The following is a 144,179-nucleotide window of genomic DNA, read 5'->3' as shown; positions in this document are numbered from 1 at the left end:
TCATGTCAGTGCACGTTAAAGATCCCCAGGTGGTCGAAATTTCCGGAGCTCTCGACTACGGCATCTCTCAGCCTGAGTCGCTTTGGGGCGTTAAACCCCATAAACCAAACCAAACCACACGACTTTTCGGAAAGGCAGTTAAGTACCCTAGACAAAAATAACCTGCACATGACCGTTTATGTATCTAGGAAAAGTTTCCTCTGGATGAGCTGACTGGAAATTAGTGTATTCTGATAATACCGGTAATGATCGGCGAAATCGTGGTTTGGGGCCATAGTGACAGTGCACTCTAAAATTTCGGAACCATTTAATGCATCTTAAGAAGGCGTGGTGTGTTTTGGAGCCATCACGCATGGTAGGAAGTTTATGAAGACGACGCATGGCCCCAGGAGTTGCGGCAAATGAACAAAGTAGGTTGCTCCTCGCCAAATGTGAAATGTTGCTGTAGTACGGAGAACGGCGGTGGCAGCAATGGCAACGCGTTGCCGCATTAGCACCGGGGCTGTGCTGACACTCTGTCGAAAACAATGCATGGCCCACGTCGTGGCTGCTTCCGCCTTTACGCTGAGGCGCATTATCAGTGCTAAAATCATGTCTAAACGCACAGCCCTAATTCTTGGACGAAGAAAGCGCTGTCTTTGATAACCTTCGCACGCCACGTCTGGTCGGTGGCAAAAGTGCTGCATGATCTTGCAAGTTCTACTTCATCGAAATGAAAGTGAACAAGAAACAGATAAGGTCTCCTTCAGTTAAACGGGGACGAAGGGTTCCAGCGCGCTTGCTGGAACAGCTACACCCACTCCAGATAGCTCGAAAACACGGCACAATCCGTGCCACTGTACAACCTTGCAGAGCGCTCGGCCACGCGCTCGCGCGGTGTAGCTCATACTGAGCGCGATATACTTTTCATTCACAAAAACTGCAATCGCACAACCTCGACGGTGTGAACGAGTGATAAATTCTGCACTGTAACTTTTTATGGCAAAGAACTGTGTACTTGATTCGGGAGTATTTATTTCGGTTAGCACAAATACATCTACAAAATTTGTTGCATCTTCTGCAATATGTTTAAACTCATACCAGTATTTAAGTAGACTGCGAATATTTATATTGACCAAAGTAAAGTCTAATTAGGAATTCGGACCGAAGTTGCCCTTAAAAACTCGAAAGCTCGGAAAATCAAGCAAAACAGCGATACATATTCAAGAAAATCAAGCGATACATATTCATTGGATTTTTTCAGCATCCATTTCATTGGTAATACGAATGGGTGGAGAGTCTTCGTCCTTCTTAGCGAAGATTTTGCCTGCTCTCACCCAGACGAACTTGTACTTGTGTTGCTTGCCTGCGGCCCGGGCAAGCCAGAACAGATGCCGATTTGCCTTGGTTAGATTATCATTAAAGTAGAGCTTCGGAAGCACTTTGGATTCACAGAGCTGTCGAAGTTTTCCACGAGCCTTGATCCAGTTTTCTTTCATGTTTACCGTCGAGAAACGAACCAAGACTAGGCACAGTGTCTGTTTTGCCAGAAAGTCGGTGGACAGCAACGACGTCAGCATCAACAGAAAATTCTGGTAAATCAATTTTGTCAGCCAGATCATGCAGTATTTTCTTCAAATCTTCCTTATCGGCAACCGGCAAACCACGAATTTCCAGATTTGCCTTTCTGCTGTGCTGTTCAGATTCATTTTGATCATGCGGCAATCGTTGCAAAATCTCAGCCTGAACACGGACAATCTCATTTACCTTCTGAATTTCTCTGTCTCTGGTCCTTGCGGCATCTTCACACAACTTGAGCTGTTCAGGTGCAGTCTCGTACTGCTTTGACAAGAAAGTGACGGTGTCTTCAAAGTCAGAGACGGTCTTCGACAGCTTTAAGAATTCGGCTTTCAGAATCAACAGCGAGTCAACCTTAGAATGCAGTGCCGGTAGCACTTCTAAGATTTTTTTTTACGTCCTTGATTTCCGCAACAAGAGCTAAAATAGCGTCGTTATTGCCTGCCGCCTGCGCTGAATCCGACTGGGATGAAGATTGCTTTTTGTTCGCTCTGCAGGTCTTGCATACGCAACCCTCACGTTTCGCTTGTCCCATAGTGGTAAAGGTATTAGGGGCAATGCCCAAGAAAGTCTGTCCGAGATGATACGAATATTTGCATTCACAACACGCCATAATACGTCCATCACTAGGCAGACTTTTTTGACAGGCAATACAAAGGCTGTCTTCGGACATCGCGACAGGTTATAAGAGCAACGCTTGGCAGTCGGCAGCGCTTCACATACAATGAGAAGCAAAAGACTACAAAGGAAAATATACCTATAAAAGTACAGGCGATCACTTTAACAGGCTAGTGTACCGCTGCCCACTGCGAAGCGGTATGGGTTGAGTGGGCGTTTTATGCTGAAACGCCGGGTCAGCGTTGCCAGAAGAGCAGGATCCAGGCGATGAAATCAGCCGAGCAGTGTCGGTAGGCAAGGTAAATATACCTGGTAGCGAAGCTTCCATAGAAGCCCATACGTTCAAAACATGGCGGTCCATCGGCGGTTCATGGGGCTTAGCGCCATCTGTATGTGGTGGGAACACTTCCGGCGGAAGAAAAAAATAATGTGACGCCATGTCCGTTAAAAGCAGAAGTGACGTCATTTTGTTTTCGAAGGCGCGAAATTTGTTTTGTTGTCCTTCCTTTGGAGCTATATATTCAAATGCCCCGCCATTCGACTTGATGGGCGTTTCGAGCTTTCAGCGTGGAAAGCGATGCATGAATAGGCCAGCCGTACGGTTGTCGAAATCGCATCCCTGCACAGAACATACTTTCTTTGGAGGCCGACGAAAGCTTTAGGTGTAGAGTGCTGCTCCTATTGTCGGATGCCAAGCCCGTCGGCCAGCGCAGTCTCACGAAAACAACTACACAATTATCTGGCGGTCGTAACCCACTCCTTTTAGCTGAACAGATTAAGAAGCGATGAAGCTACCCGCGTCACCAAATTCAGACAAACTTCGACAAGCAAGAAAGCACAAACTGTGAGGGGGGCGTATTTCAACAGGTGAACTTTACGAGTGCGCCTTTCTGCCCATTTCAAGACGTGCATTGCATTGCGACTGATAGTGGCGTCAACGCCCCCTGTAGCGATGGGCGCTGAAAAGAAATGCATTTATTAGTAATAATAAAATTAAACTTGTATTTTCTTATCTCGTCACGAATATATAATAATGACTAGGAATTTTATTTTCGTTGAATGAATCTAACTGTGTCTCGTTTGAATTAAAAAACGCGTTTTTCTTTCCCAATGTTTGTTCCCTCCAAACATAGTCGCGCTTCAGTCGCTGCTCCCATAACCCCCCATGCTGATGTCGGTGACAATCTGTACTGAACCGCTTTTCGCTCGAAGCTTCGCGACCTATTTGAATCGACCTTGTCGGTAGGCGTCGACGGGCGTACCTCTGCCAATCCAGCGGGAAAAACCTTCAGCAGGCCAGGGGATCTGTAGAAGTACAGGCGATCAGTTTAACAGGCCAGTGTATCGCTGCCGAATAATAATAATAATAATAATAATAATAATAATAATAATAATAATAATATTTATAGCCACGAAATATACAAAATAACACAAGCAGGCCGGTATAAGCCTCAGTTGGCTTGTAGGACCGTGCCTATGAATGCAATAGACAAAGCAAAAAAAATATACATCTTATGAGAGATGATTTAAAAAATTAAAAAAATGAAAGGCAAGAAATTGAAAAGAACAAGATAACATTTGGTTATTTACATATAACAAAAGTTGAAGAGGTAAATGTTGCGATGCAGAAAGAAATGTACAAGAGGGTAATTTTACTGTAGCTGCTTTAAGAAGTGTTTGAGCGTGCTTTTTGATGACGCGTTAAAGATTTCTTCTGGTAATTTGATAAATATGTCAGGCACATAAGCACAGCGTCTGGCCGCGCCATACCTTGTGGCTGAACGCGAAACTACATAACGGACATATTAACGCGACAGCGTTAAGGAGCTCGTGTCGCAGAAAAACCCGTGTCGTCGGCGTCGGTGTCCGCGGCGTTGGCCATGAGCGATAAATCCCGCCAGGCACTTCATGAATAAAAAACAACTTGCAAAATGGGCTGGGTGGGAATCGAACCAGGGTCTCCGGAGTGTGAGACGGAGACGCTACCACTCAGCCACGAGTTCTGTTTTTTTAATTCCTTTTATTTCCTTTTTAACATAGCAGGTACCATGCACGGAAGCGTTCTTTCTTCACAGCTTTTCTAACACAAACACACATACACAGAGAATTGCACATCTATATAAGTATTCATCTTTGCCGCAGGCGCTTCTGCCATACCTGCCATCGCTTGCTAAACTCATCTTCGCCGCCCAGCAGCGAACTTGTATACGCAAAAGCATCACAAAAGTGCGTCCACGCAGGTTTTGCGTTTTCTAGTGCTAGGACGTAATCAGTTCGGGATCTCCAAATTGCATACAAACCTAGCAATAACAGGATTTCCACACTTTTGTTATTTTTATCATCTTCCAGTGTCAGATATATTACGTTATCCCAATTTGGGTATATCTGCGCGTCCAACACAATTCGTATGTTGTGCCAAAATAGTACTGCATTTGTACAAAACAAAAATACGTGCTGCAACGATTCTGGATAGGGACAGAGCGGGCAGTCCGTTGACCACGGCACGAAGAAACCCTTGTTACGTAGCCATTTTTTTACAGGTAGAACTACGACATGTAACCTACCAAAGAAATCCTTAATCGCTGTTTTTACAGGATATTTTGGTAGACGCTTGAAAACGTCAGACTCCAGCTGGCTTCCAACTCGAGACCGATGTAGGGGTGGTGGCAATCACTCAGCCACGAGTTCGATGCTTCAAAGCGGTACAAAAGCGCCTCTAGTGAATGCGGTGCTGCCTTAGAAACGAGCCGTAGAAAGTTATACTGCAGTGTATATCGGTAATTATGAACATGTAACTTACAGAAGTCGCAGTTACACGAGTAGCGAAGTGCGTTTCCACTACATTTCTTCTGCGCTTTCCGCACACGCAGAGCCATCTTGCGGCAAACACAGAAGACCCCCCCCTCTCAATGTACGGCGCTGCCCCGACAGGTGGCGCGCCACGCGCGCATTGGGGTTGTGCGGGGACAGGTGCGAGGCGCGTCGCGGCCCGGACTCCCTCTCCCCTGACGACGTTTCTCCTTGCTCCCAAACCATTCCTTCCCATATTCAAGAATCTCCTTCTCTCTCTCTCTCGCGGGTGCCGGCGTGCATCGTTTCCCCCTCCGAGACACCGAGTTCTTTGGTTCGTTCCGCTTGCTCAGGCGCACATTTCGTTGCCGCGCCAAACGCCGCGTTGCTCGACGCTCACCGCGTCCTATGCGGGGCGCCTCGTAAGTGATCGCTGCGCCGTAGCCCATTGTCTTAAACCCCTTGGCGGGTCGACGGGAACGCTGTCGCGTTCCACTCTTGAATGCGAAGCTTAAGCGTCCTCGAATTTTTTCTAAGCTCCCTTGCGGCGGCTCGTTTTTGTTTGAAAGCGGAATTCCAGAAATGTTTAACGACAACTGTTTCTATAAGTAATGAATGGAAGTTTGGTAGCCCAAGTTCATGGAAGATGTTTGCAGATACTATTGGGGATTGTACGCAACATTTTAAGAATTTTTTTATAATCCGGGCAAGCCCGCATCTCCAACGATCTGAACAAAAGCCGAAGACTGTAATGCCATACCTCAACACACTGTAACCCAGTGCCTGTGCTATAATCTTTTTTACAGACAAGTGTACAATACTTTTGATATTAAATAACAGCCAGGCTACTGACCTCAGTTTATAAGAAATAAGTAATAAGTGATGTTGCCACACTAAATTACTATCGAAATAGATTCCGAGATATTTCACACAATCCACGTATGGAATAGGTGCACATTTACAATCAACACAGTCTGACGCATGCAAGTAGAGAGGCATGTTAATAACAGTAGTTTTAAGTGGGGAGCGAAAACAAACAAGTTTTTTTTGGGCATTTACAACAATTCCATTATTAGAGAACCAAAGCATTCCCTTGTACACGTCATTTTGCAACATTTCAGTGGATGTTTTATAAGAAAGGTGTTTCGCTAATAATACAGTGTCGTCAGCATACTGGAATACTGAACATTTCGAAATCACCAAAGCGAAGTCGTTAACAAAGATATTAAACAAAAACGGCTACAACTCCAGCTTTTACCGACAGCTTAGAATTAAATATGCCCTATCATCGGTAGAGACCGCCTGTAATCTGTTGCTCAAGTAATTTTCGAGAACTTTGTAGAAAGGCCCCCGAAATCCCAAAAAATGCAGTTTACTTAACAAGATTTGATGATTCAGGGTGTCAAATGCTTTCGCTACATCTAAAAATAGCGCGCATGTGAAAAGATTCTGATCAAATGCCGAGAACAGTTCATCTGAAAATTCCTCAAGCAGTGCCACAGTACCACGCCTTCAAACAAAGCCAAACTCTCGATTGGTCAGGATAGAAAATTTGTTAAGAAAAGAAGACATAGTGTGGAAAAGAAATTTTTCTAAGACCTGAGCAATAATCGGCAATATAGAAATTGGCCGATAGTTTTCAATACTATCTTTCTTCCCTGACTTGTGTAGTGGTACAATAACTGCAGTTTTCAAGCATTCTGGAATTTCGTCGCCTTCCAAAAAACCATTCAGTATACTTATTTTTTATTTATTTTCACATACTGTCAATCCCTTATGGGATTATAACAGGAAGGGCAAGTACATATGGTAGTATTTGCGAACAAATAATATAAATAGATTATATAATCATAAGTGTGTTATTGCAAAGGTTTTGGCTTCACTAAACAAAAGAATTAAGTAGTTCATCACAAATGCAATATTTGGGTAGAATATACTATAACAAGGAAGAATCTGAGGAAAAAAGAAACGAAACAAGAAAAAAGAAAAAAAAACACCCGAAAGCACATGTGATATACAATACCTAATGAACATGACAAACAGGATGCAGTCGCCCGTATGATGCATCATGCAAAAGGAACACTCATAGATTAAAGTGTTAGGCTATGAAGATCGGTAACAAACCTGACTATGTAAGTCAGAGCTGTACGGCAAGGAGGTGTTCTTCCACTGAATTAGCAAATTTATCTAATGAGGAGCTGTTACTAATGGATTCCCTCAGTTTATTCCACTGTCTTATCGCTAAAGGAAAGAATGAATTCTTAAAGCAATCAGTATGAAAAGAATGCTCATTGAGTGTTTGTGTGTTTTTATGCCGCGTTGGCCGTGTTTCATTTCTGGAGATGCATCTAGAGGTATCAACATTGAGCTTGTTGTGTAAGAGCTGGTACATAAGTTTAGAACGGGCTAGTACAGCTCGGTTTTGTACTGTTAGGATTCCGGCTTTGTTAAGTAGTTCGGTGGGCGAGTCTGTTAATTTATGCTTATTGTATATATACAGTAGAGCTTTCCTTTGTACACCTTCTAGTTCTTTAATTAGTTGTTTAGTGTGTGGAAACAAGATAACATTTGCGTACTCAAGAACTGACCTGCCGAAAGTTTTGTAAGCCAGAAGTTTTCTATCGGGTGGTGCTAGTCGGAGGTGTCTTCTAAGAAAGAAAAGGCGTTTCATTGCAGTTGCTGTCACATTATTTATATGGGAGTTCCATCTGAAGTCATGTGTTAACGTTAATCCGAGGTACTTGTGTTTATGAGCTCGTATTAGTGGCACGTCGTTAACGGTATGCATAAAGCTCGAGTTATTTTTTTTTTCTGGTGATTGAAAGAACAGCAGATTTCTTAGTATTGATGGTCATCTGGCTGTGGGCACACCAGTTAGACAAAGCTTTCAAGACGTTGTTTAATGTTATATGGTCATCATACGAGTTAATATTTGCAGGATAATATCTGACAGCGCATTGAAATTCCTTCTCATGGTGTGTAAAGAAATTCCATCATATCCAGTGGGCTTGTTAGGACGTAAACTGAAAATAATTTCTTCCATATCACCCTTCAAAATTTTCGGAAAAAAAGCCGACGCAGATACGGAATGTCCTAATGGCGTAGTGCTTGTATATGGAGAGACGGCCCTTTTAGGACGCTTTAACAAAGTGCCTGTTGAAAGCATCAGCCACTTCCGTGGGAGGTTGTTGAAAAACACCGAAAATAGAACGGTTATTGGAACTCACTCCTCTGAGATGATTTACCAAAGACCAAGTTTTGCTTGCATTATCTGAAGATTGTTGAAATTTATAAAGAAAATAACGGCGTTAGGCGCCACGCAGAAAAGTAACAACTCTATTTCTTGCCGATTTGTATTCTAATCGCAGTCTTTGATTTCTTGGATTTCTTTTGCAGCGCTTCCACAAGTTGTCTCGATACGAAATGGAAGCAAGAATTTCCGTGTTCATCCAGCAGTGACTTTTTCTTATCGGCTTAGCTATCAGCCGTGTGCAACGCAATTCAAAATTTTTCATTTGCATACAGAACCTTTCATAATCTTTGGCCGAAGAATCTTCTTTGGTTAAGGATGACCAGTCAAACGAAACGATAAGGTTATCTAGCTTGGATTGATTAGCAATAGGGACAAGGCACTTACGCTGCCCAGATCCAGTTTCAACCGATGACGTTCTAGACGCGTCTGGTAAAACTAGACGACATGCTACGAAATAGTGGTCCGCCATGCGTTGTAGAATAGTACATGGCCTAAATGAACAGCAGGGACCTCTGACCGCTATGTGATCTAAACAAGATTGCACTAGGCTATTATTAACTAATTCCGCTCTAGTAGGAGCTGCAATTGTACATTCGTGACCATAAGCGCACAACGTAGATAAATAATCACAAATAGTCACTTTTTCAGGGCACAAAATATTGATATTCAAGTCTCCGGTCAAGCAAAATTGGTTTACTGAGCTCCACTGCAGCAGAGCTTCATCAAGCTCAACAAGAAACCGTGAAAGGCTGCATGAGGGTGGTCGATAAATCGATAAGATATGGACAGAAAATGACCTTTTACAAACATTGACCATCATAGATTCGGCATGTACAAAAGATGCATCAACAGAAGAAACTTCACAGTTGTTTACATAGAGGGCAATGCCCCCGCCACGACGCCCGCTTCGTGTGAGAAAATGTGCGGAAAAGCCCTCCAATGTAAACGTATCAAGGCAAGCCTGGGAAACCTTGATTTCTGTAATCACAAATACGTCTACGAAGTTAGCTGCCGATTCAGCCTGAAATTTAAATTCTTCCCAGTATTTATGCAGACTTCGAATATTAAGGCTCACAATGGTAAAATCCTCATCAGAACTGCACGTAAATTATGTTTTAAGTGAACTGAAGTCTGGAAGTTCACTGAAAATTCACATAATAATAATAATAATAATAATAATAATAATAATAATAATAATAATAATAATAATAATAATAATAATAATAATAATAATAATAATAATAATAAATTATTATTATTATTATTATTATTATTATTATTACTATTATTATTATTATTATTATTATTATTATTATTATTATTATTATTATTATTATTATTATTATTAGCCTGGTTACGCCGAATGGGGGGCAAAGGTCTCTCCCATACTTCTCGAACTACCCCGGCCATGTACTAATTGTGGCCATGTTGTCCCTGCAAACTTCCTAATCTCATCTGGCCACCTAACTTTCTGCCGCCCCCTGCTACGCTTCCCTTCCCTTGGAATCCAGTCCGTAACCCTTAATGACCATCGGTTATGTTCCCTCCTCATTACATGTCGTGCCCATGGCCACTTCATTTTTATGTGCTTTGTTACCATGTCGCAAGAGCAAAATAAAAATCTCAGTGTCCTTCCACTCTGTGAAGAAGGATGACCAGCGAAGCTGTGTATGTTGGCCCCTTAATGGTTAACTGCACCTCCGCCGCGGGTCTGCCCGGCATTGCACTATTTTTGTGATCTGGTCACGTATGGAGAGTTGTTTGCTTAAAATGACAACACAAAAATTTCCTTGTACGGTAGAGATATACTGCTTGGCTGTAAAACTTTTGAACTGACTGTTGCGTGCAACTAATCTATGTTACGCGAACCAGGATACAGCAAAATAGGTATAAAAAACGATACTGCTTTTTCCTAAGTGTGAACACTATTAAAGGTGCTTTAGTATCAAGCCGGTATCACGGCCAGACGTTCCATGCGTGTCAGAGAGCGAGAGACGTATCTTGCGCAAAAATATAAGCAAAAGATTACTCTGCGTACTATAACCGCCTTATCATCGGTAGCGGCCAGTGGAGCGCAATCAGCTACCCTTTCGTAGCTACGCTAGCGAGGCGGGAGTGCAAAGAGTTAGCGTAAGAACGCCCTCCTTTACTCTCGGTTTTTCGACAGCGCCATCCGCGTATCGAGCTAACTCGGTTTCGAAGCTGTTTGCCGCGAGTTCGCGTGTTCCCGCTCATATTGCTCACGATAATACATTGCTCTGGCAGTGTTAGCAGAGTTACTACCCGCTCATTGCTCAGTAAGGCGAATGTATGTCCTGCTGGAGGTATTTGATGCAGTATGTGACCTTAATTCACATTGATCTCGCCCATTCGCATGTTTGTTCCAAACGTAACGATACCACGAAAGCCACACCACAACAGAGCCAAGGCAAGCTGACATGAATATTCGAGGCTCTTCAATACAGAAATAAAATTTGGCCCAATGAACAAAAGATTTAAAGATCAATTCAAGACCATCAGTTTGACGCACACCTCCATCTCCACTGGATCTATGATGGCAATTGCAGCTCCAAATTTCTCATACCTATGCAACTGGCGGCGGCCTGTTTTGAAACAATGAGCGGCATGTCATACCCATTGACGTCGCGTAGCTGCATACCTCAGGAATAAAATGCACTACTGCCACGTGCCCCAAAAAGGCAAAAAGTGTGCATGCGAAGGCATCTTTTGCGAACAAAGTTACGTCACGTTTACGTACCCACTTCCTACACTACTCGCGTGTGATACTGACTGCGACACCACCATTCGCCTCTAACCCTCTCCAGCACGTTGCTTTTCTAGCTCAATTGATAAGTACATTTTCCATAACTCCCATTCGTGGAGTGTTCCACAAGCGCTGCTTTCCCTGGCTCTACTAGAAGCAATTAATAAAGCGACGTTAGCAACCAATCACTGGTAACATTAACGACGTGCCTCTATGACATTGAAGACGAAAGGTCACAACTAATGTGAGATTGTAAAGCAGATGTACGTGATTTTTGTGCACATTATTCAGGGTGTCGTAGTATGCGTCCCGTAGTTGTTGTACCAACACGCGACCTTGACGCCTTAGCAATTGCAACAAAATTTTAAACCGAGTAAGGTGTTAAGCGCCAAATACTCTACGTATAGAGCAGCCAATTACATAGATCTACTTCCGCAATACGAGTGAATGCGTCTTACAAATATCGCGAAAAGAAATATTCTTTGAAACCAAAGCTGAAGTAACGTCACCAGCGCCGCTCACCCGAAGGGACGTATAATTCTCGAGGTTCAAAACCAGCACTTCTCCGCCAGGCCTGAAATTGCGTGGCACCATCGGTGGGGTGAGAAATCTTGGAGGCGACGTGCTGCGATATACCCCCTAATCCGGCTAACCACAAAGCGCATGCGTCGTCTGCTTAGCTGCTACGTAAATGCTGCAAATCAGAACATTGGACGATCACCACCGTTTCATAGTTGCCAAAATTACTTCAGTAGCAGATACCACAAAATAATATTTATTTTTTCGTAGTGCACAGACCCTATCAATCCACTTCACTAGGTTGTTGTGTGTATCCTCACCACCACCGTGCTTTATTTTGTATAATGTTGTGATGTACATAAATTTGTATTTCTATTTATATATTAAAAGCTTACCCAAAGTCGTATTTTTGTTGTAGTTAGGTTGCCTTTTTCTCGACTACAAAATGAGAGACCAAGCCTCTTGCGGCAGCTATCGGCCAAGCTGCCATTACACACCAAGCAGGCAGCGTGAAATTGTTTCAATAGGAGGGCATACTCGTCGCATAAGAAACATACCTACATAGCTTATCCTGGATCACAAACTGAAGATCCACCAACAAAATACTAGTTTTCGCTGTTAAAGTATGCTTAAAAGCCTATCGCCTTCTTTTTCACGAAGCTTGAGCGCCTGAGCGCCGCTTCAGCACGTTCGGCCGAGAGCTGCTCGCCATCTAATTGGCTGAGAAGCACTTTCAAAATTTTCTCAAAGGACGCTCCTTCTGTGTCCTTACAGACAATGAACCACTGACTTCCGCCCTAGCATGCTGCCGCACCTCCTACATACCCCGCGAAATCTATCTATCTCAGCTACTCGGCGTCAATGACATCGAAGCTACCTCATACCACTCGGTATCTAATGGCATCATCGAACGCTTTCACGGCCACCTGAAGGCTTCACTCATGCCTTCCACTTTTCCTTCACCACGGATCGAACACCTTCATTTCGGTTGCTTGGCATCCCCACCGCTTTTCGCAGTGACTCTTCCGTCAGTGCCGCCGAGCCCACGTTTGGAACCACTCTACGAGTCCCCGGCGATTTCTTCGACGTCTCACCCACCGTACCTGCTGACGTTTCCGACTAGACCTACCGTCTGCACAGCGCTATGCCTACTGTCGTTCTCCCTTCCAACAAATGCGTTCTTCCCGGCAGGTAGAGGTCAACCCTGTCCTTGAGATCTGCACGCACGTCTTTGTGCCCCATGATGCTGTGCGTCTTTCCTTGCGATGCCCGTATCATGGTGTGTTCAATGTACCCAAGCATGCACTAAAAACTACATTGCTCATTAACATCCAGGAAGATACGGTCTCCATCGACGGACTGAAGCCTGCCTGACTCTGACACTTTAGCCACTTCTGCTGCCACATTCCCTCCTGTCCAAGCCTGTCCTACTCCCCGCGAGCGCTTCGCACCGCAGCCATCCGCGATTCTGCCCTCATCCAGCTCACGGCTTCCTTCCTGGAAGGGGGCCCTGTAGCTCAATACAACGTGCCTCAATTGTCCTGTCACAAAAGACGACGAGCACACGTCCATCACGCTCACGGTGCGCGAGCAGTGGAATTGGTGGAATCGGGCTTCCGTCTGATTGAGCGGGCTCTTCTAAATGTATAATTTGTGTACATCAGGCACCAGCTTCTGTTTGATTTTTCTTCGCCCGCAGGCTCGATGTTCGGACTGTCTCGTGTTGCCGTCTTTATGTCGTCATCTCGTGTAGCACTCTATAAACGTAGTTCTGCCTCCTTCTCACGCGTACAGTCCAATCGACAAGCCATTGAGGAGCGTATTATTATTATTATTATTATTATTATTATTATTATTATTATTATTATTATTATTATTATTATTATTATTATTATTATTATTGATGATGAAATAATGACAGCAGATGTTCGAGAACTGCGCGCGATGAATTGCCCTACCCATCATCATTTCTGCGTCTAATAAACCTCCTTTTTCTTTGGTAACTGGTGCTGAGCTCTCATCGAACATCGACCAGCGGACGCTCCTGCAGCCAGCCGTCTTTCACACTGGCGCTCTTTGCCACTGTCATCTTCAGTGGGACGGTTAAAAACGTTTAGTCGATTACATCAACTCTAACGTAATCGCTTGGCGGTGCCATCAACCTATGATCGTGGTCTACTGCTTGCGAGAACGCGTTCCCCACCATGTGCACTCTTCTGACGACGCTGCTTATTCTGCGCCATTTGAACCACCAAGCTCCTACATATGTGTACAACCCGACGCAAGCGCTGTAGAATACACTTCTCTTCTGCAGCGTCGACCTGTCCACGATGACGTGTGTGTCACTTATTTATTTATTTATTTATTTATTTATTTTCAATACTGCTGCTCTCCTTCGAGAGCGTGGCAGTTGGGCAGTACAATAATTCAGCTGTACAATGCAAGGAAATCAAAGTATAGATTATACAAAAAGTAAGAAAACGACATAAGCAGTGCAAGTTATACATAGTACTATACAAGTAAACCATGATAAGATTAAACGTAACAGTAAATAATAAAAAAAAAGATGTAAAAGAGCAAGATGCTTTATAACAAAAGCACAGATATTACTAAGGGCAAGTAATAAAACAGAAATAACTAATAAACTACGTGTGTTAGGGAATCATTATGGCAAACGAATAAGCTGTCGAAAATTAGAGTGTTTATTAAAATTTCCTAACGAATAAAGCAATCTGTGCCGGTGTCCCTGCATGCATAATAGGTACTGTTATTCACACACAGTTTTTTCTATTTGTGAGATAAATTAGGATAATGATTCAATGTTGGTGATAGCAGGATGAAGTTGGTTCCATTCCGCTATCGCGAGCGGGAAAAAAGAATACTTAAATGTGTCATTTTTGCATGTGTATTCTGTCAATGTGTGCGCATGCTTGTTACGTGTAGGTCGAGTTTCGGAGAATGAAATGTATCGGGAGGCATCTATTCTGTAGTTATTTTTTAGTAGTTGAAACAAGAATTTTAAGCGAGCGTGTTTCGCTCTTGTGGATAGCGTTCGCAAACCGGACTGGGTTAAAAGATGTGTTGGCGAGTCTGTACGTCTATATTTGTTATGGATGAACCTCACAGCTTTCCTTTGTATTAATTCTAGCTTACTTATGTTAGTCTGTGTATGCGGAAACCAGACTGTGTTAGCGTATTCGAGAACAGGCCTTACAAATGATGTGTAGGCTAGCAGCTTCGTTGACTTGGTTGCGAGCGCCAGGCTTCTTTCTAAGAAAAATAATTTGCGCAGCGCCTTTGAGATTATATTACTGATATGTTTGTCCCATTTGAGCTCCGAGGTTAATGTAACGCCTAGATATTTGTGTTCTACAACTTTGTTAAGTGGAGTGCCATTAATTGTGTAAACAAAAATTGATGATACCGTTTTCCTGGTTACAGACATGATCGCGGAATTTTGTATGTTTATTTGCATCTGCCGTTTGGAGCACCAATCAGCTATGTCAGCTAGAGAATCATTTAATTTAATATGATCATTATAATTGTTAATTTCTCTGTATATGACGCAGTCGTCTGCGAATAGTTTTATATTGCAATTGATGTTAGCTGTGATATCGTTAATATAGAGTAAGAAAAGCAATGGTCCAAGCACTGACCCTTGGGGGACTCCGGATGTTACTGCGACTGTGTTAGAAAGCGTTTTTTCGTAAACCACAAATTGCGAGCGGTTACTTAAGAAACCTTTTATCCAAGCAGAAAGTTCTCCTATACCAAAAACCTTTTCAACTTTAGCTATTAATTTGCTGTGACATACACAGTCGAAAGCCTTGGACAAATCGAGTAGAATCAAGTCAGTTTGACCGTGGTTATTAACTGTAACAGCAAGATCGTGGACTAGTTCCGTTAGTTGGGTTACTGTCGATAGACCACTGCGAAAACCGTGTTGGTTGGGTGAGAAAAAATTAATGCGCTCTAGGAATACCGTCATGTGCTTAAAGATTATGTGTTCTAGAAGTTTACATGACGTGCTCGTTAGTGAAATGGGTCTGAAATTTGAAGGTAATGCAGTGTCACCTCCCTTGTGGATCGGGATTACCTTTGCAATTTTCCAATCATGAGGTAGTTGCGAAGTCTTAAGTGATTTCCGAAAGACTAGGCCAAGATATTTACTGCACCACTCTGCATATCTTTTGAGGAAAGTATTAGGTACGTCGTCAGGGCCACTACTTTTCTTGGGGTCAAGTTTAAGCAGTAGATTGAAAATACCGGCATCCGTAATGTCTAGTTTAGCGATTTTCGCGTGATGTTGCGTTGCAAATGGGGGAATAATGTTATCATCTGTAGTGAACACTGACCGAAAAAAATCGTTATATGCGTTAGCCTTAGCAGTTTTTTCTTCGGGAAGAGAATGTGATGTAGCATTTTTATTAGTACGAAAGCAATTCCAGAACCTCTGAGGGTTATTAACAAGAAAATTAGGTAGTGTTACATCAAAGTAGTGCTGTTTAGCACGTTTAGCTTTAAGCTTGAATTCCGCGATGGCATCCGGTAATTTCTGAATTCTGGATTCTCCACAACCTTTTGTTTTTATTGCCCTACGTAACCTTTTCAAACGTCGCTTTGCTTTGATAACTTCTCGCGTGATCCATGGATTATTTTTTGGAGGGCGCTTTGTTTTTGTAGGAACGTAGTGAGTGATGCAGTAAAGCACAACCGATTTGAAGTGAAACCAAAGTTAATTTACATCTACTGAAGCATCGGAGCCAATTTCTGAAAAATGCTGGAATTCATGAGCGAGGTGCATTAGTATGCTGTTATCGTCAGCGTTTTCGAAGTCTGTTACTATAGATACAGAAGAATGAGTGGTTATGCTGCCACCAAGAGGCACGATGCACACTGGTACGTCGTGGTCTGATATACCATGAATTACATCAGTTTCTATGCGATTTATGTCGAAGTGGTTACTGAAAAAGATTAGATCTAGTATGTTCCGAGTATTTCCCTGTGAGCGGGTGGGGCATGAAACGATCTGATGAAGATTGAAGGTTAGCATGAGGTCAAACAATGCATCCGAAGCTGATGATGAGTAGCACATACTATTCCAGTTAATGTCTGGCAGATTAAAGTCGCCCAAGAGGACAACGCGGGAACCAAACACGTGGCGTTCTATGTAATCATGAATGACACTGATAGAAGCATCATCAGAGTTTGGGCTCCGATAAACACAACCTATGAATATGTTTGTGCCGTCACAAATAAGTTTACAAAAAATGGCTTCTGCGCCTTGTACCTCTGGAAGGGCTGTAAAGGAAAGACCCTTTTTTATCAATAACGCCACTCCACCACCACGTGTGGGGCGGTCCTTCCGGACCACAGAATAGTTGGGCGGTGCGAACTCGTGATCAAAAATATCAGGTGTGAGCCATGTTTCTGTTATGGCTGCTAGGTCAGGTTCAGGATCAATTATCAGACTTTCAAGTGATTCCGTCTTGTTGATGACGCTTATTGCGTTCACCGTGAGGAGTGTTAGTTCGCTAATTTTGCAGTGCGACGAGTAGTAGCTCCCTTTTTTGCTTGGTCGCTGGACGCACTCGCAGCCTTTCCTATACCTGCAGTAGCTACTTCTATGCGTTTTTCATTAAGTGGTACCTTGTCCTCTTTCTCATCGCTCCAAACATATGCTCGATTATTTATATATAGCTTATCAAAGACAACGGAAACTTTCTCATTTCTTTGCCGGTTTGTTTTCGCACTGTTCCAAAGTTTCCTTCGAGTATCGCGTACGAGTTTCGAAAAGTCTTCTCCAATAGATAGGCCTGTATCTTTAAGTTTGTATCCCCGTTTTAGTATTGAAGATTTGTCTCTTGAGTCAAGTAGCTTAAGAATTACAGGCCTAACCTTGTTCGGCGCTCCTCTACCAATTCGGTGTATACGTTCGATTGCTACTGGTTTTAATTCTAGAGTATCTACAATTATGTTTTTGTTCACCGCACTTTCAAGTATCAAGGGTGTCTCTCCCTCTACCTCCGGTAAGCCATATATTAACAGGTTATTTCGCCTGCTACGATTCTCTAGATCGTCGATTTTTTCTTGCATGTCTTTGATCAGAATATTCATGTTTGCTATTTGTTCTTGACAAGAGTCGACCTTTTCTTCTAGTTTTGTTAGTAGGTCTAATTTCTTGTCCATTTTAGCCAGGCGACTTTCCTTAATCTCTTTTATATCCGCAGCTATTTCCTTTAATTGTTGGCTGATTTCAGGGCCTGGATTCGTCTCAATGTCTCCGCCAAGCAATAAGAGTTCATGTACATGCATCGCATGCTCAATCACAACAGCACAAAGCCGTGGGCACGGCAGCACAAGCAAAAAGGGGTCATTTGAGCGGATACACTTTCCATATCGCCTCCTCACCTGTAGGATGGAGATAAGCGGATTGTTAGCTGACCGCATTCCGTGAGTGCCACCGTGCCCAATGGCTCGGCCTTGCTTGAGGTGGTCTTTTATAGCTGGGTTGAGTGGTGGCGCTGGGCACAGGTCATGCGCACAGCCCATGCTCCCAGCGTCCGCGCAGGTGGATGACGAGTGATGCAGCACGGGGTCCCATGACTTGAGCGGCACGGAATCTCGTTGTAGGTTGATAGCGGTGGCATTCACGACGCATGTTGTTCCGGCTTGTCCTGTTGGCTCGAAACTCGGACCGGCATAGAGCAGCAGTCCGGGCACAAGCTGTAGGATGAAGATAAGCGGATTGTTAGCTGACCGCATTCCGTGAGTGCCACCGTGCCCAATCCGCAGAGCCAAACGCCGATGAAGGCAGGAGGCAATTACAGAGTCACGGGAGATGTGTGTAACGGCCATGGTGCGCCCCTGAAAATTTTCGGCTTGATTCGCAGCCACACTTTTGTCGTAGTTACCGATCAGCACGCCCCATGCTCTTTTTAAATTTAGAAGACTCGTCTGGTGCCCTTTCCCGGTTTAATCTGCCTATCTAGACATACATAATTTCCGTCGTGTGCTGTTCCGGTTGGAATAATTCAGGCACGGACGCTCGTTCCTGCTCACCGCTCTCACTGGAGATCACATGCCATTTCGCCTGTGAGAGCTCGAAATCATCCCTCGACCTTGAAAATGTTGGTATTGTTACCAAAAGCGCAACAGCATCCGTTTTCGACCCTTTCGTAGATTCACACGCAATATTAGCACCTGGAATGTTTTGGCATCGAGTTTCGTATTTTGCGATCCGCGATAAGCTCGTGGCCCTACGCAGCCACGACGAAACCATGTTTTTGTCACCTTCTTCCTGTCTCCTCGTCCTCGCGCTCTGGTTTGGTTCTTCAAATAATGAAATACCTACTAACCCTACTATCCAAGTGGTTACGACTGTGCCCCTGAGAAAACAAATAATTTCTCGTCAATGTTAATATCTTAAAAGCAGAGATCTGTTCTTTCCACGCTGTCTTCCCGTTAGCCTATGCTGATAATTTCAAGACGCACGAACGAGCTCGGCACCGTTACTACATGCGCGGCATGTATACGCCTTTCGCAAATTTCTCCTTTTTTTCTTGAATACCAGCGCAGCAAAGACTGACCAAACCCCAGACCCGGTGAACTCCCACCGCCTGGATGGCCATGCCGACCTTTGGTGGTGTCTGATTCAACAATAAACGCCACTCCCCATGACTTGAGCCAGCGAAAGATTAAACGTAACTGCCGTCTATCGCTTACAAAACTATGGAGATACTACTGCTGTCCCATTCGTTACAAAGCAAAATGGTGTCATTATCATTTTGAACCGTTTTTGGCTCCACCATGGATGCCCTCGCGAAGTCACCAAAGAGACAGATCGCTAGTTCTGTGACTGAGTTAGTATTCTGAGGGTACCTCACGGAATTTCTGAGGGTTATGTATCTGTGTTTATATGCATGTTTCTTTGTACCTAACGATATTCCCACCTACCTGCATTACTGAATAATTCATGGTAGAATGAGTAGCGCATGGAGATGCTGTGCTGGTTCAACAGAATTTCAAAGCAACCGGGAGACTAACTTGGATAGTTCAGTATGTGGCATTGCAAACATACGTGATACTCTTAAACGAACTTTTTTTCATCATGAAATGGACCACTGTGGATCGGAAGCTAGGTATGTACCACTGTCCAATGCACCTCTTTGGCGTCTACTTGTATCACGGGGCTTGTGCCACTCGCTCTGTGCTGGTTCTCAGTGAATATCCTTGATGCCGACTTGGGGCATATGGTATGTGCCAGTACAAGGGAGTCGCTCTACCATAGTGAAAGAAGATCGCTTAAAATTCTCTGATGCCGAGCGGAAGCTTACGCACGTCACACGGTTTCCCAAAGAGAGCAACCCGGCGCTTTAACAGGCTGCGCCGCAACTGCTCTGGGTATGTGCTGCTTTTCAGTGAACAACTTTCACGACACCGCTTAGGGAAGGGCGAAAGAACACTCCCACTACAGTACATGCCTCATAGATAACTCGTTTTGGCGGTGGCAGTATGTTCTGTTGCTATATTGATTGAATGCTAAACGCAATACCGCAGGCATTCATCGTGAGATGGGCTCTGCTGGGTTTTTAATGCGTTAGCATTCTTAGGGTACTTAACGTACTTGCTGGGGGCTAACTATGTATGTTTGTATGCTTGTATCTAAGTATGTTTGTACCTGGAAACTAAACCTGGGAACGTGTACTACGCGAACCCTCTTGAGTGAGACTAGTGTAGCAGGGCTCTTTTACGAATTATGAGGCTTCGCCTGGGCGATTGTTCGCCGCAGTGAGGTTAGAAGGACTTTTGAGACTTCTACAATGCTGACTAACTGCCATATCCTCTGCTCACAGAGGTCTTGCAGATAAAAGAGAATACAGGGTAGGATGTCTAATCCATAAGGACATACCGGCCAAGATTGATGGCTTCTACAGAAATAATGAGAGGGTAGCAGTCATCTCAATGAAGCTGAATAGGAGGCAGAGAATAACAGTGGTAGTACAAGCCTACATTCCAACCTGCAGTCATGATTGTGAAGAAATAGAAAAACATGAGGAAGGTTTTTGATTAGAAATAATAAAATTACAAACTCATTATAATGTTGTCATGGGCGACTTCAACGCAAATGTTGGGAAAAATCAGGGTGGGGAACAAGCAACTGGCAGCTAAGGCAACGATTCTAGGAACGCCAGAGGAGAGATGCTGGTAGAATTCGTGGAAAGGAATCGACCCCGAATAATGAATACCGTCTTCAGGAACCTCAGAAAAAGGAAGTGGACCTGGATAAGGCCTAATGGTGAACGAAAAAATGAAATAGATTTCATACTCTCTGCCAATCCCAGCATAGTGCAGGACGTAGAAGTTTTAGGTAGGTTAAGGGCAGTGACCATAGGTCTGTGAGGGGAAGAATTTTTCTCAAGCCGAAAAGAGGAATATTAAAATTAGTCAAGGCCATCCTAGACTCAGCAAATGTAAAAACAGACAAATACAAATTTTCGTTATGAGGTTTTTTCCTAGAGCTTTTGTGTTTATTTAAGTGATTGTGTAGGCCGATACTTATCGTAAGCCTCGGTTTTCATTGTCTTGTGTACATAGAAAAAACATTACGTCCAATTTCAAAATGGTTAGGTCCCAGACGTCACCCCGCACTGAGGAACAATTTTGATGCTGACACTACAATGTTTCCGCGTCGGGGACGAGAAAACAAAATGATTGTGCACACCGAATCGGCAAAATGTGTTCAGTATATTTTATTGAATCACCGCTACCTCACACACGTAAGAAAGCCCTGGTCTAACATTGACTGCCCTGCCTGAGCCCTTTTATGTACGTGTTACGACCACTTTAGGTTACGCGTTCTAGTCTGATGGCTAGATACTTGTGCATAGGTGTCCGCGTGGTGCATTAAAAGCATAACTAATCCACAGGGAGACAATGCTCATATTCGCATTTCCTTTCAGACTGTCCAAATAAAAATTGCATTCAGGAGTGGTGTCCTGCCGTATTCAGCGAAAGCATGAATGCTTACATCGGGCAAGGATCAGGTGATGGAGGTGAGTATTAACGCCAACAATGAAACCAATTGACAACCGGACGGAGAGAACGTGTACTAACAAAGCGCTGTTCAGCACGATGGCTTCTTGTATGCAACGTGCGTGCATGCATAATGTTGTGTGCGAGTATTGCCATCAATGATGGAAGGCTGAAGGCCACATAGTTTAGAACTACAGTATATATCAGCAACGGTTAAATACCCAGCACCTTTGTCCTCTTCTGCAGTCATGAACTACTATTGCAGATCGATAACGTATGGTCAGCGAAAGTTTATATGAGTTTAGGAGCATTGTCGAAGACCTCAGACGTTAGCAAAATGGTTGTCAGGAAACTTATAGCTTAAATCATTTAGTGTAGGTACTCTGATTTTGATTCAGAGATGTGAAAGCCGATACATTATTCTACTCGTTAACGCGCGTTGCCATGGTGCCCTGTATATTTTCTACCTGCTACCTTGTCAAGTGCTTTGCTTATGTTTTGCGAACGAGTAGTCTCTGGGGTGTATTTGCGGCGGATGAAATACATATTTACCCTTTAAACTCTCAATTATTATGCGCGGTCTATGTGGACAGAATTTCACATAACCGTACAGCGAGCTACAGTGGTCAGTGCTATTACTCGTTAGTGGTACAAGCTTGACACGGTTTTCAATTTTATAAAGGTAATTGGTTACGTGTGTTAGCAAGTGAGAGGTTCGCTGGAGCAAGCGTATTCTTCAGGCAACCTTACAACATGAAACCCGAATTTTCGTATATGTAAGACTTTGAGCAAATAGTCTGGCAACTCAAGACAGAAATTATATTTTTAGTGCTGTGTTATACTTTAAATCTGTTCGCATATTTTGGGATTGAATCGACGCACTTGGCTTAGGTGAATACCATAGCTTTATTTGGGGCAAGTGCCATTGGGTCTCAATTTGCGCGAAAAAAAAAATGGTACGACTATAACGGAGATGGTGATGCGACATCCCCGAGGAGTTTTCCTTAGATAGCACAATGGATTGCAGTGTGCTTTGATTGAAATTTTTCGTTGAGCTTGACATTCCATGCGCTGGGAGACGTAGGCGTGGTCGGCGCCGACAAGGATCAGCACATATCGGTGCCATGGGCTGGAGGGCGGAAGCTCTTAGCGCATGACGGCGTATCCCCGAACTGGTTAGATTAGATAGCTTTGCGATAGCGTACGTGCGCAACCATCAAATGCTTACATAGGTGCCTAAAGCGTTCTTTACAATGCCCATGACCTGCAGGTTATTTGCCGAATTTCACGTACGTAAGGTTTCCGCAACGATAAGAATGAGTGTTTTTCAAACGTTGTATTCCCCTGACTCCAGCTTCAGCGTGCATCGTCTTTAGGACTCCGCTCTCACTGTTGTGGGTGTTCAACACAAGGTGAATATGCTCTGGCTTGCCATCAGCCGACCTGAATAGCAAGTCATGAGGAGCTAGCCCACTCGCTTTTTCAGTTAATTTAGCTATTCCTAATGTCTGTTGCCTCACCAAATGAATCGGCACAGAAACAACTCGCCAACGCTGATGTATCGGCTTCTCTTCCAGATGTCTGTCATGCGGCAGCTTAAAGTGCTATACATTATTGCTTTTTCGAGATCTGGGTTCCCGTCCATCAAATTGAAGATTGGCCTGCGAAGCATATGGTAACACAACGCGAACTTCTTGCGTTGAACCTATCCAAAGGCCTGCACGCTTGAGTGAATCTGACTATTCAGGAGGTCGCGAGCGCCAGTTCTCTTTTGCTTCGAACGCACGAGGTGACCTAAGGGCTGGCGCTGCTAAGAATCACCGGTGAGGAAAAAAACCGAAGTTAGGCTTGCCCCATGTGGCGTATGCTTTGAAGGAAGCGTTGCGAGCACTATTCATTGGTTAGATCAGTAATGCGTACAATGCGCTTACGGAGAACCTCGCAAGTGGTTCTACCTTTGTGCGGTCATTGTGCTAAAAATTTGTCAGCGCGATTGAACCGTTCACTTCAGTAGCTTTCCTTGCAACGCCACTCTTATCGTTATATACACCTTCAAATGCTTCACAGACCTACGCTATGTTCAATATCTTCGCTTGCCAGTGCAAATGTATTATAAGCATGATTATGAAGCACTTGGGCGGCCTTGCCGCTTGCCACGAAGAACCACTGTGTTAAATGTTCCTCTTTCTTGTTTGCATACACCCGGTAACCTTTTACTAACATACTGATGCGTTCAAGGCTGGTATTTTTGATTATTTCATTTATTATTGCAGTTCCACGTAACACTCTTGTACTTTGTAGAATGTTCAGCGATTAAAACCCGATATTCGGAGCGCGTGGCTGCCGGCGCTTTGTGCGCCGCTGTTAAGCGCTGGGGACACCGAGCTGGAGCGCACTGTGGTATACAATGAAAGCGAAATCCTTCGGGACATAATGTTATCTATACTGTGCCGATTTCTGTAGAGCGCTTTCTTTGACCCTCAGAGTAAATTAAGGAAATGAAGAGGACTAACGGGTTCTATGTGTGTCTTTATTACCCCCGTTTAACTATTTGCCAAGTATCAAGTATGTGTTATCATTTACGTGGCATACGTACTCATGAAGGTGCTGTCCTGCCGTTCCAACATGTTTTTTTTTCAGACGACGCCACTTCGTGCTTGAAATTATGGTGCCCAGCTGCCACGCGTTTTTCGATGAACAGCTGGATTTGTCCTTCTGACCTTGACCCGGATATGGCAACGATGCCAACTACGAAGGATGAGACAGCGCGTGAGCAATCTGTTGTCGTCTAGAAGAAATGTATTAACATAACGGTAGCATTTGTCTCTCAGAGGCCCTTATGTTCCGGAAGACTAAGAGCTGCATCGTAAAGTTAACCTGCATATTATCTGGTGTAACAAGCTGAATTTTACTTTCGCTTTCGTCAGCGCACTTACTGAATCGTTTTCGCCGCGACGCCCTGGAACACAGGCCTAACACACTGTTCAATAGCTGAAAAGGTCAAAAGCTGACAGCCTTACACCTCCGGAGACACTTATTTTAGTTGGTGATCTCCGAGTTCTTTTTACGGAATGGCTTATAAAAAATATTTTTTTGATATTCATTTCGCCGGTTACCATTTACTCGAACTAATATGCTAGTTGAAACATCTCGAGTCAGAAATTTACTTGCTCATAGTATTTCTAGATTATAGATAGCGTCAACTTTGTATTGCTCATCGCTGAGCTGACTTAATGGAAACCCCAGTAACGTTACATTAGTAGGCGTAAGAAATATTTGTATGATATAAGCAACTTCGAACAGAAGGCGTTTAATCAGGTCTGCTGCATTGCACGTTTGAATGATCAAGAATGCCGCACTAAAGAGAGGTTTTATGATGTCATGTGGACAACGAAGGGTGCTTTTCAAACCTCGCGAATGAAATAGATTGATAGAGCCCCAAAATTTGCTCTGCTTCAATGCCGGCAGATGCTACACAGGTATTTTTTTTTTGCTAAATGCTTACTCTCGAAGCTATATGCGGGCGGAACATTTTAAACTACTGTTTTGGCAGAAGTTGTCTTCACAGAATTTGACCCTTTATGATTCTCGAGTTGTCAAGTAGTCAACGTCTGGTGACGTCAAGTTGGTGGCGTGTGTTCTCCTTAGGTATATCATTTCATATCTTATCTTTCATACATGAGTCATCGAAGGTTCCAAAGTAATCGCTTGTGCGCGAGTGTCTTCCAGGAAGTAGAACCATATGGTAGTGCACAATTCGTGCCGCGCATACATGCAATCAGACTACAGAACATTCGGTGACAATAGACAGAACCATCGGCAACGTACGATAAACTTCCGATACATACAGCCCCGTCCTGCCCTGAGCTATAACATTTGCTAGACGGTGAAATGCGGTCACCCTGTAAAGATAAAGAAGTACACGTGTCGATATATTTCGGAAACCTTGATTTTACGCTTTTTTAATGCCTGTTCTCTTACAGCTTCCACAGAACAAACAACAACTCAGGATACTAAGCAAGATGGCGGGAAACAGGATAAAAAGGAGGAGGTGCGTAAACTTCGTCATTGGACATATACTATGCGTCCAAGGTAAATATTGCCAGAATATAAAAATGTGCAAGTGCCGCGTAGGTGGATAGAACCAATGTAAGGTCGTTTGCCATCACTTGGAGCATGTCGGACTATCTTTTGTGTTGAGCTTAATTACATAATTGGTTAATAATTACTCAACATCTAAAATATTATAATCACTTAGGGTTTCAATGAAAGAAATTGTACACCATCCTGCAACGTTGCACATGCAGCTTCCTGTTCCTGAATAGCTCTTACATAAGTGTTTTTCTTCGAAACTTAGGAACAAGCCTGCGAAACACGAAACAGTGGCACACGACTAGTACCGCGCCTTCCTTGTAAGTGAGTTGTAAGCGCAAGAGCTTTACTCCGGCCAAGTTCAAGGGATAGTTGATTTTATTGGTTCCAGCTCGGGCAATTTCGTCATTTGACGCCTAGAGTAATGAACTGCGTTTTGTCCTGTAGCGACCGCGACAAAACACAGTTGATTACTTTAGGTGTCCGAACTTACAGCTGAGAAACAGAAATATGGAGTACAATCATAAACAGCATGCGTTACTGATAATTTCTCGCAACAAGCAAGATTGGAAGCACCGTCCTTCCTTATTTCAATATTGCTTGCGGTAGGTACCGAACATATGGCTGCATTTTTTTATTTTCGTTTCCGGTTAGGAATATTTATTGCCCACCAATAATTATTATTGCGCTTTTGCTTTGATGTGATACTTAGAGACAATGGTATTATCGGCTGGAAATACCAAAGTAGGTGCAAGTCTGCAATCGCCGTCGTGCTCATTACGCGTAATCTTAGGTCAGGAGATTCGCGAAGTGTTTACGAGTTCTTCGGCGTTTCCTTTCTTTGCAGTTGGGCAATCCTTCTCCCGAATGCAAAGACTTTAATACAAAGGACTATCCCCACGGAAAAGGATGCAGGGTCTGTAGAGCTGCCGTTTTTTATTATTATTCGTACTACAGTTCTCATGACCTTTACGATTATCACATAAATAATTAAAAAGAGAAGATTGCATGAATTTTCCTGTCACATTTTATTGCTCGCTAAATTTAGTAAATGAGAGTCATCACAAAATCACGAAATGTGCACTTGTCCTTTTCAAGCATTCGCTTCGCTTAGCGCTTTCCTCAATTTGGCACCGTCGTCCCTGGCGTTCCGTTCGCCGCACATCCGGTTAGTGGAACCGCACGGGATGCTGTGTACGTTTTCTCCAATGAGAAAGGATAGGTCGGTCACGTGACGCAAAGCTCGGTTTCTTGCTAAACCCTCAGATGTTCTTCCCCTCCACCCAACACTGGCAGCACAAACGGCCGATTGCGCCGGTAATATGTTGGCTGCCTGGCTTTTCGCATTGCTAGCTGATGGAGGGCTGGTGTTATCTATCGCATCCGGTAAGGCAGATGATGTTTGCCACCACGGCGCCCTTATCTTTTGATGTGAGCGTGGAGAGCTGCACCAGTGCGTGCTTAAACAGCCAGTGAGCACTCGAGAATGGGAGCGTGATAGTTAAAAACAGAACGCTGTAAAACGTTGTTTACATTAAAATGTAATTCGTGTAAAGAATAGAAAAATTTCAGAACGCCAAATGATTCGGCGAGGTCGATATCGCGCTCGACAACACCTGGCCAGCACCACACTTGATACCTAAACATTCGCAGTGCACAAGCATAACCGTAGTCCGTGTGTTTTATTGACATAGCAGTTATGTGGACACTCCAAACGAATTTTTGCCGTTGTCGTCGTCGTTAGCTTCCGTATAAGTTTATGTCCATTTCTGCTACATGTCATGCCATATGAAATGCGATATCGGCGGGCTATATTGCCACACCATTATATCAATAAACGTTTCTTATACCAGCTCTTACATTATTGACAATATTATTTCTCAGAATTTTGGGAGTGGAAGCCCACAAACAAGTGTCATTAAACAAAACACCGACAACGCATGCCTCATATCCTAAAGCTTCTGAGACTTAAATATTAAAAGTGTCAGTGAATGACGGAGCCGTAACTTGAAAATGGTGGAATTTTATTGGCGCGGCTGTGCACAACCTTCCGGGATCGGTCCACTAAAGAGGTTTGGAATATGCCGGATGTGGTAATGTCGCTAAAAAATACGTTAGCTTTATGAATAAGCTCATAAGCGTGATTGTCCGATGGCAGGATTCAAACAGAGCACCCCTAGCACAGCACTTCGCTTTTACTTAGCTCATTTCACGTCCTACTGCCACTACAGCTTCGAGTCTTTTACTTGGTGTAAGATTTTAACATGTTGCTACCGCACTCAGTGCTTCGCCCTTGTGGTGAAACTATGATGTCCTTTTTTCGTTTTAGCGGAGCTATTGTTGCTTCATCTTTTTCACTGCTGCTGTGGCTGCTGCTGTCCTCCGCGCCTCGTCGGGGGTGGTTAAGAACGCGTATATTATACATGCCAGGTGCGCGGGCGAGGTGTTATGAGGCCTGTGGAACAAGAGCCCCTCGTCGCTGCCACAATGTCCTGTAGAACTCATTGGCCCTTGACTAAATACGCTCTGGACGGGCTTAATTATGAGCGAGCCTTCCGAAAAAACGTGCTACAGCAGGAGCGCTTATCCTTGTACTCAGGCGCAACAGTCCAGAAGGGACGTATACAGAAAGGTAAACAAGTAGAAAGGGGATACATTAATATTTAGTATTTATAATAACATTTATAATAATAATAATAAGGAGATATTTACAGCTTCGCTAGTGATCCTCCTTCACACAGTAGAATGGCTGTGAATTTTCTTTTGCTATAGCGCTTCACTGCTTCACTTAGTAAACTCGACTCAAACGCTGTGGCTCTTACCTTTTCCATTGGCGGCTCTAGTCTGAGTGCCGCTGAAATTGAAAAAGAACTCTCATCAGAAACATTAGATTTTCTGTTGTGACATGGTCGTTGACCATGGTCATTAGCATAGTCACCTGACCATGGTAATTAGGTGAAATACGACTGAGTATTGCAGTGGTACAGAGTGCCAGTCGGTTCACTTGTTCAGTGGTGTTTTCATTGTGCGTAACGGTCAACAATGCTGCAGATATCATCCACTCCAATTCGCCCTTTGATCAAAGCGCCTTACTTTTGCGATCATAGTCGGAATTTGGATATTTGTAGAGCTTCCAGTTTGTCATATTTCGGAAGAACTCCGTTGCCGCTGATGACAACAAAGAGGAACTCAACTTTGACGGCTCTACGATCGTTTCTGCTTGACTGCTGCCTTGTCGAATGGACCCCGTGTACTGCCGAGCGTTCATCGTGCTTCTCTTTGTCCCTTTCATGAAAAAGAGACTGGTCATTTTGACTACGCCCTGCTCTCGTTCGCAGATTTGAGTCATTCAAAATTACCCGGACACTGAAATTACTCCAAAGAGAATCGCGGAAGTGGTGCATGCTTGATATTTCTGGGCAAGAAAACTTGGTTCAGAACAGTGGTCGCACTATAGATTCGATGAAAAGGTTCGCATCTCCATGAACTAAAAGTACATCACCTACGGGCAACAATTGTTGTTCCCGTAAGGCTTCTTTTTTTTCAGCTTCGTAATCTTCACGCATAGGTGGTAAACTCCCAATGGCTTTGGAACAACGACCGGCCCTCCTGAAGAAACTGCTGGCTTTTCAATACGCCTAATGATGAGATGCAGTTCAATATAGTCAAGTTCCTGCAGTACGACGTCATATAGCAGAATAATATATTGTTCGCGGTATGCATAGCGTAAGTAGCATGACATTTGAAGTTATCAGGATTGTATACTCCATATAAAAATTACAATGTCCTTTGAACGCATTGCTCTATAAGGTAGACAATCATCTGACGCTCTGTTAATGTTCAGCTTCATTCATAACGTCGACATCGACTAAATTTTCATGTCCGCGTTGCAGTAAATTGTCCGGATACCTCGACTGGTTGTTTTTCTAGTCCCTTAGTACATCCATTTGCTGTTTATATAGCTTGGGTGATAAACAAGTGAAACTGCTTGTAACTACAGACTGTGCCTCCCTAGTTAGCCTCTTTTGTTCTACATGAGAGGAGGGGGGACAGGTGCTGCGAGTTCAAATCCAACTACTTACACTATGTGGAGAGGACGACAGCAGTGGCAACTGCCTTGCCGATTATCTCAACCTGTATGTGGGCTCAAAACTAAATAGACAAATAACCCACTTTTATTGGCTGATTTGTTTATACAAATAGCAAAACGCCCAGGAGTTAGTAAGTAGGCAACTTAACCCAGTAAAACAGTGTAGCTATCTGTGAATCGTAGTTTTTTAGTAAAAACCGTACGCTCATATAACTATAATTGTTGTTTTCAGCTCACAAATACGCCGGACCAGAGCAGCGGTAACCTTCGATGTTCTCTCGGTGTATGCAGCGGAGTCTACTGCGTATCAACGGACTACTCAACATGTGAATCTCCATGATAGCACTCTACGCACGACCTTTGACTAATTTTTTTTAAATATTCTTCATTACGATCGCGTTATTGCATAGGCAAAATTGTAATTGTCAGAATATTGTACAAGATGACTCGTGCATGACAATAAACAAACGCTCTACTCTTATTCAAAGTATCTTGCATGCTGTGCGTGGCCGTATAAAGAATTGTTGCTCAGGTGCCCCAAAAGTATTTAAATTAAAAGCAAATATAGCAAATGTAGGAGTTACTGAGCGTGCCTGTCAAACAGTATTTCCAGCTAAGAAGGTTGAGACCTCAAACATCCGGCAGATGCAGATGAGATGGATTTAGGTAGAATTGGTTGCGCATCTTCGTTGTTATGCAATATCTCGATGTTATCGTAGAGGCAAAAGGCTGTGCCCTAAAGTGTGAGAGCCACGTCGATTCTTCGGGGTGGATCCAAATGGCTCACTGTGCGACAACCAGTGAAAAGATGCGGGCTCGTCGACGAAGGCTCTCTCTCTCATGGGAGTGTCAGGAGCATCGGATAGCATCGGATAAGGGGTGCCCTTTATCCTATCTGCTGTTTATGACGTGCATGGTAAGGAAGAAAAAAGCGTTAGCTGGAAGTAATATCGGGTGTAATCGCTCACGCAAACGGCCGGATACATCAGTAGAGCTGCAGTCAGGGTTACCTTCAGGACTCGATAGCAACCAAACGTCAGTGGGACGCCAGGCATTTGGAAATCATGGGAGGACCAAAAATAAAGCTGTGCAGGGAAGTAAGGGAAGCTCAGTGTAAAATTGATTATGATAAAAGACTGAGGAATATAGAAGAAAGTAAATGGGCTGGGAAGAGTGTTCACTAAAGGAAAAACATTGATTCGCAGTGGGGGAAAAGTACTAGGCAACTTACCAGCAAATATGGGACCAGCATGGTGAGCAACATCGCAACAAAGAGGCGCGGCTGGGATTATATCCGGTGGACACGGCGGCACAGCGTATGCAGTGTCGTCTAACCGCCTTCTGTTGCTTGAACAGGTGATGCTGATCGCCGCATCATACCAGCTGCATGCGTGGAACCAGTGCGCCATCGGACCTTTGGACCGTACCGGCATTCAACTGGACCGTGCTATCAACGTTACTCTCGGACACGGAGACCAACGGCAAGAGACGGGAATAACGTCCGACACTATAAATCGGCCACTGTCAACTTACGGCTTCAGTGGGCACGGCGGCACAGCGTATGCAATCTCGTCTAACCGCCTTCTGTTGCTTGAACAGGTTTGTTATTACAATTTTTATGGCTACAAGAATGATAATCGCTTTGCTGCTGTGCTGCCGTGCGGAGAAGTGATTTTTTCCGGTTTTGCATCTTTTTCCGGTTTTGCATCTGTTGCTGTCTGGCGACGTAGAAATGAACCCTGGGCCAGAAACGAAGGTGATGTTAAAGGAATTATGCGATGGCCAAAAGGGAATACAATCAGATCTAGAGAGCATGAGCAAGCGACTGAAGGTGGTTGAAAACAGCCTTAATATATTTAAAGAACAGGCGAGTACAATTGCTCAATTGTCTAAAACAGTTAAATAGTACCCTTCGGCAGCAGCAGGAAAGAATGGACAGCTTTGAGGACAGAAGTAGGCGGGATTGATTGATTGATTGAGTAACTTTTATTTTACAGTCCTTCAGAACGCGTATTAGCACGTCGCCGGCCGCTCCCACGTCGGGACCGACAGGCCTAGCCTGCCAGCCGCATCGTGGGCCTGCTGGAGAGCCCAACGTTGCTTAGCCAGGAGTGGGTTGCGGAGGGCCGCCTCCCACCTAGCTGAGCTGAGGTCAGGGCTTGCTATAGAGATACATCCCCAGAGCATGTGCGAAAGTGTTGATCTATCCCCGCAAGCAGGGCACGCGTCATCGTTGTAAATCTCCGGATATATCGCATGTAACGTGAACAGGTTGGGATAGGTTTCTATCTGCAACAGTCTGAATGTCAGTGCCTGAGGCCTAGTGAGCTTGGGGTGAGGAGGAGGGTATTGTCGCCGCGAGAGATAGAAGTGTTTAAGAAGTTCATTATAAGTGGCAGGCGCGTCCCTACCATGCGTAACTCTCTCTTCGGCCGTTACAGCGCCAGCGCGGTCAGTCAGTGCGCGCGCGGCAGCGTGGACCGTCTCATTGAGGTTCGTGGGGACACCCGCCATGTGCCCAACGTGGGCTGGGAACCAAGTAAGCAAGTGATACTTGATTCTATCCGGACCTGCCTTACGAAGCAGCCCAAAAGCCTGTTCTGAGATCACTCCACACTGAAATGCCCTAATGGCCAACCGTGAGTCACTGTAGATCACGTCGCTGCTGTCATCAAGCATCGCCAATGCAATGGCCACCTGCTCGGCTATCGCCGGATCTCCGGTTCATACAGATGCACAGTTCGTGAGTCGCTGTTTGGAATCCACCACTACTGCAGAAAAGGAGCACCCCTTCCGATATGCGGCCGCGTCAACAAAGCAGGCACTACGCCCCTCTGTCTGGATCTGTTTGAGTATGGTTGAAGCTCTTGCTTTCCTTCTACCCTTGTTATATTCAGGGTGCACATTTCTCGGTATCGGCGATACGGAGATCAAATCTCGTATGTCCCGTGGTAACTGGCATTTTCTTGGTGCTTCTGTAGATGGTGGGTAGCCGAGTTCTTCTAATATCCTCCTACCGGCGGCGGTCGTGGAGAGTTTGGCAAGTTGCGCTCTTTCCTGAGCCTCTGCAATCTCCTCCAGAGTGTTATGCACACCTAGCTGGAGGAGGCGATTGGTGTTGGTAAAGATCGGTATACCCAGGGCTCGCTTAGTTATTTTCCTGAGCAACGTGTTGAGTTTGTTCCTCTCTGCTCTTTGCCATCTGTGCATAGCCGCCACGTAGGCGAAGTGGTAAAGCACAAAGGCGTTAATCAACCGTAACAGATTGTCTTCTTTATGGCCATGATGGCGGTTAGCCATCCTTCGGATGAGACGTACGGCGTTGTCCGTCTTGGTCGTGAGCTTGATTATCGTTTGCGCGTTAGACCCAGTAGATTCGACTACCATGCCGAGTATTCTTATTGCGTCCACCATAGGAATCTTGTCTCCCTTGCCCGTGCGAAGACAAATGGTGCTGTCAGACAGTGGTCTCCAGCCCATGGGCTTACGACCTCTTCTTAAGGGGCGGTAGAGTAAAAGCTCTTACTTCTTAGCCGATCAGTTTAATCCCGTGGGTCGAAGATAGCCCTCTGTGACCTCGATGGCCTCCTGTAACGCACTCTCAACCTGTCCGTCACTTCCTCCAACACACCAAATGGTAATGTCATCCGCATAGATGGTATGCCTGATGCCCTCGACTCGTGAGAGTGTTCTGGAAAGGCCGATCATGGTCCGGTTAAACAAAGTGGGCGAGATCACCGAGCCCTGTGGAGTGCCCCTTGTTCCAAGCTCCACCTCTTCCGCGATCATGTCTCCTGCGCGGAGAGTCGCTCTTCTTCGGTGCAAAAATGACCTGACGTAATCTTGGAATATTACGCCCAGACCAAGCTCGGATATTCATTGCAGTATAAATTGATGGGCTATCTTATCGAAAACCTTCTCCAAATCTAATCCAAGGATGGCCCGAGTGTCCCGCGTGTCATTGTCGATTACCTGACTCTTGATGAGCTTCATGGCGTCCTGTGTGGACAGACCTGCCCTGAAGCCAATCATCGTGTGGGGGTAGAGTTCCTTGCGTTCGATGAACCTCGTCAGCCTGTTGAGTATGACATGTTCCGCGAACTTGCCTACGCAGGATGTGAGCGATATTGGTCGCAAGTTGTCCAGGCTTGATGATTTGCCAGGTTTGGGGATCATTACTGTAAGTGCCCGCTTCCATGCTTCCGGGACCTTGCCTTCCTTCCATGTCTCGTTGATGACTTCTGTCAGGTATTCTATCGAGTGATCGTCCAGGTTACGGAGGGTCCTATTTGTGATGCCGTCGGGACCAGGAGCAGACTTGCTATTCAGCTCATGCCGCGCCCTCCTAACCTCTTCCGTGCTGATGTCTGCATCCAGCTCGGAGTTGGGTGGCCCAAGGTAGTCTGCGTAGGCGACCGATGTCCCTTGCCGGGGTCCAACAGGGAGGTACTTCTCCACGAGGCTCTGCAGGACTTCCTCCGTGGTCTTGGTTTGTATGGCTGTATGCAGAAGCTTTGCCATCACATGCTGCTGGTTGGAGCTTGTGTTGGTGTCGTCCAGAAGATGCTTTAAAGATTCCAGTTTCGACCATTCCGCATTTGACCATCAACTGAGTTGCACACCTCGTCCTATTGTTGCTTCGAAGTAGGCGGAATAACCTAGTGGTATTTGGAATAGGAGAAGGCGAGAAGGAATCCTTAACTGACCTTGAAGCGAAAGTGTTAGAAGGTGTATTCGAAGAAAAACTTGGCGTCAACTTGAGTACCGTGGAACGAATACATCGGATAGGAAAAAAGAGCGCCCGGCCTCGACCTGTAATTCTCAGGTTGTAGGACTATAGGGAAAAAGCTTAAATTTACAAACAATGCAGAAAGCTGAAAGGCAGCGGCGTCTCCATTTCTGATGATTTTTCAAAAGAAACGCTGGCAAAGCGCAAAATGCTCTGGGATTCCGCGAAACAAGAAAGGGAGGACGGGCATCGCGTGCGCTTGAATTACGACAAACTACATGTGGACTCTGACGTGGGATCAATCAAAGCGCAGCCGTGTGAAGGTTCCGTATCCTAAGAGACGCCCTACTGCTGGTACGGGTGACTGACGGAACAAAAAATGTGATTCAAATGCCTTCCGCTTGATCAATTTGAACGCTAGAAGTTTAGTAAACAAAACTGGAGACTTAGAACATATCCTGGCTAATTACGATCCCCATGTGCTTACAATAACCGAAACGTGGCTGCGGCCCGAAATACAAGACCAAGAGCACGTACCACCTAATTACAAAATCATACGAAGAGACCGCGATGCTCGTGGGGGCGGAGTTGCTATTGTATTATAGGCCGATATTGACTGTGTGCAAATTACTGGCATTCCAACACATAAAAGCATCTGGTGTGAAATTAAGCTAGATAAAACAAGGATAATTCTTGGAACTGTTTATAGACCACCTAAATCGCCCATTTCCTATCTTGAAGATATGCAGCTTAGAAAGCTTTAAAAAGCGCAGCTGTCTCATAATCATTGCTGAGGACTTCAACTTGCCAGGGATTGATTGGTCCACGCTTAGCGCTCAGCCTCGCGAAGATGCCCATTGTGAACTACTTCTAGAAATAGCTTTCAGTAAGGATTTACAACAGGTAGTTCATGAGTGCACACGCGTAGTTGGGAAATCAAGATGTGTATTCGACTTCGTGTTCCTAGACGGGCGATTTGAAGACTACGACGTATCGGTTGAAACCGGCCTCTCGGATCATAAGCTAGTTTATGTGAAGATAAAGTCTACCGCTGTATACTCGAAGGCGGGAAGTACTACGCATGGTCCGTGCTTCGATAGAGCCGATGACACAAGCATTATTGATCATCTTTCGCTGTGTTTTGATGAATTCACTTCAACGGATGACGTCAATGCGATGTGGATTGCGTTTAAAGATATTGTTTTCTACTGCGTAAACAGATTTGTGCCAACTCGGAAGAAGAAAATAAATAAAAGGAACCCGTGGATAACCCGCAAAATTATACATTTAAAGCCGAAAACTAACCGTGAGAGACAGAAGTCAAACAAAGATCATAATAAAATTTCGGCGCTAAGCTCTATATTGCGCACAAATATGGCTGCTGCTAAAACGAATGACTATGACGTGACGTTAACTAATTTTACGAAGCACGATCCGCACCGTTTTTGGCGCCATTTGTCGCATAATAACGAAGGTGCAAGTGTCATTGTCGCTAATGACGAACTTGTGTCGGACAATTCGCGTATGCCAGTATGTTTAATGATTTTTTTTCAATCTGTCTTTACTGACACTTCTGCAGATGGTCTTTCTCCCCTCTCTCTAGAATCCCCGTACACATCACCAATGCCTAATATTCAGGTTTCGCATGAAGGCATTGTAGCTCTTTTGTTTAAAATTAACGATAAGAAATGTGTAGGTCCAGACGGCATACCAAATGCCTTTCTGCGCAGATATGCGGAATGGGTAGCTCACTATCTAGAGATCATTTTTAATTCTTCGCTGAAACAAGAAAGGGTCCCAGATGACTGGCTGGTCGCAAAAGTGGTTCCGGTTCACAAGTCTGGTGAACGGAGACATATTGGAAACTATCGGCCAATTTCACTCACGTGTGTATGCTGCAAGCTACTTGAACACATAGTTTCGAAGTCAATCTACGCCTACCTTGAAGACAAGAAAGGTTTTTTTTTTTCCCAATCAGCACGGGTTTCGACAGCACCTTTCGACTGTCACACAGTTGATAGAAACTATCAACGATTTTTCAGCTTCCTTGAACCATAGAAAGCAGGTCGACGCTATATATTTAGATTACTCGAAGGCTTTCGATCTGGTCGTACATAACGAATTAATTAAAAACTGCTAGAAATGAATATAAATTATGATGTTGTTATGTGGATCTGCTCATATCTTACCGATCGGACACAATACGGTGAAATAAATGGTAACAAATCTAACCAATTAAATATAGCCTCAGGCGTTCCACAGGGATCCGTTTTAGGACCACTTCTTTTTCTAGTTTACGTAAATGATATTGCTCATAACATAAGTAACGACATAACCATCCGATTATTTTCAGACGATTGTTTATTATATCGGGAAATCAATGAACAAAACGATCAGGCGTCACTTAGTCAAGCACTTAAAGCTGTAGAAGTCTGGGCCGCAAAGAGTAAAATGAAAATTAACGAATCTAAATCAGTCATGCTCAGTGTTACAAACAAAACAAAGCATGTTATTGAGTTTAATTATGGGATGAACTCAACAATTCTAACTGAAGCTGAAACGATAAAATAACTATGTTTAACAATTTCGAAAGACTTAAGTTGGAAATCACACATAGACAGAATTTGTAGAGCTACAGAAAAAAAGTTATGATTCCTTCGCCGAAAATTAAAGCTAGCAATGACACCCGTCAAACTACTTGATATTTACCTTCCACTAGACCAACGTTAGAGTATGCCAGTGTCATTTGGGATCCGTTTCAATCAGGATTAATAAACCGCATTGAGAAGATACAGAGAAAATCTGCAAGGCTCATTCTTTCCCGGTATTATCGTACTGACTCTGTTTCCTAAATGCTTCGGTTGCTTGGCTTGCCTCCACTGGCTCAACGGCGGAAGTTAGCTAGACTTAAATTTCTTGTTTTGTTATCAAAAGGCCACTTCAATATTGAAACCCCACCCTATCTTGCTCGCAGGCGGGCTAGAAACGTCAGATCAAGCAATCATTGCATGTTCTCAATTCCAAAAGCATATCTGGACATGTACGCTTATTGCTTTTTTCCGCGAACGATTAGGAATGGAACAGTTTGCCGGCGTCTGTTTTGCAGTAGAGTAGCATTAAAATCTTTGAGGAATGCGTTAAAAACCTTTTGTGAAATTGAATCTTAGTGGTGCCGTGCAAACATTGTCACACTATTCTAGAAATACCTACAATAGTCTTTCTTTTATGCTGCTTCCAATATCACTGTCACAATGTTAGAAACATGTATTTCTTAGCCAAACTATTGTATTTTTATTTCGTTATTTGTTTTGCATTGTATTTCGAACATTCATTGCTTTATGTCCTAGTTACGTTTGTAAAGTTTTTATATTTTTTACGCTATGTGCAAACCTGCTGTACCCACCCTGTGACGGCCAAGACAACCAACAGTATTTGAAAATAATAATAAAAATAATATCATGGCTGGCGGCAGTTGAAAAGAAACCTGCTTTTGAGAGAGATTTACCTAGAAAATACCGTTTGCGTTAAGTGGGAAGAAATGAAGAGGGAGGAGCAAGTTGATGTCAACAAGAGATTGATGCAGGGGTGCCCTTTATTCTATCTGCTGTTTATGACGTACATGGTAAGGATGGAAACAGCGCTAGGTGGAAGTAATATCAGATGCCCGGGGATCAATTTTGGCCTCTCTCGTCTCCTTCAAGTAGTTGGGTTCAACGAAATGGAGGGAAAAGTAAACATTTCCGCAATAGAGATTAGTAACAGGCGATTAAATCGCATGTTACTAAAAAATAAAATACTGACCTAGATACTACGGCAGACCGATAAATCGTCGTCTTTGTTTGCCACAAAGTACTGCTTTCTTAGGGCACTGCCGCTAAACTGTTTGAACAACGTTCGAGCTGATGTACCTGCCATAGAGTTTCATACAATAATTATTAGAGGAAACTCTGGTGCTAGTGCCTACGGGAGCTGCAATCGGGCCGGTTTAGCCAGCATGGGAAGTATGGAAATTACATGGACTTGCATGAGCTTCGTCCTTATGGCTTCAAATTATTTCGTGACGTTGTGAACTCTTACGTTTCTGCAAATAACTGTGTAATGAATTATTAAAGAAATATTACCAAAGCTGTCCAACGACACGATTCGAACACAAGACCTCTAGTGCAGAATCCCGGTATTGAAATAATCAGGCCAAGAATACATGCCGAGATGCGAGCCATAAAGGCCCTTATGGATTTCTTGCGGGTAAGTGAGCGCGTTAAGACGCATGGAGCGTTTCAATTTGGTCACATCGACAGGTTGAACCGCTGCAATTAGTAGTGATTGTATGTATTCGAAAAGTCTTCTCCACTTTGAAAAGTATTGGTTACTTTGAGATTTAGGGCAATGAAGGCAGGTAAAGCACTATAAAGGAAGTCGCAAGAACATCTGAGACTTTTGACAGCCTGCGCGATAAATGCAATGGATCAAACGTGCTTGAGAATGTGGTGCGCATGTTCAGCCTCGGATGTTGTGGAGTTGACCCGGCCGTAGAAGTGCAATGGCGCCCTCTCATAGGACGTATATGATTCTCCGATATTCTGGACACGCTCAACAAGCTTTCGTTTTGCGATCTCGCACAGTGTAGCTTGGCTTTTGTATTTGTCCAACCTCCAAGCAGTGTTGCAGGAACTTTGCAAACCTAAAGCCCTTATTGAAGGCTAAGATCAGGTAGAGGTTATTCCTTTTAAATTTACTGCAAATTAAGCTATTCTGCATACTTGCGTGCGTGAGTGCTTGATCCTTTTTGTGCTAGTAGACAGTGGCGTTTGTGCACGTGCTTTTGCAAGTAAAGTCTGAATCGCACTTGTAGAAGGTGGTCAATCTGCGGATTTGATCGCTATGATTTGCAAAAAAAGGCACAGTTCAACGACGCAATTAGACCGCACAAGTTCATGCCGTACAATCACATCGTCCATTCAGTATAGGACAAAGAGGTGGAACATCGCAGCTACCACGACGTAGCAGTAGCAGGCGCTCATGTAGTCCACATATCGATCGGTACGGGGTGCCTGTGGTCACGCACGTAGCTATTAAACATTCTCAAAAGTTTTCCAAGAAACTCAAAGAATATTATTTGAAGTCAATTTACGTGATTTTCGTTTTCGTCATTCAGACATCACACAATACATCTCACATATTCTGTTTGCTTTCACCACTACTTCCTAGATGTCAGTTTGTTGATAACGCAACACTGAGTGATGTTCTTCTTTCTTGAACCATTTTGAATCCAGAGGTCTTCATGCACTTCCCACTTATCACGTGTCCTTGTACACTACGTGACACAGCATTCCATGTTTCCTTTTCGCATGTTAAAGAAACTTTACTGTGACACTGGTGTTTTTGTTTGCCTTGTTTGCAAAAATGAAAAAAAGTACCTGCTATTTCGTTTTCCTGTTGCAGCTCAGTTTAGTTTCAGTTTGGTGCGGCAAAAAGCGCACCAATCAAGTCCTTCAGTTTCACTCGTCATATTTTTGCCCTCTTTATTCTTGCCGGTATTGCTACTTTTTATTCTTGCCTGTATTACATACTAGACTTTGTTTATTGCTCCGAAAACCTGCTTATAATTTAAAAATGCTAACATGTGAATAAAAATATGATGATAACATTCGCAAGGCAGGAACAGCCACAGTAACCAAACACCTAGCAAAAAAAAAAAGCTTCATTTTAGGGTAACCACGCTGAATGTCTACAGTGCAGTATTGAAGAGTACGAGCTCCAACCTGTGAACGGTAACGTTGAAAATCGATCTTAGTGGCCAAAATTACCGCCGTCATGGGCTGTAGCCTTGAGGCGGTACAAATTTCGCTCTGTCAGGGCCAGTTTCGTTCGTGGACCATTGCTAACGACTGTGCGCAGGCACGTAACCGACGTCACCGACATTTTGCAGTCGCAATCTCGGCGCTGACTGCGAGGAACCGTACCTAAATATGTGCAACGTGAACGCCAAAACGAAACGTGACAAATACGAATACTCTTGTATATCACTGACACAAAGTGACAAATTCTTAGCTGCCTCAGAAAGCTTTAGGCTGCGGGTTTCTTTAGTACGCGTGTTGTAACAATAGCAATCACAATGGAGCTAGTTCACTAATAGCGTAAATGAAACCTAATTTTACTTTCTGCCCTTACTTATGGCAGTTGCAGTAAGCGAAATCATGGCATTTGATAATAATTTCGTAATCTCGAGAGCAGTCCCCAGAAATTACATTATAGAAGAGGAAACTATTCAAACCAGTGATGCTAGAAGAAATATTCGTAACTTTACATTCTTTTCAGCTTCTTCATGCATTGTAAATGATGTGAAAAAGCACCCTCCAACTAACCGACAAACTGCAAGGCATATCCTGATTTTGGAAACCCCTGAATGTGTAATAGCATGATTGGCGCTTTCGGCACTTGCGGGTCCGAGGTGCAGGCCGAAGACTGCGACGCTTGCACTAACCATACCTGGATTGCGTCCTGGCTTTGGTGGAGCTTCATAATTATTTTACGCAGTTCCCACACACTATTTAGCTGTGAATAGCACTGAAATTTAAAACATGGGAAAGGATGATGTCTTTTACGTTTCCCTTGTAGAAAGTAAGCAAAAACGGCCGTTAAGCCTCGGCCGTTAAGCATCAGATACTCTGAGGCGGCGTTTTAGTTGCCGGCAGCACTTTACAGCAACTCAAACTATTTGGTTTGCTCTTCTTCGTCAGCTCTTTACGTTCAGGATCAGATTGAAAACAACTAGAGTGGAATAGGCTGTGCTACCGCACAAGCATAATGTTGTCTTTAAATTATTCGAATCTCTAAATTCGCATTTTTATTCTTGCAATTCACAAAGCGAAGTCGCGGTGCCCAAATCGAATTAACTACGTTTACAGCGTACTCTCTCACGACAAATAAAATCAGGCGGCTGGTTGTCGCTATTCTTTTGGGTTCATTGTTGACAAGCAGCCGCCCTAATTAAACTACGACAAAGGAAACAGGGTTACAGCAGAGTGCCTGTGTTGTGATCCTCTTTTTTGTGTCCTCGTTTATTTAGCGCCCCTGCTTTTGAACCACGAACGTCCACCAACACACCCAAGTTTCCATACTATTGTCTACTACATACTGAAAAACAAGGCGGTGACTGGAAGGAAGCAGAATGAATTGTAAGACAGAGCGGAGAAAACACGGGTTTAAAAAAATGATGTCACATCCATGCTGTAAAGGTGGTTGGACAGGAAAGCTGTAAACGACAACCAGAGGGATTACCGATTCCTATGTAGCTTGAATTTGTTCCCATGGCGACATTCACATGGACTTGACCTAATTTTTAGCCTAAGATATCACAACTTCCTGCAACTTGGCGTGCTCCACTACTTCGTGCACTAACAGAGTGCACCAGAGCGCGTGCATTGAGCTTGACTTTCGCCCCGCCTCGTATGCACGCTCCGCTTCAGGAGACTTCAGTATACGTTGCCTTTCCATAGCATTGTCATAAAACAAATAAATTGCTATGCTGGTTCTTCTTTCACATACAAAAATGTAGTTACCTCACTCCCTGCTTCGTATAAAAATGTTGCCGACTCCTGACAACTGCAGCTTATTCAACCGTAATCTTAACCGAGAAACGTTTGCAGCGAATGCTATGCGCGAAGGAGAGGTGCCTGGTTCCTTTGTTGTATTTCCCTGGCATGGCCGGCGCCGCCGCTGCCGCAGATGGGCCGAGGCGACCGCCATCTATTGGTGCTGCAAGGAACCCCGCGGCCCACGCGGCGTGTGCCTCGCAACTGTTTGCCTACGCAGACAACAGACCCACTTGGAGGTGCAGCTAAACAGCTTCTCTGTAAATGCTCGCCTCTCGTAGCGCGATGGGGGAGTTAGAATAACATATTCAAGAAACACCGTACGTCAGTAGGTGAACCATTCCGTGAATAGAGTATCCACAAACTATCTCATCGATGTTAGCCGATCAGCTTTCAGTTCCAGTACTCTTACGCATCAAGGTATGGGGTTTTGCGGATGCTCTTTTCCGCTCCGGATTCCTCGAGAGATGCGCAGCCTTTGTGAAGCAGAATTTAGGTCTGATTTTAATTATATGGTGTCACGGGTGTATGGAATGCGTATAAGAAATTCAGTTCCGAGTTCCTGTATCGGTTCAAATGTGCATGTAACACCTGAGCCACTCGAAATAAATGAAAATTGCCTAATACATGTGCGTTCATTGTATATTCGGTCACGCAGGGTTCTCGTTTCTTTTAGTAGCGTTTTCGAGCGAAGGTAAACAAGGAAATATTGTTTGTAAGAAGCCTAGAAGCTCAATGAGGTCATGCGGAGTAGGGTATTTGCAAGTATTGACCCTGTCCGCTGTCCTCTTTATTCCATTTTCACTTAAAGCGGAAAATGTAAAATATTGCAATTACAGAACAAGTGCCCAATCCATCGTCCATGTGAAGAAAATAAAAAAGAAAACAAAGACTGGTCTCTTATGCAATTCACCTATAAAACACCTTTGTACCCTTGTAACCAACACCAGAGAGAAACTTATAGGTAAAGACCGGCATTCCCGTAGCACCCTACGGCCAAGCTTCTGCACTGCCGGCAGCGCCCCGAGCGACTGGTCAGACGGCTACTTTTTTCTTCCGACATTTTAGAGACGTTTTGGTTCCGACAGCAATGCTTCCTATTCTAATTTAGCTTTGGAATTAAAAATATTCACCAACGTCGTGTACAGTGCAGCACAATTTAATATTAACTTTTAAGTGTGGCGTACATTTTGAAGTAATAACCTCGCAGATTGCAACGTTTTTACTAAAAGAACGGCCAACCTACTCGAAGAACGCAAGCAAGGCTATTGCGATGAGAGCTGTTATTGTAACTATTGTCGCTTTTGAGCAGCTTTTATCAGTTGCACACAATAGGAAGCAGTGTTTGAATACTAAACGTTTTCGTTTTCTTGTTTACATTGGGATTTGCACTAAAAATACTGGATCACATAGTTGATAAAGACACACACAGGTCAAAATAAGGCACCGACAACAATAATGTTTTAGCCATGACAAGCAACGCGTCAAGTAACACTGGCACTAGGGAACTGGTCCAAGGTCATGTATCATGCATATGCGCTAAGCTAAACAGCCTTCAGAAAACGATCCTAAATGCACGTAACACTGCTGTAGCCGCGACAAATAAAATGTTTGTGTGATGATGTGGGATAGCCACAAATAACAAATTCCTTGCTTTAAACCGACTGCGTTCCGAATCACTTTTGGAAAATTACGCATAGGAAGTAATGAGCATGATTTTCCGGAAAAGACTGATGCAAAAAATAAACGGGCGAGTGCATGGTTAAACGGGCGCCCCGGCTCATATTCTAGGATAAATGTGCAAAATACGCTCACCCAGCATAACAAACGTCTAACGAACAATTCTGTTGATGCAAGAAACAGTAAAATCATTTCTGCAGACAAAAGGAAACACCTTACCGCTAAAGCGAGGCTACGCGTTGAAAAGTACGGTGGGGTGGGCGCAACCAGCGGCACAAAGCCGGAACAGCATCAACACCTCTGTATATATGGGACGCGGGGGCGCAAACCAGTGGATGTATGGTAGGCCGTCTACCTATGAAATGAAGCGCAAGCGGAGATCGCTACACTACCTGGAGGGTGGCTTATCGAATGTACATACGTAGGTTTGTTTCTCTATGCCAATATCCCCTGCCTATGCCACCACGGCAGATCGCGATCTGTGGTTATGACGAAACTGGCTGCAGTCCTGTCATAAAGAATGGTAAAGTAACAGTGTACGCATTTGTATATTGCAGCAAAGAAGTTTTAATTGATAGCTTTTTCTTGTCTGATTGAGCTGATTACAACTAAGTTGTTTTGCCTATTTTCTACGATTTGGCGGGCCATCCATGTGGACTCTTTCACCGTTGAACAAATCGCTATCGTGGATACGATCATTCTAGTCAGGCGCAAAGTGATTGGCCGCGGGACGCTTCGGCTGAGAGAGTGTCTGGTGAGGCGCCAAGCTCGATACTTCCTTCAATCTCTTTCAGCCGTTTACTTCGAGACTTCCACTGCCTAGTCACATGAAATCTCTCCAAGGTCATTAACAAGAAGAAAAATTTGACCTCTACCCGTTCGTAGCAATTGCTGCAAACGGGCAGCGGTATAATTTTACCCTTTATCAATCACTTCTCTCCCCCTTGAAGGTTTTCGCAAAGCTGTTGCATCTAACGCTTGCCTTTGCTTCGAGTTGTTGAGAAATTTGACTTCTCCCTGCCATCTGCTGGCCGCCTGGTTAGCTCAAATGGTAGAGCGGCTGCCCCTGAAAGGCGGTGGTCCCACATTCGAATCCCGGAGCAGGAAGAATTTTCCTTAAACTGTGAGGCTTTTCTTTCCGAGAACGCGCATGGGTTTCCTCTGTAGCAATTACTACGAGTGGGTGGGTGTGTGATGTTTCCCTCTATTAATTACTGCTCTCCACCTTGCGGGTTTCCGAAGAACTATTACGTCGATCCCTCCAAGGGGATTGAACCACCCAAACTGATCGCTCGAGAATATTTAACCAGAATAAAATTATATATAGTTCGTGTATAGTGTCAACCTTGCTCCTGAAGGTACGCCACAATAGTTGCTGACATTTGTGGGAGGGATTCATTTCTCAACTACGGTGCGTGTTTCTCATCGTCAACCGGCATTTTATCTTGCGGCCTCATCATCAAAGCTTCGCTGACACCAGTTTCCACAGTGTGTGAGATCTGCGTGATTTCGTTTGCCTGGTTAGCACAAAAACCTCAACTCAAGTGAGCTGGTTTATTGGTCTGACTTAATAATTACTTTAACCTCTTTAGTACCTTTTGTGGCGAATATCTGATGGGTAAGTGCACAGCGCGTCAGATCGAGCTGAAGTCTGGCGTGTGCTACTTTGCATACGTACAAGAAATTACTAAACGTAGCAAAATTGAAGAAAAACCTGGCTAAACGTCCCTGTCAAATACGTTTAGTAGGCACTGGTTGATTGTGTCGGTTCCGTGATGTCCAGCGTTGGCCAGCTGCCACTCTGCATTAATTCTTCTTCCATGAAGTTATACGTCCGCGCATGTTCCAAATAGTTGTAGCGATTGGAGGCTCGGCAAGTGGGGTTATTTATAGTGAATATATATATATATATATATATATATTTATATGTATATATATATATATATATATACAAATAAATAAGGAACTTTCATGCGCACGTCGTCGTTTTTTACAGAAGTTCTTTCATTATTCGCCGCCATAGCGTGTTGAGGCTCCGCAAAAACAGAAGAGATGCGTTTTGTGCTGCTTTTAACGAATGATTACTAAATTTGGGACCTCTCATTATTTTCTTGTAAGCTGAAGGGCTTTGACATGGAAACCCCATAAAATATTTTGGCAAGCCTCAAATGGCCTTAAATAAGTTAAATAGCTTTTTTTACGGACAACACAAAACAGTGAAATGTTGAGAGGTTCATGCCAGTACTCCTCCAATATCACGCCTTACAAGCACAAAATTCAGTTTTCAATTCACAAGTAATCATATTCTACAAGCTACTAAGCCTACTAAAAATAGCGAAAGGTCCTAATACATTATTGCCTCTATTTTAAATATGCTTAGAATTTACTTGTTCCAATGTGACCGCTTGAACAAGAGATCAGGACATTAGCATCCTTATTTCGACACTTTCATGGAAGCCAGAGACGCGAACACAACCACTTATGTGACATACAAGCGTGTGTGAAGAAACATGCCTCATGTGGAGCTTGCCGAAAATCTACTTCAAGAATCCATTCAGATCATTTGGGAAGGAATCATTTGCACAATATGCAGAAAATCAAGAAACCAAAGCTATGCGCGTAGATGTGTGATTGTCCGCCTGACAGCTCTGAAAAAGTCTAAATATGTGCCAAAGTTGAGATAAGCCAAGACCTTGCGCAAATGCCTGTGTGCAAATTGTCATGTTCTCATTCGAGCCTGTTCCGGCAATTTTAGTTTTTTCAACGAAAGTAGAAACGAAGTAGCTACCTATGTCCACCCTGCAAGAGATATCGGCTGAGGTTATGTTGTACCTGCAGTCATCCTTCTGAACAGCTAATGGCATCTCCTTCAAGAGACCTGACAGAGAGTGCCAAGTGATTTCTTCAAAATTATCCTTAATTATCTAGGAATTTTCCCTAGTTAGATTTATTCAACACATCTAAAGAAACTTTAGGTAGGCGTCAGCGTGCGTGGCACTTGAAAGGCTGTCTACATTTTGTCCAGCCAAGACCAATTTCTGTCAGACGTGGGTATTTCGGGAAGCAAGAGAAATTTAGCTAGGAGCTTGCGTTCAAAAGTGCTGCGGCAATTTCATAACAGCGTCTCCGGAGTATGCTGCTTCAAGTAGCCAGAAAATTCTGCTGTTGAAAGTGATGTCTTCGATGAGTTAGAATTTGGAGAAGATTGCGTAATTTCAAGGGGATAACAACAAAATTTCTATTCCACTATGCGCAGATGAATTTGAGTTGTGTAATACCATTGTAAGTTGGCTAGCGAAGCATTGTTGTCAAGTGTTGGAAACAACAAAGTACTCAAGCCATTAAGAGATGACAGTGTCCCGCTTCAAAGAGTAGGAATTCTCATTGATGAGGAATTTTCGAGGGTCCCTCACTATGCCTCATTCGAAATTTTGGTTACACACGGGAACTTGTAAAACGCCATCTTAGAAGAGTTTTAGCGAAATAATTGTTCAGATTGATGTATAATTAGTGCACATCGGAGAAATTAACTGTTATGTTATTATGCTGCGAAGAGTTCAGCGGTACTGATACCGGAGACTATCTGTTCGTCTTCCTCAAATTGTAGAGCTCCCAAGCGGTCTTCCTTCCTCGTATGCTCCCGTACTGGAACGCAGGAGTGCCTCACTTCCTGTTTTGTTGCATTGTGCCTTCTGCATTGGGTGATTATTCACAGTGAGTGATAAAACAAGCACTGTGGAAACGCATGTGCGCGTATGACTTTTTCTGTTTGGCTAGGAGCCCGCTGCCTCAAGAGTGAAGGAGCGCGGAGGTTGGTGTGAGGGCATGCAGGAGCCCTAATAATTCGCATCTACGCTATACTCTCGTTAAAAATTGCCAAACACAGATTATTTTCAAAGGGGAATCTTACCATTAAAATGTTTCCTAATTTCAGGTTATAATCTCTCACTCTTGCTTTAAAGACTTAGGGGGTTTACATGCCACTTTGATCATAGGAGAATATGCATCTTATATATCATTGCTAGAAAAAGAACTGGCAGAAAGGGAGGCCGTCTGGGTCTGTTTAAAGGACTGCGGCTGTTCATGAGTAGCACCTGCGTTTGTTCGAGAGTGCTGTGATCTGCTTGTCTATTTATGGTGTCCACTCTGCAAGTGCTGTGGAATTTTCTGGTTTTCACCCAACACCCCCCCCCCTCCCACCAGATATCATACATGACTTGCCTGAGAGTGTGATTGCTTTTAGAGCGCAGCTGATAGGCGCCCATTCTTGCGTTTAGCGTGGGCGTCTCTCGGAGTCATTGTTCGGCGTAACGGAGAGTGCGAGTACAGTGAAGGGGAAACGAGCGAACGCGGAGGTCAACGGGGCTTGAAAGACAGCGATAGCGAAGAGAACGCCAAGTGAGAAGTGGAGGAGGAGGCTTCAGAAGACAATCGTAGAGCCGCGCAAGAGAGGCCATGCGGCGACGACTGTTACGAGATGGCGCCAGAGTAGCGCGCCGTTATCAGTTCACGAATGACGAGTGATGAGCGCGTCGACCGATACTATAAATGGAAACAAAGCGCTACATGAGCCAGGTCTGTCGCCTCCAGCACCCCAGTTTCCTGTGTGAATGGTCTAGAGAGAGCATTCCCAACTCTAACGCGGAACGTGCGTTTTCATACATAGTTTTCGATTACGTTAGGCATATTCTCGTGAACACTGAACACTCCCGAACTTCTGAAAGCACTCGTAATATTCCATACCGCCACAATGTATCATATGCTTTTTCCAGGTCGAGGAAAACAGACAGAAAGAACTGTTTGTGTGTAAATGCGTCACGAATGTTTGCTTCTATGCGAACGAGACTGTATGTTGTAGAACGGGCTTCTCTAAAACGGCACGGATATGGATCGAGCAGTTTGTTTTCTTCACGGAGATATAAAAGCCTGGGGTTTATAATTTTTTCATAAAGTTTGCAAATGCAACTTGTTAGTGCAATGGGACGGTAACATTCCACTGAGGATGGACCTTTACCATGTTTTAGAATGGGTACTACGATGGCATCTCTCCATACCAGTGGAATGTACCCAGTTGTACAAATATTGTTAAAGACGGATACCAGTGCCGTTTGGGAGTCAGAGTCAAGATGCCTTATCATCTGATACATAATTCGGTCAGCTTCGGGAGCAGAGCTTTGACAACTGTGTAATGATGCTCTGAGCTCTGCAGCACTGAATGGACGGTTGTAAGGTCCATTTTCACCACACTTCCTATTCAACGGCTTGCTTTCTGCTGATTGTATTAGTTTAAGGAAGGACTTCGAACAATGTTCGGAGCTGTAGACATGCTTCAAAGGAAGTCCATGGGCGTTGGCGTGGTGCTCAAGGTTATTGCTTTGGACATCGACCAGAGGCAGGAGGTAAGGTTGCTGGCCTATTGATTTTTTCAGCCGATTCCATACTTTCCATTTCTGTTTGTAGGATTTATTGCCGGAGACCTATTTTTCCCAGCTATCTCTTCGAGCAATACGCCGTGTTCGTCTTCTTTTATTCGTTTGAAGTTATGAGGTTTTCAGTTGTTGGAGAGTGGCACAACCTGTCCGAAGCCATATTAGGTTTTTCTTTTTTCGCGCGTTCCTGCAATCCTGGTTCCGCCAGGGCACTTGTCTTTTCTTCGGAACCCCATTCGTTTGTGGGATGCACTCCGATGTGGCGTCAATGGTAAAAGCAGTAAAACAAGTTGCGGAATTGTTTATATTAGAGTCGTTAAAAGCGTTTCGAGGCACATGCGTCATCTCCTTAATTGTTTCCCAGTCTGCAGATGCAATCTTCCATCGAGGGGCTTGTGAGGGAGGATCATGTTCTTTTGTAGATTTCAGGCACACAAAAAAATGGTCACTGCCCCCATAAGGGTTCTAATAACAATCCGTACTAAACAGGGTACTAAGGTCGGGCATGCTACGCTTAAGTCTGGAACTGTACGTGTTATGTGAAAGGCTGTAAAATATTGGTTGCTTCCTATTTTGCACGCAGGTGCCTGCGAAAAACAGGATTTGTTATATTATTCGGCTTCTTGCATCGCATCGAGAATCTCCTCAAAGTGTATAGTGTGCGTTGAAATCCCCAAAGGATATGTATGAATCTGGCAGGGTATCTGTCAATCCCTCAAGTTCTGTTCTATGGAGCCGAAAATTATGCGGTGTGTAGAAACAACAAATGCTGACTAGTTTTCCAAACATAAGGACTGAATGGCAGCTGCTTCAAGAGGTGTGCGAAGGTCTAGAGCACGAAATGCATATTATTGCTACACCGCAGGACAAGGTGTTGGCGTTGCCACGGTCATTGAGGAAAATGATGAATTGCGACAGATTGCCTGATTGGGTTGATTTTAGGTATATGTCTTGTACACACAGCACCTTGGCGTTATATTTGTGTAACAGTTCTTGACGTCATCGAGGTTGTGGAGGAGAGCTTTAACGTTCCTATGTAATATTGGTATATTCATCTCGGTATTAATCTGTGTTGTGTGTTTAAGAGAGAAAAACTACTTTAGCCCACAAGGCCCTTTACGGGCCCCATGATGCCGTCTTTGTATATTTTAGCGCACTCCGGAGAGGTGCGCCGATCATTCCGCGTCTGGGACGCCGACGCACATTACGATGTATCCATCGCGTACTTCGAAGCACTGGATGTCCCCGATACTGTTTCGGGCTTCTCTGCGCGAGCAGAGATCCTTGAAGCACTTGCGACCGCAGACACGGAGGACTGCTGGCTCTACACCTGGCGACAACTTTCTGTGGCAGTGCAGCCAAGGCAATGGAGCCGAGTCACACCTGTTTTGCTACGCCCCTGCATGTAGTTTCCTACGGAAATAATATTTACGTTATGCAGGTTAAATAAAAATGTTACCGTAACTTGTACTTTTCTAATGCAATATAATAATTTATTATTCAATAAAAACTTTCCCGTTTTGAAGGAATTTCGTTTCACGCTATTCATTGCTTTGCGTGTTTCTAGTGTCCGTATTTTCTTTCCCATCACCTTCAAACAAATATGGCGTCCCCGGGCTGCAGGAAGTCATGGTTGCCTGCTGACGCACGTCGACAGCGTTCTCTGACCTCAGCCGCCTTGCATCTGTGGAAAGATTGGTCATAGGAAAATCTATCTACGCAGGTCACGAAAGTGATGTGCAACGTTTACGCACAAGAATGCAAAAGTGACCCGCAGCTGGCTATCACAGACGCATGTCGGAAGGTGAGTGAGCTGACCGGGATTAGCGAACGCCGTGTGTACAGGATTAAGCGCGACGTGCTCTTGAAGTCACCGAAGCGCAAACGGCCGCCTCTCTCAGCCGCACACAGCAATGCGAAAACCGGAAGTACGACGCAGCAACATTACGGCAGTTTCTCCCTAGCTGCTCTAGGAGGAAAAGTGCACCAGCATTTCCTGCAAAATAATAATTCCGGCAGCTGCAAAACTTGCTAGAGGTGTGACCAGTGATAGTGACATGGATATGCCGAAAATGTGTGTACGTACAAAGTAGAAGCTGCTCAACGGCATTGGGTTTTATTTTCGCAAACTGAAGAGAAACTCTGCTCTCCTTGAGAGAAACGACATCATTCTGTGCCGGCGGCAGTACCTGCGTATCATGCGGGAACTTCGCACCAAAAAGCGGTATGTAGAATAACTGGCCCTTTTTGGAAAATTTTGTATTGTATGGAGGAATAAGTGAATAAGTGATTTTGGGAATAAGTAAAATTAAGTGAATAAGTGAGACGTGAACAAGTGATGTTAGCACGCGCAGTGCATCGCACGTGTAATGCGAAGACGGGGGGGGGGGGTCGTTCTGCACCTCCGGCAAGTTGTTTTTTCACCCACTTTCATTGTCAATACTTCATCGTTTCTTTAATAGTAAGTACAGTAAGTCCCTACATGGCGTCTATGGTGTCTTTGTTTGTTGGCTTCTCATGGACGTTCTAATGTAATTCTAGCTGAATGACGTTATCATCAAATGACATTATTGTGCTGCTACGCAGCGGCATTTAATGTAATTAGAATCGAATGACCTCCGAAATTGAATGAGCGAGAGAAACTCATTCGGCTTCTCACTCGAAGAGAATGTATACTCTCTACCACAGAGACAAAGTAAAATATGACATTAAGCGTTGGTAATTTGAGAAGCGTTTATGTGCATAGGTATTTCGCGTGTTTGAAGACATCTGTCATTTTAACGAGAGAAAAGCCGTACGGCAGGCTGTCACAAAATGTTTTTACTCTCCACCTCAGTGGCGTCCGGCCGCCATCGCGTTACTCGACGGCCGAACTATAAGCAAACGGGCGCCTGTGTGCACGTGCAAAGCAAGGTACCCAGCGACTAACCGATTCACGTGCTGCATCTGTGCGCCGTCCATTAACTTGTTCAGCTCTGCCATGTCAGTTACAATGTTCATGTTCAATTTATCGGCTATGATTACTGAGCAGGCTAAGCCTTCTCTTAGCTTATGGTGGCCAGACGACCTGAAATAGAAGTTCTTTATGTGCGTTATTTCAGTTAATCGACACCCGACATTTATTTTAAATATATATACATTGACTTTCCAGCCACTCAGACATACCTTGTTCTACTTTACTTGCTAATTTTTTTGGAATGCTCGACATTGATGTCATGACCAAACGACATTAACTTTTCCCGTGTGGCCGCACCACAAGTCAATTTGGATTCCTTGCATTGAACGTCATTTGAATCGAATGACATTAAAACGTCCAGTGTGACAGAGGTATTAGTTCTCCATCAAGACTGCTTCTACACGCACGAGCTGCGATTCTCCGGTCGCCAATTTGTAATTAGAAAGCTTATGCCCAGCGGAAAAAATATTCCTAAAACGAAATGATGGCCATGTTTTTCAGCTAATTATCCGTGTATGACAACGCCATTAAGCCTGAAACTTCTTTGGATGCAGTGAGTCAGCGCGCATCGAACAGAAACAATTAATATATCGCTTCCTATAATAAAATGTCAGAAGTGGCCAGACGTGACAACGGAATTCAGTTACAGAGGGAACGACAACATGCTCGCAGCTTCGCTGTACTTCTGATAGCGGACGCAAGCACAGAATGGCAATATTTCTTAATTGGCCTAATGCAATATATATGGGCTGAAATGCGTGTACGTTATTTGAACAGCTCACTTATTTGGAATGCGTGTAGCGCAATCTAACAAAAGTGGTTTATTGGTGAAATCATTTGAGATTTCCGAAACTGACGACATCGCACGGCCTTTCGAACGTCTAAGTTGAATATTTATTCCAGCAGAAATGACGTTGGCATTGGCGCCTGTACCGAAGATGACGTAGTTGGATTTCGCATAGTGCTTACTCGATCGATAGAAGTTTTTTCTCCGCGTAGTGTAGCCGGTAGCGGAGACTCGATGGCCGACCGCATCATGCCAACTGCTCGAGACGATGGGCGCGCAGCATGGATGCATCACCGACTATCCTCATTTCTGAGCACCGCTATCGGAAGATGTTGGCTGTAACAGACTGCACCGGCACTGAAGAGTGGTTGCACTATGACGAACAAGAACACTTATCTAATTTATTTCGAACTTAGTCCTTGCCAATGTGTTGTTCATAAGAGAAGACTATGACCCGAGTGCAGTTAATAAATAAAGAAGAGTAAATCACGTGTCTGTGTGCCAGTATGTGTGTACCGCAATCTGCGAAAAGTGGTTTAGTGATGAAATCATTTGAGATTTTGTAAGCCGACCCCGTCGCAAGGCCTTTTGAACTTCTAAGTTGAATTATTCTTGCAAGAGAAATGACGTTGACGTTAACGCCCGTACCGAAGATGACGTCTAACTTACATTGTAAAGTAACTGGCTTCCATCTCCACGTACGCGAATTTCTTGCGGGTCGTCTTCACGCATGTGCAGATTTTTTAAGGGCTGACAGCTGAGCCAAACAGCATTCAAGATTGGCCACATCAGTCGACAGCGAGCTATCATAGACTGTGTGCGCTCTTTACGAGCAAACAAGATGATGACATGCAATAATATACCGCCACTCCGGGTGTACTTAAGGTCTTTTCCATCAGCTGTTCTTTATTCTATTTTTATTCCGTCTTTATCAAAAGCTTCTCAGCATAACCTGTCCTCTCGTATACGCTGATGTCTCCCTTATTTAGAAAGCAAGCGTAACTCTTGCGTATATGCAAGCAACATAATCCGCTTATGTACTTTTGTGCGTATACATCATCAATGGCAGCAAAATTCGCTGACAAACACTGCAAATTTTCCTCGTACAAAAATTATTGCGTGCTACTGTATAACAATACAGAGGCAGGCACACCAACCACCTCCCACCAGGGGTTGCTTAGGCATGACAATCAATTGAAATTTGTGTTGATCTCTGCTAGTTTCGAAGCTGAGGAACACATTTCATAACTTCCTCCAACTTTCAAGGTACAGGGATTGTGTACTCATAACTACGACGCACTCGTAGGTTACCTGAGACAAAGCATCCCTTTCTTTTAGGTGTCAGGATTTCGCTGTATTTACGTTGAGAAACGATTGGGATTCAACTTTACGTGCCATTGCAAGGGCCACATCGCGGCTAGAGTACGTATGGCACCGTCGCAGAAGCACGCGCCTGCCCAACCCAAAGTTACAATCACTAGTAACCACTACGGACGGCCACTTGGCTAACAGCTGCTATTTACAATTGGAGTCCAGCTAATTGTCCACAACTATGCCGCAAGTGCATCTGCTATCTCAATAACCATACCGTTCTAGAGGAGCAACTATGGGTGCTAGACAGCTATTGGCTTGAGACAGGTCACACTGAAAGTGTGGTATAGTAATTATATGCAAAAAAAAACACACATCATACTATTTGAATGAGTCCGTCATTATGTCTTCATTATGAATCAAACGCTTTCGCGTAATTAATGAAAGCTTTATATAACGGTTAGTTATATTTCGCACATTTCTCTATCACCTGATTGATAGTGTGAATATGGTCGATTGTTGAGTAGCCTTTACGGAACCCTGCCTGGTCCTTTGGTTGACAGAAGTCTAAGTTCCTGATTCTATTTGCGATTACCTTAGTAAATACATATTAGGAAGCGGACAGTAAGCTGATCGGTCTATAAATTTTCATGTCTTTGGCGACCCCTTTCTTATGGATTAGGATTATGTTAGCGTTCTTCCAAGATTCCGGTACGCTCGAGGTCATGTGGCATAGGGTATACAGGATGGCCAGTTCTTCTAGAACAATCTGCCCACCATTCTTCAACAAATCTGCTGTTACCTGATCCTTCCCAGCTCCCTTCGCCCTTTGCATAGCTCTCAAGGCTTTCTTTACTTCTTTCGGCGTTAGTTGTGGAATTTTGAATTCCTCTAGACTATTCTCTCTTCCATTAGTCGTGGGTGCCGCTGGTACTGTATAAATCTCTATAGAACTCCTCTGCCACTTGAACTATCTCATCCATAACACACATACACACACACACACACACACACACACACACACACACACACACACACACACATATGTGTGTATATATATATATATATATATATATATATATATATATATATATATATATATATATATATACACACATATGTGTGTGTGTGTTTGTAGTCATAGCTTCTTAGCCTGTAGTGTCCAGACAGGTGCAAACATTTATATAAAAGCCTCAGTGCCCTTCCACTCTGTGAAGAAGGATGAGCAGAGAAATTAAGCTGTGTATGCTAGCCGCTTAATGGCCAACTGCTCCTCTGCCACGGGTCGGCCCGGCATTTATCTATCTTCGTTATCTGCTCAGGTATGGGGAGTGCTTAACGCCCACGCCACCTGCGCCGCGTGGCGGCCCGACATTGCAATATCTTCGGGAGTTTTTTCTACACGCGCATACGATAGTGGCGAAAGTAGCCCTTAACCGCTTCGCTGTAAAACTTGTGAGCTTACAGGCAATACAGGAGCTGTGCATTTTCTATGGCTTCAACTTATTCAACGCGAATGAAGGTAGCATACACGGGAAAACACAATGTAAGGCAAGACGTGTTGAATCGCTGGACATAGTGCGGCACATTCGCGTGGCGCCGCTACCAGAAATGTCTTTATTTGGGTGTGCTGCAGCAATATAAAATGAATATCGATTCTACCTTCCGACAGAAGATACGCACCACACATATAGTTAAACTGTACGCAAAATGTTGCCTGTCAAAAACTTGAGTGACGCTGGATAACAGACACTGCGTGAAAATGGCTCGCGTACTGGTTAGGGACCTGTTATGATTCTTAAATGCATGCAAGCGTGAGCTGATCCGTGAAGACATCTAACTTCATTAAACCCAAAGATTTTTTTTATTTGTCCTTTCCAAGGGCTCTAAAATCTATAGACGAGAGCTATATGATTAATTTAGCAATGTAGCATACAGAATGTGATTCTAATTGGTGCTTCCTCTTGAAAACGCTCGCCGAAATGTGTGGAACAGTGACGTTCTCGAAATGTTATTAAGTGGCGGCCAGGATAGCTTGGCTCATAGCAAATGAAAATGTCGCGGATCATAATTAAACAGTTGTGTAGAACCGCTGAACACATGGTATACCTATTCCTAATGCACTTGAAATGTCATAAAAATAATCTACACGATGATGTATGCTCGTGACGTGTACTGCTTTCCATGACAGTGCATGGGTTTGTCGAAGCAAATTCTTCGACCTTCCCATGAAATAGTTCAGTCATTAGTGAGGCATGATTTGCAAGTGAGGCATTATTTGCTTGGCTACTTAGTTAATCTCGCCTCTCACGACCGGTAAGTACCTTCCGTTTCAAAAAAAGAAAACCTAGGCTGCAGTAAGAAGTACCTTTCTTTGCATTCCACCAATTATTCTACATGCCTTGCTTAAAGAATGCCTCTTTCCTTTTTGCTGTTAGCAGAACACAGCCGCTTGAGCTATTCATGCGAGAATTAGTGTAGAACGCCACGCAGGCAAGCAACGAAATATTTACCGTATCGGTGGAGTATTAACAAAGTGCATGTGAAACTACACTCCAGTGCGTTCTCTTGGCGTGCGAACAAACGGCTATGGAGACAGCACCGTCATTAGTTCCAGGAACCCAGCCTTTTCCGGAAGGCTAGAGCTTGGCTTTCATAGATAAAGACGTGTCCGACGATTCATCATTATCATCATCATCATCAGCCTGGTTACGCCCACTGCAGGGCAAAGGCCTCTCCCATACTTCTCCAACTACGCCGGTCATGCGCTAAATGTGGCCATGTTTTCCCTGCAAACTTCTTAATCTCATCCGCCCACCTAACGTTTTGCCGCCCCTGCTACGTTTCCCTTCTCTTGGAATCCAGTCCGTAACTCTTAATTACTGTCGGTTAACTTCCCTCCTTACTACATGTCCTGCCCATGCCCCCCATTTCTTTTTCTTGATTTCAACTAAGACGTCATTAACTCGTGTTTCTTCCCTCATCCAATCTGCTCGCTTCTTATACCTTAACGTTACACCCATCACTCTTCTTTCCTTAGCTCGTTGCGTCGTCCTCAATTTAAGTAGAACCCTGCTCGTAAGCCTCCAGGTTTCTCCCCGTAAGTGATTACTGATAAGACACAGCTGTTATACACTTTTCTATTGAGGGATAATAGGAACTTGGCGTTCATGATCTGAGAATGCCTGCCAAACGCACCCCAGCCCATTCTCGTTCTTCTGCATATTTCAGTCTGATGATCAGGATCCCTGGTCACTACCTGCGCTAAGTAGATGCATTCTCTTACCACTTCCAATGCCTCGCAACCTATCGTAAACTAGTGTTCTCTTCCGCGACTGTTAAACGTTACCTTAGTTTTCTTCAAATTAATTTTAGACCAACCCTTCTGCTTTTCCTATGGAGGTCAGTGAGCAGGCATTCTAATTGGTCCCCTGAGTTACTAAGTAAGGCAAGATCATCGTCGAATCGTAGGTTACTAAGGTATTCTCCATTAACTCTTATCCGCAATCCTAAGCAATCCAGGTCTCTGAATACCTCCTGTACACACGCTGTGAGTAGCATTGGAGCGATCCTATCTCCCTGGCTGATGCCTTTCCTTATTGCGATTTTGTTGATCTCTTTATGGAGGACTACGGTGGCTGTGGAGCCACTATAGATATCTTTCAGTATTTTTACATAGGGCCCGTCTACACCCGGATTCCGTAATGCCTCCATGACTGCTGAGGTTTCGACTGAATCGAAGGATTTCTGGTAATCAATGAAAGCTATATATAAGGGTTGTTTATATTCCGCACATTTCTCTATCACCTGATTGTTAGTGTGATTGGGGTCTATTGTTGAGTAGCCTTTACGAATTCCTGCCTGGTCCTTTCGCTGACAGATGTCAAAGGTGTTCCTGATTCTATTTGCGGTTACCTTAGTAAATACTTTGTAGGCAACGGCCAGCAAGCTGATCGGTCTATAATTTTTCATGTCTTGAGCGTCCCCTTCCTTATTGATTAGGATTATGCTGGCGCACTTCCAAGATTGCGGTGCGCTTGAGGTCAAGACGCATTGCGTTCACAGGGTAGCCAGTTTTTCTAGACCAATATTTCCCCCATCCTTCAACAAGTTTCCTGTTACCTGATCCTCCCTAGCTGTCTTCCCCCTTTGCATAGCTCATAAGGCTTTCTTTACTTCTTCCGGCTTTAATTGTCGGATGTCAAGTTCCTCTATACTATTCTCTCTTCCATTATCGTCGTGGGTGCCACTGGTACTGCATGCATCTCTATAGAACTCCTCAACCACTCCAACTATCTCATCCTTATTAGTAATGATATTGCCGGCTTTAACGCTTTGCGCATACATCTGATTCTTGCCTATTCGTAGTTTCTTCTTCACTGCTTTTAGGCTTCTTCCGTTTCTAAAAGCATGTTCAATTCTATCCGTATTATACTTCTTTATGTGAGCTTTTTTACGCTTGTTGATTAACTTTGAAAATTCTGCCATTTCTATTCTAGCTGTAGGGTTAGATGCGTTAGAGGCCCGACGAGGAAGGCGGCAGAGGGTGCAGCAGAAGCCAGGCATGTCCGAACACTGTTCAATGGGTTCGATCACGCAGTTAACGGGGGATGCGCGCTCGGCGACGTGGTATGGCAATTCATGCTTGGCCAGTCGTTTCGAAGAGAGCGCAGATGCAGCGGAAGAAAAGGAAAGCCACACACGCGCTCCAGGAAAAAAGTGAGTGCGGATGTGGTGTCACCGCAAGTATTGTTCTTGCGTTCTTCGTCATTGGAAGTAAAGGCTGGTGCGAGATCACGGCACATATCAGCATGTCATGCCGTGGCAGAAATTGGCCCAAATGTAGATGCATCCGTGCTTTCAATGATTACGAGAAATCATTTGATTAAGTCGAAACCTCATCATTCATGGAGGCATTACGTAATCAGGATATAGACGATCCGTAACTAAAGATATTGAAAGATATTTATAGCGGCTCCGCAGCCACCGTAGTCCTCCATAAAGAAAGCAACGAAATTCCAATAAAGAAAGACGTCAGGCAGGGTTATGCGATCTCTCCCATGCTATTCACAGCGTATTTACGGGAGGTATTCAGAGACCTGGATTGGGAAGAATCATGGATAAGAGTTAATGGAGAATACCTTAGGAACTTGCGATTCGCTGATAATATTGCCTTGCTTAGTAACTCAGGGGACCAATTGCAATGCATGCTCACTGACTCGGAAAGGCAAAGCAGAGTGGTGGGTCTAAAAATTAATCTGCAGAAAACTAAAGTACTCTTTAACAGTCTCGGAAGACAACAGCAGTTTACGATAGCTAGCGAGGCACTGGAAGTGGCAGGGTAATATTTCTACTTAGGACAGGTAGTGATCGCGGATCCGTATCATGGGACTGAAATAATCAGAAGAATAAAAATGGGCTACGGTGCGTTTGCCAGGCATTCACAGATCATGAACAGTAGGTTGCCATTATCCCTCAAGAGAAAAGTGCGTAACAGCTTTGTCTTACCAGTACTCATGTGCGGGGCACGAACCTGGAGGCTTACGAAAAGGGTTCTACTTAAATTGAGGACGACGCAACGAGCTATGGAAAAAATGATGGGTGTGACGGTAAGGGATAAGAAAAGAGCAGATTGGGTGAGGGAACAAACGCGAGTTAATGACCTCTTAGTTGAAATCAAGAAAAGAAATGGGAATGGGCAGGACATGTAATGAGGAGGGAAGATAACCGATGGTCATTAAGGGGGACGGACTGCATTCCAAGGAAAGGGAAGCGTAGCAAGGAGCGGCAGATAGTTAGGTGGGCGGATGATAGTAGGAAGTTCGCAGGGACAACGCGGCCACCATTAGTACATGACCGGGATAGTTAGAGAAGTATTGGAGGGGCCTTTGCCCTGAAGTGGGCGTAACCAGGCTGATGATGTTGATGATGATACATTGGCATATTCCAAAGATAGTGCAATACTGGGTTGAGCCGCGGTGGAGGTGAAGCAGGCGTTAATCACTGCCCATACGTGGGCCGATCACAAAGATAATGCAATACCTGGCTGACCCCTGGCAGAGGTGAACCAGGCTTTAAACATTCCCCTTACGTGGGCCGATCCCGAATATCGTGAAATTGGGGGCCGACCCGCGGCGGAGGTGAACCAGAGATTATCCATCCTCCGCACGTGGGCCGGTCCTGAATATAGTGGAATACCGGGCCCACCCGTGGCGGAGATGAATCAGGCGTTTTGCACTCCCCATGCGTGCGCCGATCCCGAAGATATTTCTATGCCGGGCCTAGCCGTGGCGGACGCGCAGTTCCCCATAAGGGGGGCCTACATAGACAGCTTCGCTGGTCATCCTTCTTACCAGAGTGGAAGGGCACTGAGTCTTTTATTTTTTTAATTTCTCGGGACAATAAGGAATCAAAGAACACCAATGCGTTGGGCTTAGCTCAACTGATACACAAAAAGCGATCCTATCGCCTACAAGGGAGAAGAACTTTCCTACGGCTTACCGGCGTTTTCTTAACAATAGAACGGACAAATATTCTTATCGGCAGCCGCACCGATCACCACAAAAATACATATCATAATGTAATGGAAGCATTATATGAATCCACCTTATCAAGTTTTCACAGGGAAGTTCTTATGGACTACTTCCCCCAGGATCGTGTTCGGGTGTTAACTACCACCATAAGGATTGGCTTTAGCTTCGTCGTCTTCTTCTATACAGCTGGCTTGTAGTCGCACCTATGCGCTACCGCGCCAAACGCACTCATGGCGCTGCTCGCGCGCTCGTCGTTGTCATTAATTAAGTAATTAATTAAGATACACGAAGACGTAAGCAACTTTACAGCAAATTACAGCGAAGCAGTTAAGTGCTAATTCCCTCAGGATTGTGTGCGTGTGAGCGCTTGACCATGATATTCTATGCCTAACCAACTCCCCGAAAAGTCGGTACGAAAGTCGGAAAAGAGCCCCAAAAGCTGACAGGCGTTTCCGAACGCTCATGTTATGGGAAGCACCATCTAATGACGTATCGGGTGTCCCACCTGTCTTGTGCTCAAGATGAGACCGAAGGGAGACTATCGGCCTTTGTCAGCGCCCATAGAATTCAATCAGTAGATTTCGCTTAACGTGGAGTATCTTGCTTTGCTCAGACCAGCGCATGAACCGTGATGTGGTACGCACGCAGCTACTTGGGATTAACGCTATTTGCGCACATAGCACTCACGCCATCCTGGGCCCTGCGGCGCGATCGATTGATCGGAGCGTGACAGTCCATTCTCACTGCTTCGTCACTTTTTGCAGTCATGTGCACTGCGCGTCTCTGGTGACCTCATCACATTCACGTCGATATCCATGCAGAATCATGGCGGTGGTGACGGCGCCAATGGCAACGGTGCGATTGATAGTACTTCGAAGGGCCTTGCGGCGACTGTGAAGCACTTGGTTACAAACTGCGACAAAAGTTTCAAATAGAGGCTTCCGACGCATCAAATGCAGCGCTACAGCCGCATTCACTCGCATGTGAAAGGGGGAAGGAACTGACGCAGCACAGATTATCTCCATAATTTGGGCTTTCACGAGCGTTTTGGACAGCACTGATAAATTAGGTTGTCTACTTTGTGATAAAGATATCTTCAGCGTTTTTTGCAAACTAAATACAGCGTAGCCTGATGACACATAACTTTTCTCCAGGTACTGATACATCTTACGCTTCAAAAGAGTCGATGGCTCATTTATACACCTTCGGTATTCTTTCCCTTCTGCGGACAGCATATACGCACAGAACCGGTAAGCTCTTATTCACACATATGTTCACACATAGATGCAAGATGTACTTTATCCCCCGTATATCCTGAGAATTCCGCCTTAATTGATTACATTTTATAAGTTCACTTTTGTTCACTAAAGTGTTCATAGAAAAGTAGAGAGATTGAGTGATTTTTTGGGTCTCAACTGTAGTTATGCAAAAGTGACCTGATGCCAGATTAAACACCAATATATCTTACATTGGCATGCATGCTTGTTTTTAAAGAAAATGTTCTCAGTCACTACAATGAAATTGACATGAAACTAGGATATATAGTCTTGTTAGCTGGTAGGAGGAGTGTGGTTTTAGAGTAATGTTTTAGAAACCTTTAAGGACGAGGAGTGTAAACGATGTAAAATACTCCGAGGCGAACTATATTCGTCGAGAAAAAGAAAAAAAAAGAGGTTTGCGGCAAGTTGTTGAGTATAAGGGCGAAGCTTCGGATAGAAAACTGGAAGTACGCTATACTTCAAGCCCCTTAAGGCTTCATTTGGAATTTGTAAACATCGTTTTCGTCAGCTGTAAAAAAAATAACTTGACAGTCACTTTAGCGTACGCGAAAGAGAGTGAAGGCGCAAGCCCGCTCACTCAAATGACATTCATTTAATTACTTGGTATTCTCATCTGAATCCGTCGTTACTTCTTGTTACTCGTTTTCTCTCACCAAAGCTCGTTTGTTCGAGTGCCTTAATTGACGTTGCATTAATTAACTTTGCCTTATTTAACACCAAAGGTCATGTGTTTGTAGTGCATTGATTAAGTTGATTATAATTACCTCGGCTTTAATTAACTTCGCCTTAACACCGAACGTCGTGAGTTCGACTTCCACAAAATCTCGAGAGTTCAACTCTCACCAAAAGTCGTGAGTTTGAGTACCTTTCTTTTGGCATGATGAGCAGCATTGGAGCCAGCTGTGAAAGACGACGACGACAAATGCGCGAGCAGTGGCACGAGCACGTGCCTGCGCGAGGCAAGCTCAAGCGACTTTCTGTACCGCACGCGGCGTTTTCTGGACCGTCCGGTGTATGAGCCACTTAAGAATTTTGCCTTACTAGGCGTGCATGAAATTTCGCTTACACTACCTGTTTGATACCACTGCAGCTGAGCACCTTGCATCTGTGTGTGCTCTGACCATGCTTTCAAGGAAAAGCGGGTCGCTAGCCGAACATCTTTTCCTTCTCGTGTGTTTCTTGCATAATTCAGCCAACAGCACTTAACGCCTGTCCAATAAGCGTTAGTAGTTAAAATTTAGTCGTAACCTTTGTACCCAATATCGAAACTCAGCAACAAAAAATATTTTCGGGTGTATTGCCTGTAGGCAATACTCGCCTACACAGGGCAGATTTAATGTAACCATTTCAAAAATAATATCAAAGCAAACAAAGCAAAGTCAGTTTTAATAAGCAAGTCGGGAATTTATCTACCGGATTTTGTTTCTATATGACCTAATGAATGTTGTGGACTTCGTAATACAATGACAAGCTTCGATAATCTCGAGATCCCCTGCCTAAATTCGGTAGATTTACATAGTTGAAATACGTAGCTTCATGGAATCTTATGTTTGCAGTTGTTTTGCCAAAGGCCTATGCTAATTTTTCTCTCTTCGAGGTGGCCTAACACTCTGCAATTTGAATAAATTTGACTAATAAAATCTTGGCGCATTATGTCTATTTTCTGTTCCTCTTTTCTGTTATTATGCTTGGCTAAGCTGCCTTTTGTTTCGTTTGGTAAGATAGATAACTTGTCTAAAAGGGTCGTACCCATTACTTGGACATTTATGTGGACTACATCCGAGCATCGACCCGCCCCACGCTTCGGCAGCGCAGAATTTGGGATGACTTCGGCGTATTTCGTTTATAGCTTTGTAAATAAGGTTTTTCGTGGTATGACGTTGGCGCCGCCGTTTATGAGGCAGCCACTCTGTTAAGGCTTTCTTAGTTTTAAGCGCAATAAGGCGTCTCCGTGTTCCCGTCTAGGGAGCCCTCTCTGCAACCAAAAGGGAATCGGGTTAACAGTCCCGAACCCGGCTACGGAGATCGGTCCTTCGCGACCCAGTGCAGGAAAGCAATCCAGCTCGGAGACGTAGATGGGAGCCCCGAGAAGAGTTTTCTTTTCTCTGTAAGGAGATCGAGTCCCTAGAATAGGTTCACCCCGAGATAGGGACGGCGGATCCGTAAAGCAGTGCGGCTCTTGCGCTGTCCGGTGCGCTCCTGTCGGCCCTTGATTTCCGAGTGAGCGAGTGTGGTTTTCGGGCCGGACCATACCCACATCCGCAGCAGGTCTCCAAGGTGAACAGCCTATAGTCGGTAAGCCAATGTAGACAAGAGAAGTCGGCAAAACGGATCCGTAACCTTGGAAAAAGGATTGGCTCTGAGGGTTGAGCCAGGGCTGGGGCAGCACGCGCGCTACACTGAAGGAAGCAGCGTGTCTTTAGCCCTGTCTGAAAAGACTGGGTAATCCGTGGAAATTCTTTCGTGATTGGGATAGGGGCTTGCAATTGCTCACCTTGAACGAGTAATTCTCAGTAAGCGCGAGTCGTAAGCTCGCATTGATTGCGTCCCTGCCCTTTGTACACATCGCCCGTCGCTATTACCGATTGAACGATTACATTAAAACATGAATATATGATTACATGATTATAACATGTTTTACAACTGGTGTCAATAACGAATAATGCAGTGTCAATTACAATATTATATGTAGTGTCAATTACAATATTATGTAGTGTCAATTACAATAGTATATCGGGCACCTGCGGGGCTGGAAATCCTGCGAGCTACACTTAGAAAACGATAACTCTTTATAGTTGCCACGTCGCTGTTGGTCGACGATTTGAAGGTTGCTTTCACGACCGCGTGATTATGAGCGCATTACTGATTACTCGCCGACTGTTATATGCACGGGCCCTATACCATGCCTTCTTTGGAAAAATGAAATAAAAAGATGCTTATTAGCCACCAGCGATTGGGCCAAAGCCATCGCAGGGGACGGACTCGCAGAACGAGCGGCTCTCCCCGAGAACAGCGCTGGAGAGCTTGACCCACTTGAAAGCGCTGGAAGGGATGGTCCACTATAGTGTTCCTCTTCGCTACAATTATCCCCGCGAACGAAAAGGGAGCCGTCCTGCGACCTAACTGCTCCTCACTATGGGTGGATTATAGTACGGCTTGCGTTGTTCGACGTTTACGATGCCTCGTCCAAAACGGCGCATGTCCGAACACGGTTCAATGGGTTCGATCACGTTGTTAACAGGGAATGAGCGCTTGGCGATATTTTATGGCACTTCATGCTGGGCCAGTCGTTTCGAAGAGAGCCCAGTTGCAGCGGAAGGAAAGGAAAGCCACACAAGTGCTCCAGGAAAAATGTGAGTGCGGATGTGGTGTCACCGCAAGTATTGTTCTAGCGCTCTTGGTCATTGGAGGTAAAGGCTCGTGCAAAATCACGGCACATATCAGCATGTCATGCCGTGGCAGAAATTGGCGCACATTCAGATGCACCCATCTGGAACGGTTGAATTGTGTCGTTGGTGTGCGGCGGGTGCCTGCCGTACTGCAATAGAAAGGGTGAAAGGTGGGTGGTGCTATGAGTAGCGGTGCTGTGCGCAACGGTGAGGTGCGCATAGGTTACGGAGAGGCAGAAATACCTCCCAATTTGTGTGGTTGGAGGCGACATACATTTCAAGCATGTTGCTGAGCGTACAGTTGAAGCGTTCTGCAAGGTAATTTTTTTAAGGATAGTAGGCCGCAATTTTGCGATGAACTACGTGGTAGCCTTTAAGAATGGCTTCATCTAAATCGGATAAGAAAACACGTCCGCGACCACTTAGCAGTTTCTCGGGTAGTCCATCACGCAGGATGAATTGAAGAAGCAAAAACGAGGCAAAATCGCACGCTGTAGTTGCTAGCAGGGTGGCAGTTGGGGCCTAGGCACGAAGTCGGCAGAACGGAGTGGCATACTTGAAGAGAATGGTTGGGCCCTCCCAACGGCTTGAGCTTAGCTGAGTGGTGCAGCCGCCAGTACTTGTTGGGGCGGCGCAACAACGTCAACGTAGCTTAGTGGTGCAGCAGCAAGAAGATGTTGGCTCTGGTCTGGCAAGACCTCGGCGATTTCCTGCGCGATTTTTGTAAAGCGGTGAATGAGGCTAGTTCATGACTGTATTGCGCTTAGCATTACACTGACGGAAAAACTACTTGACGAACATAAAGGAACATGACTAGCACATACATGGTGCGAACTACTAACTCGTTTATTACTGTTATTGAGCTAGCTCAAAAAAAGGTGATGTAGGGGGGGGGGTGAAATATAGTATGTGACAAGGTGACGACATGTGATGATGCGCTGGGCCCGAACAGTAATGTTCACTTGTACCCATTGACCCAGGCAAACTCGACGTCAGCTTCGATGAGCATGGTCGACGGAGCGCTTACACATTTTTCTTTTTCCTTTGCTATCGCGAATGCTTCCCAAGATCTCGCTCTGTTTTCGTTTTTGCTGTGCCAGTGGCTTTGATGTTTTCTAGTAGCGGAGATCATTTGCAATGTTCGCTAGTTTCTAGGTGCTGTCAGGAGCTGGCACGTGTATTTGCACTCGCGTAATCTCTCCTGTAAGACAGCGTCCGGTTTGCCGAATATGCACTTTCGCGCTATCTAGTAATGTGGTAAACCACGCAACTGGCGCATTCCACGTACTTTTTGACGTGGTGAGCCTGAAAGATTGTAGCACTTGGTTGTATCTACCTTGGTACCTGCGTTCTCCCTTCTTGCACATACCTTTTAGTTTTTGCGGAACAAAGAACAGAACTTGGACGTCATCACGTTGGGCTCTCTTTCTACAGCGAAGCTGTAAATGACTAGGATCTAAGAATTTTTGCGTCCGTCTATCGAGTCGCATCGACAGAGAAAATAAAAGGTCATAGTTTATTCATCAATTGTTGTGCCGTGTTTTCTTCTGATGTATTCATCGCCATTGCTACGTTATCAGCAGTTTCACTTAGGACTTGCTATGGGTAGGACGCCCAGTTCGCTCTAAAGAAGAACGCGCCCTCCAAGAGCGCCGACGTGAATAACAGCACGTATGGCCGCGAAAGCGATGGGAAGTCGCTCAGCGGTTGACAGGCCGGGGCCATCGAGTAGCTGTTCTTTTACCGACGGAGTACAGAGGGCTTGGGCAAGGTGGCTTTGGCCTGGCGTCGGCGGCAACAGCATCGGCGGCAACAGCAGCGAAAATTCGCGGCCAGGACTTACGGAGTCGCCATCTGTCGGAAGCCACTCTCTTGGTTAGTGTCAGGGATAACGCTACACGCTCCACATAAATTTGTATGTCAGCGCACAATAAAAATACCACGCTGGACATTTCTGTAAGCACTCTCGAAACGACAGCTTTTCTTGACTGTCAAAAATATAATCTTGGGTAAATAGACAGCGCAGAATTGTTTAAGGACGCTAGCTCTTTAGCGAATACATTCCGTGAACGCCCTCAGCGCGCGGTCGCCGCGATGGAGTCCTCCGAACTGGTTTCTTGCGTGAAAAGTAGGCAGTCGCTGCGAGAAAATTATGTGAAATATGCTCTTATAGTAGGCTCTCTGTATAACAAGATGGATCACAGCAGGCCTCAATGCAGCGGTCATCGGGTTCGCTGCGACAGACTGCGATTCTGGATACATGTGCGGTCACAATGATTTGCGTCCGTTGCGAGCACGTTTTGGCACCGTGCCGAGTGCTTTAGGCCACAGAATATGAGCATTTGCGTGGGCGCCATCAGAGCTGTTTAAAATTATTTCGTTCTAACTAGAGACTTTGACGCCTACGGCAACTTGTGATGTGCCGTTGCGACTATTCAACCTCTTCTTTTATCTCTAATTTCTTTGACTTTTCAATATCATTGTTTCTCTAGTTTCACCCCACTGAATGTTTATCCACCTTCTCAGCGAGTAATTTCCCGCTCCTTTTTCTTAATCCAGTATACATTCATTTTTTGGGGCTGAGACAAACATGAGCATATGCCATACCTTTTTACAGTGTGCTTCTTACCGTTCCAATTACATCCCAGTGAACAATGCCAATATCTAGAATCAACAACTTCATAGATCAAGCCTCATGACATTAGCCGGGCAATGCGCACGGGCGAGCGTCTGAGGGTGAGCGTTCTGCACGAAAATTGATGGTGTAACCACTGATTGTTGGACCCACAATCTTTGCTGTTATTTCAAGCAAAGTTAATTATGTTACTCGAACCCACGATCTCTGGTGGGAGTCGTACCCTCGATCAGCGGTGGAACCAAAATTGAATGGCAGAAAATTGATGGTGCCACCATCGATGGTCGGACCCATGAAATTTTGTGGGAATGCAGGTGAAATGAAATAAGACAGAGGTAACTAGAAAAAAGTTAATAAAGGCACGCGAACCCACGGCCATTGCTTGGAGAAAAAAATAGCAAGTAAAACGCAGTCAAATAAGGATGTCGAGTAACTCAATGATTGTCTTGTGAGCGCGCAGGCTCTCGTCTTCATACTCGTTAGTGCACGCTAAAGTTACTGTGAACTTTTCTTTTTTTTAAGTTCAAGATTCATTTCTCAAAAAATAAAAAGATTGGTAAAGAAAAGGAATTCCTTTTCTGATATTTCTAGTTTTCTCACTTTCTTTTGTTCGTGTCTTTCATTCCTGGGGAGGTATTCTGTAAGAGTCCACCTAGTGGACAAGTCCGTTTCTTCTGCTGAAGTTCTAATTGGCTGCGCTGGGCTGCGCATCCGCTCCAGCGAGGCGCCATAGCCAATGAGATCTTCAGCGACAGAAGTAATGGATATGTCCCCTAGGTGAACTCTTACAGGATACCTCCCCTGGTCTTGCAAACAAATGATTCTTTAAGACCTCCCTGTGTAAACCGCCAGACATACGTCCGCACCACTTGGCTTATCAACACATGAGCAGAAGCTCCACACGTGCGCGCGCGGGTGCGCAGGTTTGGCTGTTCTGCGACAGGAATTTGCAGTCAGGTATAGTTCTTATGTTATGCTGCTAAGATTTACCAGCGATAGTGGCACCAATATGTTAGTCCCCGCTCGTCCGGCAATCGTCTATTGAGCGTCGCTTCATGACTGCACCACTCGTGGTTGCGAGAGTGTATAAAGTAGCATTCTACTGATATATAGGTACGTGAGACAAGCGGCAAGGTTGCGGCTCACTGCGGCCCGTAACGCTACGCGGTTTGTGCTGCGCCAGCCGGATCGCCATTTCCTCCTAATTTCGACGCGTGCGCCATCGGCTGCTCTCATCGGAGCATGCGCAGAACGATCCCGAACCAGGGCGCCACATTTAACAGGTGCCTGCAACTAGAGTGATCTCCGAGCATCGGCGAAGCAGCGTCGGCGCCCTTATAGAGCGTAGATCCTGCAGCTAGCATCGGTATTGTCCTTCGTAACCGAGCGAATAAGCAGCGCAGCGTGGGACGAAAGATGGCAATAGCGAAGAAAGCGCTAGGAAGAGGAGGGTATGGATCAGCGTGAGAAGAAGCGTGTAGTGCCGCGTCGACGATGGCTACGAGATAACACCAGAGAAGTGCACGTCTTCTGCATGTAAACAAAGTGCTGCATGAGCGGTGACCTGTTTGCGGCGGCTAGATTGAATCGCGCTCACGCATCACCTCGGTGCTGCCACTGGCTATCTCCCAATTAGCCAGTCAGTCGCGCCAAACTTCGCTCCGTTTGTAACATGCCGCGCCAGACAGATTGTCCGCGCCAGCTAATATATTGGGAAAAGAAAACGCGTACAGAGCACATACTTCAGCAAACAGTGCAAAAACGGGGCACAGGAAAGGAGCATGCGACACAGGCAATATGTCGTGTGCCTGCGTTTTGTGCGCCTGTGGGCACCTGTGTCGTGCTTTCCTTTCCCGTGCCCCGTTTTTGCGCTGTTTGCTGAAGGATGTGTTTGTACCAACTAGCCCGGCTAACCACCATTTTGAACATATAGAGCTGCGCCCAAATTTAGGAATAGGTAGTATCGCAATTGCTGGTGGAATTTTTCTTCGCGCAATGCATTGCGGGTCGGCGCAGTCGGCGCGACCAACACGCGCATGGAGTAACAGTCATCGTGACGTCGGGCTCGTCGGAGCGCATCGGCCGCGTCTGCTTACGTTCGCTACGCCAGTGCGTCCACCTTTAGACGTCGCTCTCACCAATGGGACGTAGCATGTGAATGCGCGCGTGCTCACGCTTCGTCGGACTATATACGCGACTTTAGGTGGCGATAGGAGCATCCCGAATCTTCAAGCAAGAGATTTTGCAAATACTTACTAAGCTCCATGTTTTCCCCCATTTCCATGCGGTATACAAGTCACCCGCCGTGTGAGTGGTAAGCTAAATTAGGTACCTCATTTGTATTTTGTTGATAATCTAGGGTATAATTTTGTGGGATTGTGTTGCCAAGCTTCTAAGTTTGTTTTTAATTTAGGGTTTTTGCGATAAATTACTAAAGTACATGTTCCAGAGCGCCATAAGGTTGATCTACTAAAGCCGTCGAATCTATTCTGCGGTCGTGGAATGACCATACGGGCCACTGCTTTCGCCCTAAAGTATGAAGAAAATGGAATGAATAATCTGCCTCATGTGCAAGAAAGGTTAACTAAGCAAGGTTAATTATTAAATCGCCCCTTATGACGCTTTAAAAGATTCTACTAATATTTCGAAGCCGACATACACTCATTATACGCAATGTTCCCCATTATCTGTAGGGAAGTGTGTGAGGTACCCGGTTAGCAATCTGTGATTATGTGTCCAGTGCGTGTGTCATTACAGGTGTAATATGTGGCGGAATTCAACGACTACTGGCTTTGCTTTTCTATGTTCTTTAACTGGCGGTGATTTCGGGCTCTACATCTCGACAGTACGTTCTTGAGTATATTTGTGCTGGTAAAAGGAACACAGTAATTTCCAGCTTCTGAACGCACTGCAGAGCAGGGCTGCTAGTCTAGTCAGGGTTGACTGAAGCTGTGTAGCTCCTCTAGATATCACAACGCTCAAAATGTTATGACTATGATGGTATACTTCGCTCTTGGAAAGGAATCTGCTCAGACACATTACCGGTATTTCTTACAGACTGCCGGCCGTTGTGCTTTCAAGACGTGTGTCCTGCGAACAAGGACCGGGGTTTAAACACGTATATTAGTCAAGAAGTACCAGATCCAGGTGAGTGTCTGCGTCGAGCAAGAAAAGACGAAGTCAGGCATGATAATGATACACTTTGAAACTAATGGGTTTTACTAAACCCCAAAAATACCTATTTTGCCTTAATGTATCAGTTAAGCTCACCATAGGGAAAAAAAACATACCCCTATAGAGAAAGAGAGAATGCTTGAGCCTATGAAGAGCGTGTACTCTCAGACTAAAAAGCACTTCTCTCGATTTGTAGATGTCAGAATTTCACTCCGAGTGTTATCATCTGCCCATCCTGTTCATAGAATTGAACAGCACACACTTTATTTGATTGGTATAAACTAAGTTGCTGAGGCACTTCCAAAAGGAACAAGGGCAGGATAAGAAGACATGCTTAATAATTCTCTGGTACCGCAGAGTATTTGTACAAATTTCTGTATGGTACTTCTTATTTTAGTTTCAGTCATTTGAGTACCTGTACTTAGCAGATGTTTATCAGAATTGTTTTAATAAGGAATATAGGAGATAAAGTAGGCTTTCCAATGCGGCCACAATCTGCATTTGCCTGAGGCTTCCCCATAACAGCTTCCTTACTTGTGTTAAAGAGGCCTTGAACCACCATTCGTATTGGTAAAAAATCACCGCCCAAATACTCCGTACACTCAATTAGCCAGCGAAGCTACAAAGTGCAGCCCAGATGTTTACCACTGGGTTAATCCCGACTGTTCGTTAAACTACTGCTGGGTCCTCGGTACGCAGTTGCTGCTTGCCCTCGGCTGTACAAGCCTGTTCTCGTACGGGCTGCAGCATCGGCTCGGCGTAGACGAACTCGTTCCCAGTTCTAATAATAATAATATTTGGGTTTTACGTGCCAAAACCACTTTCTGATTATGAGGCACGCCGTAGTGGAGGACTCCGGAAATTTCGACCACCTGGGGTTCTTTAACGTGCGCCTAAATCTAAGCACACGGGTGTTTTCGCATTTCGCCCCCATCGAAATGCGACCGCCGTGGCCGGGATTCGATCCCGCGACCTCGTGCTCAGCAGCCCAACACCATAGCCACTGAGCAACCGCGGCGGGTCGTTCCCAGTTCTGCTCGCGGCGTTGCTGATGGAAAACTGCCCGCTCCTAAGGAGCACCTAGGCGCGTGCCCTACCCATTTCGTAGCCAGAGAGAAGCTGCTGCGCGCGCGCTTGGCTACGACGGAGAGTAACGAAGTCACTACTGGTGCAGCTAATCCAGCACTACATTGACAACTCAAAACCTTTTCATTCCGTTCCGTGACGTCATGTTACCTGGCCCCACAGCCATAGAATCTAATGTGGATGCTGACGAGTAGGTAACAGTAATTTTGATGTCACCACTTTCATCATGCCAGCCTTGTCAATGAAAATTTTCTGCCAGGTAGCGTGACGTCATGGATCATTGTAAGCAGGCCGCGTGCTATGTAGGTGGTGTTGGCTAATGGCGCACCTCTCTTTCTCTCTTTTTTTGCGCATGCGCATGGGGTTGCACCAAAGTTGTTTTCGCCGTACAAGCGACGACCGGATGGATGAATGGGCTAGTCATATACAGAATCCGCTTTTTAAAAAACGCTTTCCACGGAGAGCATGCGCTGCTGTGAAGATCTCAGCCAAAATATGCAGTTGTGCTCTGTGCGTGGAGCTCAAAAACTGCCTGCTACTTTTTCTCAAGCATTATATTTTAAATAGAGGCCTCCTCCGCTCCCGTTTTCAAGCTGTCGGCGACTTATATACGTCATCATATGCAGTAATCTTATGCATAGACGGCTATTAGCTATTAGCTGAAATAAATCAAGAAGGTGCTTGAGATCGATGAGCTTCATGGTGCTGTTACTGTGTGTATTATTTGACACAGTTTAGTAAACAGGATTAACTAAGCGAAAATATTCGCTGAGAATTTCAATAAAAATTGCCCCCTAACGGAAGAATCCGACTATTGTGTGCTGACGCTCGATCATGTCTTCCCACCGTCGTAGTGATACTTTGGCCACACTGCTTATCGTTGTAGCCATTGGGTCTCGCTAATTTTGACTGGTATTGAACGTTAAACTAGCCTGTAATCGCACTAAACTTATGATGTGGTTACAATTATGCTACGCCTGCTATACTTCACGAGAAATTGCGGTTTGCACCTACAAGAGCCGTGCGCCAGTGCGCGCTCACTTGCGGTCGATTACTTATACGCTTGAGTTCCACAACGGGCTCTGTGTCTGTAGGCGTTTAAGTGTGTTGCGACACCACGGACCCTTGCACATGGGGGTAGGAACCTCCCGCAAGCCAAGTGTGGCGTAGTTGTATCCGGGCAAAAGCGGGGTCGGGAGCTTGAGCCAGTGCCGGGTGTTAGGACCTTTATGGCCTTTGGCGGACGTACCACACGTAGATGGTACCCGCTTCATGTCGGTGGTACCCGCGGACTGACCAGCCTGGGGACAATCGGTATAGCTGCCTTTTCCTATTCTTTCCTCGTCCTATTCTTTCCTATTTTCCTAGTCTCACACTCCAGCGACCCTGGTTCGATTCCCGCCAGCCCATCTTGCAAGACGTTTATTTTATTTATGAAGTGCCTTCCGGGATTTTTCGCTCACGGCAAACGCCGCTGACGCCGACGACACCGGCTTTTCTGCGACACGAGCTCCTTAATGCTGTCGCGTTAATAGTTCAGTGCCGGGAACCCATGATTTCAGGAGGCGTGCGCCACTGCCAAGAGAGGCACTTTCTCCGCGGCCCCGCCTAGCTTCCGCAGGCGAAATTCCTTCCCTGCATTCTCCCTTACCGGAGCTCGTCGATCGCTTGACGCATACGTCACGGGTGCTGTCTTCATTCTCTTTCGCGATTTTTTGTTGCGCGGCGCACTTGCGCTGACGGTGTCGACAGCGAGCTGTTGTGTTTGTCTCGTTTCGCAGAGCGCATGATGTTACGCGCTCTGCACGAGATCACCTGACTAGAACCATAAGTCCGTGCTACGCGAAAACTGAGGCAGACACAACCGGATCACACGGCATGATGGCGAGCTGGACCAGGTAAATAATGACATAGTTTCGTTGTCTGCATGCGCGACGGCACGACGTGGGAGCAAGCAGACGAATCGGAAGTGCATTTCTCTTGCTGTGGTGCCAGGCAGAAATTTGGTTTGCGCGTTTTATTACTTATCTAAACTTTAATTCGTCTATGGAAGCAACAGTGTAGACAAATAACATATGTTCCCTTGAATATTTCTCGAAATGACGTGCCACTATAAGCGACGTCACAGCAGTGTCATGTATCTAGGCGCCCTTTTGCGATATGCGTCGACTCTCCGGCTGGGAGCGATCGGGCCCACGAGGAGAACGGCAAACGGCGTTCGGTTTGAAATTTCAGCTCTTTCCGCGGCGGATAGCGATGAAATATTTAGCAGAGACGATTGCTATAGGGCGTTGTATGCATAGCACTTGTCAGCTCAACATGGGCAGACCTGAGGGGCCCTTTAACGTGAAAACAGTTTCGAAATTTTTAGCAGAAACAAAGATCCAAAATATCATTTAGCAAGGACATTTGAAACAAGTGCCTATCAACCCTTCTCTTAAAGGGCCTTCATGGCGCACTGGTGCAACTATCACCGACATGTTATTGCACAATCTATTCTTAATGAAATACTAATGCTCATAGGGACACCAGACATTGCTATTATATTAATTGCTATATACTTAGCGACAGTTAGAGCGACAGATCTTTAGCCCTTTGTACAGCCATGTAATACCTAAAATTATCGCTGAATTTTCAGCTTCATTTGGAAATTATTGACTACACAACATCACGCGTGATGGCGATCTTTTCTCTCGTCTGGCCCTTGCGCCGTTAGACGCCAAACATTATCGTCAACACGTGCAATGTGAATCTACCTACTGTCCGGGCAGGACAAAGCCGACCTACGCTGCCGGACTGGAGCACACGAGCACCAGGGCGCATTCCCCCTCTACTGTGCTTAACACTCGAACAAAGATGCGTCTGCTGCCCTGCGTAAATGCCGCGGCCTCCGAGAGGAGCCGCAACGTTCCTTGTCGTCGTTCTCGCCGCACTGCCATAGGTGGGCAGCGCCACCTACAGTGCCCCACTCATTCCTTAAAGGGACACTAAAGCGAAACAATAAATCAGTTTAGACTAATGAAGCATTGCTTCAAAACCATGTAGGCAGTCATCTAAAAAATATAGCTTGATTATTAGATGAGAAAATGAAGGTCCAAGTATCAGTATTTCAATTCCGCGCCGTAACCCCAGCGCCGGTACGTCAGCGTGACGTCAGGGATTCCAAAGTATGTTTTCGCATTTGAGCCGCGTTGGCTCAATAAAGGTTCCCGAAACTTGCCATGTTTAATATTTGGTTCCTTTAGGACACAATCTAGTCAATCTGTACCGCTATGTATAATTAGTAGGCCCTACAAGATGCCATCAAAATCCAAGGCGTCACAGCCCCCAGGTGCGGGAATTTAAGTAGGCGTCGCCACCCGTATTTCGTTCTTGCGCTTTTTCTGACTTACCAAACGTCTGATCGTTGTAAGAGTGGTGTTTCTGGTGTTTTAGAACGGTAATTTACAGATGCAGAAGAAATCATTTTTCACTTTAGTGTCCCTTTAATGAACGACGTTGAGGGGCACAGGAAAAGTAAATATCGCACCTATCGTACCTACGCTTGGGCTGAGTGTCATTGAAAAATAGTTTCTCCAATATGTTTCTGCGAGGCACCGTACTCGTCCCAACAAGTTTTGAAACCTCAAAAAAAAAAAAACTGGTTGACAGCTCTTTTAAGTAAAAAACAATGCAGCGACAGTTACGAAATTCATTTTTGCGAAATTTTAGCGCAGCGCTATAGGTGCTTTCATTTCCCGATATACTGGCTGGCGCGGAGTCTGTCTCGTGCGGCACGTTGCAAACGGAGCGAAGTGTGTCGCATCTGCCTCGCTAATCTGAAGATCGGGAGAGCCATCGCGTGGGTGACGCGTGGGCGCATATCTCAGCTTCCGCTGCCGACGCACGTCCTAGACGACGCGCGTGACTCAGGCGTCATCTCGTAGCCATCGTCGCCGTACTGTGCTTTGCTTCTCCCCTTTCGCCATATTCTCCTCCTCCGCTTTCCGCCTCATGGTTCCGCTGCACTCTCCTCCTTCGCTTTCCTCCTCGCGTCTTTCATCTTTCGCTCTACTCGTTCTCTAGGAACGCCGACGCCGACGTTAACCGCAGCAACGGGCGCCTCAGAGCTGTACCCGAAGAAAAGATATTATGTATGTTCCTAATAAAGCAATTTCCACATATCCGGTCTTTGTAAGTTCCGAATTTTCTAGAATCTGATTTCGTCAGCATTACTAATTATTTATTTTGGCTAGCTCATCTTATGTAGACACTGCGCTCATGATTATTCTGTATATATGTATATAAATATACTCCGTGGCCAGTAGAATATATATATATATATATATATATATATATATATATATATATATATATATATATATATATATATATAAGCACAGTACGTTTGTGGAATCAGGGTGTAGACGAGCCGTATGCAAAAATACTGATAGTTATCTATAGCGGCTCCACAGCCACTGTAGTCCTCCATAAAGAAAGCAATAAAATCGCAATAAAGAAAGGCGTCAGTCAGGGAGATACGATCTCTCCAATGCTATTCACAGCGTGTTTACAGGAGGTATTCAGAGACCTGGATTGGGAAGAAATGGGGATAAGAGTTCATGGAGAATACCTTAGTAACTTGCGATTCGCTGATGATATTGCCTTGCTTAGTAACTCGGGGGACGAATTGCAATGCATGGTCCTTGACCTGGAGAGGCGAAGCAGAAGAGTGGGTCTAAAAATTAATCTGCAGAAAACTAAAGTAATATTTAACAGCCTCGGAAGAGAACAGCAGTTTACGATACGTAGCGAGGCACTGGAAGTAGTAAAGGAATACATCTACTTAGGACAGGTAGTGACGGCGAATCCGGATCATCAGACTCAAATAATAAGAAGAATAATTATGGGCTGGGGTGCGTTTGGCAGGCATTCTCAGATCATGAACAGCAGGTTGCCATTATCGGTCAAGAGAAAAGTATATAACAGCTGCGTCTTACCAGTACTCATGTATGGCGCAGAAACCTGGAGACCTACTAAGAGGGTCCTACTTAAGTTCAGGACGACGCAACGGGTTATGGAAAGAAGAATGATAGGTGCAACGTTAAGGGATAAGAAAAGAGCAGACTGGGTGAGGGAACAAACGCGAGTTAATGACATCCTAGTTGAAATCAAGAAATGGGGCATGGGCAGGACATGTAATGAGGAGGGAAGATAACCGATGGTCATTAAGGGTTACGAACTGGATTCCAAGGGAAGTGAAGCGTAGCAGAGGACGGCAGAAAGTGAGGTGGGCGGATGAGATTAAGAAGTTTGCAAGGACAACGTGGCCACAATTAGTACATGACCGGGTTAGCTGGAGAAGTATGGGAGAGGCGTTTGCCCTGCAGTGGGCGAAAACAGGCTGATGATGACATATATATATATATATATATATATATATATATATATATATATATATATATAAACATATATATATATATATATATATATATATATATATATATATATATATATATATAAGCATGCAACGTGACTGCAGTTTTTTTGTTTCAGTGTTTAAAATAATTTACGCAGATCTGGAGAACGTTTGGCTGTCGTTCCTCTCTCCAGCAGTCAGTAACAAAATTATGCAAATTAAAGGCACACGTTGGAATCTATGTGAAGGGTGGCTTTCGCTACGCGGTTAGGAACGTGCTAAAATTTCACCTATTTCATTCCTGCGTTCTTCGCATGAAGGAAACTGCCACGCGTTCATCAGCGCTCGAGCACCATGGCTATGAGATGTGACAAGTCATGTTGCCTCGTATTTGCTGGTATATTCTTATTCATTTTAAATGCGCAACCCCCTTCATGGTCAAACCCTCGTTGTTTGCTCCTGTCATAGTGTAAAAAATATCATCATCACCGGAACGCGGCATTAATCTGAAAGAAGTAGTAGGGGTTGACAAGATAGAACAATACGTTCGATTGCGGCCTAATACTAACGAAAGTAGTCATTGAAAGGTTGGAAAGATTTGCTTTGATAAGCTTATTGCGCTTTTGGTGACGTATATTTGTTCCAATGAGGATATTTAGGTATTAGATATTTTATCACTGAGTCATTCCGCAGACAAGAAAGCCTGTAGGCTAGACACATGTAAGGGCAGTAACGATAACGTCCTTGGGGCGAGCTATTCGGAAATGCAGCCAGCCAGACACCACGGTTGGGGAAGTCTAAGAGGGTTCTAAAAAAAAAACAGTAAGAAAAGGAAAGCTCCGCTTAAGAAGTGTGCCCTACAAATGACCGTTCAAGAGGGCTCTGCAGCGAGAGGGGGAGGATCAGGATTGCTCTAACGTCATGTTCTTCCAAGCTGTTTCTATTACATTTCTTCCATTAATATCCCAGAATTGGTTCGCATTTTTGGGGGGCCACACACACCACTTCGCCGCTTCCACGCCACATCACGACAACAGCGGAAATGCTCCATCTGATATCACACGCACACATTGGCTGTGCATTATTAGATCGAACAAAAGGAAAATAATTATTTCCGGTTCTACCCCTCTTTTCTATATTATTCGTGGTAATGCGCGAACGTTTTCGGGCTGCGCAAATTTCGCCTGTGTGTCATAGGATGTCACAAAGCCGCGAAACCTCACCGCGCTAAAGTGGCGTGTACGCATTCACGATGCGATAATATGCCAAAGAAAACTGACTCTCTTGCGGAATACCCAGAGAGAGCCGTGTTCCGAAAAATTTCGGAAAAGAAGCTTGGTGCTCGCCAACACTGGCTACTCGGAGGTGCGTGACGCCTCCGAGTGTTTGACACTATAACGTTGTCTAGTGCTTTCGGCACGTATATGAAAACACTACTAACTCTTCTTCGCTAAGGGTGCGTTATGGCACCCTTAGGGGCTGCACGCCGCTGATATTTTCGACCAGCCACCGCAGACTAAACGAGGGGGAGCGCACCAATCGCAGACGCCGGCGCCAGCTTCGTCATGCGATTATCTACTTTCACTGCGCGAACTCGGCCACTCTGAGATGTCCTCCACTTCTGAGTGCTCCCTGCTTCCTACAAGCTAATAAAGAAAACGAAACGAGCGCTATCTCCTGAAAACATGGAGAGCTTTTGATTTAGCAGTTAAAACAACGCTGCGGGTCACCACCTTGCGCTTGCGTCCACAGTTACGTAGATAAGACGTCAGGACATCGGAATAAATATAGATAGAAATAGATTTTTTTTTCTTTTTAGCTCAACAGACCAGGGCCCGAATACACAAAGCATTTCGTTCGTAAATGCTCTATTTGATTGGCTGATTGCCTTCGGTAATAATATGCCCTACATCACTGTTGGTTGGCACGAACGCCTTTAGTGTATGAATGTTTTGTGAATATGGGCACCGGTCCCGCAGGTCTGACTGATGCTTCGTTTAGCAGCATGAGCGAGACCTACGGTCCGCCCGCCTTTGTTCTGACTTTAAGGCGAAAGCCTTGGGTGGTACATGGGTCGAAAAAACCGATGACCGTTCTGCGTTATGGCACCAAATTCACGTGCATGCGCCAGTAGGCCATCAATTTCTTTATGAATAAAAGAGCTCCATTACCCATATTCTCGTTGAACGGACGCCATTCTAAGCAATCAGAGTGGCCACAAAAGTGTGTGCGTCAGGTTTTCACGGTATTATTCACATTTGCCAGTGAATGTACACGAGTATTTTGATGTTTTGAGGACGGTAAGTACGCCTGCGAGAACTGGAAATAAATGTGTTGTTGAAATTGAGCGCTATGGGTTTATCGAGTTTGCCTTTCTGTGTCGCTTTTATTCTGCCTGCGCTACAACAAAGTAGAAGGCGCTTTATGCTGGGTGTTTCAGGCGAACACTTTCAAAAATTTTCAACGGTTGCCTGCGAAAGATAGCACGATTCTATTACATGAGCTAATCTACTCGAAGAGGCGGACATTACTTGCTCAAAAAGGTTCAAATGCATAATCGTCTAGTTAACAAACATCGACTAATTAAGTTCTTAGCCGGTTTTCTTATGGCCACGTTGCAATTTACAGATTCTAGCCGTGGAGTTAGCTAAGCGGATCCACTTGGTAGGAATTTTCAGAGTGACACCACTTTTGCTATAATAATTCCCGAATTTTGCGGAGGAATGCCCTGGCGTTCCAGTTGCCATTGTGATTCAATGCACAAAACGGCGTTTTATGAAGAACCTAAGTGGAACGCCACTGCATTTCTCCGCAAAGTTCGGGAAATAATATAGCAAACTGGTGTTCGTTCCAAGCGGACCCGCCTCGCGAACTTCACGGCTATTATTTGTAAACTGCAATACGGGCCATAAAGTAATCAGTTAAAAACTGATATAGTGGTTTTTGGCTAATTATTCCATTATGCATTTCTACCTCTTTAAGTAATGTCCGCCTCTTCGAGTAGACCAGCTCATTAATTAGAATTGTGCTAGCTACCAAAGGCAACTTTTTAAGAATTTTTGAAAGTGGCCGCTGAAACCCCTTGTATACAAGCCTATACACCTACCTCCATTGATTAAATTGTTCAAATAAAGAAAATTCTTTCAGTGAACCGGCCTGTTTGTCCTAATGATCTTCATAGAATTCCCACGACCGTTTTAACGTGTAATTAACCACGCAGAACCAGTGGCGATATCTAGGCGACCGAAAATAAGAACAAGGAAAGAACAAGTAAAGAGAAAACCAATGACAGATAGTAACAGCGCATTCGAATTAGAATGTGCAATTAATTTAATGAATGTCTCGTTAGCACGCAGGCTTTCGCCTTGATCCTCTTTAGCGTATGCTAAAATTACTGTCAACAATTTTTAAACAAACTTTGTCGCTTTATATACCTCTCTACTGCAATTCATTACATGCTTACTGACGCCCTAATTGTTGCAAACAAATAATCAGGTTTTTTAGTCCTTCAATCTGCCATATCACCATATTTGAGTTATTCTTTTGTGCAGATATTCCCGATCCATGCCCCAAGGTGTTGTGCCCACGCGTCATGAGCTTGACCGACAACAAGTGGCTTTGCCGTGAAGACACTGATCCAGATGAGAAGTCAATTGGTCAGTACTACTTTAAGAGAACGGGGAATCGGGCGAGTTGCAATCGACTTATTATTATTACAGCGCAAACTCCTAAGACAAATTGGAGACACGAAAGGACAGTGCATGATCATGTCATGTAATGTCTCCTGCGAGTGTTCGTATATTGCGTTGTAATATTTATGAACAGAACTCTGTTTTCTGTGATCGCTTAATGTGGTATGATTTTCAGAAGCATGCCGTGCCGTAATAATTGAGGAAAAGTGCAATATTTCCAGAACTTCGAGCCAACACCACGGTACTCGGATTTGAGGGCAGTAGCGCCTGCGACCAACGTGATTTTGTGCTTTTTTACTGACTGTGAAGTCTAACTGTTCGGAAATTCAAATTTTTTAACGAAGCCATGCCATGCCGCACCACGCCACGTGAAGTTTGAACTCTTTTGAGCGCCTATGGGAATTCGCTCAATTTGATGCACAGTTTTGTTTACGCACTGTTAAACATTTCCATTAGAATTCTTCTACTAGCAGCGCCATGCACCGTCTGCATTGATAACTCAACGTTCGTCAGGTATGGGACAGGGTGACAGAGTTAAATGGGTGGAATAATATTACTTTCACTGCAAGTATTCTTGAAGCTTGCCTCCAGTATTCCTAGTATTTCTACAAAGAAAGTGCCAAATATGCGCTGTGGTATACTTGCCAACATAATTTTTAATTGACAACAGCGGTCACAATATAGAAGCTCCTTTCGGGTTGTCCGTTTCCCCATCCGACGTATAGGCTGTTTGAACAATGTCTCAAACAACGTTAGATGCTCATGAGTGCGTGTTATTTCGGTAATTATGTTCGACTAATATCAATTGCAACTAGATTATCTCACCATGAGTGGCGCTTATGCATAAGTGCTTCGACAGCATATGTACAAATTAGTACGGACAATCCTTCCAGTCGCCTAGGGTTTTCATCCACACAAGAGCACGCAGTCGATTTCAGACCGACCTTCGACGGAAGCTTCACAAAGTGTTTAATGTCTTACGTTCTGAACACTACCTGTGCAGCTGACCTTAGACATTGCTGTAGCATATTGAGCAGCACTCCACCCTACTGTACCGCACTGCACAGGAGCTGCGCAAAGCGTGTCGAGGCTCCAGCACAAATTAAGCGCACACTAGACGACCTTGCTTGCAACAAAAGCTGAGCAACCGCAATAATCAATGTTATAAGGCTTCTGCGGGCTCCATGACGTGACGAACGCTGATTAACAAGCCTAAAGAATGGCGTAAAAAAACTAACCAGGTGCCTGCGGGAATGAGTAAACACAAATTCTCCCTGTAGATTAAGACTGACTTAGATAATTTGTGCCCTAGAAACCAGGGAGCGAATTCACAAAGCTTTTCGTTCGTAAGTGCTGTTTTTAATTGGTTGATTGCATTCGCTAATGATATGTCCTACATCACTATTGGCTGGCACGAACGCTTTCCGCGAAAGAGCTTCTTGCGAATACGGGCCCAGTTGCAGATTTTCTACATTTAAATAATTTATACTCTCCTCCGTACTTACGCTGAAAATACTGTTACGTGAAATTATTACTTTCATTCGTGTCCTTCGAGGTGCTTTCTTAAAGCTTCTCACAAGTATTCTCAAAAATTCTCTTAGAAATTATTTCTGCTATACATATATTCACAATACCATTCACCAGGCTGTAATGTTATGCATAGCAGTATAGGTTGCGATTACTACGTCTGTTAAAACATAACAGCGCCAAAAATTCTCACATTCGTGGTAATAACAAAATAGTTCACGCTGACTGTTCTACAATATCAGCTTTTGTTGCGAGACCAACCATTATGTTGAGGACTGTCAGGGCATACAACCCCGACCTAACCTGCACGTTATCTCGAGCGACAAACAGCATCCTTCTCTGGCTCGCCTAATCCTAGCTCTGCAAGCACCGCGAGGTCAGCGTGACTTCGTGAAATGATTACCTCAAGCACTATTATAAAACCAGCTTTGCCTCAAGGTTGGAACTTTAAACCTCAGGGGCCACAAGTTTACGTTAGCTTAGTATTTATTTTATTAAAAAATGTTCGTTACTTTGTCTGAATATGTCATCTAATTACCGTTACGTGCTTGTGGATTTAAAAGCGGGTTTAAAGGTTACAACCGTGAGACGAAGAGATACCGTTCTATACAACTTGGCTCTGATCTGTGTACGCCTAGTGAAAAAAAGAGTTGTGATATTTTGCTTGTCGCTCCTGTGAATAAACTGCTCGGAAAGTCGTTGCTGCGTTATGCCACATTGCTAGCCTAGGAAGGCAGTGTCTTTACCTCCACGCTGCCATATCAGTTTATTCAAACCACAATGCCTGCTCACTGTAACCTGACTTGCGAATTTCAAGAATGAGTGACAAGGAAACCACACAGCAAGGAGTATGTGTAAATGTGTGCGCGCTGGTGAAAGAAATTCTCATTATAGCTCGAGAGGTTAGCCGAGGAAAAGCACTGGCATGTCACTACAGGTCTAAAATACAAATGATCAAACGACATAGGAAATAGAAAAAAAAGAGCAATCATCCATGCGGGGTAGGAAGGGGTAGCAGTGAGCACCATGAATTGAACAAAGTAGAAAGAGGAGCTTTATGTCACCGTCAATAACCAAAATGTTATCCATCGCTTTCCCTTTGGTATTTTCTGTGGCAATATTCTCTTGAACACGCGGTTCAAGATAATATTGTGCTAGGCTGCCGGTCTGGCATAACTTAGCGCCAGCATTCGAAACAGTTTAGCTCACAGGACCTATTAGCAAAGCATCACATGTTTTTCTTCGCTACTCTATTGCCACAATATTGACTCACTACAGCGACAATAGTTATACTGAGAAACGCAAAATACAATATGTAATACATATACATACCTACAATTAAGCGTAGCATGGCAGCATAATACCATCATGAGTAACATTGTGCCAATATCATATCGCGAGGAATAAGAATTACCGATACTAACGTGACAGTGCATAAAACAGAAACCAATCAAAAGGAAGCACACAAGAAATAACAATGGTGAAACAGCAGCACTTCAGAAAAACGCGCAAGAAGGTATCGGCGAATACTCCAGATTTCAAATACCAATCGAGTATTAAGCACTAGCTAATCGTATTCGCATTCGAAAAGAAATTTTTGCTTGTTTTCGATTATCGGAACTTACCAAATATTTCGCAACAACCCACTTTTAAATTGTTTTTACTGTTATCCGTATAATAAACAAAGCATCGCAAATTGTCACAAGTGAGCAAACTGCTCCAGCTTTCGAAGCAATGCGCAAACAAACGGGCAATACAAACTCTGTTTTTGGTTCCACGGCGGAAGCCAAAAATACAATATGTAATTTTTGTTTGTAATTGGTAATTTAGTATTGTTGGAAGCCTTCAAGGTGCCATTTCATCTGGTACGTTAGAACTACCTCCTGATCATTCCTTTATTCTTTTGCAACGAGTCCTATTACTTACTATAACAGTATAGAACTTCCATTGCAGCGTTATTCTTTTTTTTTGCTTTTTCTATATCCTCTCATGCTATATCGGCGAACATTTAGTTTTCGTCTCTGGAAAGCTTCTCACACAGCAGTGTCTTGTAAAGCTTGTTCGAGTTTACAGCAGGTGTGATTACTGGCGACGCCTTGCCGCCGACGTCGCTCACCACGTCAACAGCTGCCGATGTTAACAGCCACACATGGTATCATGATGATAATCATCATCATCGTCATCATCATCATCATCATCAGTCTGGTTACACCCACTGCAGGGCAAAGCCTCTCCCATACGTTCTCCAACGTTCTCCAGCTACCCAACTACCCCGGTCATGTACTAATTGTGGCCATGTCGTCCCTGCAAACGTCTTAATCTCATCCGCCCACCTAACCTTTAGAAGACAAAGACATTAACTTATGTGCAAAAACGGTTGTCGTATACCCAAAGTCGATTCAATCAAGGTCTTGGGCATGATCGTTGAGTCAGGGGGTACAAATGGCAAGACTATACGCAAGCTAATTGCTAAAACTGAAAGTGCTGTTCGTTTAGTTCGGAGAGTATCAAATCGGCATCATGGACTCAAGGAGGATAACCTCATTCGACGAATGCATGCCTTCGTTCTGCGCCACTTTAGATACGTGGCAGCCATGCATCGATGGAAACGGGCAGAGCGGGATAAATTGAATGCACAGCTTAGGAAGATTACCATACGGGTTCTCGGTTGACCCGTATACACTTGTACAGAGCGCTTAATGTAGCTTGGCAACCATAACACTCTTGAAGAGATTGCAGAGGCCCAGGAGCGCGCACAGCTAACTCGCCTCACAACAATGAAGGCAGGGAGATCTATCTTGCAGGAACTCGGATATCACCCCGATAGAGTAGCAGAGGCGTTCTCTGACGTTCCCCCGTCGATTCGTGAGAACATTACGGTCGCGCCAATACCTAGGAACATGCACCTCGATCATAATCGCGGTAGAAGGAGGGCAAGGGCGGCCAACCGCCTTAGGCAAATACACAGTGATCAGCGACAGGTCAGCTTTGTGGACGCCGCTTCTTGTAAGGGAGGTCAGGCGTTCACCATCGTCACTGTTGATGGTCGGCAAGGAATCACCAATGCTGCCTCGGTTCGGACGAGGGACTCCGAAATAGCTGAACAAATGGCTATTGCACTAGCCCTGCTGGGTAGCTCACGGGATGTCATCTATAGTGATTCAAGATCTGCAGTCAGAGCATTTGAAAAAGGCACCATTTCCAAACAGGCCCTCAGACTTATTGGGGGCAAGGCAATCACGCACCACTTGATTTATTGGTTTCCGGCACATCAGGGTCAGATAAAAGGTGCTCCTCCCAACCTCAACGAGTCGGCTCACGGGGCTGCGCGTGAACTTGCCCACCGCGCTACCCTCGACCAATCGGAAGCCGACTCACTAGAGAACAGGGACACGCCCTCCACCTACAACGAGATAACTAAACACTACTATCTGAGCCGTAGAACCTACTTTGTTCCTCATCCGCGCCTCCATAGAGCTCAATCATTAACGCTCCGTCTACTACAAACGAATACCTATCCGAATCCATCGCTCTTAAATAAAATCTATCCGGATACTTACACCAACGCTACCTGCCACGATTGTGGAGATATATCCACGTTAGACCATATGCTCTGGCGGTCTGCTCGGTCACGCTCTATCATCGCTAAAAGCTCGGCCAGATGGGAGGCGGTTCTCCGCAGCCCTCTTCTGGCTGACCAACTCTGGGCTGTCCAGCAGGCCCACGATGCGGCCGAGAGGCTTGGCCTTCCGGTTCCCACGTTGGAGTAGCCCGCTTCGTGAAGATTCACGATCTGCCGGACTTTAATTATTAAAGCTTTACCATACCATACCATACCTAACCTGCCGCCCACTGCTACGCTTCCCGTCCCTTGGAATCCACTCATGATCAAGGATATCATGATCAAGGCCAGCGGAATCGCTGCAGCGTATCCAACCAACTGAAATATCATTCCAGCATATAGGGTTCCACTTACTTGCGTCCTTTCTGAGAGAAACAAACTGGAATAAAATTATCGTCGTGGCGACCTACTACCTTATCCGTTATGCCAAAACGAATGCTCTGCGCAAAGGTAATGTGGTTGAAGTGGTGAAATTTTTGTCGAGATGATTCTGCAACAAAGTGGTGCCCCGGAAGTCCTCATCACCGACAGAAGGACGGATTTTGCAGCAGTGCTAATGCAAGTGATCTACGATACAATCAGACCCGTCACAAGAGTAAAACCGCCTACCAGCCAAACACATGTTAGCAATATACGTCGACCTCGAGCACAATATGTGTGATGCCGTCCTTCTATACACCATATACGGTATATATAGTATATAGTATGCTAATGAATACCACCATCATCACAATATGTGTGATATGTGAGCACAATATAGGCGACTTCGTCCTTCCATACATCATATACGGTATATATAGTATATACTATGATATATAGTATGAGTGTAGTATATAGTAGTAGTATATATAGTATGGTAATAAATACCAGCTGCATCGATCTAAGATACAGTCAGACACGTCACAGGAGTACAACCGCCTACCAGCCGAACACATGTTGGCAATATACGTCGGCCTAGAGCACAATATGTGTGATGTCGTCCTTCCATTCATCATATGCGCTTACGAAACCGTGGTGCAAGAACGTACATGACGCCGTTCAAGCCGTTTTACGGAAGGAACCTGAAGCGACGTTCGACTTCATGCAACCTCGCGTCACCAATGAAGGCAATCACGACGTCGCCGCCTATATCCCGCGCTCTGGAGATGCCCGACAGTTCGCCCACCTGTTTATCAACTAGCAAGCGACCGACAGCCGGAACTACAGTCATTAGCGACGTTACGGGGAATACTATCCCGGTGATCGTGTAAGTATTTGACACGGATAGGCCGTCGTGCACTCAGTAAAAAACTTCTGCGACACGTTTCCGGCAGTGCAAGATAGTCCGACGTCTTGCTCCATTAGAGTGGAAGGCAGTGCCTGATGGTTGGCCACATGACACAACTAAGGCCTCGCGTTATTGTCAACGTCCTGCTAGCAATATTCGCAGCGTTCGGCATATTACAAAAAAACTATCATAGACAACTGAAAGAGGCTTTGTTTCCAACAAGTTAAAGCAAATGCTGTATCTGGTTCGTATAATACAGACCTTGCAGATTAAAAAACAAATTATTACAATTACGATTACTTCGTTAAAACTTCTTTGAAGACATTGACAAAATAATGTCACGCAATAGCGATTAGGCAATTACAAAAAATTGATTGTTCCAAGTTTACATTCCTCCGAGCTTGTATTAAGCTCTTACAAATACAGGTATTAGAGCGAGCTGTCGTGGCTCTTTCAGCGCATCATCTACAGCCCTTCAAATGTGCTTTGTCTTCACTAATAATTGTTTTAAATGTTTTGTAATGCTCCCTCGTCTTCTTGCAGACATCAGCAGTAACAGCGAAAACTCGCTAGGTGTGCACACTGGAGGGAAGGCCGATGGTATAACGAACACCTTGCGCACGAGACTGGTTACCCAATGCCGCGATGCTTGCGCCTGGATCCTCTATGAGGCACATAATTTTACGCTTTTTAGGACTACGAGAAGGCGCTTGGGGTAGATCCAAATTTTGCTTCCTGGATCCGTCGTCACGCCTTCGTCGTCATGCCATCGTTGTCACTCAAGCTACGTCATTCGACTCTTTTCAAGCGGTCTTCACGCCATCGTCATCGTACAATTTTCGTGATAGTCACCGTCACGCCATTATCATAATGCTCTCGCTCGTCATTCCATTGTCGTTCCGATGTTATGCCACCGTCGTCATTGCGCCGTCGTCATACAGTTTTCGTCATACATTCGTTGCCATACTGTTGTCGAGATACCGTCGCGGCTCTTCCGTCGTCGTTATTGTAACTTCCAGATCCAACTCTCGCCATGCCATCAACGTGAGCTCTCGTCGGCACACAGACGTCTTCACACCATTGTTGTCAAGCCATCGTTATCACGCTTTCATTTCACCATCGTAATCACTTCAGCAACGTCAACCCATGTCTTCGTGCCGCTGTAGTCGTCATGCCATTTTCGTCGATCGATCGACGTTCGTCAATCTACCGTAATCGTGGCGTTGACATTCAGTTGTAATTACGCCGCCGTTGCCATGCAATGGTCGTCATTGCGTTGTCTGGATGCTATCATGCATTTGTTGCCGTACCGTTGTACCGCTATCGTCATGCCGTAGTAGTCATGCCATCATCTTCTTTTAAGCTTCTTCTTCCCGTTGTTGTCATGCCGTCGACATGACACCAACCTTTTCTCACAGTACTCGCCATATCATTGCTCTCATGTCGTCGTCATGCTGTCGTTGTTATACCATATTCATAATTCAAATAGGGACATCCAGTTTTCGTGAAGAAGTCGTCGTTCCATTGATATCAGTTTTTCTCCGTCATTCCATTGCACTGCGTCCGCGCCATCCAGTCTTTATCATGTCGCCATGCTCATGGGTGGCATTGGCAAGAGAGTGTAATGCAAACCGGGACGATATCGAAGCACGTGGCATATAGCCGAAGGGTTGATTGTTGGGCGAGTTGGCCGTCCATATTTGAAATAGTAACTTAGCGCGCTAGAAACATGGAAAAAAGAAAGGTGGACAAGGACAAGCACTTCACAAGATTTCTTTCACCTTTCTCGTTTCCTTTCTTGTTTCCTCCTTTTAAAAAGTCCTTGTCCACCTTTCTTGTTTCCGTGTTTCTATCGCATATGTTACTACTTCAAATATAGCCGAAGCAACGGTGGTCCTAGAGTATACTACAAGTGGTAAATGAACACCATCTTAGGAATATAGTCTGTCGATACATTGCTCGATTGCGATTCGCATCATCGTGAACAGTCATCGTGAGATGAGGTCTGTCGTAATTTTTTTAGCTGGGCAATGTAGAGATGGATATCATTGTACAGAATTTGTTAATAAAAAGAGGGGTCATTTGCTTACCTCTCGGGCGGTACTTAGCCTTAGTCACATGGCATTGGCGCCAGCCCAACACAGTGTCATATATGATTTTTCACTATTCTTCAATGAAACCGGCCTTCAATGTTCCACTAAGTTGCGCAACTATTAGTAAACGTGCGCCTCTGCTATTTCATATGTCCAGCGCCTTCCCATAAGCCCTTCGTTTGGTTGTGGCACTATTTTTTAGTTCCTGTAATGTAGAGCGTCTAGAGCGCGTCATCGCATTTCAAGGACTCCGATTTACGTCGAATTTAAGTTGCTGTATTTCGCATATCCAACGAACAAGCCTTCCTGTTGGCTGAGTTAGCCCTAAGACGTAAGTCCGTGCCTTGTCAGTATAGATTCCAAAGCGGCAGCTTTCTAGATAGCTTTTAAAATACTTCGACGCCGTGACACTGCCAATGCTTCTTTCTCGGTCATTGCGTAGTGCTGCTCGACTTTCCACAACGTATGAGAATAATCAATCATTTTTTATGTCGTTCTGATTTCTCACAAGGGTGCCGCTGGTAGAAGACTCCGTCAGTTTCATAGTGTGAAGCGTCGGTGCATCATTAACATCACTTGCAGAAGCCGGGTAGCACAAAGTCTTGGTGTGAAGAAATTACCCAGATTAAGTACTGGTGGGGTCCTTCATATTCATTGCTCCAGATAAAACTAGCGTCGTTCGTAGCGAGCGTGGTGAGAGGTTAGCTTTCTTCAGCGTAGTCTTCGATAAACATGCGTAAATCATTACCTAGCCCAAGGAAGACTCCTAGGGAAGGAATATATTAGGATTTGAAGAGTACAGAATTCTCTGCACGGGCTCTTTTTTCGTAGTTTTGGCCACACCATCGGTTAATATTAAGATGAAAACATCCTTATTGCGAAAGAACTAACCATTACTGCTCCTGATTCTCAATTTTGACTTGTTCAAGGCTTCCAGGATGTGTGAAATGGTTTCCGGTGTTTCTGGTGTGCCTCCTACGTGTGCGAATATATTATAATATCATCATCGTCGATATTGTAGAATTTCGGTTGCGAATTCATGCTATTCATCGTCTTCTGGAACTATGTTAAGAAGCTTTCTCAACCTAATGACAAACGATTATGTTCTTACGCATCAAATGTCAGAATTGTGTACTGAGCGTATTCTTGTAGCAGTAATCGCCAATAACCTTTACAAAAGTATATTCCTGAAAACAATTGAGATCCCTCAGTCTCCTTTATGATGTTGTGGGTTCTAAATATTGAAAAGGGTAGCAGGTCAGTTCGGGATTTTATCTGTTTGCAATTCACACGCTAAAAAGAAACCTTCTTTTTCGTCACAATGATGATTGTGGAGTAAAATGTTCAAGTATATGATTTTTATAATACCAGCATCTAGCAGTTGCAGTTCAACTCTTAACCATAATTTCTTACCGTGTGAAAGGATACATGGCATTTTTCACACAAATGTCATGTCACAAACCTTCAAAGGTATTTCAACGACAGCCGCTGCAAGCGGGTACGTTTCGATCCTGGTTAGGTTCTGGAATTTCATTTTAACGTACAGCGCACTCCAAATATTTATAACGCGCTGGCGTTATCAGGAGTGTGAGCAAACGTTGAGTCCGTCACCACTTAATCCTGCCAAGATATGTTCAGTTTCAGCCGCTTCATTTCAGGAAGTGAAAGGATTGTTATATATGCTGCCATCTAGTGAAAACGGGAAGATATGATTCCGCGTAACTGCGCGTGGTCGGTGATCTGGCAGCGCGTACTATTCTTCTGTTTGAGATAGAACACATCTGAGAGACCATTAAACGTGTGCGTATGTGACTCCTCGTGTGGCCGTCTCGCTCTTCCTTCCTGGCTACAACACGATGTCAGAAGAACAGGTTCTACCAGCGGACAACGTCTGTTTGTCCTCCTTCGTGCGAAGGACGATGCCAGCAACGAAACGCCGGTGAGCTGCTGCCTATACGCACACTACGGTACTCAAGCAACGCTGCGCCCCTTAACGTTCGAGGCCATGGCGTCATTCGTAATTCAGCCGCCGGACGCCTTCAACTTCGCGTCACCGAATGAGTGGCCGAAGTGGAAACAAAATATTTGAGCGTTTCCGAACCTCTTCAAGGTTGTGCGTTCAGCCCGAGTAGACGCGCTACTCTACATCATGGGCGAGCGAGCCGAAGAAATCTACGCCACTTTTGCTCTCTCTGAAGAGAACTCCAAGAAATTCGACGCAGTCGTGAAGCAGTTCAACAAATACTTTATCCCGCGACGCAACGTAATGTTTTAACGAGACCGATTCAGCAGCAGAGTGCAACAAGACGGCGAGTCGGCCGAAGATTTGGTTACTGTCACACACTTTGGAAAGACTGCGAGATCGGCACTCTTTGAGAAGAGTTCGTGCGCTACCGCCTCGTACTCCGGATAAAGATAAGTAGCTATCCGCCAGGCTACAGCTCGACGAAGACCTAACTCCTCAGAAGGCTCTTGAGTCCGTCCGCCAGATCGATAGCGTCCGTCAGCCACAACACGAGCTCCACCAGGAAGTTACATGTGCGAACAAAGTTGCGTCCGCTCCCCAATCCACTTGGCGTACTACAAAACACGACAAAAACGGCAGCTATTCAAGTGGGATAAACAAGCCATCTTCATCCTCCGGTAAAAACAGCATGCAGAAACCATACTGTTGGTGCGGTCAAGAGCGTCACATTCGTACTCAGTGTCCAGCACGCTCGGAAGTCTGCAGGATTTGCGGAAACAAGGTTGTCACGATCCACCCGAGTTCGTGAACAAGGGAGGGCTCGAGGCACCCTCCGTTAGACAGACGCTCCGCAGCGTGGTGGTGCTGAACGATGAATGACCGCCGAGCAGCCTTGCTCGTCGGTGTTTATTGCGGTGCGGTGACCAATGTTGCCTGCTGAGCACTGCAGGACACCGAGCCTGGCGGCGAACGCACATTATGCCTGAGGGGGCGTCACATGCTTGCTCACCCCCTTACCCCTAGTTTGTTTGTTCAATAAAAGAAACAAACGTCCGATGTCCTCCACCCTGGCTGGGTCGACGGTGCCTGCTATCCAGGCGAGTAACGGTCCGGTAGCCTCCGCCGTCGAGTACTCCGCCTGGGCACCGGTGTTGATGGGTCGGGTGCGGCAACGCCGGGTGCTGCCTGAGCCAGCCTCACTCCATCCGGAGGGTCCGTAGTGGTCGGCCTTGCAAGTGGTGCCGGGCTCGACACCGGTCCAACGGGTGCCGCACCACTGGCAACGGTTGCCGCCTCCGAGGTGGGTGGTGCTCCGCTGGAAGCGACTGCTGCTGCCGCTAGTCCTCCTGCGGGTTGGAACTCGGAAGTGGCAGTCGAGGGTGCTGGCCAGGTCCCGAGGCGAGGCCTGACATGGTCAGCATGTCTGTGCCACATGGCCCCTTCTGGCATGCGGACGAGCAGCGATGAGGCGCTGGCAGGAAACACCACCTGTCTGGCAGACGCGCATGGGCCAGGACGGAAGTTCCTGGCAAAAACTGGAGCTCCTGACTCTAGCAAAGGCCCGGGACAGCATCCTTTGTCAGCAGCCAGCTTCTGTTTCAGCTGCTTCAAGAGCACTGTGGATCGCAGGTCCGGATGCAAGATGTCCAAGGGTGTCTTGACCATCCGACCCAGTAGGAGCAGCCCTACAGAGTGTACTCACAGCACTGCGCCATGTATCACATGAGCAGCTCGTCGCAGAGATAAGAGAAGTCCACCATCGACTAGTTGACGGAGGACACGATATAATATATCAGTGGTTGCCTAGTCACTCTGGCATACATGGCAATGATCGAGCACACGCAGCTGCCCGATCTGCCCATGACGGCGTCAACTGCGTTGCCATTCCTCTTTCGAGAGCCGACGCAGTGAAAAAACTTTCCGCACTTGCGCGTGACCTGATATTAGCACAATGGAATTCTTCCGATTTCACAAGTGCATGCCTCCATACGCTGGACCCTAATTTACAGCTCCATATTCCGCCCGAGACTCCACTACGTGAATGCACCCTTCTTGTCCGTCTATGGCTTGGAGTAGCATTTTCAAATGCCTACTCTTTCCTTATCGGAATGGCCAACAGACCACTGTGTAACTTCTGCGGGTGCAACAAAACGATCGAGCATCTTCTTTGTCAGTGCTCTGGTTTGAACCCACAAAGAACTTTCCTCTCAGCCACCTTAGACAAACTGGACAAGCGCCCAATGACAGAAAACAAGATCCTTGGTCCCTGCCCTACGCGAACATCAGCGCGATCCGCTATGAAGGCGCTGCTGCAATATTTGAAAGACGCGGGACTTTCTGACAAATTGTGACAGTACACTCTGTGGCATAGGACTGTACGGTGACACTGCGTAAGACTAGGAATGTCTTTGTGGGCTGTGTGACAGTGCCCACAGAAATATTTCGTGTGTACGTGTGTATGTGTGCTTAGGTTTCTTTTCCTTTCTTTTTTATCCTTCTTTCTTTCTCACCTACCCCCAGTACAGGGTAGCCAACCGGAGATAATCTCTGGTTAACCTCCCTGTCTTTCCTTTGCCTTTCTCTCTCTCTCTCTTTTGTTGCCAACTCGTTGACCGCCGCTTCCGCCGACGGTGAGCCAGTCGCACGGGCAATCCACCGGCGTCCTTGGCGGCAGCTTCCATTGCCAGCGCTGCGTTCACGGCGTCGTCCAGCAAGGGGTCGGGAAGCTCCACGAAGCTCCTTGTTGATGCCACAGACGAAATGGTCCCGGAGCAGCGAGTTCAGCTGGTGCCCGAAAACGCAGGCACTCGCTAACCCTCGTAGCGCAGCAACGAACTGCCCGACGGTCTCTCCTTCCCTGCGGCTCCGGTTGTTGAAGCGAAAATGCTCCATTAGAGTGGACGGTGCTGGGTAGAAATGCGAGCGCAGTATGGCGAGCAGCTCACCCAGCGTCTTAACGTGCGGCGTGGCTGGCTTGAGAAGGCCAAGCAAGAGGCTGAAGACGCGGGTCCCACAGGAAAATGTCCCGCTGTTTGGCCTCGGGTGTGTCGTTTTCCCGGAAGAACACGTGGACTTGCTCCTCGTAAATTTGTTAGGCGGACCCATCTCCCTCGAACGGCTCCAGCCTTCCGTACAGCTGCATGGAGACAGCAACGGGGGGCGGTGATCGTCCCACGCGGCGGCGTGGGAAGATCCACAGGTACTCGTCGCCATCCTCGTCGCTAGTGTCACGAGGATCCCTTCATCATCACCAGTGTCACGATCCACCCGAGTTCGTGAACAAGGGAGGGCTCGAGGCACCCTCCGTTAGACAGACGCTCCGCAGCGTGGAGGTGCTGAACGATGACTGACCGCCGAGCAGCCTTGCTCGTCGGTGTTTGTTGCGGTGCGGTGACCACTGTTGCCTGCCGATCTTGGCAGGCCACCGAGCCTGGCGGCGAACGAACATTATGCCTGAGGGAGCGTCACACGCTTGCTACAAGGGTCATTACGCCTCTGTATGCATTCGCGGCGCCTCAATTGTGTTGAAACGCTGGTAAATTTAGAAGCAGCCTTCCTCGGAGTAATCAAGACATCGGATGCTGTAACATGGGAGGCAACAGTCTTGGTTCAAGGTCAGCCAGTAGATTTCAATATTGACACTGGCGCCGACGAAGCGATCCTCCCGAAGCAAGTATTGCAGACGTTCAAGGACAGGCCTTTTCTTTCAGCTACTTCACGCCAGCTACATGGTCCAAACGGAAAGCTTCTTCCAGCCGCAGGAGTTGAACAACTCGAGCTCACCTACAGCGACGGTACGACTACTCAGGATGTCTACGTCTTAGATGAAGTCCGCACTCCGTTGCTAGGCAAGCCAGCGATGAAAGAACTTCGGATGTTGACATTTGTAAACGACATTGCTGAGAAAGTGAATCCGAAGGAAGAATTTCCAACGTTGTTCCAGCGACTCCGAAAGCTGGCCAAGGAACATCGAATTCAGCTGCAAGCAGGAGAAAAACCTTTCACGCTAAGCTCTCCCATACGTATCCCAATCCTTTTATAGGAAAGGACACATTTGCAACTACAAAGAATGCGGAAACTCGGCGTCATATCACTTGTTGACGAGCCGACTGAGTGGTGTGCACCAATGAAGTCGTCCCAAAGCCCTGCGGAGATGCGAGAATCTGCGTGGACTTCACAGAACTGAACCACCACGTTCTGAGGGAATGGCCTCCAGTACCTTCCGTGGAGCACGCTCTCGTGCTTCTTCATGAAACTAAAGTGTTCTCCAAACTGGATGCTAACTCTCCATTTTGGCAAATTCCACATTGTGAATGTTTTAAATGCTTACCACGTTCATCTCAGCTTTTGGACGCTTCTATTTCAACCGGTTACCGTTTGAAATTGCGTCTGCTCCTGAACACTTCCGGTAACAGATGTCATGCATTTTACAAGGCGTAAGTCGGGTTGTCTATCACATGGACGACATCTTCATCTGGGGTTCAAATGAGCATGAGCACAATGACACACTCAGAAGAAATGTGCTGCCCCTACTCGTCAAGGCTGGACTGACATTGAATGAAACCAAATGCTTGTTTAATGTCCAACGCCTCACGTTCCTTGGACGCTGGCTAGACCAAGACGGAATACGACCCGACGAAAACAAAGTTGAAGCCATTATGAAAATGGAGACCCGAACAAACACGACCGAGCTGCAGAGACTTCGCGGAATGGCAACATATCTCGCCAGATTCGTTCCCAATCTCTCTGAAGTACTGCAACTGCTTACTCTTTTGCTGTCAAAGAAGCAAGAGTTTGCTTGGGATGCTCCAGAACAGCAGGCGTTCAAGAGATGGAAGTCGGTGCTCTCGTCTCGCCCGGTCCTTGGAGTTTACGATACATCGAGAGAAACGATCGTCAGTGCATGTGCATCTTCCTTCGAACTTGGCGCATTAGTTCGGCATAAGCAAACGAATGGCAAGTTTTCTGTAATCGCTTATGCTCCACGATTACTCTCTGAGACCGAGAAGCGTTACACTCAAACGGAGAAAGATGCTCTTGCTTTAGTTTGGGCATGTGACAAATTCGGCGATTATCTTGTCGGCAAGTTGTTCAAGCTGGAGACGGACTGTAAGCCGTTGGTTCCAATTTTCACTTCAAATGGCCTTGACGACTTGACACCCAGATTAGAAGGCTAAAGATGAGAATGATGCGATACGAGTACGAGATTGCATACGTTCCAGGCAAAGACCGTCTAGCCGCAGCCACTGTTTCTAGAGCGCCTCTCCAAAAACCGGCGAAAACGTGGAAGCTTTCCTATGCTCTTTGAAAACCTGTTTTCCCATAAAGGAACACTTCCTTCAATTGTTAACGGCATCGTAACAAATAGACCCTGTTTGTGCACATCTTCGCCGTTGGAGCAAGAAAAAAGAGTGGCCCTCTAGGCGAGATTTAGCAGTGGACCTAAAATCCTTCTGGGAGCGTTGACACCAGCTCACTCTGGAGAACGATTTACCCCTCTCCACTGATTGAGTTGTCATCCTTGCCTCTTGCCAAAACGAAGTCCTACGACTCTTACATGAAGGACACTTTAGCATAACAAGGCACTTGCTCGAGCCAGAGATTGTGACTGGTGGCCCACTATAGTAGCTGACATCACGTCCCTGGTGAAGCAATGTCAGGAATTCGTCGAAACAATAAGTAACAGGAAAATTCCACTAAAAGGTACCGAACTTCCAGAAACACCCTGGCAACGCATTGCAAAGGACTTGTTTCACTATAAGAGCCAGTGGTGATTGATAGCAACATATTATAATTCAAGATACCTTGAACTGGCTCGACTCGAGAAGCTTACGTCGGCAGCTGTAGTCAACCATTGCAAGTAAGTTTTTGCGCGCAACGAGATTCCTGAGGAAGTGGCTTCCGACAACGGCCCGCAGTCTTCGTTGACGGAGTTTTCACTCTTCGTTCAGGAGCAACGGACTTGCTGATGCTGCGGTAAATATCATCAAGACTTCCATGACAAAGACGAAAGACTCTTACTTGACGCTTGTAGCTTACAGGTCGACTCGATGGGGGCGAAATGCGAAAACACCCGTGTACTTAGATTTAGGTGCACGTTAAAGAACCCCAGGTGGTCAAAATTTCCGGAGTCCTCCACTACGGCGTGCCTCATAATCAGAAAGTGGTTTTGGCACGTAAAACCCCAAATATTTTTTATTACAGGTCGACTCATTTGAATAATGGGTATAGTCCTGCGCAACTACTGATGGGTCATTGGCTAAGGACCAAGCTTCCTCTTAGTTCCAGATCAGGAGCCTTCGCATCAGCGCCGGATCAAGAGGGCCTTCGGAAGTTCGAGGTACAGTACCAGAAACGTCAAAAGAAAGACTTCGACAGACGTCATAGAGTTCGTCACTTCCGGAGCTGTTCTGCGGAGGCGACGTCAGGTTGACAGACTTCAAGTTAAAAGCGACAATACAAGCCCCAGCCGATGAGCCTCAGCCCTACTGGGTTAACACCGACACTGGGGCTGTACACAGGATCCGGACCCAGCTAGTGGACGCTTTGACGGAGTAACGACGGAGTAACGATTGACGCTTTGAAGACGGAGTAAATAGGGAATCGGGCTGCGAGTTAAACATCCGTGGTATGTAGTAACTCCTTATAAAATGAAAATACGTCGTATAACATCTCGCAACAGAAAAGCGGGAATTTGACCGAACCACTCTAACAGGCACGTGCTGAATTAAAAACGCACTACCCCAGTAATTATTACGTACAACGGTCTGGAACAAGACAGCATCAATGACCGCAGTGTGTCCTAAAAAACAGGTTCCAACTCTTATAAAGTTGAACGTTATGCACGACTTTTCGAATTATAGCCTTCAAGAGACGGTTAATTTCATTGTTCCACGATGGAGAAAAATTACAGGACAAAGTGATGCCACATGTGAGCTTGCTCGAAACGAGCGCATGTGCAATAAGTTTACGCACAGGGCAAGAGATTAAAGAATGCAAGCTGTATAAAAGGCATGCAGTGCCACGAAGATAATTGGATATAACTGAAAGATTGCTATTCCGGGTTATATCTTGGTATTTTGGTACAATTCCTGCATGGCGAATGGTGCAGAATTCAAGATGTGGTTTCATCAACTTTTTTATGCGGATTTCTAAAACAAAGAAGTTTTGCTTTTGATTTGTTAATCGTTATCAGGTTGTCATGAAACCAATCCATAACTGACCTGGCATCAACTTGAAGAGTTTCGATTGCATTCTGATGTAAGGCGTCAGTAGCAAGAATGACGGAATCATCCGCGTACTGAAATAACTACGTATCACCTGTTTATCACAAAACAGAAATCAATGATGCACAGATTAAATAAAAAAGGGGCGGGCACCGAACGTTGTAGAACTCCGCAATTCAAGGTTACGCTATTACTGGAGTAATTGTTGACCACAACAATTTGAGTACAATTAGAAATGAAGTAAGCGCTTTCAAAGAAGGCACACAAAATCCTAACAGCTCTAACTTTTTCAGCAGTAACTGATAACATACAGAGAGAAAAGCCTTGGTTTCGTCCAGCAAAAGTGCACATGCCACTACAATAATATATAAGCCTGTGTAAATAGTCTCAAAAGTCTTCCGAAAGCGTTGTCGTAATCCTTCCAGAGCTATAACCATATCGCGCTTTACACAACGTATTGATTTCTGTCACTTCAATCAAAGAAAAGAGCTAGATGAAAGAAGTGGCACATTTCCTCAGAGAAACTTCCGCATGACACCACTAGGCGTCTTGTGCTTTTCCATTCGTTCCGGTTTCACAAGGAAGTCAAAGCACGACTTCCTATGGGCCACCGGCGAAGACGTTGCAAGTAGAGACCAGTCGGAAACTGAGACTCCAGAAACTAAACGCCCTGTAGACTGCTATGGCAGCTTTTCTGAAAGAAGGGTTGTATGTGGTTACAATAGAACAACAGCGACGTGCAGAGCCAGCCTGCACATGCGCCTAGAAAAGTGACATACCCTCAATAAACATTTACTATTTCAACCCACTGCTGATTAAACAAATTCTCGGCAGCCACCAGAGGCTGCGCGGATAGACCACTTGACGGTTATATTGTAGCAAACGGGTATAACTTGTATCAGCCACATATAGAGCAAGCATATAACAATGAGCCTTAAGTGAAAATCTCGACATTATGCCACTTCCTACCACTGCATGCCACCCTTGGAACACCGGATGAAAACGTTGTTTGCTGCCACAAACTATTAAATATAAGAAACGTTGTTATATGGTATGCACATAATCTAATTACTCCTAACTTGGACTGCTACGCATGCAAATGCGTTCGGTAATTCTGTGAAAGACAAATGCGCTGGGGTTGTAGGGTGTTATTCAAGAAACTTAGCGCACATATTTTACACCCGAATGGTTTCTCGGTTAATACGACTGCAATTTTTTCTGTTATTATGTGAGTAGGGGCAGCGCAGCCATTCTGGGTTGAAATACATCTCTTGATATTTACGTTTCTGGGAACGTGTACAATTTAATCACGACAGTGGTCACATTCTCACCACGTAAAAGGCAAACGTCCTCTAAAATGAATAAATAAAAAACACAGGCAAGCCAGGTTGATTTACCAGTGAGGTTCATAATTCAGTAACAGCAGTCACCTCCCACAGGAACGTACAGCGTGCAGTCAGACTAGCAATATTTGATGAAAGGGTGCTACAGAAGCTTTTATGGACTGCATTATTGGCATGCTGAGCATCTCACCGTTCTGATTTACTCTAAGAGAGCAAATTGGGAGTTACATTACAGCTTGGTGCCGTGAGTATCCAAACCAATAGATTTCATTTGTATTTATTTTGAATATGCACCCTTTCATTGAGCGAGGAGGAAAGGTTTCCCGCGTGCCCTTTCCTCCTCTCTATATCATGCGGCTCTGCTTGGAGGTGTTGCCATCGTGTTCTGCGCAACAATTTCGAGATGTTTTAGATCGTTGTCCATCGAATTTACATGATGCGAGTTCGTACGAGGCTGTCGAAGAACCGCTCTGTAGCCTTCCGGGGCAGCGGTAACCACAATGTGTGGAAATGTTTATTGGTTGCGAAAAGATGCTATGCGCGTCAGCCGCGGCGTATATAGGTGCGGTGAAGTGTTTTGGATACATCGTTTTTTTTCCTTAGCGAAGAGCAGTGGCATCTGTGTGCATTGCTAAAACATACATTCTCGCTATCTCAACGCTTGCCGTAACAACTAAACCACAAGGGTACTCGTGCAAGGACAACTTAATGCAAGCCAGAAAAATGTCTAAGAACCAATCGTTATGAAATAATACCGTCAGCCACCGGTACCTTCCTGACGCTTTTAAAGTATAATGGACCTAAAATCACTAGGCTATGATGACGTTAGCATATGGAAGAGGCCGATAGCGCTCAAGACAGCGATTGCTGTGGTTGGCAAGCCAGCATGACACATATAAGATTCCACCTTCAGGTTTGCCTTTATGCCTTTTAAAGCAGTAATATCCAAATGTATATTGTGAGGAAACTTGTTAGGACAAAATTTCCGCTACACGGGTGAGTACGTCGTAGAGGTCGGGTCAAACAACACCGAACAATAAAGCGTCACAAGAAAAACAAAAAGAAAATAAAAATAAAATCAGTTTCATCCCCATACCTCGCAGAAAAAGTGCAAATAATCACTGCCTAGCGCCGCAATAATGCCTCGTTGGCAATGGCGCATGCTTGGACCATGCGCTGCATAGAACAAAGAGATCATGACCCATGGTATCTACTGCTGCTTAGGACGCTTGCACAGTCCGCAGCCGGTCGCTCGACCATTAGGGAAGTGTGATTCACACTGTACGGTATGTTGTTATTACTAACCAAGCATATTTCGGTAGTGGGCCGAATCTTTGTCGAAGAAAAGAAGTATTCGTGCAATGTATCTAGAACTAACATTTTGAACGCTTGTCAGAGTCAACAGCACAACATATTCGGTGGCAGAATGGTACTCACACTATTACGATCGTCACATATTTCGTAACTACTCCTAACAGCTAAACCAGAGCTTAGAACTACAGTGTGAATGACTGAATAAGGTCCCATTCATGAAATATTATTTCAGAAATACGCAACTGATCTCAGTGGCTGATTTTAGCCTCAAACATGCGCGCACACATATTGTACTGGGTGCTCCGTCTGCCTCAACGCCGGTTGAAATTCCGGCCATGCCGACTTATATCATTCCAGCATATATCTCACATAATAGTTTCCTACATAGAAGACGCCAGGTCATAATAAATAGACCGTGGGAGCACGTAGGCAACCACCAGAAACTGACGCCGAGCGTTTACCTGGCATACAACACCAAGCCAGAATGCCGACTGGCCATAGATAGCGCCACTGCCTGCGCAATATGGCGGCGCCCGTGGAACAAAAGATCTATAGGAATGACAATATTTGAACACCAGCCTCGGCGGCTCATATTTTGCCAATGATTCTTCAAGATTTCTGCTAGTATTTGGGAGAGTGACATTAGTGTTGCTAAACAATGGTGTGCTTGACACACTGAGGGTAGAAGCGGAATACATCCTTCGAGGAATTCATTCAAAGTTTCCGACATGGTAGGAAATCTTAAACACCTGTTATACTTTAACTTATGTCGCACGGCCTGTTTAACGCAATACTATTGAGGTGTACCACATCACTTGTGCTTTGCCAGACCACAACGACATCTAAATGTAAGGGTACGGTATGGTCGCGTGCATTGAATATATTATGTAATAATTTATAAGGATTATTGGCATCTTTATTAACACTTCTTCCTTTTCGGCGGACTGCTTTCATCTTTAGACGAATATGCGGACCCATTCGCATATGCAGACGCTTGGGGCGAGCAGATGGATGATGGAAGTGGAGAGCGCCGGAAACGATGGGTGCGTAAACTTTGCTAAAGATCATTGTGCAGTGATTCTATTTTTCGATACAAATAAATTGAAGGACGCGCAGCCATGAATTTGTCAGGCATAAATGACAAGGCAACATTGCTAAATGAAGGTACGTAGGGATGCTAGTGACGTGAGACTTTGTAGCAATATGTTGCCAATGCAATCGCTGCGAGATTTTTATTATGCCTGGGTCACGACTCATGAATAGGTCCAAAGAATTTATACCTGCTATCCACTGGTAAGAATACGTGATAAGAGATAATCAGAAGTACACACGGAATGCCGGATATTTAGTTACTTATATTTATCTAGGAATTAGACTTGCCGTACTTGTTCAGCTTCACAATTCGTTTCCTCCAGAACCTACTGACACGTATAGACATGGACGGCTACACACGACCAGAGTGGGTCGTCGTACCTTTCAGTCCGTGTCAGTACGTTCTGCTGGAAACAAATTGTGCTATGTGCAAAGAATGAGCTCACGCAAACACTATTCGTTTCTTCAGTTTGTTTCAATGCCCATACTTTTATGTGAAATGAGCGCACCTTTGTATTGGAGATTTTTTCAAGTATAGCTACGCAAACACCTAAAGTTACACCTTGATTGAGCAAGCTTTTTGCGTTTCAACTTAAGTAAGCATAAATGCCTTAGTTTATTGCCGAGAATGTTCATATGTGTCCTTTACGTGTAATCATCCTCATTACACCATTATGCGCGGGTGTTTAGGAATGATTGCCTAATTATTGGTCATGTGCCTCTTTTGCAGATTGACGGTATTGATATTGGGTGCATGAAAACAGATGGAAGTTCAGAAAAAGACGGAATAACATGCATGGTCAGTGAAGCCGCAACATTCGCAATCCTGTTATGCATTGCTGCTGAAACACTAGTGGCTCTTCCATTTTAGATCATCACGTATTTCGACAATGTCATATTCAAAGGCTGCCTTAATCGCTTTAAGTGCTTAAATATTCATTAGCCTTGAAATAAGCCGAATGATATGCCTTGAGGTTGCTACAACGATTTCACTGTGCATGCCATAGCTCCCCAGTGTGGTTCCCAAGCGCAATAGGATTCCGAATTTCCACTACACGCCACATTCTACAGTAATTATACCCATGGCTCAAGAGGTATAAGAAGTGCACAAAAAGCGTTTCTCTCTATATATGTAGGATATTCTGCACTGAAGTTTTTACAAAGTACCTTGATTTTCATATTAAGCTTCTGCGAGTAATCTCTTATGAAACAGCCTGCCAGGTCTTGATTTCCTTATTGAAATGTGCGATCTCTTTCGTGCAGGATGTTACGTGTACTTGATTTCAGGGCATTCATTGTAGGAAAATAAATATTTGATATCCGCCTTGTCAGCAAAGTCCTCGATTAGCGTGTGGAACGCTAAACAGGTGAATACGAGATACGGATCACCTCACATTACATGAGAACACTGTTCTTTGAACGTGCTGTGCAGAATATCAGACACACAGTCCATAACTGCTGCAAAAGGAAAAGAAATACAATAGCATCGCATTGTGCTGTGACTTGAAAATAAGATGAAGACGTCTTTCTAAAGAAACAGAACTATTTCGCTGTAAGGTGGTGCACGCTTGCAATCAGCGGCTCAGCTAGTCAGCTATCTCGTGCTATATGATTTATCAGTGCTACATTCCTGCAGGATAAATGAACATATACACGAAACTAAAGCGAATGCCTCGCTACGTATTCTTTTGCTTGCCTGTACTCTCGCCGCGCTTATTCAAATATCTCTCCTTCAACATTGCACTCCACCAAACTAGTAGGGAACATCACCAGTTGCACTAATTTTACGGGTTATTTATGCATTTTCCCTCCTTGAGTCTCCATGTCATAATCCCGCAGCAATTCGTAGCGACAAACATGTTTCCACATTTCACTGAGAGTGAAAAATTGTAAAATACTGAAATAGGGCGAGGTGAAAAGTGAGCTCTTTTTCGCGAGAAATTTGGTTCAGGAATACCACACACACCACTATCGCAAGAATATCGGGGCGTAAGGTCACCTTTTGTCGAGTAGAAAGACAAGGGTCAACTGCGTCTGCTGTTTAGACAGTTTTCGCTGTACATTCCACACTAATTGGTGGTGCTCGCGGGTATTATACGACATAGAATACTATTCGTGGCGCTCCGTGTCATGTGGTCAGACATACGATCGTCACCATAGAAGGGGTAATAAGCGTCAGAATACTTTTGAATGCATTAGGCACATCTTGCGCCAAGTGAAAATTTGATATTACTGCAAATCCAGGTAAACAAATGCTGAAAACTGCAACAATCGGGGAAGTCGCATTCCAACATCGCACATTTCAGTCTGCTTTATCGATGAGGCTCAATACGATGAGAGACAGAAAGCTGCTTGCCTACTAACACAAAAATAAAACGCTGTGTGGAGCCATCGAATGCTTTGGAATAAAATACTTCTTATATTTAGGAAAAGTTACGCCTCACAGTTGGCCACGTGCGTATAATGTTTTAAGGCAAGCATTATTGCGCAATCCCGAACCCGGTCACCAGTTCGGTATTCCACGCATGCCTTCTTCCAAGATACTAATGTCGGGTTTCGATATTGATCGGCTTCTTGATGCTTAGTGGCGTCTGGCTAGAAGCGGCCAATGTGGAATGGCCAGATGTCTGGAAGGTTCACGGTGGTGATATCGGAGGAGGCAGGGGCACCTTGGAGCTGCCCCGTAGCTTCCCTCGGTAATCAAGTAGCATCACTTTTCGGTGTTGGTTTACGGAGCCCTGGAACAAATGTTGGACATATGGTCCTGCAAACATGTAAGCGAAATATTATTATACTGCATGCTAGATGGACATTGCACTATCGTTTACAAAACAGTGAAATATCGCTGCTCTCGCCTGTGTAATGTCGTCAGCAGCATGCGACCGATTAGGTACTAGCGGATTTTGTGAACGCAATAACTTTCTCAGAAATACATATTTCCTAATTTTGAGTTATATAGACACAATGATGTGGGGCACCGCGGGACGGCGCGCGCTAAGGTCTGCGCCATAAAAGACGATCAAGCGCGTAAGCGCTTCATCGTCTTTTCAGCGTCTTCATTGTCAGCTTTCATCGTCTTCATTGTCAGAGGAGGCCCACAATCCCGTGGACATCCTCTGTAGTGTTAGTCAGAAAGAAAGACAATACACTACGCTTCTGTGTAGATTACAGAAAGTATACCCGTGTCAACAAGCGCGATATTTATCCATTGCCAACATCGACGACGCATTGCATCGTCTACAACATGCCAAGTTTTTTTCTTCGTTGTACCTTAAATTAGGGTATAGGCAAATCGAAGTTGATGAAAAGTATCGTGAAAAAACATCGTTTGTGACACCTGACTGGCTTCATGAGTTCAAAGTTCTCTCCTTCGGTCTCTATTCCGCACCTGCCACCTTTCAGCAGATGCTGGATACCGTGCTTGCTGAACTCAACTGGCAAACCTGCCTGGTACACTTGGACGACGTTATCGTTTCCCGAACACGTTTGACGAACATCCCCCACGACTCGAGAGTGCCCTCGCTGCGATCCGTACTTCTGGCATCACCATCAAGCCTGAAAAATACTACTTCGGGTTCTAGGAACTCAAATTTCTTGGCCATGTTGTTGGTTCTACAGGCACCCGACAAGACCACGACAAGTTAGCTGCCGTCGCCGAGGTTTCACCACCCACAGACAAGAAGGCTCTCCAGCGCTTCTCCTTGGTTTGTACGCATAGTACAGACGCTTTTTCGAGGGATTCTCGAGAATTGATAAGATTCCGACGCGGCTTACACGCGACGATGTGCCTTTAATTTGGGCGGACGAGCAGCAACAATCGTTCAATGAATTGCGAAAGCGTTTGCAAGCGGCCCCAATACTTGCTCATTTCGACGAAGACGCTGACACTGAAAGTCATACTGACGCCAGCAATACGGGTCTCGGCGCAGTTCTTGCGCAGGGGCAAGCTCGTTCGGAACGCGCCATTGCTTATGCGAGTCGCAGTCTCACAAACGCTGAGATAAACTACTCAACCCCTAAAAAGAATGCTTAGCGGTTGTGTGGGAAATTAGTAATTTTCGACCCTACTTGCACGGCTGTCAGCCGTGCAAAAACCTACTTGCAGGCTGTCAGCGATCACCACGCGCTGTGCTGGCTTGCCAACCTGAAGGATCCTTCAGGCAGACTAGCCTGTTGGAGCCTGCGCTTACAAAAGTACACAGCCTTACAATTGTCTACCGACCTGGAAGAAAGTACAGTAAAGCTGACTGTTTGTCACGCGCACCACTCTGCACGACCTCATCGGACCCTCAGCATGACTTTTCATTTGTCGGCGGTATCGACACCATAAAGATGGCTGAGCACCAGTGCATTGACGCTGAGCTGCTACCGCTCATCGAGAACCTTCAAGGAGTTGAAGGCATTTTACCTCGCTCGCTCGTGCGTGGCATATCATCGTACTATTTGCGCCACAACGTTCTTTAAAGGAAAAACTGCGGAAGTGGTCCGAATACGTACCTCCTTGTCGTGCCATCGGCGCTGCGCCTAGGCATTTTGCAAGCCTGTTATGATGAGCCATGCGCGGGATACCTGGGATTCGCTAACACATTAGAAAGGATACGACAGAAGTATTACTGGCCCCATCTTTTTTCTTCTCTGAAACGGTACGTGAAGACCTCCCGCCTTCGATACAACCAGGGTCGTCGCGACGTCCATTCCAATACCGGCGCGTGCGCGTGGGTCTGCGCGCCCAACAGTCGCCGTGCACTTTCGTAAAAGTTGCTCCGCCGATATATTGGTCCCTACAAGGTTACATGCCGCCTCAGTGACGTGACCTACGAAGTCGCCCCCTGCAGTTTTGACTCCGGTTCCCTCCGTTGTCGCCCTCACGCTGATGTTTACGTAGTGCGCATGAAACCGTAATTTGCGCGTACGTGATCGCCGAGATACACCTGAGGAGCTTCATTTCTTGTCTTCGCTGAAAGAACGTTTTGGCGCGACCGAGACGATCGCTTTTCCCATGGGGGCCAATTGAAACAATGATGCGGGGCTCCTGCACCACGGGACGGCGCGGGCAAAGGTCGGCGCCATGAAAGATGATGAAGCGCGTAAGCGGCACGCCCTTCTTCTGGCCCGCCATTAAAGAGAAGCGTCTATCTTGCAGGACTCCGTCTTCAATATACGTTACAAAATAAACAAACAAATACGCATGTTTGCAATCTCAAACAAGCAAAACCAGTGCTTCATTTCTGTTCTTTCGGAGTTGATTGAGGGTTGTTTGTTTAATGTGTTTTTTTCCTCGAATCATGTGAGGTAGCGCCCGGTGTACTACATGCGTGCTCTTTCGGATATTACGTGCCGGAGTCGATCACTTCCCTCCTACTCACCAATTCATATAGTCATCTCCCAGACTACATGTACCCTTGCTGGCGCGCGCTACCTCTCTTCCACACGCCATAAGCCTGCCCTGATACGCTAGCGGCAGAGCGCGCTGACTCCTGGCTAGACACCTCCTTGCAGATAACTTGGTGTTGAGGTATTTGTAGCCTATTAAAATGAATTTTGATATCGATGCTGAGAATCGCGCTGCGCGCACTGTTCAGTCGATCAAGATGGCGCACGGCAAAGAAGGTTCACAACATGTAACTCTGCTTCATAAATTAGGTGCCATGCTATGGTAGCTACGCAGGAACTTCAGTCACAAAATTTAGCACTCCACACGTTCCATCAATGCTTCGGCGCCAGCCAATGGTATTTGAGGCGCGCATATGCACGTTGCGATGTCCCAACGGGCTGCAAATAAAAAAAAACATTAAGAAAAAACACATAACTTTAAAGTGATCTAAAACAATGCGCTTGCGGCCATATACCAAAGTGTGCTTGTAGGGATTAAAAGCTTGTCATTCAATACTTTATTCAATATACTGTAGGAGTAAGTTTTACTTATCTCTTAGTTCTGGCTTCTTCTTTCTTGGTGTTTTATATCGCCCTTAGCTCTTCCTAAGCCACTGCACTGTTCTCTGCTTCGGTATTCCGCGTCTAAAGATGCTGGATATCAATAATTTGAACTGAATTTTTTTTACAGGCAGACATTAGCTGTTATTACACTGAGTATATATTAAACAAGGAACAACGGTTCACATTAACGAATGCGGCTGAGCAAAGGCCTCGGGGCAGTCCGTCGCTCCGATCGTGCACTTGACGAGATCGGCCCATTGTCTCTCAAGTCTCAGACAACACTGGAACCTCTAAGTATATACTAAACAAGAAAAACGAGTTCACATTACGTATTAAGTTCGTAATACGTATGACATATTAGGTATTATATTACATATTAAGTAGTATTACGATATCATCGAGCAATGCTCTAGAGGCGAGCCGCCGCGAGAACGACGATGAAGTTGGTCGGTGCCCTTGGCGCGAGCGAGTGTCGCCCTGACTGCCTGGCTCCAGTGCAAATAGCCTCGGAGCAGTCCATCGCTCCGATCGGGCACTTGACGAGATCGGTTCGTTGTCTCTAAAGTCTCAGACCACACTTGAACCTCTCAGCCATGCCAATTCTCACCCCCAGCTGCTAGACCCTGTGTCCGGGTTGCGTAACTCGCACCGGCTGTGGCCACCGCCCGAACTACCGAGCCGCCCACGACGCCTCGGCCGGACCCAAACACTCCCCACGAATCCCTTGTCCACATGCCGCTACAGCGGCTCGCTGCGCGATTTATGGCGCTCGCGAGAACCAGTGCGCGAGAACCCCTGCCGCTCCCTTTTTCGCCGGAGAGCGTCCGGCCTTCGCCTTCCCAAAGCAGGCGTTCTCTCGAAGCGGCCCGGCTGCGAGCCAACAGCACAACATTGCAATGCAACAGATACACAAACGCAGAGTGGACCCCAGAGAAGTCGAGCAAGCACGCACTTAAACCAAACAAAAACAATGCACACATGAGTTTAAACAACGCGAACATTCACAACGTCCTTACAGTAGGGGTCATAAAATGTTGAGCAATGTTCAAGTGCGAACGCCGCCACTGGAAGAAGTCTCTCTAGCCTCCACAGTGTTGCACTGAGATCTGAAAATGAGCATACCGTGGTCAGAGTAGACCACAAACAGGGCGAGCGAACATTTAAACTCTGACGTGGACACAGAAAACGTTCCGCGTTCCGCTATGCGCACTACAGTCGTGCGAAGCTGCGTCTGCAGCCTAGCGTAGATACTGAAGCCACCACGTAGATACAGCAATGAGGCCTCTCGCCTATGAAATGCTCTGACAGCCGCGTTCTTTATTTGGCCTCTATGGATAACAAACACGTCGCATCGCCAGGCAGAACATCAGCTATGATGATAACGATGAGTATAGTGATCTATAGAAGAAAGTGACGCTTAATTTTACTATCAAACCAAGCGGCCCGAACACCCATCTCGCATGGCGGGAGCGTCGCCCACGCCTGAATCAGCATATCAGCGAAAAATAAAAAAATTATAAAAATAGCAAACACCCCTATTTAGGGTGGGGCTTCCCGCTAGCGCTCCTCTTTGTGTTCTTTCTGGCACCAAACGATTAAAGAAAGCAGCCCTTTGGTGCGATAACGGTCTCTTAGCCCACCTGGGTTACAAGGATTCGAAACAAATTTGCTGCAGGGCATTCGTGAGGCGACGTCATTTACCGGTAAGGCCCATCTCTCCATAGTAATAAATGTGTTTCGGAGACCGTTCAAGGTTTTGAATGTTAGGATCAACAAAGGGTCTGTGGTCATCACTTGTGGGCAATAAAGTGACGCACTTGGTCACCGTACCCAGATTTAAAATGTATACATCAACTCTGAGAAGCTAACCTTCTCCACCGAAATTAAATTGTGAAGCACTCCCGCGCAACATGGCGACCAAGCGAACAGAGAGCACCAAAGAGCGCACGCTTACTACATATCCTGCTTCGCTGATGCATTGCGCCTAAATTAAGACAATGAAGAGCTTTTCGTCGCGCTAGATGTGACGTCTAGATCACCTTCTTAGCGTTCCGTAGCCTGACGGTGTGCGTTGTTGTGGGAATCGTTCCTTAAACCGGATAGAACGTCGTAATATGCTTTGTTGCTCCAACTACCCTGTTGTAGGAAAAGACAGCACTTGCTTTATTGCACTTCGGGCGCGAAAACTTCTAGTTCTCCTTTGTCATTGCGAGTTTACAGAAGCCTAGATGTTTGCTGTGAAATCATCATACTTATATGTCCGCCTTCCCTCAGGATTGCCAGGGCGCCGGGGTTTACGCTACCTGCATCGATGTGGATTTTGCTATTGACGTTTTGTCGATATGTTCGTATGTTTATAGTACGTGTGCTTGTAGTGAATACTGCAGGGTAGATCTGGATGTAAAACTGAACCAACGTACCATTTGCAGACCCGAGTCTGCGTTAGTAGAGACCTCGAGCTGTTGAACTGATGACCACGAAGGCATATTTATGTTGGAGCCTTCCTTCCCTCTCGCTTACGTCGCTCTCCGCCCCGAGAGCCTGGGTTTGCACTATATCTGGAGTCTGTTGCCACTATGGCCGTTGCCGGCCAATCGCACAAGACAGCTGCCAGAATCCCACACAAGAATAATGGGGTGACAGAGGCACAGAACGCTTCGCTTTCAAATGTCAAGAGCGCGGACCACCGCAGTAGTCCAGTGGTTATGCGTCCAGCTTCTCAGCCCCACGTCGTGCCTTCGATTCACACCGCGGAGGCTGGATCTCGGTGGATGCGAAATGCAAAACGCTAGTGTGCATGAAGGTAGGTGCCTGTTAAAAGATCCCTGGTGGTCAAGATTATTCCGGAAACCGCGACTAGGAGTGTCTCATATTGAGATCCTGGTTCTGGCACTCTTGAATTATTTTCTCCAGACCTCTTTTGTTACTCGCAGTGGACTTTGAGTGACGTTGGATAGTGCCAAAATCTTCCTCTAGAGATCAGGTCTGTACAATCGAAACTATGGGGTGTTAGGTGTCCGGTGTACCGGGTTGTAAATGGTGCAGTCGAAAAGGACGTGTGAGATATATATAGGTGTCTATAAAATACGAAATGCTTGACAGTTGGGCTGACTGACAAAAAGGGCAAAGTGGTGCAGAGCCATCAGACTTCACTAGAGCATGCATTATTCTCTGTTCGTTTCATTCTTGCACGGTACAAGAACAAACCGAGGGCTGGTCGGTAGCCGGGATTGCCCCGGACATATAAGCTTTGAGCACCGACTGGCGTGCCCCAACTGTCTCATGCTATGTCAGGTTATCACTTCACGTAACCTTGTCTACGAAAAAACAGATTGACACGGAAGTTCTACATTTTGCTTATGGCACAGTAGGGTGAAAAAAACAAAACGGTTGGCAAGAATGCATCTGAATTTCCTTTATTGTTGTCCAACCTGCACCTATCTCCCTTGTTCTTGTCATTCGGAATATATTTTCACCTTAATTCATGTGAATGATAAGCAAATGTTTATTATTTCGTGAACGATTTTCCAGGTTGAATCTCCTGTCTCACATCAAGAGCTGTTGTTAGCAGCAGTTATTACATAAATTTGATAAGTACTTATCTCCTTAGTTAGCAGGAATATCGGTATGCTAATAAAGCTGTGAGAACATCGCCTTCCAGCTGAGATGATCAGTTCAAATTCAGAAACATTGCGAACACGCGTCCCATTTTTTACTGCAAAATCACTTAAGTTCTCGTAATTGGGTTCTCCTTATACGCCCTTGCCCTACTCAGCCCGACAACGCCACGTAGGTTTCTCCATAGCTCACAGAATCCACATACGCCAAGCGTCCTCTTTGTGACGGCTGCAAATTCACGGGCCAAATTAGATTACTTAAATCCCGTAGGTCACAACGCGTTCTTTTGCTCGTGATATCAGTCATGGAATTTTGGCCTGAATGTTGACAAAGCCCAACTCTTCAAAATAACTCATTTTAACTCAAAAGACTATGAGACGCAAGAAGCCTTCTATAGTACAGCTGCCTACTGACCTTAAGACTTAAATAATTCGCAAAAGGACTTAATTTAGGAATAGGTGTAAGGACGCTCCAAACTTGAAAGTCGTGTCAATTTCCATGATGCAGTAACGTCGGGCAGGTAGGTTTATCGATGTTGTCCTAAAGAACAATGTAAACAATGAAAAACTGGCTCTCTTACATACGTCCTAAAAATTTGTTGCACTGATGACAATGCCACCTCACATTGATAAGACACAAAGTAAACAAAAATAAACATCAGGCCTACAAGATAAGCCGGATGAAATATATTCCAAATACTAAAAGGTTGAATGACCTCAAAAAATAAGTATTAGAATGGACTTTTGGCCAAACAGCGGCGGCTAAAAGGTTCCATGAAGGTATTAATTTTAATTAAATATATCTAGCCTACTCAGACAAGGGAAGTATCAGTGTTAATGTCTGTCCACATACACACTTCGAATTCCATAACATGCGTTACTGTATCACACAGACAGAAAGTTTCGTACACCACAAAGGAGTTAAAGTCAGAACTTGTTTATATAATATACACTGAATATCCTTCCGTATCATCACACATTTGAAGGTACCTGAAAAACATATTAAATATTTATATTTCCTGAATTCCTAATCTGGAATTATTACATTTAAAATCCGCCCCACTAGTTCCCCCACACAAACCGCATAGCACAGCTGTGTTCCTGGTAGTGCGTTAGATCAGTTGAAAAAACAAAGCAGGCGAGCGAAAATAACCTGGTCGTCATCCCTATAGGAGAATGGTGGTGTCGCAGTAAATGACTTTAGAGTCGAACGACGCAAGGGAAACAGCTGGCGTTTAAAGAAATCTCACGCTTCAACCGGTAGTACTGCTACTACAATCCTATCTGTGGCTTAAAGGGCAATCGTTGAGCATGAGGGAACATCGTAACAAAGATGTATTGGGTGGCCAGTTGTCAATGCTTCACCAAGCTGCCCTTGTATGACATAAAGTATGCGCATCTTCAACGTTTTATGAATTCCTCGGATAAGTATTTCTTGGACCGCCAGAAAACGTTGCAGTAGAATACTCTTTATTTTTCATTCGACTTCTTTGTAATTTTAGTCTCCCGACATGCTCTAATTCAAGTATGCTCTCACAATGTCTCTTTATTTCTCGGCACGTCATGTGGGAGGCTAGAGAGTTTTCACCGCTACTTCAAATTTCGCTACGAAAATTGGTACCATGAACGTAAACGATAAAGTAAAAATATGTCTATACCCCACTCGGCCAAAGACGTTGCTTTCTTAGAGCAAAAGCATTTATTTATTCATCACCATCTATATAAGCTTACGCAAACTCGTAATATTTTATCAAGAACCACACCCTTGTTTAACCCGACGCTTGCCTAAATAGCGACGTTTACACACACTGCTTAGCTCTTCATGCCCTTGAACGTGTAATCATTGCAGCTGCATAGGAAAATGAGCAAAATTAGAAAGCTGAAAGCAGGTGCCAACGTTTCGACTAGTGGACAAACGTTGGCTGCTGCTTTCACCTTGTTGTCATTTTGCTTATCGCTTTCAATTTCCGTCTCCCGCCTTCCCCCTGTTTTAACTGCTTAAGAAGATAACTTGGCTGATGTGTACTCAGCAAAAGAACAATCGAAGAATATTTATTCTTAAATGCCTTGGGTATAAAACTGCGAACTTGTCTAAGAGCCATAAGCAATTTTAGCAAAATGGCAGCGTCTTCAGGGCTCGAATTGTACCGTCATTTAGGTGCGAAGAGAATAGAAAATAAGCTACCGGGCTAAAAGTTTAATTAGGCAAGTTTGTTCATTTCGGTCGAGTAAAAGGCGCAGAAATAGAAGACAAAAGAAATGAGGGCCGCTATAACATAAAGCTATTCCAAACTTTTCTATACCAATTCTGCAATCAGCCCTCCACGATTGGTCAAAAACTTTTCTGGAACACCCCCACTTCACCTCTCTGTCAGGCGACGTCACGAAACCCGAGATGACTGCCCATCTGATATGACGTGTACACACTGATAATGCATGATTTGACCAAACAAAAGAAAAATAGTTATTTCTGATTAGACGCATTTTTGCCATTAGCCCTCGGCTATTCGTCAAAAGTTTTCGGACTGCATTCGCTTCACCTGCCTGTCACGCGACGTCCCAAAACAGCGAAAACTCACCGCGTCAAAGTGACGTGTACGTGTTAAACATGCATCAATATGCCAAACAAAACTGAATTTTCTTTTGAATAGCCGCAGGCGGCACCATTCTGAAAGGACTAAAATATGGCTGTCACCGATCGCTCAGGCACTGGCTAATCACACCTGCCGGGGAGCATGGGTTTATTTGCGTATAAGAAAACTTCTGCAAAGCCCTCTAACGTTTTCGAACACTTTCGGCGCGTTTACGACCTCGTTCTGCCAATTCTTATTTTCTGACGATCCGTTTTAACATCATTCTTAATCTTCCGTTGCATGCCGCCGCGATTTTCGACCAGCCATCGCAAGCTATGTAAGGGAAAGTGGGCCAGTCGCCGACGCCGGCACCACCTTCTTCATCTGGTTATCGATTTTCACTGCACTGACTCGGCCCCATCGAATCGCTCTACACTTGAGCGTGCTCCTCGCCTCTTGTCAGCCAATTAGATCAGACAAGCGGCTCAGTGTAGGCGACGTTATTCGTTTTTCAAGCACACAAAAGTGACCTCCTATGAACGAGGAGAGCGTTTGATTGGTCTGTTGAGGCAACACTGCGGACCACCGGCTGGCGCTCGCGTCGGCGGTTGCGCAAATATGACGTCAGGAGATTGGAATAAAAACATATTTGAATAGTTTTACGTTATAGGGCCCCAGTTATACAAGGAATTGGTTGTATGTCACCCGTTGCTTTCTGGCTTTTGTCGTTGAGCTCTTTCCTCATCAGCATTAATCTCAATTTGCCTGCATGCATACATAAAGTAATGGCATTTATTTCAAGGGGAGGAAAAACAAACAAATGAAAGGCAGGGACAACAACCAGGGAAATTCTGGTTTTTCATGGGGGAAGAAATTGAACAAGAAGCAAGTACTCCTTTTCAGGAATACGCATGAAGCGATTGTTGAAAGAAGGTCAATTCCCTTCGGCCGCGACTATTTGCTTCATTTCTGCGTTCTTCTGAGAATTCGAGGCTGTATTATAGTCTATACCGCCGGCATATATGCCTTATTTGCAGAATGTATTCATTGGTCACCGTATATTTCATGCAGGAATGACTCGAAGACTAGCATATTGGTGAACTGTGTGTGCAGTTGATGAGCGCACGGTACCTCGCGGAAAACTTCAGCTAAAGAAAAGAAATTTCGGTTTTACAACAGCCCTAATATTATGACGAATGTTGACTTCTTTCTGCATGAATTACAGATGACGGATTCAATAATCCACGGTCGCTATGAGGGTCAATGTCACCTCGGTGTATGCAAGGAGGGTCGATGTGTATCGGCGTTATACTCAACATGTGCAACATTTAATTGAAACTGATGACATGAACTCTCGGCAGGAATACTTTGTCTAGAATTATTTTGCCAGAGAAAAGTAGTGGCAATTATCATAATTTTTATTCCGTAGGGTGTAAATTATGCTGTTTATCTCAATAAAAGTCCATTTTCTGCTGTTCTCGTCCATTTATATGAATGACATTGTTTTTCAATGTTCACAGAATTACCCATGCATTTCTTTGTCAAACGAAATTATGACAAAGAGTACGTAGGATATGCCTGTAGTCGTTCTCATAACTGGGTATTTGACATTGAGCTTAAACGCAATGACGTATTTGGCACTGCCCAGGATCTTCAAGGACGGCTGAACACTATGGGCCTAATGGCAGATACTCCCTAACAGAAAACGCGTGCTAATAGTAGTACAGTAGTAACGGTAACACTATTAACAGTAGCAGTAAGAGTAACACCAGTAGCAGTAGCAGTAACTGTAGTAAGAGTAACCAGTAACAGCAGCAATATTATTCGAAAAGACTTAGCCGCGTGCTTTCAACAAAAAAAGAAATAATTAAAACATAGAAATGTTCAAGAACGCTTTCAGATTAATTTAAACTTCTTATGGTAATCTCGTTACAACACTTACGGTCGCGCTTCCATGACTCAATGTCTTAGACCGAGTCGACAACTGTAGTTATCAGGCAATAATAGCGTATATCTCAGATAGTAATAGCACATAGGGCCAGAGATGTTTTCTCCAATTTTTGTTGGGCCACTCTACAAGCAACGTCCGGTGTATGCATACTTTTAAAGCAGTTTACGATAAGTAAGCGGGTGGTGTCAGTTACGCCACTGACCTTCAAAAACGGCTCCGTTCAGCTGCTTGAGATATTATTTTCCAAGGAGATCAGACCAGAACATCTTTTCAGAACTAACAGTAGCGCAAGCATTATGGCGACAATTTTAAATAGCGCTTTTAATACCGTTCCTTTTCTAACTCTTTCTGACGCTTTTCTGAATATTGTTTTGTATAGTATTGATAAGGCCTTACAATCCGTGCCACTGGTTCTACCACTCACTTAATATCTTGCACAAGATTTATGTGCATAAATTACTGTCAACGTTACTTTAAAACCTAGTTGGTTCACGAAACAAATTTTTTTAGCTTGAAATACGCATTGCATGTAAAAACATAAGCGCCTCACAGTAACCTTACATAATTTGAGCGCACCCGTTAGTGTAGAAAAGCTATATGAGACCTTGCATCTTTCGCAATTTAACCACGAAGCAGAAAGGCGACAGTGGATGGTGAGGAAATGAATTCGCGCCTAAGGAAATGGTTCTCACGGGCAATCGAAACCAATCTGAAAGGCGGCGCTTTTGTGTATAGAAAACACCGGATGTGACATTAAAAGCTCATAGACGTCATGACCATTGTGTGTTGCTTTGGTATTGCATTTGCGTCTCGGCAGTTTGTTGCTACTTTTGATCCTTCAAGTGAAATAATTGCGAGCGTAATTCAATGGTGACGACTTTGGTGCGTTGTTGGGTGCCAGAAAGTGCGGAGTAATACGTCTGATATGTTATCACACTGTTTCAAAGAAGGTGATACAGCAGTGGCCCGCATCGCCAGACGTCTCACAGCCGTGCCGAAATAGAGGTCGCTGTCGGAGGAAAGGGCACAAGAAGAAGCTTTAGCGCGGGTGCTTCTATCTAAATACATGTAAAAGGAGAACTCGTATTTATCGGCCAGCAATGCACCAAATTTGGCGAGGATTTTGCATTTAAAAGAAAAACTTAAAATCTAGTGTCCTGTGGTTTCGAATTTTCGGGTTAGGTTGTCAATATATTTTTTTAAAGTGGCAAAAATTGAAAATGTTCAGAAAAGGAAACTATCAAGTTTACAACTCTGTAACTCACCAATGAAAAATGGTATCACATCTAAGTGAATTGCATCTAATAGTACGTTTAAAGCGTACAAAATTATGTTACACATGAATCTAAAAAAATTTTGTAATACAGAAATGCAGCTATTTTAGAACCCTTGTACACTACGTATGAAGTTCACTTGCGATATAAGATGACACACGATATTTGTCCGCTTTCAATGATCTAGTGGATGCCGTTTACAGAACCACGATATTTGTTCTTGATTCTTAGCTAAGAATTTCTAAACTTCGTGCTTTTATTTTCTTTTTTGAAGCGTTCAAAATTTTCGAAATCTTAATAAAATTCAAGCTCTAAATCGAAATTCCGCTTCCAACAGTCACTAGAATTTAACTTTCTCTCTCAAATGCAACAAATGTTATTAAAATCAGTGCAGGGGTTACTCCGAAAAACGCTTTTTGCGTTTACATGTATTTGAATAGGCTGCGTCGAACCTTGGGTAAAGCTTCCTGGTAAAGGCCACCATTTCAGATAGAAATCTTAACTGAAATATGATCTGAGTGCCCAGTTAGTTTTGTGTATAGCCACATTGTGCCCTCTACTTTCATTTACTATAAGAAACAGAGAACAGCGAGGACGACCATGTCGAAGCACTTTTAAGTAATGTGAGCGATGCGCCAGGGCCTTCGTGGCTCGGGCTGCGTAATTTCTGTCGAAAGAGCCGAGCAAATTTTATATTTGACTAAACGTTTAAGTTTACCGAGTTTATTTATTGCTGGATAGAAAGAGATGTAGAAAATACAGAGCAAAAGAAAGAAGTTCCACAAGCAGGCGCAGTTGCACAAGAGGTGTTACGCTTTCCTGTTTTTGGTATTCCTGCCGACTTTCACCGACAGCATCTGTATCAATCTGTCTACGTACATCAAGAAATAACTTTGTTTTACGAATATGCAGGTAGGCGTATCCAAAAGCACTTATTTCTTTCCTTCTGTCTTCTTGCGTTCTTCCTCTAATTTTGAGATAAGGCGCTATCCTCAGCTTTGCCGCCTGCATGCCCCCCATAGATACGAAATTCATTGAACGGTCGTGAGATGCTCTTTTGTAGCAACGACTCGTCGCCTAGCGTTTTGTCCGCTATGTACCTTTTCGTGGAACGTTGCCTGTTTCGACGGATAACCTGAGCTTTTCTCTCTCGTTGTCGTTGTCTATCTCATAGCTACAGCCCCACTTCTGCTTATTTTACAGAAGGGTTATCTTTCCCGCGGGAAAGGAAACCGACCAGGCGACCAACGGGTAGCACGGATCATAGTACGGGTTTAGACTCTCGACATGCACAATTTCGCTTCCTCGACGGCGATGCTCCAAACGTATAGCTCGAGGGCTTCCATGATATAGTTGACCGCAGAAGTTTTGTTTATCACGCGGTATAGGCCCTGGTACTTCAACGCGAGTTTCGGTGACAGTCCAGGGGTGGGGACTGGACCCCAAAGCCACACTAGCGAGCCAGGAGCATAGGATACAGGAGCATGGGAAGTTTCCCGATGGTGCTTCAGGCCTTGCTGGTCTTCTGACGTAAATATACGGGATAGCTTGCAACACCCTTCGGTGTGTGCAGCAGCTTCGGATAAGGTAGTGGTTTTTGTGTTGTCCAGGCGGTACGGAAGCATAGTATCTATTGTGGTAAAAGGTTCGCGTCCATACAGGAGAAAGAAGGGCGAAAATCCCGTGGTAGTCTGCGTGGCGATATTGCAAGCGTAGATCAGAAATGGTAGAGCATGGTCCCACTTGCTTTGGTCGGATGCATCGCACTGCATGGCCAGCATGTCACCAAGAGTGCGATTAAGGAGCTTGGTCATGTCATTATTCTGCGGATAATATTCAGTAGTGGTGTGATGAATGATGCGGCATTCTTTGAGGAGACCATCGATGACGCCGGAAAGGAAGACGTGGCCTCTATCATTGAGTAATTCCCTGAGAGCTCCGTGGTGAAGGATGATGTAGCGCAGGAGAAACCAGGCGACGTCGCGTGCAGAAGCGCTGGACAAAGGGGTAGTTTCCGCATAGCACGTAAGATGGTCGATGGCCACGATTACCCAGCGATGGCCGTCTGATGTGGTTGGCAGTGGTCCATAAGTGTCGATGCCTACTCGGTCAAAAGCACGTGCTGGGCGAGGCAAAGGCTGCAATGATATGGGTGAACGACGAGGGAGATCTTCGCGGCGTTGGCAAACGAGACAGGAGCGCACATAATGAAGGATGAAAGGATACATCCCCCGTCTGTAGTAACGAAGGCGTAGACGCGCGCATTCCTTATGTACACCTGCACGCGCGCACTTAGGCGCCGTCACTGTCGGCTACACCACACTGTGCAGGTATGCCACTTGCCGCTATCGACAGCGCATGCGTGGCCAGCGCGCCGAGTAATTGTGGTCACTAGATGTACTTCACGTACAAGGGCCAGCAACACGAGGCCGACAAATTGAGATGGTCTTTAGATACGCGAGGAACGGGCAATCTGCTTGGATGCAGAGTCACGCTCGCTAAGTTGAATTCTTTATTCTGAGCATGGCATGAACATTGTGGGCACGCGCAATAGCATTCCTGATAAGAAGCTGTGTGCGAATACTGGTGTAACTGGAACGGCTATAGTAAATATTAAGCTAAATCCACGGATTCCTATGATTAGACAGCAGACAGCTTTAGAATAGCGTTTGTTTTATGTACGGTAAGTACAAGCACCTTTGCGTGATGTTACGGAGCTTCCCTTCTACTTATTTTAACGTACGGAAACTCAAACGCAAGGATTACGTTGAAAGAGAGGGCACCGTTTGGGGCCTCGTGCCAAACGTATCCAACCAAACACAATCTCTTAGTACGCATCATGTTATGCGGACGCGTTTGGTTTGGCCTATGTACGCCTTAACCGCCGAACGATCTCAGAAAATTGACGCGCTATGCGCTTGTAACAGACCTTTTAGGGGCGTTTAGAGGAAGCGAAAGCTGATTTCAATTGTCACCAGCGATCAACGCGAGTGAGAGCGTAGCCATCATGAGAAATGAAGATGAAGCGTGAGCCATGGGTGCCTGCATGTTCGACAACGCTACTTCTTAGCGTCCGTAAACGTTACGAACGCTAAACTTGCCACATGACGCACGTTATCATCTCGCACGTAAACATCAAAAACCCCATAACGTTCGCTGCATGCGCAGTGAAGACAACGCTATTTTTTTCAAGTAGACCTGGTGACAACAAAATATTGCGGGGCATGAGGTCTGAAAAAAAGCTCACTATCTTCGCAACCTCTAAAAGCAGCCTAGTATTTCCATTTCCGGCATCGACTATACTACGCTAACAACATTGTCGTACACAGCTTTACTGGCTATTGCTACATGCTGCTCGGGAGTTGAACGTTTTCGGAGATCCCGTGGTCCGTAAAGGTTTGTCCCCGCGGGTTTACGCAGTCGATTTACGTTTGGTTGCAAACGCTATTCTAAAACTGCGTATTGAGAAGCATCACCGGTTTACCATGCGTCTCCTCTCGTGCTCCATCGAGTTGTGACAGCAGCGAGGCCGTTGGTCGGCCTCATCGCGCTTGCGCATAAGCGCCTTTGTGATGTTTCTGCTGCGGAGCAGCTGTGACTTCGTGTGTGGTATAGCGCCCCCTTGAATAGGAGCTTGAGCACAACTACAAACATTCTTATCGCTCGCAGTGCGGCGCCCTTCCGAGGAAACTGCAAATTTTTTTGCGTATGCCCAAACCAGTGTTTGATTACGCTTCTGCGAGATATCACCGCCACCTCTCATCCGGAATAGATACATAGTCCCTTAACATCGCTACACACTGCTCTCATAGAACAAGCGACGCCTGGGCGTACGGAACATGGAACGCTAAAAAAAATTAAAAAAAAAACGCTAAAAACGCCGGAGGGCCATCTCGATAGCGCACATGTTTCATTTGTCTCCTTAGTATTATCTTGTTTGAATTACCTTCTTCTATAAAAACGTGCAATTGTAGCCTATCGCATATTACAAAGCAGTGGAAATGAAAATAACCACAAAAACACCAGTTCGTGTAGTTCGCACTATAATTTGAACGCTATAAAAATTACTCAACGTCAAGATGCAACATACTACAGAAAATTAGAATATAGTCCCACATCTGCACAGGCATTGGTGCTCCCATAATAACGACCCAAGGCTCAAGTAGGTGCGCCGAACATCAGCTCAGGCAAGAATGCCTCGCCCAACCTATGACACCTTTCTACTGAATCCTCTGGGAGAACATGCATTGCCTCAGATGTAATCGACACTCGCTTCTTTGTTTCCGTTGTGTACAGCGGCCACTCTTCACCGTCCACCTTCGGCAAAGACCTGCGAAAATGTTAAAGCGGTCATCAAAACCCATGAAATTTTTAAAACTGAGCACTATGCCTAATGGCATCTTCGTCACAAAACAAAGTAGTGAGCAGCTTCGCCATTCGGTGCCTAAATACTTAGCAAAAAAATGTTTCTGCATTAATGAAGCACAAAAATATACTTAGATGTACAGGGAAATGCACTTCCTCATTGATAGCGTGATTTTTGCACTTCTATATTAACTTTTTATGCATAGCTCCTAAGAAGAAAATTTGGGTTCGTATGAGGAAGTGCGCTATTTGCGTCCATCTTTAAGGCTGGTGTGAACGTTTATATTGGACCCTGAAATAAATTCAGAATTCTCTTTACACTGGCTGCTCACAAAACACTTCGAAGTGTAAGAATGCCTTCCCGCACATAGCCACAAGCAAGCCTCTACATTAGGCAAGTGAGACAGGTATGCCTCGCGCTAAAGCGACCCTTCCGAGCTTCTGTAACAAGGGATAAGCTTATCTTGCATTTCCCACGGTTGGGGCAGTGCATGCCACATTTTAGAAGGTGCTTTGCTCGCACGCGGCCATGACGTCGAGTGGACGCTGGAAGAGAGCTGAGCTAGAAGGCGCGTTTGCTTTAAGGGTAGCTGCAGGAAAACAGAAACCAAAAGGAAACAACTAAACAAATTTCTGAAGGCTTAGAAATTCAGCTTACTTTACCCCTGTGTCTGGGGATTGCTCTTCCGGTATCTAATAGTGGCATTTAAGAAGATGCTTTTTTTACGTTTGGAATATACTCCGCGCAATAAGCATCAACACGGAGAATGATTACGTCGCTGATTTGTCTCTAAGTCTCAAGAGGATGTAAGTAAAAACCTGGGATATAGGAAAGAGCTTGAAAAGTATCAGTGATTTTGTGCAGTGGCAATTCAAACCCCTATACGTTTCAAACAGCGTGAATTATTTTCTTATACAGTTTCGCCGTCTTTGAAGTTTTAATTGCTCGAACTCGCGTATATCTGTAAAAATTTGCTTCTTCATTCTTCGCCTTAAGGTAAAGAAGGTATAGCTAACTGAGTAAGCGGTATAAGGAGAATGCCGCAGCGGCGGCGGTGACTGCCGTCGTCATTGCAGTAACGGAAACGTAATAGAGACGCACATAGCAAACCCATTTTCAACTTCTTAGACAGTGCTTCAACAAAATGAACACAATTAAATGAACTTAAGTCCATTGTAACAGCCCAAGACATGAAAAGTTAAAAGACAAATTTACAAAGACTTGGTTGCGCTTTCCAGTGTAAAATGTGTAGACGCGTGAATAGTGCGTATAGCGGAGATAGTTTTGCGATTGCTTATTTCTAGAGCGGTGACACGTCACGGGTGAATAAATTGTGATGGCGGTGCCCTGTGGTGCGTCTTTGCACCATCTAGCGGAGGCGACGCTTGCTCGGTAGAGTGTGTTCCCGCATGTTGAATGTGTGCTACCCAAGGGGTGAGGGCTCCCCTGCTCGCCTGACCGCACTCTCCATTCCTAGGCTAACTAGAGATTTTCAGTGCCGCACCTTGAAAGCCAAAGGAGGTTGCGTTATTGCCTGACACCGGTGTGGTTCATAATGTCTTGGGTGACGAATGAATCATAGAGGCCGACACCATTTTAGAGAAGCGCTTGTGTCGGTAGCTTGCGGGTGAGGCGATCCGTGGTAAACAAAGACACACGGTAACTAAATGCGGCTACGATGTAACGCCCCAGCACACAGCGGCGCGCACAGCGAAGCCCACAGCTCCCGCTCTCTAGGCAGCCACCACGGCCACTGAATTGGTCAAGCACATTGACCAAGCACACAGCGACCATTGGTCGTGCATTTCACTAGTTTCCTCAGTACCGTGTACGACGATCGTGTGTGTGATCCACGCGGAGGTCAGACTCATGTATATATATATATATATATATATATATATATTTATATATATATATATATAAAAGACGTTTCGGGAAGCCGAAACGTCTTTTAGATTTAATCCTTTTTTGGTACGTCTTTTGGTCGGTGTCCATCGTTTTATTGCTTCATATAGAGACATGAAGCATAGTGTACTGGTGATGACCAGATGAAGTACCTCTACGGAACGTAGTTGGAGCCCCATTACTACCCCCCCCCCCCTTTATTTCCCAACAAAGTGTTTAAAATGTGCATCGGTGAAATTAGTAAATGGACTATATAACACGGTGGCAAGGTAGATAGAACCACATAGTTGCTCAGTTACGATGCCTGCATTAGAGGGGAGTAAAATGTGACGTCTTGAAGAACGCTTGCCTTAATAAGCGTTTCAAAGAGCTCTTCAGCGTACAGGACTATTAAATGTAGCAAATTTTCCTCATAGTAATATGTCTTCCAAAGTAAATAAACATTGTTACGGAGCCACCAAAAGTGGAGCCAGTCAGAAGAAGGCGATTTAAAGTATAGAAGAGGAATCGGTCTCAACAGTCATCTTGTTTATGCATCGCTGTCTCTGTTGTATATATTGTAAACACATAATTATATGTGGCTTATCCAACGTAACAAAGTGATGAGAGGTGCGGCATGCCCGCGAGAAACAACAACGGAGCTTCGCAGTGGTCGTCATCTTGGACTGGACAACGTGACGGACGAAACAGAACCCTACACGGCGTGTAAGCGTATAAGTGCCCACAACAAATGAGATCCGACGATTATGTTAGCTAACTTGGTATTCTACTTACAGGGCACGGCGAAGGTGTGGTTTGACCACCAAGAGGAAGAGCTTCACGACTGGGACATGTGCAAATAGAAGCTGAGAAACTTGTTCGGACTTCCCGCAGGGCAGAAGAGCACCCCTAAAAAAGAAAAGCGACCCACGCCCTGCCGTCCTTAGAATCATACATCTCCTACATCCAGGACGTGCTGGCTCTGTGCCGTAAGGCCGACAGCGATATGGTGAGTCAGATAAGGTTGGGCCTGAAGTGACTGGGATCGCTGACGATGCTTTCAACCTGCTCATATGCAAAAATTGTGAAACAGTACCGCATATCAGAAAAGAGTGACAACGTCTTGAGCAGGCCTAGAACCGCTGCATTGCAACGCCGTTCGCACGTCTATCGAACACAGCTGCGACATCCTCTTGTGAAGACAGGCTAGGAGTGCAGTGACCATCATCATAAGAGGACCTGACGTGGATAGTGCGGCGAGAACTTGAAGCCATGGCTCATACAGCCTTTCTTCCCGGCCCAGCAAGCCGAACAACTTGCCTAGAGCACCATTTCTGCAGGCAACAGTTCGCGAAGAACTCCCTGATGTTGGAGTTCGTTCTGTGTGTGCCTTTGTCACTTCACAGCTGTGTCATGGTTCGGGCTCACTGACTGGTCCGCAGTATCCTTGCATGCTACCGAAATCGAGCTGAGCGGCGCACCGCAGACGATCCACCAATCGGTTTTGCCTGCAGGCGTATCGGACACATTGCTCGCTGTTGTAACCGTACTGTATCCTCCCGTCTAAGACCACCATTCACCAGCTATCGCCCCGAACAAGGCGAGCGACTTACCAGCCTACACTTTCACCTCAACAGCCAAACAATGGCGCTCGTGCTCCTCAGAACAGTCCACCCTCGTCATTCCGACATCCCCAGTCGTCGACATCACCCGTTCGTCACCAGCTCGCCTGCCATTGTCTCTATTGCCGCAGGCTCGCCGCCCACCATCCCCGATGCAGCCCCGACGCCCATCTCCGAAAAACTAAGCAATAAGGCTCCAAGAGGTGACACTGCATTGACAACTCTACCGCAAAACCCTCTGATGACTTTGCCGACCAAACAAAACTTGAACGTTTTTGTCGATGGCGTCAGTGTCCCAGCGCTTATTGACAGTGGCACGCACGTCTCCGTGATTAGTGTCCAGTTGCACCGACGCCCCAACAAAATTCTCACACCCGCTTCATCGCGTACCCTCCGCGTCGCGGACGGAGGAACGCCTACCGTGCTTGGTATGTTCACCGATCGCGCTGGCATCACGGGGCGCCTAAAGACTGTTTTGTTTACCATTTTTGAACAATTCGCTGACGACGTTATTGTCGGCTTAGACATTGTATCGTTCCATTCAGCCCTCTGATTACGCGTCTAGTGTCATTCAGCTTGAAATGCCCCGCGACTACTATAGTCCACGAGTCGCACAACCACGGTTATGCTCTCCTGAAGACCTGTCACCTGTCACCTCCAAGCCGCTACGTACGTTACTTTACAAGCATTCCCATATGTTTCTGTTGGCGTATATGTACTATGTCCCACCGCTGATATACTAGTTGAAAGAAACTTGGCCGTTCCCGTGTTCACTGTTACAGGCAATTAGACTGCGCTCCCTCTCCATAATTTTAACTGCTCGGCACAAATTCTTCCCAGAGGCATGTCTTTCGGGCGACATGTCACCTGTGAACGATTGCAGTATAACGGCTCTTGACGCTGACATTCCATCGTCCCCTACAGGAACCTCCGATTGAGCGATTCTCACAAACGAACTTAGCAAGATGATTGCGCCTGATCTTCTTCGGGCACAAGCTGCTGTCCTCCACCGTCTCTTGGAAACTTACCGCGAAATTTTGGACCTTGTGTGTCGCCCTTTAGCCCAGACATCGGTAGTCACCTATCGTACTTATAACGAAACCGCCAATCCGATACCCCGCCGGCCGTGTAGTGTCTCACATGCTGAACAACAAGTGATACGAGAAGTCAATCAGGTGTTGACTAAAGGCATTCTCGAGACATCTTGCAGTCCGTGTCCTTGTCAAGAAGAAGGACGGCAGTTGGCACTTTTGTGTGGATTATAGACACCTCAAAAATCACACGCAAGCATGTCTACCCTTTGCCGCGTATTGGCGACACCTTGGACTGCTTGCTCGTAGCCAAGTACTTTTCATCTGTAGAATTCCGATCATGCTATCGGCAAATCTCGGTAGATGACATGTGTCGTGAGAAAACTGCCTTCGTAACACCTGACGACCTCTAAGAAGTCAAGGTTATGCTGTTCCGCCTTTGTAATGCCCTGACAACATTCGAAAAAAAATGATGGACTCCTTACATTGCGGCTATAGATTGTCCACATGTCTGTGTTATCTAGACGATATCATAATATTTTCACCTCCAACGTCCTCCAGTCATCCAACGCGTCTATAAGCTATTCTTGCTGTTTTATGATGCTCCGGCCTCCAATTGAACTCCTCCGAGTGCCACTTTGATCATCGTCCAATTACGGTTCTTGGCCATCTCGTCAGTGCCGCTGGTGTTCAAGCTGACCCTGACAACTTTCCTGCTCTGTCTTCTGCCGCAGACGTAATAGCTCTGTTGGGCTATGCTGGCATTTCCGTCGTTTTACCAAGAACTTTGCCGACACCATGCATTCGCCATCTCGCCGATTTAGGAAGGACGTTGTTTTCGCATGGGGCCTTGCTCAAATGAAAGCATTCTCCACCCTCGTACGCTTGCTCACGGATCCCTCATTGCTGGCTCAGTATGATCCATCTGCCGCCACGGAACTTCACATGGATACCAGTGGCCATGGAATTAGGGCTGTGCTTGTTCACTGGTAGTGTAACGCAGAGCGCGTAATATCTTACGCCAGTCGCGTCTTGTCACCTGTCGAGGCCATAAACAAATTTATGCCAAATTCCTCCCCTACTCGTACGGCAGCACATTTGCTGTGGTTACCGAACACCACGCCTTGTGCTGGCTCTCGTCACTTAAAGACAATACTTGACGATTGGGTGGATGGGCGCTAAGGCTCCAAGAATATTCCTTCGCTGTTTTACATAAATCAAGCCGTTTGCACAAGGACGCCAACTGCATCTGTCGTCATCCTGTCGACCGCCCTGAATATGACGCGCACGACACCCACTCTTGGTCCGGGCCATTTCTGTCTTATCTGCAGGACGTCCGCACTGAACAACAGCGTGATGACTGCTTAAGTGTTCTCACCGATCATCTGAACTCTTGACATTCGGAGCCTACACTACGCGTGTTCGTGCTCCGCGACGACATTGTCTACGATCGTAGCTTACTCCCTCAAGGACCAAACTTTTCACTCGTTGTAACATGCCATCTCCGAACGTCACTTCTTGAGCACTTGCATGACACCCCTACTGCAGGCCACTTCGGCGTTCCGCAAATTTACCACCGCGTATGGGGCCGCCTCTACTGACCAAGCCTTTACCGCTTTGTGGATTACTACGTTGCAGCCTGTGCGCTCGGTCCGCGCCACAAAAAAACCTGCTGTGCTGCCCGCTGGACGTATTCATCCCATCGATGTGCCCTCAAGACCATTCGTTCACGTCGGTCTCGATCTTCTTCGCCTATTTCCGACGTCGAAATCTGGCAATGAGTGGGTCGTTCTAGCGTCTGATTACGCGACCCGATACGCGATTACGCGAGCTTTGCGCGCAAGCTGTGCGAATGAGACAGCAGATTTCCTTTGACATGATGTAATCCGGCATCACGACGGACCCCAGCAGCTCCTTACTAATCGCGGCCGCAACTTTTTCTACCCAGTAGTTGAAGACCTACTTTGCTCCTGTTCTGCCGAGCAAAAGCTTCCCACCGCCTACCACCCGCAGATGAACAGACTGACAGAGCACCTCAATCGCAGGTTGAGAGAAATGCTGTGTATCTACGTTTCTGACAACCACAGTGCTTGGGACAGCAAGTTACCCTTCGTGACTTTCGCCTATAATTTGTCCCGTCACGAGACCGCTGGCTTTTAACCCTTTTACATTCTGTTCGGCCGCCGCCCTTCTTTGCCCTTTGACACACTGCTTCCGTCCTCAACGAACACTCCCGCTGAACATGCACAAGACGTCTTCGCCCGGGCTGGCATGGCACGCCATATTGCCGGCTCCCAGCTCACTCAGACTCAGGCCGCGCAGAAGATCCGATACGACGGCTGACATCGAGAGGTTCGATTTTCTCCTGTCTCCGTTGTCCTTCTATGGAATCCATTTCGGCACGTCGGCTTGTCTGAAAGCGCTACGCAGACCCTACACAATATTGCGTCAGCATGGCGATGCGAACTGCGAGATCACTCCGCTGTACTCGCGTGTACCCACGGACATTGTGAATGTGTCCCGCATGAAGCCTTACTTAGCTGTGAGTTCACCTTCCTTATAGTAGCGCCGACAGGGTTACTTTACATGCGGGGGTTGTGCTACGGAGCGACCAAGGGTGGCACCACTCATAAGATTTGGCGTTTAGTGCTGAAATCGGTCTCGACAGCCGTCTTCTTTATACATCGTTGTCTCTCTCGGAAATATTAGAAATACATCTTTATATGTGACTATTATTATAGTAATATACCTTGTATGTGAATAATATTCAATTGTGATAGGCATCTTCGCATTCTTTGTGCATTTTTTCTCACGTTTCTCAAAGCTACGTACAAGAGAGGCTTCATCAGGAAACAATGAACATTTATAAGTCGCGTTCCTTTGGTGAACATGGACGTTTTAGCAACCTGATTCCTCTAGCTAGAAAAGCTTTAAAGTATAACAAGGTTCCTTCCAAAGCTGAACTGTTTCACATCATGCTTAACCCTATCAACAATATGACATCGAAATATAAATTCCAGAGGAACAATCTTACCCATCACAAGTGCATATTTTCCTATGCACTATTACGCGTGCGAAGGACTGCTGGTCAAGCTGAAAGCCACGTTTCTGTGACAGCTAACTGTAGGGAAAGCCCAACAGAACTGATGTTCAATAAATTTGGATATTTTATTTAATGAATAAGCAGTATATATTCTGTTGCTGTAATGTTTTCCAAGACGCCTGTTGCTACACGAATCTTCTAATTACTCATTTGGTGCTTTATTTTCGTCTATAATGGTTTTGTTAAACAAAGTGACCACAATACCCACCCTAGTTGCTTAGTGTCTACGGTGTTAGGCTGCCAAGCATGAGGTCGAGGGATCGAACTCTGGCCACGGCTGCTGCATTTCAGTGGGGCGAAATGCGAAAACAGCCGTGTACTTAGATTTGGATGCACGTTAAAAAACCCCAGGCGGTCCAAATTTCCGGAGCCCCCCATTACCGCGTGCATCATAATCAGATCGTTTCGGATGTAAGAGCCCATAATATAATTTTTGATGTCACCACAAAATCAAAGGTTTATTACTTTGACAACGCGAAAATAAACTTTGGCACATATCAGGTGTCTGACCTGCGCCACGTTTCTTCGACGTTAGTGCTATGCGAACAATTATACTAAAGACTCATATAATGATGATCGATGTCTTACGCTCCCAGTGATGAGAATGAGAGCGTCAAAAGTTTACAAAGACTAACAATTCGATGAAATTGCCAGGGATTCAGTCAACCTGTACTTAGATTATGATTCTGCTTCGTTACTGAGCTATATATTACACATCTAGAACTGAAATTTCTGTCTCTCTCATTATATATATATATATATATATATATATATATATATATATATATATATATATACTTGCGTGGACTTGTAAGCCGGACACAAATGCTAATTGACGACACTACAGAGGTGAACAAATCTAACATCGCTCAAAGTATTGATGACAAAATTTTCAGTTTACCGAAAAGCGACCGAAAATGAAGAGAAATTCTATTTTTATGCATATACAGAAAGAAGTCATTATGTAAAATAAAATGATCTTTGTTTCTTACGTTGAAAGAAATGTCGTACATAAAACAAATTCGGCGCAGACAATTGAGACTGCTTACATGTGGGAATGCGAAAGCATTTGAGTCCCTTTGATGAAATGTTTCATTCCGCACCTTCCTTTTCCGTACATGCCCTTGCCTGCATTTATTTATTTATTGATACTGTCAGCCCATGACGGGCTATTACAGGAATGGATGTAACATACATAAACAGAGAAGTGCATTAGTGCGATTGAAGAATGCACTAAAAGAAGAAAAAAAGAAAATGAAGTAGCACTGCTGATTAGAAACACATTAACAATATAAATACAGAGCACATTTTGACTTATTATATCACAATACTAACACAGAACATCAGGGTGCATCAGGGTATATAAGGCAATGTATTGCTTCCAAGAATGCATTAACTGATTTTATTTGGACAATTGAGTTAGGCAAAGAGTTCCACTGCTGAATTGCCCTGGGAAAAAAACTATACCTGAAGCAGTCATTGTGCACTGTGGGAGGAGGTATATACATACTGTGTCTGTGCCGTGATGTTTCCGGTGTCTTGATTTGGAAGTACTTGTCGTATTTTATTATGACATGGTTATGAATTACTAAGAACAGGAATTTAAGCCTTTCATACTCCGTACGTTTTGCAGAGGTGGAAGCTTTGCAAGTTTGCATAATTCAGTCGGAGAGTGAAAACGGAGGTATTTATTAAATATAAACCTAGAAGTAAGGCGCTGGACCTTTTCTAGTTTTAGACAGTTACTTTGGGTGTAGGGATCCCATACTATTTTTGCGTACTCAATTATAGGCCTTAGCAAGGTTTTGTAAGACATAATATTAATTTCAGGGGAGGCACAGTGCAGGTTACGTATCAGCCCCCACAATACTTTGTTAGCTTTTGCACAAAGCTCATTTACATAAACATTCCAACGCAAGTCGGGTGTAAATATAAGACCTAGGTATTTATGTTGTTTAACTCGAGCAAGCTTTTTTCTGGAGATGGACATAAAAACCGATTTAGTTGGCTTAAGCTGCATTTGCCACCGATCACACCAGTTCTTAATTTTCTGTAAGTTAAGCTTAAGGTCGGCCTGATCACCTCGTGACTCTATTCTCTTGTACAATATGCAGTCGTCGGCAAACATTCTTATTTGGGTAGTGATGTCATTTGACAGATCATTTATAAAAACTAAGAATAAGAGGGGCCCTCAGACACTGCCCCGGGGTACCACAGATACCACGGGAGATAAACTAGATTGCTGATGTCCCAATTGAACATATTGTTCTCTATGTTCAAGGTAGGAAGTGAACCACCGCGTAAGGTAAGAATTTTTGAAAGTAACACTGATTTTAAGTAATTGTAACTGCGCCTCGCTAATGCCAAGCCAAAACGCGCCGAGCGTCGAGCTCCACGCCCCCGCTTGCCCACGAGGACTTCATAAACGTGACGTGTGCAATGACGCACGCACTAGGCGCTCTTTTATTCAACCAGAACTGCGGGGCCGCCGTGGCGTCGAGGAGACTTGCTCGTCACGCCCTCCCTCCGGAGGCCAGGGTTGGAATAGCACCCCGACCGAAATTTACCAAACATTCTTTTCAGAGCGATTAGCTAACTATGTTACAGGAACGTGCGTGAGAAATGTTACGTTAATCCGAGCGTTCTTTTACGTACCTTTTTCTGTTTGTGCTGTCGGCCGTATTTTTCACAATCCTTCGGTCATGCGGACCGATTTTCGCGTAATAGTTTCGTATTATTACATACATTGTCCGCATGTTCTTTTTTTCACGCTGATTTTTGACAGTCTACGAAAAGAGACACGGCGAATGATGCTGACGATGATGATAATCATTTATTGTAATCCTCTTTGAAGCGGGGCGGTGACAAATAGTCACCCAACCTGCTTGAGGTAATCAGATATGCTATATATGCTTTTTATTCTAGCATTCATTATAGAGCTTCGTGATTAGACTTCCGTACAGCTCCGTGCCCGTAGGCATGTTCCCGATGCGTTGACAAGCGTGTATCTGCGCCATGAAGGAAGCTAAAAACAGAGGGATTGTTGCGTGCAACAGTGCATCGATTGAGCGGCGAAGAATGAAGTACATCTTCATTCCAATCCAACGGCCCCATGTCTAAAGCGAAGTGAGTGATGATGCTTCGCCTCGGCAAGCCCGTGACACCGCCAACAAAGAGTTGTAACGCCCACTTCGTCGCCGAAAGCTTCTTCTGGAGCAGCATCAGTAAGCAAAAGGCTGATCGTGGACATAGATTAAGAAAAAAACATAGACATTAAACTTTTAGGACGTTCTGACAGCAGTTTACGTGAACCGGACGTTCGACGCGGCCCAAGCAGACACAAGCTAACGAGTTCTCGCCCATGCCTCATACGACGTTATGAGGCTGTCGGAACGCCACCGCAACAGTGGATTATTTGTAGACCCGTCAGGCAACCGTGTTTGGTTTTCGAATACCAACTGAAAATGAACGGTGCGTTAGCTTGAGAAACGGTCGATTGTGCTAACGTGCAGAGTACCTACGGCGTTGTGTACGTCCGTGGGACTCTGGTTCGATGTATTTTTTTCGTGTCTCAGAATTTAAAAAGCGCGGTAATTTTACGGCGGCTTTACAACATCCTAATCTCTAGGGCTTTAGGAATTACGCATACCACTCGTCGTTTGAGCAAAAGAAGCAAGTATTATTATGTTATGCGATTCCGCTTGCGACGGCCGCATTTCAAGAGCGGCGAAATGCTTAAACACCCGGTGGGAGGGGGGGGGGGGGCAGCGCCGCGCAAGAAGCACACACGTCCTCCTGGATATGCCCGAATGTCGCCGATTTTTCCGCTGCTCGTGTGACAGCGCTACCTGAAGGCGTAAATCGGTCGCACGAGAGAGAAAGTGACACTTCTCTTTCAAGGCTTGGTGGGGCCAGTGTGCACGCGGATCAGGCGCGCGCTCTCCGCAATGCGATTCACCAGACAACTCCCGCAACCGGCTTTGCGCATGGTTTCAGGGCACGAAACCTACGTGGACGAACGTTATCTTTCTTCCGCGCTCTCATTCGCGAGGCTGGTCACTCAAACGACTTAGGACTCGCTCTACTGCACGGGTGAACATGCACCTCGTATCGCTGCCCGTTGAGTCGAATGTCTTGATGAGTGACCATATCTCATCGACGGACTATTTCTTGTATTTCCGCTGACTGGCAGGGCATATAAAGAAGAATGAAACGACCCTTTTTAATCTGTGCAGCGCAGCGAAAAGTGTTATGTGTTCTTAAGAGGTAAGCAACCCTACTTACAGCACGAAATCGACAGTGATCAGTTCGAACTTACCCATTGCGGATAAATGTTGAAAGCATCCGCATCATGCTGCTGCTCAGCACTTTCTCTTGCGAGTTTCCCATGTCATGTTGAATGGGCGTGCCAAATAAAAATTCCACGTCCTCCAAGCGGGATGGACCGCTTTGGCCCGCGAACCTTGAAAACGTAGGCTGCGAATATATGCGGCATTCTCGGATGTTAGGAAAAGTTCAAATAACATAGTACGTGACTCGTGCCTTTCAATAAAAATGGGCACTGCTTAGCTTTATAGATACGCAAGCACGTTAAGAGCGCACGCGCACTGTATTTCCTCTTATAAGGGGTCATTTAGGTCATACAATACTGCTAGTTCTTATACTTCCCTAAAAAAATGCAGGGAGTATTTTAGCTGATTATAGCAGTTATCGAAGTCATAGCAGTGTTATCGCGCAAACGTATTGTGTTCAAGTTATCCTCAGTTTGCAACTTCCTTTTTATGCTTGTGAATATATCTGCAAGTCCGATATCATGTAATGAACAAGAATTCCTTCTTATCCGTGCTAAACTGTTCTAATTGAGCGCAATCAAAAGCTATCTAAGCAATTAAAAATTTGTTGCTGTCATGTCATCATGCATTGTCTATAAAGTAAATCGGACGCTATCAAGCTACCGACTAGATGCTTTTTTTTTTGTCTGGGGAACATTCCTTTTGTTTAATGCGAATATCTTAGGGAACCTCTTAACTGCCTAGTGATTGCGTATTGCATATAGCTGAAGAAGCAACTTGAATAAAGGGCTGAAACAAGCGACACCCAGCAGTGGCGTCATTGCAACGATAAAGCGCCAAATACTCAGCGTATTTTTCTTTATAGGGAATGTCTGTAACCCCAATAGGCATCGGGCAGCCCTCGTAAGACGCCAGCGGCGTGTCGACGACGTGCTGCCTAACAACGCCGCGAACGGTGGAAGTCAAAACACTGGAATGTGAACCAGACAACCGAACGAAGGCGATCACGGTGCTTCCAGTGATTTCACATTGCGGGTTTTAAGGACTGACGTAAAGGAAAACGCATTTTTGTGCGTCTGCTTTTTACAAAAGTCGCCACTTGTGCGAGGCAGGCCACGTTCATGGTACCGGCTAATTTATTATAAAATGGAAAACTAGTGCAAATTGCGATGCAAATGTGCCCCGCCAACAGAGCTCACCTCAGTGAGATAAGACGTGGAGGTCCAGCATGTATATTGCAGATGTTATTTTGCTGTGCACGTTAACATAGTTGCGTACTTAATCATCTAAATAGGAGAACAGAAAGAAACAAATTCACCGAAAATGCATGAAGAACGTCTAAAAAACATACCGCTGGGTATGTATCTATGGGGCCGATGCGTGATTGCCACTGTGGATATGCCCCAGGGGCCATCGGGCATGTGCCGCTCTATAAAGAACCTTTTTTTGACGTCAACTGGGTTCACAGCAAGTATCAGAGCAACATCACACCTACACGGTGACATTCGCGTAATGCCATTTTTCTTGTGAGGGTTGACGTCGACGTTGAGGTTTTTCAGCTCTAAAAAAAGCGCATTCTTGCGAAATATGACCTTCAACATCGCGTTTGTGCTGTTTAAAGGCTTTACATGAGATATATTGAGCAAAAAGGCTCTTGCTCCTACAGAAGCGTTTTTCGAAGACAGTTCTGGTTCTTTGCGGTATTATTACAGTGACTAAGTATTTGTCACAAGCCTACAAAGATTGCCAGAGTGACTGCAGTGGTTATGAGGGATAACATGTAGGCTTTTGCGTGCATTACTCGGCTCCAATGACGATATGCATAGGGGAGCGCCGATGCGACATATATTTCATCGAAACCATGACTCCGCAGGCACAGCAGCGCGACTGTTCAAACCATGCCAACTCTCCAACTATACCCGGTAGCAACTTCCTGTGGCAGTGCAGCAACATTTCTTTTCTTTCTCTATGGTGCAGGCAAGGCTACGGACTCGAGTCGCAGGCGTGCGCCAAAGGCGTTTACAGCGGCGTCCGCGATTCTCGTAACTAACGCCGTATTAGTCGCCGCGGTTGTCTCCACTCAGTACGGAACGGCGGGCGATGAGGTCATCGAGGCATCCTAGCAGTCGCAGGAGAATGACCCTCCTGCCTTGCCTGACCTCCCTGCCTCGCGCGCGACAGGAGCGGGACCGCATGCGGGCCGCATTCCTCGCTCGCGCACGCGAGAATGAACCGCGTTCGTCATCTCACCTACGCACGCTTTCACTCATACGGAACCTACGTCGACGCCGACCGCAGAAATGCGCCTTGAGTGTCCATATGATTGCTATCGCCATGAGAGGCGGTAGCGTTAAAGCTTTCGCTGCTCACAGAAGCGCTGTGTGCGCAAACACAAGCGTTGTTGCTTGACAGTTCGATGCGTTGTTTATCCTCGCGGAACAGACATTACCGTTAGCCTTGCAAGTGGCGGCGTTTACCTTTTTTTTTTTTTTTGCCGCATGTCGTCCATCGCCACTTTCCGGCGCCCACTCTGCAGCTCACGCCAATCACCTGGCCAGCGTTTGTACGATGGGCAGAATGATACTCTTTGCTTATTGCGTCTAACGAACAAGCGGTGCCTGGATATTGCTTAATTATGATAGCTGAGCAGTGCAAACTCACTGAGTCGTTCCCATGCTTTGAGAAATCACTTGCTGCGTATTCCTGGCGACATGCTTCAATTCGTTTCATTGTTTGTTTCTTTTTGCAGGCACAGTTATCAGCTAGACAAAACTTGGGTCAACGCTGAACATACCAAGGGAAAGGTCGGGGAGGACGTGAATGTTGTTACGCGCGAGAATGTATTTCGGGAACGTCTGACAGCAGGCCTTCGCGCACCAAGCGGCAAAGGTGGCAGGCTGATCCTATTGCACGCCGGTAGCGAGGATGGCTTCGTAAATGGGGCTTGTCTCGTTTTCAGAGCAGCGAAATGAGCTGGTGACCACCACAAAGAAGTGGATGGGCCACGGTTCAATAAATGGTTCTCTGAGCAGCTTCAACCAAACATCAAACTACGCAGAGTTATACTAAAGGACAATTCACCCTACCACAGTGTTCACCTCGAGAAAGTACCGACAGCATCAACACGAAACTACCCTACCACAGTGTTCACCTCGAGAAAGTACCGACAGCATCAACAGGAAAGTTTGAAATTCAGTCTTGGCTAACCGAGAAAGTCATCGCGTTTTCTGACGGTCAATTAAAGCGAGAGTTGCTGGAGCTCGTCAACCAACACAAGAACCCGTTTCCGACCCATCGTGGGGATGTGGTTGCTAAGGCTGCCGGTCACGATGTCTTGAGGCTTCCTCCATACCGCTGAGACTTGAATTCTATCCAACTGATTTGAAGTCATGTGAAAGGTTATGTAGCTGCTAAGCATACCGCATTCGTCCTTGCAGCAGTCAAAAGGTTGCTGCACGAAAACATCGTTTTTATAACGGCAGACAAGTGGCTCAGGGCGTGTTCTCAGGTTCGGAGGATCGAATAGGAACTCTGGCAGCTTGATGGCATCAGTGACGTAAGCTTCAACAGGCTTGAAATTTCATTCGTATCGGATACGAGCAGCGAGAGTGATGTGAGTGCTAGTGAGATGAGCGGAATGGAATAGCCGCTGTGAATGGGGGCATGATCGCAGAAGCTTCTGCAACACTGTGTTTTGTTGTTGGGGTTCTGCCTCAAGCTTTTACTAATCATGCAGTTGATGATATAATTGACCGTGAGGTTTTACTTGCGAAAACCACAGTAGGATACCAAGGAACACCATAGAGCTCCATCCTGGAACAATGTGTGGTAATTTAAGTTCTTCCTTTTAATTTTGAAAGCTTTCCCGTAGGCTCAACCAAGCGGGCATACGCGAACAAATGCGTTTTTTGACGTGCACCAAAATTTATTGTACGGGTGTTTCTACAGTTTGCCCACATGAAAAGTTGGCCGCAGTGATCGAATTCGCAAGCTTGCGCTTAGGCGCGCATTGCTGCTAATCAGTCGTAGTGGGTGCAGGACATGTGCATTTCGATGACGGACAAAACAGTTTTGGGTATAATTACGAATAGTTCTAGAATGCTGCTATCATCTGGAAAGAAAGTTTGTATTAATACAGACGTTGAATGTGCTCCTTGCAACTAAACACGTCGCAAGGCAAGTTGCAGCGCGGCATACCGAGCACTGTATCGTACGTAGTAAGCACGGCAAAGCGCATTGTGGGCAGATTTTCCCAAAAGTTACAGAAATAGTGCACTTCGCATAAGAGTTCAACTGAAATCAAGGTCGTACTTTCATACAACGGCGATTTCTTAAATGTTATTGTTGCTCGCGAAACAACGAATTTTTAAGTATATATATATATATATATATATATCACGGGCCCTATAACGTAAAGCTATTCCACTATGTTTTTATTCCAATGTCCTGATGGCAGGTACGCGTAACCAGCGGCGCAAGCATCGGGCTGTCACCCGCAGGATTGTCTGAAAAGCCCAATCAAATGCTTCCCTAGTTTATAGGAGGTCACTTTTGTTTGCTTTAAAAACGAATAACATTGCCTACACTGAGCGGATTGTCTTATCTAATTGGCTGACAAGGAGCGAGGAGTGGAGAGGGTTTCGTTAAGGCTGAGCCAGTGCACTGAAAGTCGATAAGCGAATGAAGAGGGCAGTGCCAGTGTCTGCGATTGGTCTTCTTTCTGTTACTGGCTGGTGGAAAATCGCAGCGGCAAGCAATGGAAGGTTAAGAATGGCCCTAAAACGAATCCTCAGCAAGGAAGAGTTGGCAGAGCGAGGTCGTAAAAGTGTCGAAAGTGCTCGAAAACGATACACGGCCACTCAAAATGCTTTATTGTGCGCAAATAGACCCACATTCTCCGGCAGGTGCGAGTAGCCAGTGCCTGAGCCATCGGCGGCAGCCATCTTTTATTCCTTTCGAATCGGAGCAGCCTGCGGCTTTTCAGAAAAAATATCAGTTTTGTTCGGCATATTATTTCATCCTAACGCGTACGCGTCCCTTTGACAAGGTGAGTTTTCGCGGTTGCGTGACGTCGCGTGAGAGGCAGGTGAAGTGGATGCAGTCCGAAAACATTTGACCAATAGCGAAAGGCTAATGGCGAAAAAGCGTCGAATCAGAAATAACTGCTTTTCTTTTGTTCAGGCCAACCACGCATAATCAATGTGTACACTTCTTATCAGATGAGGAGCTATCACGATTTTCGTGACGTCAAGTGACAGACAGGCGAAGTTGGGGTGGTCCGAAAAAGTTTTCGAGCAATCGTGGAGGGCTGATTGCAGAACTGGAATAGAAAAGTTTGGAATACCTTTATATTATGGCGCCCCAGCTTTCCATAAGTATCATTCGATATATGTATCGTGAATTTTTGCAGTGCCTTAACACGGCTAATTATATCTACCTCGTACATGCATGAAAACAGTCATCTAAACAGCCCATTTGCGGAAAGTGCTGGCGCAATCAAAAAACCGAAACCTCGAGCAAAAGGTTCGGGCTACTTGGTGCAATAATACATGTGTATGGGCTGCGCCCAAGTAGCCTTCGCTGGACTACCACAGAAAGTTGTCGCCACGTGTACAGTCGAGGACCTCTACCAGTGAACGCCTCCAGTGTGGAATGACCTGTATAAGGAAGGAATAACTATACTCCTGTTCTTGCGTGAGGTGTGCGCTGCGCGACCTTTACAATGAAGTAACCTGTATAACGAAGAATTTCGGAGGCCCCAAGCACATGGTTATAAAGGCGGATGGCTGTGTTGCACTTATTTAGCACGACCGGTATATATATACTTCCCGTCCCATATAGGACGAGCTAGAGCACTAGTGTGTGCTCTAGCTGCCATCTGCCCACTAAAATAATGACTTTCTTCCTTGCGTCACGAGCGGTGGCGTGTCAGTTTGTCTCATTCTCGCCTCATGGAAGCTAACGCTTCGGGACGCTGTGTTCAACAGCGTCCCCACATTCACGGTCGTCTCTCATTCCCCATTCCTTTCCTCGTAGCGGAACGTTAAGAAAACGCAACGAGACATCGTACCGCCTTCGGGCTCGGCCAAGCCTGTGCCGTTTATTTCTGGAGTAAAAAATTCGCCGTCGATTACGATACCACCTATTGCGAAATGTATATGTGCTTTCATTTTTCGATATATTGTCTGGCGCGAAAGATCTGTCCCGTGCGGCACGTTGCAAATCGACGAAGTGTGGCGCGACAGCCTCGCTAATCTGGATATCGCGAAAGGCAGCGCATGGGAGACGCGTGGGCACGATTCGCAGCAACCGCCGCAGACAGACCTTCGCTGATGCAGTGCTTCGTTTCCAAATGTGTTATCGGTGGACGCGCTCTCCGCGTGCCATCGGAAAACAGACGACGGTGCGCTACACTGCCGCCACCTCGTAGCGGTCGTCACCGCAGAGCCCGTCTTGTGCAATACTACGCTTTTCTTCTCACTCTTTCACTATACCATCCTCCGTTTTCCGTCTCATGTTTCCGCTGCACCCTGTTCCTCCTCTTTCTTCCTCACGCTCTCTTGGCTCATGCAGCTGCGCTTCTTGTTCGCTCTTTCATCCTTCGCAGTACTCGTTCGCACGGTTACGCCGGCGCTGAGCGCGGGAATGGGCGCCTATAGGCTGCGCTCTAAAATGATGGACAAAAAGGAGGAGCCGTACGTCTGCCTGTTTTCTTTCGTGAGCAATTCTGCCGATAGCACATGTGTCGGTAAGCTCCCTTTTTCTGTCCATTGTAATTAGATAGATCTTTACAATGCTTCCTCATTATTAATGTCTTAAAAACTAGTCCAATCATCAGTCATGGTCCATTTCACACAGCTTAGAGCGACAAGAGCCATCGGTGGCGGCAAGTGTGAACACGCTAGTGATTTGCGATGGCCATACATGCACAGCAGAGGGTCATGTGCCGGATGCAATCAGAGTTGGGAAGTTTGAGGAAGAAAAATGTACCCTAAGAGGAAGACTGATGCACTGATAAGACGGCAAAATGGTGACTACAATCTGAATAAGCATATCATATCATTGAAGAGCATATCATTCTAATAAAAAGCAAAGTTCAAGAAGTTTCATGAAACAATCGCAAATTTCAGGTAATACGTAGCTGCTTGACTAAAACTAAGAACGAAAAAAAAATATTGTGTAGAGTCCGAATTGATACTTCCTACATGGGGATTTACGGCATTGGATTATATATACAATCTAGCCCCATTTGAATTAACTTCTAAAGCCGCTTCGACCATACAGAACGGCAGAGTTCAAACGCGACAAAAACAGTTCGTATGGCTGAAAATCTTTGCCGCAGTCCCCACTTTCTACCAGACCAAACTGTGAAGGAGAGCTTGCAGTTTCTCATCCTACATGTGGTTTCTCGAATCAATCTTTAACGAAACCTGGTTCATCAAGCTTTGTAGTGGTGCACTTGAATAAGGCTTCGCAAGTAAGCACAAAGTGAGCACGGAGAGCAGGGGGAACATTGGATTTCCGGCAATGTTTTTTGCATTCCTGATGCTTGTTTGTACTTGGTGACACTGGAGCATAACATTTCGTTTTGATCGACAGTCGAGACTACTGCGCTTCGCTTAGCATGTACACAAAGGCTCGAATCATCGCGTCTCTGTTTAAAGCGACTTGCGTGTTTTTTCTTAGATTTACTGGGTAAATAAATAACGGCTTGATTTGAGGGAAACCAAGCAATAGGCGTCGGAGAACCGTTGATAAACATTAAAAGACCACGAGTGAAGATGACTCGCTACTACATACGTACAACAAACACATAAAACTTTTTTGTATAGCAGCCGGCACAGAAAATGTACTCTACCACTCTCAGCCCCACCATCTTTGTTACTGAACCACACGTGAAGCGGCAGCAGATGTTGCCGAAACCAAAACAAAAAGAAGGGAGCTTTGCTCTGGAATGACGTATAAACATGGCAATTCTACTACTACTACTACTACTACTACTACTACTACTACTACTACTAATAATAATAATAATAATAATAATAATAATAATAATAACAATCCTTTATTTCACTCATGAAGTGAGGGAGTACTGACAAGTCAACTTGACTAGTTCCCAGCTGCCCGGAGTACAAAATACCAGAAACACAGAACTCTTGGCATGGCAACAAAAAAACCACAAACAAATAGTAATGGTAATGTAGCAATGACTTAACGCCATCTGTTTTCATAATGTTTTCATAAATCAGCCTTCCCGAATTCTGTAAGTGTTGACGTGTCCTCTAGACTCGGAAGTCCTTAGGATAAAAATAGCCAAAACACAGCCATGTAAACAACTCGGAATTTTCGACGCCAAGCCGCATCAAAATCAGATCAATTTGGCTACTAATAGCCCAGTCTGGAACCCTGCTGTTGAATGCGCCGAGACGCCGAAAAAAAAGAAGAAAAGGAATAAAGGGCGCGAAAAATGCCACCTCCCGGCACTCAACCATTTAGGGGATGCAGACCTTCTCTCCCGTCTCCTCGCATGATCATTGCAGTAGCGGTGGCGGCAAGATAGACGACGAGACATTCATTTGAGGGATCATCAGCCGTTTGTGCGCAGAAAATCTGGGGGCTTTTGCTACTTGAATATATGACTCTGCCTGGGCACTACGGAGGATGTTTCTTGGTGCATGTTGTATACGTTTGTCCCCTAGACATGCCGGCATTGCGGAGTGGGGTCGAGTTCACGCTCCGACGCTGGCTGGCCGCGCGCTGAGGCAGTGGGCACGGACGTGCGATTTGGTGATAGCTGTGTACCCTCAGTGGTTGCTCAGTTGCTATGCTTTTGGGCTGCTTAGCACGAGGTCGCGGGGTCGAATCCCGGCCACGGTGGCCGCATTTCCATGGGGGCGAAATGCGAAAATACCCATGTACTTAGATTTAGGTGCACACTAAGGAACCCCAGCTGGTCGAAATTTCCGGAGTCCTCCACTACGACGTGCATCATAATCAGAAAGTGGTTTTGGCACGTAAAACACCATACTTTAATTTTTTTGTGATTGCTTGAGTCTTAAGGTACGTCGGACAGGCGTTCTCGCGCCTGCCGTACTAGCGGCCCGGCCTGCTCTGTTGGGGCAGTATCTTCGCTGTTGGCAGGCTTTTCGTATGCTGCTATCCGCGGCTTTTGAGGAGCATCTTTAAGTGGTCCCCTTTCAGTGAAATAAACGCACAGTGCCTTAGCAACCGCGGTTGAACGCCACTGCCTGATGTCACGCCGTGAGAATTATTGGCTTTGCGACTTGCCCACGATAGATTAGGTTAGCTTAGGTTAAGCTTACGTTTAGGTTAGGTTTATGCTACCTTAGGTTAGAGTAATACCTCTGTCAAGCGGGCAAGTGCCCTTCCGGAGATCTGCACTCGGTTTTAAGTGCACTTTCCCAAATCCTAACGTCGTAAGCGTAGTGCACTCGCAGAAGAGTGCAATTCGGTCAGAGTGCGTTCATGGAACACACTTTGCTGGTCGAGCGCCTAGCCTCGCCGCCAACGGCTTCAGTGATACAAAATGTAATGCATAGAAAAAGGACACAGAAGTTCATTCGAGCTGTTGAACGGCTTTTAACAAGATAATCAGAACAGAACTCGCTGATATTCGGTTCTAGCATGATCAAATGCCGCCTCGTCTCACGCCACGTGCCATCATCG

The 144,179-nt window shown here is 45.3% G+C and overlaps 2 protein-coding genes across 2 annotated transcripts; both read left to right on the top strand.

Moving 5' to 3' along the window:
* Positions 1 to 21,468: 21,468 nt before the first annotated feature.
* On the top strand, positions 21,469 to 28,852 carry LOC142574780 (uncharacterized). Its single transcript, XM_075683794.1, has 5 exons — positions 21,469 to 21,556; positions 24,177 to 24,305; positions 25,520 to 25,587; positions 26,476 to 26,544; positions 28,757 to 28,852. Exons 1-5 carry the CDS (start codon positions 21,520 to 21,522, stop codon positions 28,850 to 28,852), a joined length of 399 nt encoding a protein of 132 aa, XP_075539909.1. The 5' UTR covers positions 21,469 to 21,519.
* A 27,627-nt stretch (positions 28,853 to 56,479) lies between these two features.
* Positions 56,480 to 116,350, top strand: LOC142574213 (uncharacterized). The gene is made up of 7 exons (XM_075683362.1): positions 56,480 to 56,521; positions 61,893 to 61,988; positions 71,100 to 71,189; positions 81,252 to 81,356; positions 102,711 to 102,793; positions 103,573 to 103,641; positions 116,195 to 116,350. The coding sequence occupies exons 2-7, from the start codon at positions 61,925 to 61,927 to the stop codon at positions 116,303 to 116,305; spliced, it is 522 nt and encodes a 173-aa protein (XP_075539477.1). The 5' UTR covers positions 56,480 to 56,521; positions 61,893 to 61,924; the 3' UTR covers positions 116,306 to 116,350.
* Positions 116,351 to 144,179: the final 27,829 nt, after the last annotated feature.

The sequence above is a fragment of the Dermacentor variabilis genome, chromosome 3, assembly GCF_050947875.1.
Source record: "Dermacentor variabilis isolate Ectoservices chromosome 3, ASM5094787v1, whole genome shotgun sequence".
NCBI lineage: Eukaryota > Metazoa > Arthropoda > Arachnida > Ixodida > Ixodidae > Dermacentor > Dermacentor variabilis.
Note: the sequence above shows the minus strand (reverse complement) of the source record. Positions and strands in the feature narration are given on the sequence as shown.

Bases quoted from the DNA above. Each gene is read 5' to 3' on its own strand.
- LOC142574780 (XM_075683794.1), top strand. From the start codon at position 21,520: ATGAATGCTTACATCGGGCAAGGATCAGGTGATGGAG. The intron at 21,557-24,176 runs GTGAGTATTAAC...TTTTTTTTTCAG, and splicing joins GCAAGGATCAGGTGATGGAG to ACGACGCCACTTCGTGCTTG. The intron at 26,545-28,756 runs GTCTGTAGAGCT...GGATATTTGTAG, and splicing joins CCCACGGAAAAGGATGCAGG to AGCTTCCAGTTTGTCATATT.
- LOC142574213 (XM_075683362.1), top strand. From the start codon at position 61,925: ATGGCTCATTTATACACCTTCGGTATTCTTTCCCTTCTGCGGACAGCA. The intron at 71,190-81,251 runs GTGAGTGTCTGC...TCTTTTGTGCAG, and splicing joins TCAAGAAGTACCAGATCCAG to ATATTCCCGATCCATGCCCC. The intron at 102,794-103,572 runs GTGCGTAAACTT...CCTCTTTTGCAG, and splicing joins GAGAGCGCCGGAAACGATGG to ATTGACGGTATTGATATTGG.